This window comes from Haemorhous mexicanus, chromosome 4 (assembly GCF_027477595.1).
Source record: "Haemorhous mexicanus isolate bHaeMex1 chromosome 4, bHaeMex1.pri, whole genome shotgun sequence".
In the NCBI taxonomy this organism is placed as follows: Eukaryota; Metazoa; Chordata; class Aves; order Passeriformes; family Fringillidae; genus Haemorhous; species Haemorhous mexicanus.
In genome coordinates this window covers 72,099,898-72,214,145 of record NC_082344.1, presented here as the reverse complement: position 1 = coordinate 72,214,145, position 114,248 = coordinate 72,099,898, and the positions used below count along the sequence as shown (strand labels likewise).

General features: G+C 47.7%; 2 protein-coding genes and 1 long non-coding RNA gene across 3 annotated transcripts; 1 reads left to right on the top strand and 2 right to left on the bottom strand.

Annotated features, from left to right (window-relative positions):
* Nucleotides 1-27,066: 27,066 nt before the first annotated feature.
* Nucleotides 27,067-34,952, bottom strand: LOC132327009 (uncharacterized). Its single transcript, XM_059845679.1, has 8 exons — nt 34,915-34,952; nt 33,671-33,872; nt 31,515-31,686; nt 30,606-30,704; nt 30,110-30,247; nt 28,915-29,044; nt 27,726-27,887; nt 27,067-27,281 (listed from the first exon to the last, which is right to left on the bottom strand). Exons 1-7 carry the CDS (start codon nt 34,950-34,952, stop codon nt 27,746-27,748), a joined length of 921 nt encoding a protein of 306 aa, XP_059701662.1. The 3' UTR covers nt 27,067-27,281; nt 27,726-27,745.
* Nucleotides 34,953-47,348: 12,396 nt separating this feature from the next.
* Nucleotides 47,349-52,464, bottom strand: LOC132326771 (uncharacterized). The gene is made up of 3 exons (XR_009486329.1): nt 52,392-52,464; nt 49,522-49,602; nt 47,349-48,770 (listed from the first exon to the last, which is right to left on the bottom strand). It is a non-coding gene; the product is annotated as an uncharacterized LOC132326771 (long non-coding RNA).
* Nucleotides 52,083-55,474, top strand: FOXI3 (forkhead box I3). The gene is made up of 2 exons (XM_059845421.1): nt 52,083-52,785; nt 53,967-55,474. The coding sequence occupies exons 1-2, from the start codon at nt 52,083-52,085 to the stop codon at nt 54,554-54,556; spliced, it is 1,293 nt and encodes a 430-aa protein (XP_059701404.1). The 3' UTR covers nt 54,557-55,474.
* Nucleotides 55,475-114,248: the final 58,774 nt, after the last annotated feature.

Genomic DNA, 114,248 nt, shown 5'->3' with positions numbered 1-114,248 from the left:
GGTGCTGGATTTTGGGAGCTGGGCAGAGAGTTCTTTAGGCTGAGCTGGCCTGGGCAGGACCGGTCCCGGTCCCGGTCTGGGCTCAGGGAGCCACCGGCGCCTCTCGGGCTCCTCGGAGGGCTCAGGGGCAGAAAATGAGAACCGGTGTAAAAACCCGGTTCTTTGAGTGCTGGGGTGAATGTCACACACAAAGGAGTGCGGGTGTAACCCTCGGCCATGGCTCCTGTCCGAAAACAACCCCCAAATCTCGCTCGAAGGCATCGGCTCTTCACACTGAACTGCTGCCATCGGCATGTCCAGCTCCTTTTCCATTTGTTTTCCAAAGACTGCTGCAAAGGTTTTGAAATCTGGCTTCACCACCACCAAAAATGACACTGGAGAATTTTTTCAATGGATTTTTTCAATGTATTTCCTTTTTTCTAAAGGAAATCTCTTGATCAGTGTTGGTGGAAAGTAAAGAAACTCAGATTTATTGTCCTCTCCTTGGAATAGTTCAGCTTCTGGCTGGCAATTGTCCTGATCTCAGGTTTCAGGCTTTTCTCTGACATCAACACCCAAACTATGATGGAAGACCATGTTTGGGTCATTTTGTGTCATATTTATTGCTTCAGAATTAGCAGATTGCCCTTTAAACATAATCAAATCTTTAATTTAAAATAATTTAAATTATGGGTTTTCAGGAAAGGAAAGGAAAGGAAAGGAAAGGAAGGAAGGAAGGAAGGAAGGAAGGAAGGAAGGAAGGAAGGAAGGAAGGAAGGAAGGAAGGAAGGAAGGAAGGAAGGAAGGAAGGATTATATGACAGCCAAACACACCCTCATCCTCATCCCTGTATTTTTCTTAAATAAGAACAGAATATTTTCTATAAAGCAGGAGAAATAAGTAATGTGTGAACCAGAGTTTTCTGTGAAGTTAGATTGATTCCATTACTTTAATCAAAATAAGTTTCCATGTGTTTCTGAAAAAAAAAAGCTTTGACAACTTTGATGTAAAAATTTTAAATTATTGTGTTTAAAGTTTTCTTCTAATTTACATTTAATTTAAAAGTTTTACTAAAACTTGAAATTTGAGCAAAATATTTTATTTCTGATCAAAAAAAACCCAATTTTCAAACCTGAAGTAAAGGTTCACCAGCCTCTTTGAAAGCTGAGCTCTTGAAGCCACTTTTTGATCTCCTTCCTCACTCCATTAATGCCACTGAACCAAACAGGAGCACCTGACCAGGGAAGATAAGCAAAGGGGTAGAAGTTTTAAGTAAAAGCTTGTACCAAGGTCTTTTATTTCTCCATTTGCTGACAAACAAACATCAACAAATAGAATTAAAGTATCTATATTATATACACATTTTATATAAATTCTATTTTGTATCATATTAATACATGAAAAGCATAATAAATATATTAAATTGCAGGAACAAGGAAAAACTTGTGATTTTTAATAACATCTAGTTTATGGTGGGTTTTGGGTTTTTTTTTTGACAGAACCTTCCTAAAACCTACTTTTTCATAGACCCATAGGATCACAGAATGGACCTTTCAAGGTCATGTAGTTCCAATCTCCCTGTGGTGGACAGGGACCCCAAATCCTTTTTGTCAGGGCTGCTCCCAGTTTGTACATCCCCCAGCCTGGACTGGCAATGGGGTTGCATCCACCCAGGTTCAGCACCAGCACCTGGTCTTGCCAAAACCCCTTTCTCCTCCCATATTTCCCTTGAATTCAGAGTAAAAACCAGCCCAAAACTCCCAAAGGAAGCTGCCTCTTTCCCTAATTATCGTTAATTACCCATTCCTGGGGGCTGGGAGGGGTCTGTGCCACTGTCTGTGGTCCCAGAGTGTGGCACAGCTGGGTCCTGGCTTTCCTTTGGCTGGGCCCTGCTTTGTCCTCCTGGATTCCAGGCAGGCTGTCAGGCTCCAGTAATTGAGTTTTTATAGAGTAGAGAATAATAGCAAAGAACTGCCGCTCTTCCAAAGCACCAATCTCAAAAGAAATGACAAAGGAGAGAGAAAACAGCAAGAAGAAGTGGTCTGGATAGAGTGCTGCAAATGCTGTGTCAGCCACTCATATCAATGTGATCAATTCACCTGTCAGCGTGTCCCAGACCATCAGAAAAAAACATGACAAAATTTAACATTTACTGGAAATTCAAGGATATTGTCAAGCAAGGTTTTCTGGGATGCTGTCTCATGGGTTGTTGTGGTTCAGGTTTTACATTATATTTTCATTATATTTACACTATATTTTCAATGTTACCCGGAAAGGGAGGAATGAGGGGAAATGGAGTTTATTCAGCTTTCTGACCTTTACAACAAGGAGGGTAATAGGAAATGCACATTTTGGATCCTTTCGCACGTCAAAAGCAGCTTAAAACATTTGAGGAGTAGTAGAGTTGTTTATGCAGACACTGGGGTAGAGCTCCTTAAACTGGCAAATAAGGTGGTGCAGGGTCTGGAATACTCAGGTGTGAGAAACAGGTTTGTAGAGAGTTCTTAGGACTTGATAAAAGGCCTATATAGTATTGTCTTAGGTTGGAAATGGGGGTGTGTATTCCATTGCCATCTGTCAGAGGTGGGGCAGTTATCTGCTGTTCATTGGGCAGTTTTTTCTTTATCTCTTCCACAGCCAATCCTCCCTCCAGGAGATCTCTCCAGTTCATGGGACATTAATTATTAATTATCTTCTGTTCATGGGCAGTGAGTGTCCCTGCATGGCTGATCAAATTCCACCATCCCATGGGGAGATGCTCCACCCAGGGGAGGAGCCAAGCATTCCTACCTGGATACAATCTGAGGTTTGGGACAGCACAGCAGCCTTTGCCCACTGCATTCCCAGAGGAGCAGCTTTCTCCTGCCCCGCATTCCCAGAGGGAGAGCAGGCCCATCTGCAGCAGCCCTGGAGCTCCAGAGGAAAACTCCCCCCTTGTGCAGGATCCCTGCTCCAGCAGAACCACAGCTGGCACTGCAGGAGGGCTGAGCCACCCCGGAATGGGACTGTGCCACCACCCTGAGCCACCATGGGATGGGACTTTGCCACCACCCTGACACACAGGGGCCAGGGCCTGCTCTGACTCTGGCAGTGGTTTGTTTTCTGTTGTTTTTTTTTTTTTTTTTGTACTATTGCCTTTGTATTTTTTAATTTTCCTAGTAAAGAACTGTTATTCCTATTCCCATACCTTTGCCTGAGAGCCCCTTAATTCTTAAAATTATAATAATTCAGAGGTGAAGGGGGTTTGTATTTTCCATTTCACGGGATGCTCCTGCCTTCCTTAGCAGACACCTGTCTTTTCAAACCAAGACATGCAGACACTGAGGTACAGCTCCTAAACTGGCAAATGAGGTGGTGCAGGGAACACTCAGGAATGGTTTGGGGCTTCATTCACTCTGTGGCCACTTGGACAGCATTGTTAAATCCCTTGGGAAGGAGCTCAGGCCAATGTGTTGTGTTGCCAAGTAGAAGGACACAAGGAAACCTGGTGGGATTCAGACCTCATAGTTCAGCAGTGGAGATGCTGCTGTGGCAGGTGATAACCCCACCGTGCACAGAGATTTACAAAATGCACAGAGAATGATGGATAAAATAGACCTGTAAATCACATGGCATTGGGCAAATAGCCCTGTAAGGGTGGCAGCTTTGGTGTCCTCTTCAGGGGAAGCCTGTCCTGATGGCTTCAAACTGTCCTGACAGCACTGCCCCTTCTCTAGCCCCTCCTTAAGGCAGCAGCATGAGAAGAAGGAGGAAGAAAGGAGCATTTGCTTGATTTAGCCAGATGTGGAACTGTACAAACAGCTGTCTGGACTGTTAAACAGCTCTTTCCCAGTGCTGCTGACTGACAGCGTTTCTGAGCAGAAGCCTCTGGAGGTGCCTGCTGACCACTTGTGTGGCTGCCCCAGGGCCCAGAGGCAGCTGCCTGGGGCTGTGCTCTGTGCCAGGCTGCTCTGGCTCTCTGCACTCAGGGTGTTCCCTGTGCCAGGCTGCTCTGGCACTCTCACTTCATCCCTCTGGAAGTGCTTGGTCACCAGCCAGGTAGGGAAGCTCCTTGGACACACCATCCCTGCTGTTCTCCCTGGTTGTGCTTTGTCAATATCTTATGTGCTGCAGTGTCTGAGGCACTCCTTGTGCTTGATGAATTCTACCTGACAAAGTCTCTCTCCCTCCTCCTTCATCAGGCCCCGTATATTTTCATATATTTATATTTTCATTTTCAGGTGGGATTTTTAATCTTCTACTTTGACATAATCACTCCTAAAATGATTGCTCCTGCTGTCTGTGGCAGGCTCAGCTGTTCTGTGCTGCTTCCACTTGCCCCTCAGACCCCAAAAGTGGATTATTTTCTTTCCAATGGATATGTAGGGGGTATACACTCCTATTTTTTTCTGTCTTAACAGTATGCAATTTATATTCTGGAAATAAATAATCCGGTATTCCCACTCCCTTCCAGCAACGTTTATGCTGATACACTTCTAACCCTGCAAATACCTTCATGTCTCTGGGTGTGCCTCAGCTGAACAGCAACCTGTGTGACACTGCTGAAAAATCAGGATCCTCCCCACTATCAAGGGAATTAGAGATACCCAAAACATTCTTGGTGAAATCCATGGGAATTACTGGAGCCTGAGATAGTTTATTAGGCATTTATTATCATCACACCCATTAGTTCAAGGCAGTAAGATGGATATGCAGTTATAGAATTAAAAAAAAAATAAAAGAAAAACAACTCTCAAAATATAAACTGGCTCATGAGAGCTGGTGTTTGTACACATCAGGAATTTTGTATGGATATGCTCAATGGTTCTGGTTTTAAGGGCAATTTGGGGTCATTGGACCAATCCCACTGGGATTGAGGAAGGAGAGCAATCACACTTTAAACTTTCAGAACCCAAACCCTAAAACGCTGTGGGCATCTCCCAGCCCAGTGTGGATTCAGCCCAGTCTCTCCTGGTGCTCAGGATGCAGATGTGACTCTGGCACAGGGCAGGGCAGAGGGCTGCTCTGAAGGGCACTGCTGAGAACAGCCTGTGACTCCTTTGAAGCTGCTTGATTATAGCTTCAAGGCAACCCCCAGCCAGGGAATAACATGCAAGGGCTCCAATGATTCAGAAGGATGAACAAATGCTTAATGAAGCTATACTATATTACACTAATACTATACTAAACTATATTATACTGATACTAAACTATACTACTAAAGAACCCCGTGACCCTTGCCAGACAGTCATGACACAGCTTTGACATAATTGGTCAATTAGCCCAAACAACCATCACCAGAGTCCAATTGACAAATCACTCTTGGTAAGCAATCTCCATAACACATTCCACATGTGCCAAAGAGCAGGAGCAGAAAATAGGGATAAGAATTGTTTTCTCTTCTCTCTCTCAGCTTTTTCACTGCCTTCCCCAGGAAAAATCCTGGGAGAGAGAATTGTGTCTCTCTCTGTTCAAAGAGTATGTGAATACCACATATGTGACCTTATCACTCTCTTCAGCTTGCTGAAGGGTGGCTGTGGTGAGTTGAGGGTCGGTCTCTTTCTCTGGGCAACAACAGACAGAACAAGAGGACACAGTCTCAAGCTACGTCAAGGGAGATACAGGCTAGAATTAAGGAGGAAGTTTTTCACAGAAAGAGTGGTCAAATATTGGAATCATCTGCCCAGGGAGGTGGTGGAGTCACCATCCCTCAATGTGTTTAAATAAAGACTGGATGTGGCGCTCGGTGCTGTGTTCTAGTTGAGGTGTTGGAGCATGGGTTGGACTCGATCTTAAAGGTCTCTTTCAACCTAGAAATTCTGTGATTCTCTGATTCAGTGATGATGAAAATTAGTTCCAAAATCTTTTTTCTGTTGCTCCCCATGAGTTTCCCATTGGTGCAAACCAGCCACGTGTGTTTTCCAGAGGGACCTCTGGTCACTGCCCCCAGAACTCTGCTGATAGCCTCTAAACTGCAGCGCTGTAGGTACTGAACTGAGTTAATCAGAACATGAAGTTTTGTGTCCAAATTCTGCTCTGTCATGGATTTTCCCTGGAGCTAGAGAAGAGTTTGAGGCTCATAAGCTCTAAAAGCACATCCAGACAAAGAAATGGCCCAGCTCTGCCTCCTGACTTGCAGCAGCGAGTGCTCCTGAATGTCTGAGCTGTCCTTTGCAGCTTCACTTCAGCCACACTCTGGTGTCACTCCACACAGGAGTGAGCAATTCCAGCTGAACCTTCACCACTGCTTGGGAGACTTTGGGCATTTCATCCCAGAGAGGGATAATGGATCTGATAGTGCCAGAGCACTGTCCCCTCACACCAGCTGATAATCCAGCAGAGACAATTCTTGTCATTCAAGCAGTGGTATCCAAGGCTGGCAGGGAGCTGCTCCTGAGTTTACCTGAAAGCAATAATGATTTTTACAGCTGTTAGACATCAGGAGACTCTCTGGGAGCTCTGGATAGCTTGCACTGCAATGTGCACACATCTGCTAGGTATTCCCATGGAATTGCTTGCTCACGTCTCTGAAGTGGCTTGTTTATCTCCCTGTAGCTGTTGGGCAGATGACTTTTATATGTGTGGGAGATCTCCACAGAAATTTGATGGCACTTCTAAGCAAAATGTTTTTCCCTGCACAGGGCATGTCCCAGGTATCAGAGGGACAGGGTTTCACCATGGTCACGCTCCTTGCCATGGCATTGTCACCTGAGGATTGTCATGTTGTGCAAACAGAAACCCTTTGTCCAGAAGGAACCTTGGTATTTTTATCCTTAAACTGAAAGCCAGTGAGTAACATTCCCCAAAGTGCTTTCTAATTATGGGCTCCTCCATTCCTAAGCATCTAGACTGGGTTGGGCTTGCACAGGGTTGAGCTCAGTGTGTGCTTTGAGTTCTCAAAGACCACCAGAAAATTCAAGCCCAAGAGGTATGAAAATGCTCAAACTGAGTCATCAGAAATGAGTGGACATTTTTTAAGCCTTCACTGCCTGCCAAAAACTGCACAATGACTCAACATCATGGTCTGAGGCAAAGCCTCTGGTTCTGTGCGTTACCTATTAGACCATGTCAGATGTGAGGGAGGGAGAAAATTATAATTCTAGTCAGAAATCCCACTGAGGAGACACCAGAGATCTGCTGCACAGACCACCAAGGAGAGTTGCAAAGGCTTTTGTTGATCTTGGAAGAAAAGACACCAATGATGCACAAAACAGTGTCCTGAGAGAGAGGAGAGCACAAACACCCACAGACAAAACCACTGGAGGAGAAAACTCAGGATATCCTACATGCTATATCAGGACACAGAATCTATTTGAATAGCTGCCATATTTTAATTGCTCCCAACAATCCTGGTTCTTGGCTCTGTTGTGTATTTCTAGCAACAGTGCTGAAATTATTGTATAACTCTGAGGGAAAAAAAAGAGAAACTTATCATCGGAACCACTTGTCAGGCTGAAATAAGTTGCCAAAGAAAATTTTCTTTTTCCTTTTTATTGTTCTCCTGACAAGCTGGACAGGGGCTCTTTTCTGTCATGCTGAAAAATCTAATTATATACATACATAAAAAAATAGCACTAACCATTTGTCTCGCATGACTCACCACTGTCTGCAAATGTCATAAATGCTGGCAAGCAAACTACAATCACAGAACACATTAGTGTCTCACAAGGCTCCCTGGCTTGATTACAGGCTGGCAAGGATTAGGCTGAGTAATTGGGAGAAGATGGGAGGAAGATTTCACTGGACATCTGGGATTATTGTGTGCAAGAAGCATGGCAGGAGACAAACCACTAAAGGACAATCCAGTGCCTTCAATGGCAATCCCTGCTGCAGGATACCATTTATACAGCCCAGGAGAGATGAAGAAACAGAGACTGTGATTTAAATAAATGGCTGTGAAACCCTTTATTCATTTATCACTTGGGCATCCTCTTTTAAAGAAAAAGAGGAGATCCCTGTCTGAAATAAATCTTCATGGCCAGCTCTGGTGCAGGAGCAAGGCTGGAAAGCCCTGCCCTGCACCAGGAGGTGGGAGAAAGGTGTCTGCTACACCACAGTGGGACCTTAGACACCCTCACCAGGGTGCACAGTAAATGCATTTCTCTTCCTCACCAACCCCACTGGAAGACCAGGGTCCTTCTGGGTCTTCCTGGGTCCTTCTGGGTCCTTCTGGGTTCTCCTGGGTCCTTCTGGGTTCTACAGCACCTCTTCCTCTCTGCCCTGGGGCTACACCAGGTCCTGAGACCTCACCTGCTGTGCTGTGTCCTGCTCTGGGACCTCCAGCAGGACCTGGAGCTGTTGGAGCCAGTCCAGAGGAGGCCAGGAGGATGCTCAGGGGGCTGGAGCCCCTCTGATGTGGAGACAAGCTGGGAGATCTGGGGGTGTTCACCTGGAGAGGAGAAGGCTCTGGTGTCGCAATAGGACACAAAATGAACGACATGCACAAGCTGAGATGTTTAAGGTAAAAAGAGAGCAGTTTAGTTCTGAACTCTATTATTTATAGACTTTTAAAAGTGATTATGGATTGGAGGATGAAATTGCTATTTCTCTAGTTACTCTGGTTAAACTAACAGTCTTTTAATTCTTTCTTCTTCTAGAAAGGAATGCAAACCAATCATTATTTACATGAAAAGTGTGTGAGAAACTCCATTACAAAAATGTAAACACCAGAAGGCTTAGAAGAACTTAGAAGAACAAGGTGACACTCTGGGAAGACCTTAGAACCTCCTTCAGTGCCTAAAGGGCTACAAAAGAGCTGGAGAGGGAATTTTGACAAGACATGGAGTGACAAAAGAAGGGGAAATGGCTTCACACTGAGAGAAGGCAGGGTTAGATTGGATGTTGGGAGGAAATTCTTTACTGTGAGGTTGCTGAGGCCCTGGCACAGTTTTACTGCAGATATTTTGCCTGTCCCAACCCTGGAAGTGCCCAAGGCCAGGCTGGATGATGCTCTGAGCACTCTGGTTTAGTGGAAGGTGTCCCTGCCCATGGCAGGGGTGTTTAAACTGGCTGATCCTCAAGGTCCCTTGCAACCCAAACCATTTCATGGTTCTGTGATTCTGTGCATGCCAGGGCAGACCAGAGCCACAGAGGAGCGCCCTGGCCTGAGCAGAAGATGAGATCACAGGAGTAAGTCTCAGTCTCAGAACATCAGACATGATGGATCTGCTGCAGATAGGCTTTAATAAGTAGACAGCTGTTCTAGACTGCAGGGCAATGTGTATTCCATTTCCATCTGTCAGAGGTGGGGCAGTTATCTGCTGTTCATTGGACAGTTTTTTCTTTATCCCTTCCACAACCCATCCTCCCTCCAGGAGATCTCTTCTGTTCATGGGCCATTAATTAATAATTATCTTCTGTTCATGGGCCATTAATTATTAATTATCTTCTGTTCAGCCACTGAATGTCCCTGCATGGCTGATAAAAGTCCATCATCCCAAGGAGAGATGCTCCGCCCAGGGGAGGAGCCAAGCATTCCTACCTGGATACAATCTGAGGTTTTGGGGACAGCAGCACAGCCATTCCACTGGTTCCCAGAGGGGCAGCTGCCTCTTCCAATGGATTATCAGAGGAAAACTCCCCCCTTGTGCAGGATCCCTGCTCCAGCAGAACCACAGCTGGCACTGTAGGAGGGCTGAGCCCCCCTGGGATGGGACTGTGCCACCACCCTGAGCCCCCCTGGGATGGGACTGTGCCACCACCCTGACCCACAAAGGTGCCAGGGCCTTTTCTAACTCTGGCAGTTCGTTTAGAATTACTGCATTTTTTATTTTATTTTTATTTTCTTCCCTAATAAAGAACTGTTATTCCTACTCCCATATCTTTGCCTGGGAGCCCCTTAATTTAAATCTATAACAATTCAGAGAGAGGGCATTTACATTTTCCATTTTAGGGGGATCTCCTGCCTTCCTTAGCACACACCTGTCTTTTCAAACCAAGACAACAACTTTTTTAAAAAACAAAGCTACTTTTAAAACCTTGGAGAACTCTGAAGAAACTCATCCTTTCATGGCTGGATGGACAGTGAATTTCTGAAACACAGGGTTTCTCAAATGCTCTTCCTCAACTTCCATGGCACTGATGGACCAGGACTTGTCCTGACAAGAGCCAGTCTCATTTCAATTTCACAGACCCGTTTGAAAATGCATCCACTCGCTGTTTAATTTTTGAAGTTTAATCCCTTGATTCAACCCTTGTTTAATCCCTGGAGCACTGCTCTCAGTCCCATTGACATGCACAGCATTTCCTGGTTGGCCAGGGACAGCTCCTGAGCTGTGAAATATGTCTGAAATGTGTGAAATGTGTGAAATGAACTGTGTGCATTCCCCAGCTCCTTCGATGTGCCTGGAGCACAGATTTTATCTTGCTGGATGACATCAGGGCAGTGATGCCTGATTTTTAGAGAAGTTTCACAGTAAAAAATGACAAATCAGGAGGAAATACTCATGTGGACAGGGAGATTTTGGACAGGAAAAGAACTATGCTCAGTTTAAATGTGAGCCCATCCTATGCTGCCTTGGGAAATTGTGCTCTTCTCTACAAAAAGCTCTGCTATGCTTTTTTCATTTGACAATTGGATCTGTGGTTTATTTTTAGCTTTAATTAGGTATTCTTTCAAATGTTATCACTGCCCACCCAGAGCAAGTGGAGTGGCATAAATACATACATGATGTAGAGTACCTCATGCTGAAGAGCACAGCAGCAGCAAATTAATAATCTTTTCTTTTTCCCAGGAATTTCATCTTGAATCCAGGAAAGGACTTGTTTACTGATTTGGTTCATTAGTTGAAGAATGAAATGTTGTCTGGCAAGGTTAATATTTCACATTTTATTATGGCTTTTCACTTGAAGATCTAAAAATTATTTACAAGACTCAAAGCTTGAACTACAAACTTTTTTTTTTTTTTTTTCAGCAAATTGTGGGTGCCTTTCCCTGGCAGTACTCAAGGCCACTTTGGATGGGGCTTTGTGCAACCTGGTCTAGTGGAAGAAGTTTTGGGATTTTTTTTTATACATGATTTCCCTTCCCCTCTACCCCCTTAACTTTACCTATCAAAAATTTTATATCTAAAATCATAATTTGAGTTACAAAATACTTTAGAGCCGTTTAAAAAAACATCCCTTGCCACTATACTTATACTAAGTTAAGCAACATGCATTTGCATGTAAAACCCATCTCATTGCCTGTCTTTGTAAGCTTAACTAAAGCTGCAAATACCTCACAGCTCCACGGGTGGAAAGCTGATCAGAGCAGCCAAAGGCTGGCTGTTCCAGCGGGAATGGTGGGATAATTGCCCGCGGATGTGCTGGGAGCACACACCTGATCTGAATGCCTGTGGAGGAGTTTGTACAAACGAGGACGTGTCTGGAGCAGCAGCAGGAGAAGCGTGCAGCTCCTCTGAGGTGGGAAATCACTCTCTGGAAATGCTGCTTTGCTCCCAAGATAAGGAAGCCCCAGGGAGATTAAAGAAACATATGCTGGAAATCAGGGGGTATTCTCCAAGGATTTTTCTTTTGGCAGGATGTGTGAGTATTACTTGGTCATTAAATCTGGGTGCATATATATATATAGATAGATAGATAGATAGATAGATAGATATAGATATGTATTCTATAGATATATTCTACAGATATATATTATATAATATTTATTATATTTTCTATATATCTGTATATTTTATATATATTAAAATATATATTATATAGATATCCATAATATATTCTATATATTTTATATATAGAGATAGATTATATATCTATATCAAATATCTATATATATTATAACAGGTCATGTTTGGAAGATATAGATATTTATATATATATATATATATATATATATATATATATATATATAATATTTATTGGTATATTTATGGGTATATATTATATATATAAATAATATGTTTTAATATATATAATATATATTATCTGGGTATATATATTAAATAATACATATTAATATGTGTAAATTATATATATATTGAGAGAGAGAATATATATATTCTCTCTGGCAAGAGAAGGGATGGAATATTAATGCAAGGCTGGGGAAGGCAGATGAAAAATTGGAATGGTTTGGGGGGCAGCAGGAATCACTGCACATGTTGGTGGGTTGCTAAGGGCACGTGTTCATGCTGGCACCTTTGCTGGGGGTGCCCAGCTGTGCCCAGCTGTGCCCTTTGCCACCCCACAAGTGCATCTGCTGGGTCTCAGAAAGAGCAGGAGAGAGGGAAACTTATCTGTGGGTTGTGATATAGGAGAGGCTGAATAGAGGAAAATACATCCTGTCTGCTAAGATGATGAACTTCTTTGAGCTGGAGCACACAGCTCTTCAGGGGCAGGACAGAAATCCATCAAAAGCTCACCTTTTCCAGGAACAGATATAAAGAAAGTGGGGAAAGAAATGAAAATCCTCATCACGGATGAGGACAACAGAATCTGGGCTGGGGGGTGAGAGTGTGTGCACATTGCCCTGCCAGATAGCCATGCCCACCCAGCAGATCTCTGCATCATCTCTCTGCTTTCTCAAGATTGCTTTTTTTGCCTCTTTTCCCCTGTTCTCCCAGCTCAGTAATTCTTTCCCAGGAATTCATATAAAATGGTGCACCAGGTGCTGTCCCTGGTGTGAGAGACAACTGCTCGCTTTGAAGATTTAAAAAGGTTTATTAAACCTTAACAAAAATACAACAAAGGACTACATAAGGAAAAAGCTGGGAACTGCCCCTCATGCATTCAACCCAGCTGGTCCATCTTCAAGCTGGATGCTCAGTCTTTTATACCCCTGGGGGCTGCATCAGCCAGCCCTGGCCCTCCCAAAGTCTGTCAGTCAGCTCTTCTGTGCCATTTATCACTGGAAACTGCTTTCTTGTCACTGGATTGGGGGTCAGGTGTTGCCATGCCTCACCCCCTGAGCACCCCCTGAGCTTTTCCATCCCCACCTGCCCCAGGCAAGGGACACCTGTGCAGCTTCTTTGTACCTGTCCTGGGCAGCCCAGGCTGTCTGATGGTCACAATACAGGGGGGAAAGGGAACTGTGGGGAGAACAGAGGACATCTAAGCTACAATAACATAACTATACATCACTAAAGCTTTTATTAATATTCACACAAAAGTTATGCCCTAATTGTGAGAGCAAATCATCTCATTATCCATCTATGCCATGCCCACCCAGCAGATCTCTGCATCATCTCTCTGCTTTCTCCTATTTGATTTTTTGGCCTCTTTTCCCCTATTCTCCCAGCTCAGTAATTCTTTCCCAGGAATTCACATAAAATGGTGCACCAGGTGCTGTCCCTAGCCAACAGCTCAGTTACAAAATCCAGAAATGTTGACAACTGTGTCAGGCTGATTCCTCAGGACCACCAAAACCCTCCTCTCCCAATAACAATCTGTCTGCTTTCCACTGCCTGCTCTGTAATACCAAAACTCCTTTTTGGTTGTTCTGTTTTTCATGTCTGGCTTTGTACAGGCCAGGCTATGTTTGTTTATTTGACACTGACTTGTGCTAGATAAATATGATCTATGCCAGATAAATATAGGTTGGATGCAAGGAATTGGTATCCAGGCTATTTATTGAATAGCCTGGATACCAATTGACTGAATCAGTTTTAACCAAGGCAAAGAAGTAAAATATTTAGAAAAGGAACCAGGTAATAAACATGAACAGGTTAGAAGTTTCTTTCATGTATTTTCTTCTCTTTGCAAAACTGTATTTTTCTGGCCATTGTGATGAAGTTGCCACTCACCCCCTTTAGATCTGACACCCTCCATAGCCACAAAGCTGACTTTTCCCAAACCAGGGGCAGCCACAAAAGCAGATGGAGGTCAGAGTGACCTCCAGGCTCTCCTGGGGAGGCACTGGGTCATGTCTGGGTCTGACTGTGAGCAGCACCTGCAGCAAAGCTTTGCTCTCTGCTCTGGGTCACTCAGGCTGTGCAACTCTTCCCTTCCAAAACCAGGAGAGGCAGCCCAAAGGAACCACAGCTGGCAGAGGCTCCCCAGGAGCCTTTGGGCAATCAGCTGGAAGTGGCTGCATTTTACAGAAATTCACAGACAAAAATTAGTGCTTATCTATTAAAACTGTGGCTGAAGCAGAGTCCTTTGGCTCTGGAGGTTGAATCCCACATTATTCCAGGAATAAAATGAAGAAAACCACCTGATCTGAAACCACCACCACAGACAGCAAAGACTTCCCAAGCAGCACAACAGGGTGCAGCCAGTTTCTGATGCTCTCAGTGCTGGGCACAGCCCAGGGAGGCTCTGAGCACTGAATTTAAAGCATTTCACATTCTCTGCTCCAGTAACTGGGAGCAGAGCATAAATACCTTCCTGCAGATGAGGTGGTGGGTGAAGGCAGGGACACCTCCCACTATCCCAGGCTGCTCCAAGCCCCATCCAACCTGTCCTTGGACACTTCCAGGGTTGGGGCAGCCACAACTCTGGGGGAAAAAACAAAAAAAAACAACAAAAAAAGCATCATTCTAGCAACAGGTCCCTTGATGGATCAGATTTTATGTAAATTCATCAGATTTTATGTAAATTCATCAGATTTTATGTCAATTATTGCAGAAGATTAAGATGCATATGAAGATGGTTTTTCTCTGGTAATTTGGTTTTTTACTCTTTTTTTTAAAATATATAGTTCATGTTGCACAGAGCATTGATGAAGAGAACTGTATCCTGTCCCTTTTTTAATTAACACTCAGGGTGTGCCAAAAATTGCTCTAATTAGAGCAATTTTAGTGCTTTCCAGTGAGGTCACTGCTCGGGAAGTGCTACTCCATCAAATAGAACAAAAAATATCACACAGAACCCCACGCACCCCCCAAAAAACCCCAAACAAAATATAAAAACAGTTGTTGGGGGACAGAAAACAGAAGAGTTTCTGGCAAGAGAAAAGACTCCCATGCCAATCAGATTCCTCACCACTGCTCAGTTCAGACTTCTGCCTGTTACATGGTGTTCTGTTAAAAGCCTTTATTTTTTGGTAAAAGGAAATCCTGTTTTTCTGGCTTGTGCTTGTCAGGATGGCCCCAAGGGAGCTTTAAATATTCATTTACTTTACCAGAGTTCAGAAATACTTAGCTCAAACCAATTAAGTTTTTAATTAAAATGCATTAGAAGGAGAATCTTGCATATTAAATTTCTCCTTTTATTTTCTTTTTTTAAGAGACACAGCAATCAGCAGAGTTTGGCAGCCCCTGTATTACAAGAAATAGAAGCCCAATAACATTTTTCACCTTTGCTTGTGAATTGCATGAGTCACAGAATTGAAACTCACAGAGCAGACCCTTACAACTCCATTTCCTTTTCCCAACGTGCTGATTTATGTATTGACCATATTCCCCAGCTCCCTGGGACAGAAATGCTGTCATTTTGAAAATAAGCAGGGTTTCATCTGTGGGCACCGTGCTTCTGTGGGTTGCCAGGCCAATATCTGCAATTCTGTTAATGCAGGAGCTGCTGCAGTAATTGATCTGAGCCAGCACCCACCACCACTTGAATGATAAATCCACGTTTTAAACAAACTGCTCTAAAAAACTGCAGAGAGCCTGGCCAAAAAAAAAGCCTGGAGAGAGCCAATAAGGAAAGATAAAATAAAATAAACTGTTACAGAGCCTCCCCTGTGCAGTGTCTTGGGAGGGGACTTAGGTATGGGGTGTCTAGAAGAGGTGAACAATGGTGTTGCTTTTGAAACAAAATGAATCTTCAGTCTTCTTATTGTTTTGTGCTTACCCAAAACACACAAAATCCCATACTGGGACAGCAGGATACAGAAAAAATTGCCATTAGTGGGATGAGTCTGAAATCCAGTTTTCGTGGTTGTTACTAGAGATAGGAAAACTTATTTGCAGTCTTCATAAACTTGATTTAGTGTAGGGATTTTGATAGAAAATGAGAAATGCCATTAAAACACAAAAATACTTTTAGTTCTGTGGGAAAACAAATTGTGTACAGTGAAAAACAGCCATCTCCAAAGTAAGGATGGGAATATTTTATAAAGATACATTAATCTCAGGTGAACTTCAGGTGAAATTGCTTTTCTGTAAGGCCAAAACTATAAGAACAAAAATAAAGGGCTCATATCTTCTCAAAGGAGAAAAATGTCTGTATTTGAACATTTTCCAGACTCCTCAGATGGAGACACCTGGCAGCACCTCCTCACTGGCTCATGGTGTAAGATCAAAAAATGAAAATAGCTCACTGCAGAGGCAGAAGTGTGTCCTCAGAGGTGGGGAATGAGCAGCAGAGCTCCCCCAAAACACAACCCCAAGAGGCCCAGGAGAGCTTTCCATCAAAACAGAAAATGTATTGACTGGCTTTGAGTCCAGGATTAAAGCAGCAGCAATTCTCCATGTAGGAGAATTACATTAGAGAATTGCATTTAGAACAAAGAATGGCTTTAATGTAAGTGCTTTCTAGGAAAGGGAAGTGCAAGACAGCACTGGACAATTTACCAAGAGGTTGATGTCATTCCCCTGCTCTTTGGGGTACAGAAACTGACAGAGCTTAAAGTTCCTTTGAAAGTCAGGCTACTGAGAAGTTGCAAAGTGATTACCTGAGACTGTGAAATAGATTAATTAACAAAGAAAAAAAAAATGCAGTGCTTAATAAAAAGTTCCATATTCAAGGTGTCTGCCAGGTGTGTTTTGCTTCCAGTGCTTTTTTTCTCCCCACAGCAGAGAACAAAATTTTCCACTATAATCAGGAATACTGCTAGCATTTAATGCCTGAATGGGGGACCAAAGACAAATTACAATGGAATCAATCTTTTCAAAGTTTTGTGAAGGGTTTCTCCTCTCACCTTGCACTCAAAAATCTATTAGCATTAGTGAAATCTATTAGCATTAGTGAAATCTATTAGCATTAGTGGAAGTATCAGTTGTTCCTTTTTCAGTTTTGTTGGCCCAGCCCACTGTCCTACAGCCAGAGCTTTGGCCCCTTAATACTTCAAAAATTCTCCATTTGTAGGTTCCAGTGGCAGTGTCACCCTTGGCTGTCCCTTCTCCCATGATTCACCCTCATCCCTGGCAGGGATAAATGAGGAATAAAAAAACTGTGGCAAGAGGCAGTCTATATTTTTCATTTCACACTCTGACACATAAAACTGTTTCAACTCAGTGCTTGGGTTTTAAATTTACCCTTCCAACTCTGTGTTTAGGCAAGAAAAGCCTGTTTGCTTTTTAAATATTTAGTTTTCTGTTGTTCACCATCCTTTGTCCCTTTAAATTGGGGCCCATTGGTACTTTTTCCAAGTTGGCAAGAAACTGGGAAATAGAAAACCTGAAGAAATTTCTATTTCTAAATTGAGAAACAAACATTTTCAATTTTTTTATCTGATAGCAGCTAGAAACTTGGTTTTGGTGAACAAATGGACAGAGTTAACTTTTCCACAGCTATCCAAGTGTCATCCCCTCCCAGCCAGGGCCCTCACCACCAGATCCCAGCTCCAGGAGTCAGCCCTGGCTGAGCTGGAAAAGGAGAAGGTCGTGAACAGAACAAGGAATAGGAGGGAAAATGCAGATTTCATGAGCTGCTGTTGGAACCCTGGCTAAGCAGTATTGTGTAATTAAATTAGAAGCCCACACTGAGGACCATGAGTAGTTAGTTATTGAGTTAAAAGTAAAAACAATTTAAATGTTATTTCTTAATTAGACAATTTATCCTTAAAAAGCCTTGTAGAGAGAGAGAGATAAAGCTCCATTTTTAGTTTGTTAAAGTACTATGAAACTCACAGTTTATAAAAATATAATATAAATAAAAATGAATGAATGTCTGAGTCTGAACAAAAAATACCATCTCACACGTTTAATCCTGACCCTAACAAAAAAAACCAAAATAAACCCAAAACCAAACACAAAAAGAAACCAAAAAAAAAAAAACCCAAACAAAAACAGCCAAAAAGAAAACCACACTAAAACCAAAAAACTCCACAAGTTGCCTGTGAGAGCCAAAATGAGGGGTGCAGTACTCCAGGCAGCTCTCCAAAATGCAGTTTATTCCATCCAAGGTGTCACAGCAGTCCAGGGTGGTGGGTGACAGAGCTGTGCCCACAGCTCTCAGCTCCAGCTGCAGGCAGGCCTGCAGACCCTGAGTTTAAGTTATAAATTCATTCTAGACTTTTCTTTGCTGAGCATCTCCATACAGCAGAACCAATCTATACCTTAACACTTACCTATAGCCCATCATAACTCCTGTAATTACCATATTCATGGCACTGTTATCCAGTCACTAACAGTCAGTACATTGCAGTTTGACCTAGAATTTGTTTTTCAGTTTTCTTGCAGTGGAAAATTCTGAGACCTTTTTTCTACTTGCAACATTTGCTGCCTTGTTTGCCTGTGCTATCTTCCTGCTTGGTAAAAACATCTCCTTGTTTGGGGTGGGTTTATCCTTTGCTCTAAGCCATAAAACCCCTTCTAACTAACACACCCTTTGCTTTCTTGGTTATCCAGTCAGACTGGCTCAGCAATTCTTTTCTTCTATATCAAAACTTGCTTCCATCTCTATTCCTTCATCAGACTCTACATTCAAAAATCTTTCTGCTAAGCACACATAGCTGTGAGACTTTCCTGTCAAACTTTCATCTTTCCCAGCAGTTGCCAGTGGAGATTTGTGCTCACTGGTGAAAGCTCTGAGCTCTGCTCCCCAGAGAAGTGCTGCTCCTTGTCACAGCGTGCTGTGCTGTGCTGTGTGGCCAAGCCTGGCAAAGCAACTCCTGCTGAGCTGGAGGTGAAGGGCAGGCAGGCACTGCTGGGATGCTCCTGGCATTAATGGATCTCATCAGTGCCCATTTGGGAATGCAGCAGTTCAGTAGCTCCATGCCATGCTGTGTCACACATGTGCTCATCCTTTCTCAGATCCATGCTGCCTCGATGCAGGCTGGAGGAGATGGATGTTTGCTGTTGTTAAACCATGAACAACACTAAATAAATCTCTGAATAAATGGCTGGAGAGTAGCAAAAGGTGGGCAGAGGTTGGCTCACAGTAAGAGCTCCTGCACAGAGGAAGGTGTGCAGCCAGAAGGTGCCAGCTATTAAAACTTGAATTCCCAAAGCAGAGCTCTGCCAGGAGCTTGCTTGGGTGTACAGCAAGGAGATAAAAAACTTGAATTGATGAGTGATTTGTGACAGAAGAATGGCTGATGGTGACAGGCTGCAGGAGGTCTGGCATGATGCACAAGGGATTGATTAGGAGTTGGGATGTTGCATTTCTGGCACGTGGGGTGCACGAGCTGCTCTTCCTGCAAACACAGAGCTGTGCCTGAAATCAGGCTGGGACCCACACAGACACACACACACACACAGAGGCACATCCTCACTGTGCAAAACAAAAAAATGCTCAAACCCAAACCCCGGCCACAAGGCTGGGCAGCCAGATCTGGCTCTCATCCACACCAATTGTCACTAATCCTCTACAGCAGCTTTGTCTTGCTGAGTCGTGGGCTAAGCACAAATTCAGTTACATGGACCACCCTCTTCCAGTGCTTCAGCTGATTTCCCTGGCCCTCTGATTTAGCATCATAGAAGTGCCTTCAGGATTCCTTTCAAACCCATTCTCCATAGTCTGGTTTAATGTGGAAACAATACAATAAATAAAGATAATAAAAACCCAACACAAAACAAAACAACACCCCAAAAATCAGCTTTCAGTGCTATTCCCCAGACAAGATTATTTATTATATGTATTGGTCAAAGTTTTGAGGGATCAACAAATGAAGGAGGGGGTTGCTGCCTTCTCTGAGGAGAAAACACCCCAACAAGCAGTGTTTGAATAGGAAAACATCTATTCCAGGATGTGCAGCAAGCGTGGAAAATGTGAATCCAGGAGCAGCTTTATGAGGGGTGACTCAGACATTGGTCATCCCCAGAAGAGTGGTCAAAACAGTGAGGAAAGAGTGGCAGGAAAGCACCTGCATTGCAGAGCTGAGTGACTCATGGAGAGTCTCATCTCCAGCCTCGCAGATTTCTGTCCTGTCGTGCCAGTCCCATGCCCAGGAGCATCCCAAACCCATCCATCTGTCTTTCTCTACCAGCTGCCAGCCTGGGAGTTTGGGGTTCACACTCAGGAGCTTTTCCCTTCCTTCCCAGAGGTGAAATTTTGGGGAAGAGTGGTTGCCCTTCAATGCAGTTTTCATTCAGGTTGAAAAAATTATTTGGCCACAAAACTATTTGAAAATTCAGGTGGGTTTCACCCAACACCCCCTGCTAGCATGGTTAGGATTATGTTGATAATCCCAACTGTGCTAGCAGGATGGTTAATCAGGATTATGTGTAAAGGGACAGCTGATTCTGCCCTGAAAAAGGTGGATAACCAAAATAGTTCAAGAATGAATGGAAAAAGAGGGTTACAATTTTCCAAAAACCCAAGTATTGTCTTTTCTCCGGTTCCTCTGCTTTTCAATATTCCTCTTCAAAAGCTAGAAATGTGCCAGTGAAAGGAAAAGGCCTGATTCAGTTCAAAGACCATTCCCACACTTCTTTTAACCTTGAGCAACTTGCTCCTGAAACCACAGAACTTCCCAACCTTGCACTCACCTGACACCCCACACCTCACTCCCGACCAGGATGGGCTGGTTCCCACACCCTGCACTCCTTCCCTTCTGCTGGGCAGCTCCAATCCCACAGAGCCACAGCTCCAATGCATTCCTGTCTCACCAGAGTGACCTCCAGAGAGCACTGGAGTCAGATATTAGAGTTCTCCAAGAACTGCAGAAATGTTGCTTGGATGTTTTTCCTGCAACAGAAAGAACTGGGATCAGAAAGAATTGTATGAAAAACCAGAGAATCAGAGCTGGCATTTCTCCATCTGGCTTGCACAGCTCCATTTGGAATTTAAAAGCCCATTTATTTTGTATTAGGCAAACAGGGAACTGGTAGAAAGCAGCACTGGGTACCTACCACCTCTTACACCTGCACTGGTTGGGTTCCAAGGCAGCAGTGGACAGGAACAGGCACCTAATTCCCCAAGCTGCTGCTCAGCTCTTCTGCTTTGCACCACTTCCTGATTTCTTTGCTAGTCTTCAAGCAATTTTTCCCACCTCTCAAGATTCACACTCCTCCAAAAGCCTCAGTGGGGTGTGCAAAAGTTTGGGGCTCTGTTTGGAGCCAGTGCCCCAATTTTGGGGGGTTCTGTTATTGTGCCATCTTTACTGCCCTGTCACACCTGGCACTCAGCAGCAGCCTGGGCAGCAGCACCATGTGAACAAGCCTAACTCAGCACCAGCACCTTGCAAAGCCAGGCTAAGGCAGAATTCAAACCTGCAGGCTGGTATTTGTAGCAGCAGGGTTGGGTTTGTTGATTTTGTGAAGCTGTGACCCCTGCCAGAAACAGTGCAGGGGAGGCAATGGGGAAATGCAGCTGTGGGACTGCAAAGAGTCACATCAGGGGCCTCCTCTCTCTGATTTTTATTAAATTTACTTCTAATTTTTTTCCTTATTTATTTTTTTGCAAAGTCTGAGCCTCTTGAAATAAGTGGAAAATTTTCCAGGGAACGCAACAGCCTTTGGATGCAGTTTTCAGGGTGTGTGAACCCAGCACCACCACAGTGAGAGATGCAATGGGATTTTGGGAGCTCCTCTGTCCCCTGCAGGGCACTACAGCTGATCTGGCTCTCCAGGTAAGGCAGGTTTTTGTCACAGCTGAATTGAAGAAGGTGCAGGTGATTGCAAAGGTGTCACATTGATCACAGCCTGTATCAGCTTTTGAGGTGGTGTGATTGAAAGAAAACACTGAAGTACTTGTTTTCACTTTTGGTCATTATTTATGTCTTTCATGCACACATTCCTTGGATCAATCCAGTGAAATCTCACTGTGGGAGCAGTGATGGAGAGCAGGAGCAGCTGGCAGAGGAAGGAGGAGCTCCCAGCCTGGATGACCCTCACATGTTGGTTAGAGCAGGAGCTTCCTGATTGGACTGTTTGCCCTGCTGACCTGCTTAATTAATTGACTCATTATCAGCAACTCCCCCAGGAGCCATCAAACATCACCCATGAGAATATTTTCCCTTGATATCCATCCCACAGAGAAATAAAATCTACTTATTTTTCATATTTCTCTGGCATATCATTTTCCTGCTGAGTAACAGACACAGCTGGATGTTTCCATGGAAGGATAAGAGCTGAATTTGCAAATATTACAGCATGTTTTCACTAAACAATTGGTTTTTTTAAAAAGGGAAATATTTTCTATAGGCTTAGTTCCATGTAAGAGTGGCTCCTCCTAAGGGGGATAGGCCTGGCTGGATATCACCCCTGCTCACAGGGAGAGCAGCAATGCTCAGGTCTACAAAGGCCACATCATCCCAGAACTCCTGAGATGTGTCCAAGAGTGAGTTCCAAGGTAGAGGAAAGGCTCAGGCCACCCAAAACCCAAATATTTTCAAGGTCCAGTGACCAAGGAGATGAAGAGGAAAGTAAAATATGTGGGCCAGCGTGAGCCTGGGTTGAAACATTTTGTTTTGAACTCATGGAAGGAGAACTGAAAAATATGAGCAAAATCAAAACATATTACAGAATATGTTGCTTGTAGTTTAAAAACAAAAATAATGTAGTATCAGTGGAAAATTCTTACAGTTTTACCAGCATAGTTTATGTTTGATGGAGGCAAATTCTTCAAGCAGCTTTCAAGCTGACCATGGAATCACAGAATAAACTGAGGTGGGAGGGACCCAGAAGAATCATCCAGTCCAGCCCCTGTCCCTGCACAGCACCATCCCCCAGAGTCACCCCCTGTGCCCCAGAGCATTGTCCCAACACCCCTGAGCTCTGCCAGGCTGGTGCTGTGACCGCTGCCCTGGGGAGCCTGGTCAGTGCCCAGCCACCCTCTGGGGGAAGAACCTTCTCCTGATATCCAACACAAACCTCCCCTGACACAGCTTCAGGCCATTCCCTCAGGCCCTGACTGCAGCAGTGTGGATCCTTCCAGAAGGAGGAGGGCTGAGCCAAAGCACTTGGAGGCCACCTCTGAGCTGAGCACAGGTGCATGCAGAGGACTTGTCATCATCACGTAGTCATTTTTAGCTGCAGTCATTTATAGCTGTAAACTCACTTTATCTTGCAGCAGCATCAGACAGATCTGTACACCATAAATGGAGTCATCCCAGCAAGACATCCCCCTTCACTTGCTGTTGATGATTCATGTGGCTTTTACCAAAGCAAAGAAGCCCTCTTCATCTAAGCTAGCTCAAATAAAGCCAGTGATGAGCTTTTAATGGTTTATGAACTTCTATGAAAGTTGTGTCCCAAATTCAAGCCCAGCAGACTGTTCCCAAGCACTAACAGCACCTGAGCTGCCAAGAAACAGCACAGAAACAGTGTGGAAACAGGCATGAGGCCAGCTGAGTCTGGTTGGAAAGCAAAAGACCTGACTTTAGAGAAAATGGGAGGAGTGGCTGGCACTTGCTTTGTTCTGGACTGCCAAGCCATCACAGTAAACCTTTCACACTTCTGTTTCTCTCCATCTCTTTTGAACCCCATCATTTGCCCAAGAAAGTGCCATTAAAACTCTGCCACTCAAAATGAGTTGTTTGACCACCCTCTCTTGACAAAATTCAATTTAGCAAAACGTGTTGATTGGCAAATTCTTTGCTTATAATTTCTGCTCAGGTGAGTGGCTGAGCCAAGGGCAGGGCTGACCCGGCTGCAGCAGGAGTGGATTTGCATCATTAACTCCTTCTCTGTTACCATGAAGCATTTGCTGAAGGATTTTTTGCACAATTGTGAGTTGGGTGGCAGCCATGGGAAGAGTTTTGTCCAAAACAGGAGGAAAAGGTGATTGTTCAGTGATGGGGCTGAGGATCAGCCCTTGAGTGTCCTTGCAGCCTTCAAAGATGTGGTGGCATTCCTGGCAGTGCTGTTTGCAGAGCAGTGAAGGTGTCCCAGCATTTACTGCAGGTGCTTCTCTTTTATAAATGTCACATCATGCCACTGAAACCCCAACCACCAATATTTTGTTCTGCTGGGCTAAATTAATCCTCTAATTACTTTTGTAAAAACACCTCTGGAAATTTGCACCTGTTACAACACAAATCACCAGTTCTTCCCAAGCAGGCTCCTCCAAGGGAGCTGCTGTGGGATTCCTGCCTGTTCCCATGCAAGGAGCAGGCAGCATCAAACACACCTGAGGGTTCAGTCATTCCTTGGTGAAGTGGATGCTCTGTAGTGGTGGCCAGAATGACCACAGACATATTTTAGCCTGTCTTTCAGCACTGTGAAATTCATTTAGCCTTTCAATAAGGATGTTTTGCACTTCTGATGTACAATGAGATAATTTGCAAAGAGTTCTAGAAAGATACAAAGTAGAGAAAGTCATCAATGGATTATCCCATGATATTTTTGAATTAATTTTTCCATAAAGGACTCATGAAGTAAATTTAGAGCTCAGTCAGTGCTTCCATGCTGGGAAATAGAAAAGACAGAATTAAAGATGGAAAATGCTACTTTGAAATTCGTGATGAAGATGAGGGATGAACCCAGAGCATCCTTTTCCCTGAACAGACATCTGCATTATGAATCCCAAGCAAGACAATTCTTCAGCTGCTCAGCAGGACCAGGCAGAGTGTGGGGCCCTGATGCCAGTTGGGATTCTAATGGCTGAACAGCTAAGGGACTTGAGTTCCACTTCCAAAATGAGAATTTCCCCTTCTACCCAGGAGATGGCACTAAGGCATTCAGGTAGAAAGCATCACTTCAGCCTTACTAAAAACCTGCTTTTTCTGAAGCTGGAAATTGGGGAGAAAAGCTGCAAATTTTACATTCACTGAGTGGTGCTTCTTGTGATGGGACCAACTGAGTGTCCTGAGAGGGAAAACGTTTCTGACTGACCTTCTCATGGCTCCAGGGAGTTCTCCCCAGACCAGAGCAGCCTCCATCCAGGGATGTTCCTCTGTTTTGGACACAGGGAAGCACCAAATACTCTCAAGAAATATGCCTCAACCATAGCAGTAATGTGGCAACAGGATCCTGGAAAACATCTCCTAATCTCCACCAGCCACTTCCTGACCCATGCCCAGCTTGTTTCTCTGTGTTGTTTCAGGGGTTTTCTCTTGGATTTTGTTACTTCTGTGAAACCTGATTGCATCCCTTTTGGAACCCTGCTGAGCTCATGGCTGGTGTCATCTTGGAGAAATGAAGAGACATGGCTGGAGAAAAAGGACTGGAAATGGATGGTGTTCAGGTAAAGCCAGTATTATCTAGAGTTTCTCACCTGTTTTTGAGCCCAGTGCTCTTCAGGGTTAACCCTGTGTCACTCACATGAACAGGATCCTGCTCTGAAAAGCCTTGGATGGAATTTGAAAATAAAAATTGAAAACCTGATTCTGTGTCTGCTCCCTTCTGCCATCTGGATATATTTGCACACAGCCTGAATGTCCCCTGCATGCAGCAGTGACTCCTGGGGAGGTGTGAGAGCCTTTTGGTGTGTTTGAACTGCCTTGGGACCATCACAGTTCCCATTCCCAGGGAGCTGGGGTGGGGGAAAAGCACTTCCAGCAATCACTGCCATGACACACAGACCTGTATTTGGAAGAGGCAGTGAGGGCTGGAGAAACAAGGGTTTGAAAGAAAATTTTGGGAAGAGGAATGGCAGGAGATGAGGATGCAACAGGCTGGATCCTTTGTGGGGCCTGAACTTTCAAAAGCTGCATCTCTAAGCCTGGTCTCCAAATCTGGGAAGCACCTGAGCCAGGATGCTGCCAGAAAAACCAGGAAGGACATTTATCACCAACAACAGCAGCTTCCTTCCTTCTCCCTGGCACCCCTTTAGCAAACCCAGCATCCATCTGCCTGATTGAATATCCTCATCAGTGCTCCTGACAGCACAAACCCAAGGCTCTCATCCAGCCATTTTTTTCCACTGTGGTTGTGATTAAAATTTAGCAATATGCTTTTTCCTAGTGATATTACCTTGAGTATGTGCTCTGAGAACTTTATCTAGACACAGCCCCCATCAGTGCAGCAAAACAGCAGAGAAGAGTGGAAATCAGTTTGAGGAGCTCAGTTCCAGCATGGGGAGACAGGAAAAGGATGCTTTTTTAATAAGAGAAAGTTATCAGTAAGGCCACAGGGTAAATTTTAAGTGGTGTAAAAGCACACATTTCCCTTAAGAACATCTCAATTCTCTTGGTCTCATTTTCCTCAAAGAAGTCAAACTCTGTCTCCTCTCTGATCTAAGCAAGTATTTCCCCCTGTTTTTTAAGTTAAAGGTAGTTTCATTGTTTCTGTCTTCCAAAATTGCCACCAGTCCACTACACTCAGCTGCAGTGGGAATCCCAAATGCTGCATGAGCTGTGGTCAGCACTGCCCCTCACCAGAGCAGCTTTGAGAAACACTGGCCCATTCTACTTCTCTGTATCTTCTGCTTGGAGCTTGGCCCTGCCAGACCTCATTCTGCTAAATCCTATAGGTTTAGGTGATGAACTCCTTGGGGCAGGGACCACTGTGCTGCTGTGTCTACACAAGTCCTGTCACCAACAGGTTGATTTCACTGTAAAATAAGCTATTTGTTCTCATTATTTTTGGCATTTTGGCTGTTTATCTTGTTTATCCCTCAATACTGCAAGGATGCCCTTTAAAAATAATAACTTTTAGGTGTCAGGGAGAGGTTTCTCTACACCACCTACTCTGGGATAATTTTGGCATCAGTTTGGAAGACCCATTCAGGTCGCTAAAGGCACAGCCGGGCTGTCAGCTCTTTCCAGCTCTGGGTTCAGCAGCTCTCCATTGCCATCTTCAGGCTGGGAGCAGCCTTGAGCCTTCCAGAAACAAAAATCCCGACCGGACACGGCAAACTCAATTCCTGTTTGCCCAGCATTAGGTGAAATTGATGGTAAAAAACTGGAATAATTTGTTAATGTAAAGGAGGGGAAGGAGCTCTGCAAGGCTGGTACTCAGCTGCCCTGAATAACACGGGATATTTCCCTCCCTGTAAGTGGACAAGGTTTTAGAGAGTAAATTAACACCAACAGTGCTGTTTAACACACTTCTTGCTGAGAGTCAAAGTTTTATCATCCAGTTTTCTTTAAAGTATATAAATTGAAACTGCCAGGGTGATTTTAGCTCTGTAGCCTCCATTGTCCCCTCAAAAAAAACATTTCCTGACAATGATAAAAGCTGAGGTTCATGGGAGATTTTAATCATAACTTGCACTTAAAGAAGTCTTTGCCAAACATTTCACATCTGACAGACACGGTGGTGGGGTTGGTAGTGACGAGGTTTCCAAGGCTTTCAGGGTCTCTGATGAGCAGTTTCACACAGGCAGCTTGGAGGGCCAAAGAGCTGTAATCAACATAGGTACACATCCTAAAAGAACAACACAGGTAACGCATCCTAAAAGAAATCAGAAAAATGTGCAATCATGTAAGGGTCCTGGTCCAACAGGGCCAGCCCAGAAGAGGCTCCTCAGAGCCAGCACTGTCACCCAGTGAACATCTCCATGCCACTCCCCCACCTCTCCAGTCTCCAGACAGTGTCTGACCACCCTCAGGGTGAAAAACATTCTCCTGATTAGATCTGGTTGGAAAATCACTTTCTAGGAGCCCAGGAAATCATAGAATGGTTTTGGTTGGAAGGGTCCTTTGAAGGTCATCTCTCACCCAACCCTCCTGCACTGAGCTGGGACACAAATGCTGCTGCTCAGAACATTCCAGCAGCCCAACCCTCAGCTCTCATGGTAGCTTGTACCAGATCCCAGGACTGTTTATACTTTTCCCCGCTGCCTCAGCCCCTGAAATCCCAGCCCTGAGGGCCAAAATGGATGATGCTGGTGCTCACCACAGCCACCTTGGCAGCACTCAGTTGCCAGCCAGTTTCCATCGCGGCGTCCATCGCGCATCCTTCCCGAAGGGCAGCCACTGGGCAGAGATGGGAGAGGACCAGTCCAGCCTCTTCAGGAAGATGCTGTAGCTGTCTCCATACTCAGTCACCCAGCGGCTCCTGCAGAGGACATGGAGAAGGGCATGAGCAGAGCACCTCCACCCCGTGCTTCGTGCACTGGGACAAGGGACCTGCCTCCCCTCCTGCCTCCCCCCACCAACAGGTCTGGGGATAGTTGGTTTCACTGTAAAATAAGTTGTTTGTTCTCATTGTTTTTGACATTTTAGCTGTTTATCTTGCTTATCCCTCAATACTGCAAGGACATCCTTTAAGAGGAATAACTTTCAGGTGTCAGGGAGAGGTTTCTCTACACCACCTACTCTGGGATAATTTTGGCATCAGTTTAGAAGACCCATTCAGGTCTTCGGCCACCCAGCCAGGAATCCATGTGGAGCAAACAAAAGCCCATTCAGGTGGGATGGGGGAGAGGGGGAACTGCCTGTGTCCATCAGGAACAGGGCAGATGCTGCAACACACATGGCTGTCACCAGGATCCATCTCCCACCTGGACCAACCATTACACAGGCACAGTCTCCAGCCCACATACAACTCCAGAATCACAGATTAAAATCTGCAGCGCAGAGCTGAAATATATGTGTGTTTGGGGAAGGTGGGGGGCATGAGGCAGCGGGGAGGAATTGCCTTTCCAGTGAGAAATGAGAGCTGAGGAGCAGTTTATGCCTGTTTGGTTCATAGTGTGCAGATGAGTCACGTTGCAAACAGCTCCTGCCCCGTTTGATTTGAGAGAGCCCTTTCCCAGGGAAAGCCTGGGCATGGAAATGATGAGACATGCCTCCTGCCCGGGCCCCATGGGGATCTTTCCACAGGGATAAGGCTGTCACAGGAGTTGTCTCCCCACTCTTATGAACCCCACGGCAAAACTTTTCAAGAAAAGGCTGATCAGGCTTTGGGAGTGGATTTGTCCCCAAGGGAATTTCCTTGGGCTCATTGCATAACGTGGACAAGGAGAAATTTGCTTGAGAAACACCTTCCAATGCCAAGCAGCTCCAAAACCTCCCTGACCTACTCCTAGCCTGTCCCCCAGCCCCAGCAGCCACCCTCTCCTCCCATCCCACCTCTCCCTTACTCATTGAAGCGGAAATCCTCAGGGAAAATGGGAGAAGGCCTTATCTCCTCTGTGTACAGGCCAGCATGGATTCCTCTCCGGGGCTCAAAATCCTGCTTGTAGATACTTTTCCAATCAAGGTCAGAGCAGTCTAGTGAAAGAGAGTTCAAATAATTTAAAGACTTTTTTATTTGGATCTCTGTCTCCTGTGTTGCACAGTCTGAGTGTTCCCCCTTCCCCTGAGCTCCACTGGCTGTTTGTGCTTCCAGCTCTCCTGTTGGAATTACCACAATGAAGGGATTAACCAAGGGAAAATGGAGGAATTTCTTCCCTGGTGTAGATAAGGTCATCTAGATGAGATTATCCAGCCCTTATTTTCTATAGCTGTGTGAGGGAAGCCACACAAGGCAGACCTGGAAATGACATCTTGTGATCTTCCTGTCTGGATATTGACTTGGCACCTGGTATAAATTTTCCCATACTATTTTCTTTTTCATCCTGCTACTGATCAGGGACTAAACAAGAGATTCATGGCTCACTTAACCCTTAACTGAGGACCATCACATCTGCAGTAATATCTTCCCCAAAAATCCCTATGGGAGCTGGTTTGAAGAGGCACCATCTCTCTCCCACCAGAGTCTCCAGACATGTCTCATCTGTGTGTGAGCAGCTCAGTGTGTGTCCTTCTGATTGAGCAGATCTAAGTGGGGATAAACATGCAGGGAGGACACACAAAGAGGAGCCACTCATTGTAGAGAGATTTTCTGGGTATTTTAAAAATGACACATTCCTATAGTGAGTAATCAGTAGAGTATTTTTGTAGTTTTCACTGAGGCTGAGGTCACAGGTGTCTCACACGTGCATGGCCATGTCAGACTGTTAATGCAACCCAGCAGCAGCTCCTGTCTTATGACAGTATTTCCAGGGAGACCACACTGAGCTGTGGTCCATGGGATGGGCTGTCTGGAAATTGGCATGAAAGAAACACCATTTACAATGCTCCAACATCTTCTAGAAGATAACTGTTTTTCTCTGCCCTGCTTTCTCCCCACCAATGGGCAGATGGTCACAGAGGATCTGTGAACCCTTCCTGTGTCACTCATTTTCCCTTCACCCTCCTCAGCCTCTTCTGGAATTATATTAAAAAGCATAAAACCAGGCTGAAGGCCACCAGTTATTCACATGGGGCAGTTTCCACAGCCCTCCATCCACTGACCTTGCAATAAAATACACGAGCTCCGGTTCTTGGTTTTGTATTTATCAGCATTGGACAGCACCTCCTTGTACAAATCCTGGGCAAACTGCTGGTAGGTGATCGTGTTTGAGGGTGGTGGCTCCCTCGGCTCCAACACCCCTGAGAGACGGGAGGAGAAGAAGGTGAATTAGTCAGGAATCACCATCAATTACTCACCCAAATCCTACCCTTTGGATAGGGTAAGTTGGAGTCTCAGCTGGCAAAAATCAGAGGAGACCCAGTCCCTTCAGCAGAGCTCTGCTGAGGTGCATCAATTTTAGTGGTTCGTGACTCCAGTAGGGGAAGGATTTATGTTGGAGCAGAGCAAGGGGAAGGAGCCCATTGCCTCCACATTGCTAAAAGGAGACCCTCTGCAGCAGGTCTGTGTGAGAGAGGGAGAAAAACTGCACTGCTGGGATACACAGGGGAGAGCAGGAAGGGAAGAGCCCACAGGAGTTTTGTCATTAGCATAACACACCTTCAGATGGGCTTGGCAAGGAGATCTCTGCAGCCCTCGGGGGTAAGTGGAGTCCATATGGAGACACATCTGTCTGAGCTGCTTGACCAGACTCTCCTTCTGTTGAGTGGAGAGAAAAAACCCACCAGGGCTCACTTCACCTCATTGTCAGGGTGAATTTAAGCTACAGGAGATGGCTGTGTCTTTGCTCCCCTCTGATCATGAAAGGATCCAGACATCCAGGCATCCCACACTGGGAGAGATCAGCTCAGGGAACAGAGAGGACATCCCTGGCCATGTCTCCTGTTTCCTTCTGGAGCACTGCTGAGCAATGACACCCTCTTGCCTCTCAAGCAGGAACTCAGAGAAAAATCTTTGCTTTGGGATGGCTGAGCAGGTCAGAATGATGCTTGGTGACCATTCCTTTTGTTTTCCTGACTTCCATGACTATTTTAATCCATGCAAGCAAGCTGTTCAACGGTGTGCCTGGGGGCTGGCTTCCAGCACATTTGCTGTCAGACAGGTACCCTTAGCAGAAGGGTTTTTGAACCACCCAAACCCCTCACACCCAACCAGAGCCCTTTTCCCTCCCTGCACTTCTGTAATGTGGTTGACTGCCTCTCCCTCTATCCCAGCAGAGCTGTGAAGATACATCCCTGGCTAGAAGTTGCTCTTCATGCACCAAGATGTTTCTAAAACCCCAGCTCCTTACACCCATGCTTTGGGCTGGCCTGGGAGCTGCATATTCCTGGTGAGAGGGAGCTGTGCCCATGTGTGAACCCTCTCCAGCTCAGCCCAGCACCATCAGGATGCTGCCATCCATCCCTGTGTGTCCAGCCAGCAGAGAGCAGGGGCTGGGGGGCTGGCAGAGGCCCAGCTCAGGCAGCTGGACACAGCCTGTTCACCAGCAGGGCCAGCATCAGGGCTCACCCTCAGTTTCATCTGCTGGAGCAGGAGGTGGAAGGGGCGAGAGGCAGCTCAGGTCGTGCACGGGCTCGGCAAGAATCTCCAGTTTCCCTGCCCATCTTGGGGACAGGTCAGAGGGCTGGCACTCTGGCAGGTAGCACTTGGGCAGGTCTCCCAGAGGAGGGTATGAAGGCGCCTGCAGAAAGAAGTCCTGTGTGAATGGAGAGGGAAGAACTGGGGAGGGCAGCTGCCAAAGCCTGGGCTCGGGTGGGGTCAGCATCCCTGGGGATTCAGGGGCCACAGAGCAGCTCTGGGGCTCTCACTGGAGTACAGGAACCAGCACAGCTTCCTCTGTCTGCCCATCTTACAGCCTGGGACTCTGCTGGGCCCTGGCTGGGCAGTGGGAGGGAGGGAGGGAACCCTATCAAAAGCAGGAATGGCTCCAGGGTTCGTGTCAGGGAAAGGCTAAAGAGGATCCTGGAGTGGCTGCTGCCTCCAGCCTCTCCAGCTGCACACTGCAGCTCCAGATGCTTCTTAGGGGCTCAGAAAGGGATTCACCTCCTGTGAGCAACTCCAGGCTGCTGGGCCAGCAAGGACCATCCTCACAGGGTTTGTGTATTGTTGTTTTGGGTCTCTGTGGGTTTCTGTTTGTCCCTTAAACTCCAAGGTTGCCAGGGCAATCCCCTAATGTTTTTCCTTTGCCAGGCTGACAGGTGGAGGCTGCAGAGCTACAGGAACTACCTGTGTCTGGGGGCTTCCCCCACTGAGGATGGCCAGAGCTTCTCCTGAGGTATCTCCAGAGGGACAAGAGCCTCCAGGAGACCCTGGTGGGGATGGCTCACCAGGCAATGCTTTCTTCCTTAAGCCAAGGAGTTCCCCTTCCCCTTGGGAGTAGGTTAGTGCCCAAAATTTCACAGATAAAAGCATCACAGTTGTTTTACCCTCTTAAAAAGGAATAAATCTTATCAGGGCCAAGAGGGAAACTTGGGCCTCCCGACTACCTCATCATCACACTACCCAGTGGGACAGCTCTCTTTGGCAGGTCTTGGGGATTAATAAGGAACCAAAGGGAGCTGCAACCCAAGAGAATCAGACACAGCTTCCTTCCTTCTTATCTCCCAAGCTACACCAGCACCTCCACAGGAAGTGTGCAGCCTTCCAAAAACAAAATTTAAATGAAATAAATAAAGGAAAATGAAAAAATAAAAAAAAGAAACGGAGATGCACAGCTTGGGAACTGCATTCCAGCAGGCAGGGGTTAAACCCTGCCGTGCGAGAGGGAGAGGGAGAGGGAGAGGGAGAGGGAGAGGGAGAGGGAGAGGGAGAGGGCTCCCCAGGCTGCTGCCCGGGCAGGGATGGCAGCGGTGCCCCTCTGCCCCAGTGGGCACACTCACACAATGATTTCTCTGTTGTTGTCCCCACCTTTTCCTGCCCAGCCTCCACTTTTTTTCCCCTCTCTGGTGAGCGTACGAGCCCCAAGCAGTCCAGCAGCCGAACATGCCCCCCACCACCTCTCCGCAGTGGCCCAGAGCAAACCGCAGCTGTCCCCACCGGGCTGCCACAAGCAATTAAACCAGGGCAGGCGGAGCGAGGCAAATCAGATTAAATAGCTCAGGGGGTCGCTCGCACTGCCAGGAGATTAGGGAAAAAAAAAAAAGAAAGAAAAAAAAAAAGAAGAAGAAAAAGCCAGCTTCTCCACAGAAGTCCTCTCAAGCCCGTGTCAGGGCAAGGAGCCATCTCCATCCCAAAGGCAATTCCCCTCCTCAAGGCTCTCAGGGATGGGTTCCCAGCAGCCCCACAGGGAACAGGCGCGGCCCAAGGCTCCGGCACCGGCTCAGCCAGCGCTCGTTAGTGCCCTGACTTAATGAGTGTAATTAGCATCACTCCCCACCAACAGCTTTACCGGAGGGTGCCAGGGGGATTTCCCGCAGGAGGGACGGGGGCACAAGCCGAGAGCATCTGGGCGTGATGGGAGCTGCTGGTGGGTGACAGCCTGGGGATCACAGCCCTGGGGATCACAGCCCTGGGGTCACAGCGGTGGGGTCACAGCGGTGGGGTCACAGCCCTGGGGACTGCAGCCACCCCTGCCACCCTTTGGCACCATGCCCGTCCCCAGCTGGGCTGGGAGGGGAGCTGGCAGCCTGGGCTGGGCATCCAGGGCAGGGGAAGGAGCACGGTACCGGTACGTGTGCCTGGATGGGCGAGTGATAATCGTCGTGCCAGCAGAAGTCCTTGCGATAGATGCTCTTGTACTTGTCCAGGGCGGGAGGCAGCTGGGAGGGAGAGGAGCAAACACAAGGCAGCACTAAGCCTCGGGGGGAACCTTCAAACCCAAAATGGTCCTCACAGCTTAGGAGAGGATGAGCTGCTCTTCTGGGCCACCTGGGGCCAGCCCAACAGGGTGATTCCTTGCTCTGTTGAGCCCCAAGCAGGGTGGCTGGGAAGGTCCTACACACTTTTGGCAATGGTTTGTGGGGCTCTTCTTGTCCCAGGGTTTCCCTTTCAACAAACACCTTCCTCCTGCCTTCCCCAAACCTCCTCTGAGTGCCCAAATGGCCCCAGGCAGAGCACTAACACACAGCTGCTGAAATTCTTTGATCAGCTGCTGAGGTCCAGCAGCACTCAGGTTAAATCAGCACATGCTTCCATCTTCCATCTCAGGAACATTTGCTGTGTGCTTGTCACATATTTAAAGAGCTGGCTAATGTCAATATTCAGTCTGCAAAGCCATTGGGGAATCTGTGGAGGAAAACTCTGCCAGGGGATATAAAGTCAGTGACACCTGCACTACCACCAGAAATCCTTGCAGTGCAGATTTAGGGAGACAGGGGGAGGATTTTAGGGAGAGAGCACTGTCTGTGTGTTTTGTCCCTCAGCATGCACTGCTGGAGCCAGGAAAGCTACTGAGATGAGCCTTCAGGCTGGCTCCAGAGCTGTTTCTGTGCTGAAGCATTAAACACGATAACTCATCCATGATAACTCCTCAATGATAACTCATCAATGACAACTCATCGATGCAAGGCAAGGGCTGGGGGAGCTGAGCTCTGACTGCAGTGTCACTGTGATCTCCACTGTTACACAAACACATCCACCACACAGGGGTGGCTTGGCCAGCCCTGGCAGGAGCTGCCACGTCCCTGTGACCAGTGTCCCTGTGGGGACACTGCAGCAGCACACAGCACCTTAGGGAGGGCTTTGTGTGCCTTGCCACCAGCCACCCACCTTGGGCAAGGATATATTTTATATTCTCAGTCCTTCTTTTCTAACATTTCACTCTTTTCCCCCTCTGGGTTTCCCAGATCAGTGTGTGCCTTTGGCCAGGATGCAGAATTCCATTGTCACCGATTCCTGTTATCTTCCCAGATGAGCAGACCCAGCCAAACCCACTACTGAAACACCAGGGAGGATGAGAGTCCTGTGGTACTTCACCTTCCATGCCTTTGCATCTTTTATCATCTCCATGGTGAACCGGGAACCTGGTCCAGAGAAATCACTCAGTTAAAAACCAGCAGACCAGGTCTTCTCCTCCATCCCACCTCAAGGCATAAGGGAACTGGAGACCTGGAGCTGGCTACTGGCAGGAGGAAGGGGATTCAGATGGGGCTGAAATACTCAAATTGGCAGAGTCTGACTGATTTCAGCCAACCTCAGCAAAGCAAAATATACCCAACCAGGATGTAAGGAGATGGACACCTCAGGGGATGCAGTCTGTTGGAACTCAGAAGGGAGGAGATGGAGGCATCCCAGCACCAGCAACCCCAAAATCACCCAGAGGGGGAACAGGTGTGACCCCTACTGCAGCAGGAACATCAGCGATGGGATCCAGCAATGCCTGTGTAGTGACTTTGTTTCCAGGGTCAAGGGAAAACTCCATTGTGACACACTGAACTTCAGAACCCTGGAGGCCTCGGTGGAGGAAGAGGAGCCTGAGGGGGTTGGTGTTGTTTCTTGGAGGAAAAGGCACCCAACAATCATGCTGGGGAGCTGTTATCACTTTTCCAGCTGCAGCCAGCCAGGCTGGGGACACGTGGCCAGGAGAGGGACAAAGCCTGCCCTTTGTGAGCTCTTGAAGCCTCCCCCCCAAATCCCGCTGAAGAGGTGAGCAAAAGGTGGGGAAACTGAGGAGAAAAGGACATTACTTTGTGAGTGTGCTGAGCAGAAGGAAAGCATCCTTACCTCCCTGCATGGAAGGATGGGGAACACTCAGAATTAGGGCAGGCAGGGATCTCCACTTGGGCTCAGAGGGTGGCTGAGGACACCTCAACTGAACTGAACACACTTCAGATGCTGCCATTCTCTTCCTCTGCTGAGGCAGCAGGGGATGTTCAAAGGGAGTCCTGTGCCCCATGAATAGAGAGGAACACCCCACCAGATACACAGAGCAGTATTTAGTCCTTAAAAAACACCAAGCCTTGACCTGGTTTGGATGCATTTCACCAAAAGATTAATCTTGCCTAATTTTGGCTGTACACAATGAGGACAACTCCCTCTGAGCTGACCCTTCCTGGCTCATTTAGGACAGTTCATGTGACCAATGCAGGTACCTAGCTGGGGCTGAAATAATCCAGAAATCCAAGTTTCATGCGCTGAATCTCACCCGAGTCCAATTTCTGTCACTGCACGTGAGCCTGGTGCAGCCATTGGCTCAGAAATGAGATTCTCTGCCACTGCAGTGATGCAAGTAGTGGTGAAGGCTGGTGATGAGGCAGGAAGATGAGCTCTCAGCTCCAGGAGGAGAGCCAGTCACAGACCTGTGCTCACAGGCACCGTTGGAATGAGCTGAATTCCACGAGTTACTTCTCTCTGCACACTTTTACAGTGAGCCCAAGGATGCTCTGGCAAGGGCTGTGTGCTGCTGACAGCTCTGCACTGCTGTCAGGAAAGAGGAGAAGCCCTTTGTCCTCACTGCATTTTATGCAAATTTATATTAGAATAGATAACGTAACAAGGAAAGAAACTATTTCCAGAAATGTGAAACTCTCATGTTCTCCTGTGCTTATATTAAAGGGATTACACTCCATTTCCTTCTTAATACAGCTAATGCTCTATGGGAAGCCCTCAGGCCAGGGATTAAAGCACTTATTCAATTAATTAGGAACAAACTTCTGCCTTAAAGTCAAACACACAAATATCAGTAAGCCCTTGAGAGTGTCTTCTTTCCAGGGCAGAGAAAATGGATTCTATTTCTGATGTAAATTGAAACCAAGCCTGTAATCTAGAATTAGCTGGAATAATAAAAAATTAAGAAGAATCACTTTTAAAATATTAATACAGCAGAGTAAAAAAAGGACAGTCCCATCATCTTGAACTCAGCATTGGAACCCCCATAATGGGGAGCAAAATCAGGCCCTACAAGCATAAAGTAAACGAGATGCAGCTTTAGGATGTAACACTGGTAACCAGCTCCAAGCCCAGGCACAACAGTGTTTGGGAATATTTGAAGTTAGGGGTGAAATCCTGGCCCTGGTAAACACAAAAAAGGAAAATGCTTATTCAGTAGGATCCGAATTTAACCTAAGGTGTCTGATTCATTACTGAGATAGGAGACAATTTCCAAAACCTGGCTCCAAATCCTAATCTTCCTTGATGATGGCTTGATCCTTCCATCTTCTCCCAGGCACAGCTCACATGAAATTAAAAGGCATTTTGCCAGAATGGTTTATGCAGGAGCAGCCCCCTACTGCTGTTCAGTTTCCCATTGCTTCCTCCCAAATATCAAAAGATGGGGCTGATAGCTGCCAGCATAACCCCAATTAGAAGTGGAGAGGAACCAAACTTGCAGCTCCTCTGCCTCCAGGAGAACTTATTTGCCTCCTCTTTGCTAATGCAGATATGGAGAAAGCTGTGCCCTGCATGGCTGCTCTCTGTGTAGCTGTCTGCACATCCCTGAGACAGAAGGTAGTGCTGAAGACCCAACAAACACCTGCAGGAGGAAATTACTCTTAAATAATTGGTTTATTTTCACAATACTCCAGGGAGACAATGGCTCAGATTCCCAGAGTCAGGAGCTTAAACCATTCACCTGAATAGCAGTGCCCTTCTTTCTCAAGGCAATGGCAACTCCAAACATCCAGGAAGGTATTCAGAGGGTGCTGGTGCTGTTGGCCTCTCCACATTTACACATCAGGACCAGAAAGTCAAAGGCAGACATTCATGTGTTAGAGTAGCACCTTGGGAGAATTTGCCAGTGGGCCCAAATGTGTGGTAGCTGAGCTCAGATCCCTTAAAATCACATAGGAAGAGTTTAAACTGGAGTCAAGGACCTCAACTATAATGTAAAAGAATGAGATTTGTGCACCTGGCATGTGCAGATCCCTCCTGGCATCCTGCTGGTCATTCCCCCTGTACTCAGAGGTACCTCTGGAAAGTCAATCTTGTAGTCTCAGTAAGACTGCAGTTGCGTACAGGACGTGATGCAGAGATAAATTTCACCTCAGTTTGGCCCTAATTTACCATTTTTGCTGTCTTTTCCACCTGTGAAGCTCAAGAGTTCTCTCTAGGTTTGTACTGCCCTTGTGCCAGGCGCTGCTCTGGGCACTGGCAGGATCTGGGGGAACCAACTCAGCTATTAACACCTCCATGCACAAAAACATGGCCAAGGAGGACAGACCTCCCTGTCAGCCCAGCCCCTGACAAGTGCTCCTTGGGCCAGGAATAAGATTCATTGCCCCCATGAGGATGTTGAAAGAGGGAAGTGATGGGTAAGCAGGACCCCCAGCGTGTGGAAGAGGCAGGGTTTAATCTGGGAATCTCCACTGAGGTTATCACCACCGGGAGACAAGGTGCAAAGAGGAGACTCTTCTTCCAGGGAGGAGTGTTGACAGCCCATTCTGTCAGCAGGAGGTCAGCCACCCATTTGGGTGTAAAAACATGAACTTTTGTGGCAGTGCAGCAGTCCAGCATGGCCACATTTCACATCTTTAAAGTTAAATTGATTAGTTATTTAGGAGTTATTTATTTCATCCTTCTCTCCTGCTTTCTTGATAAATTGGTGGGGCATTTATGACTTCTTGTGAGCAGAAACAAGCAGCATTCTTCAGCCTAAATCTGAGGCCCCTGTTCCTCTCCTCCAGCCACCTAAAGCACTTAGAGGACTGAGCCTTCAAAGCCAAACTCCCTGTTCCACAGACACTCCTCTGTGCAGAAGACAAGGGCAGCTGGTGAACTCAGTGGTGGTGCTCCAAATCTTTGGGCAATTCTGCTGTAACCTGCAGAATCAATTGTTTGTCCCTGATAATCCCTCAAAAACCATCCATCAGCAGAGGATGGCTGAAATCTCATCACTGCCTATGAGATGTGTCCTGTGATATAAATCATGGCATATTGATGCACCTGTGTAAGGCAAATACATATGGGCATTGTCAGAGAGCCTAAATCTGCTCCCTAATGCCGTTGTTTAAACAGCCCTTTAACCACATCACTTTTCTCCTCGTTAGGTTAAGTTGCTGGAGGTGAAAAAGTCCTTCCAAAATGGTTTTCACTCACTCACTCAGGCCAAAGTAAACATGCCTCTGGGACCATTATGTGTATCAGGTATCCAGGCTTTGTTAAGAGCTTGCCTGTTAGGTAAATTCTGCTTCTCTTTCTCCTTGGAAAAAGCAGGTTAAAATTAGAGACAGGCTCATAGGAGTAAAGCAGAGCAGCTTTGCAGAGAAATGGGAAAAACAGAAAAAATTCAGAGCAGAGCACACAAGTGACCCAAGTCTGGGAGTCTCTTGATCTAATGCAATTCTGGTTACAACACGACATTGACTTGACTTGTGCCTGTCACTTGTGATCACATTCATCTCCTGAGATGAACATTTTATTTTCTCTGTGCTGGACATTTTCACCAGCAGTCAGCAGAGCCTCCCTATGGAGCTAAGAGCCCAGGGTAACAAGCCTTTGCTAACAAGACATAAAGAGGAAATGTGCACCTTGAGCACACCATGAAAATCTTCCAGCTGCATGCCCACAGGCCTGGAGGAGCTCCTGGGCTTTCCCTGAGTGTCACCTCGCATTACAACCACATCTGCCTCTTAAAGGCAAGGCTGGCAGGACAATGACCACTCTGAATCTGCTCATCCAGACCCCATCCACACCCACCTGCAGTGAAAAGGAGCCTTTCCATGGACTGCTCCAAGGCTTGGGCTGGCTGTGCCACTGGGAGATTCCCACTGCAGCCATTAGAGCTGTCCAGCTGATCCAAACTTGTCGGGGAGAATAAAGGAACCACCTGCTTCCAGTGACAGGAAAAGAAAAGTGAGATCAAACAGAAGCAGGAGGAGAGAATTTAAGCAATGCAAGAGGTGGCTGCATGTCATTTCAGAAGTCACCTTTTGTCTTTGATCTGTGCTTAGGAAGCGGGCAGCTCCAGGATCAGATGGCCAGTGGAGAAGTGTGCCACCAAAGCCACCCCACCCTGAGGTCTCAAGTGTTTGCTTTCCCCAGGGATCCTCCTTCTACTTCCTTGTAAATCATCTGCCCTAAGATTTCCTTTAGAAAGACCAAATAATACACATTAGGGAGCAGGGCTTGTGTCCTCCCCTAACACCAGGATCATTCCCTTTGATGAATTTGAGCCTTCTCTTTTAAAACTGTATTGCACATGCACAGGTAGGTTCCCTAGAGATCAGGGCCTTTGTATAAAAGCTGCTGTGCAAATAAAAAAAGCCCTGTCCCTGAAAATCTTACAGTCTAAACACATGAGACACATGAAGACTTTGACTGGAAGGATTTTAAAGACGAAGCACTTTGAGACAAAGAAAGCTACACATCACACAGAAAATCTGTGGCAAAACTGTGGATAAATGCCACTTTGCTGAATCCTCACTTCTGCTCTTAACAGCTCCTTGGAGCACTGCCTGGCTTTTGCTAACAAAGCATTTGTTTTAGCAGCACACTTTGGGGAAATAAAACCCTGTGCCATTTTCATGTGGCAAGAACATGCAGCATCTTTCTGAAGGCCAAGATTCATATCAGGTGTGAGCGCAGATATTCACCAACCCTGGGCATGCAACAAAAGAAACCCTCTGCATTTAGCTTGTTGATGCCTTCAGTGAGTATTGACAAGTGGAAAAATCACGGGGAAGAGAGAGCCTGGTCTCAGGTTACCCCATAAATTGGCTAAGGCTGCAGAGGGGATTACAGTCCCAGAGCCACCCTAAGCACGGAGATGTCATTAGGGCAAAATCAAAGGTAACCATGGGGCTTGGCAGGGAACTGTCAACAGCCACGGGAAAGAGCCAGCCTGGGAAGGAGCTCCACGTCAGGATGAAATTCAGTCACCTTTATTTTCATTTCAGGTGAGGGGTCAAGCAGAAAAGCTATCCCCAGCGGCCTTTATTTACAGTTTTCAAGGGAGTGGCTGATGGAGCATTTAGAAGAAGAAGGATGAACCTACTCTCCCTCACTCAGGGAGACCAGCCTGATGACAGACAGGGGATGCTGTAATGGCACAGGAGCTGGGAAGGAGCCTTTTATGAATGAAATGGCCGTGGTGCTAATGAAAAACTCCCAGTGTCTCAAATGGAGCCAGGACTTCATCTGTAATATTTGCAGGGAGCCCAAGGAAATTACTGTCCCACCAGGACACTCTCTGTAGGCAGGAGCTCACTCCCAGGACTGGTAACAACACAGAGCCCCATAAGCAGATTTCAAGGCATTTTTTTCAACATTTTTCTTTTACATTTTTATCTCCATGCTCCTTAGGCAACCAACCTGAATTTCTAGAAAACCACTATATTATATTTTTTTTTTTTCCCATCTAGACAGGTTTAAAATTTGCTATAAAATCCTTGCAAGGTTTTTGTATTTCTCTGGATCTCTTGCTGTTGAATGGATAGAGAAGCTATAAATGCCTTTGTGTTGTCAAGTCAGAGTAGCTACATCCATGCTGGAAAAAATGCCAGGGACTGTTCTGTGTTCTGAGCTCACATCCACACAGCCCAGCCAGCACTCCCAGTAACAGACTGGTCTCATGGAAACTGCCACTGGAGAAGTTTATAGCCTCTGAGCCATGCCTGGGGATGGGAGAGTGCTGTAAATCCCAAAACCTGCCTGGTCCCTGCTAATAACTGGTGCTGCTCAGGTCACTGCCTGGGCCCAAGGCACAGTGCTGCTCAATGCAGCAGTGGAAATGCAGCCACTGAGTCTGTTCTGGGCATCCAGGGCTCTCCTGTGCTGCTACCAGGTAAATGGAAGATCACTTGCAAGGGAGTTTTAAGTCCTCACAGCTTCCAGCTGACCAGCACGGGCAGGAGGGGGTGGTGGCATCACACAAAAACCCCACAAGGCACAGCTCCAACTCCTCCATGGACTGTGGGTGCAGCCAGGCCTCCTGCCATTCTCAGAAATCCCCACCCAGACAATGAAACAGACAACAAAGGGCAAAATCCCTCCTTTTCCATCAGGCACTGGAAACCTTCCTTCACCCTCCCTCCTCTTTAAAGACCTAAACCCAACCAGCAGCCAGTTTTGCAAGGGTTAACCAGCATGAAATGAATGTGGAGAGACAGTCCAGGACTGTAATCACTTATTATTTTCAGGTAATATGCTTTATCTCTGGCTAATCTCCTCATCTGGAGAAACACTCAGTGCAGACAAGAGTCACTGAGGTTATCTCTGGTGCTGGGGCTCCACGGGCTGCTGGCTGCCATGGACCCAGGAGAGGCCAAGGAGAGGACTTCAATTATGGCCTGAACTATGCTCTGCTAGCTGAAAGGCCATTGTTTAATCTACTAGAAATCATCTATTTTAGCAGATAAAGGGATTACTTGGGTTTTCTTTCCCCCAAGAACAGCATGTTATTCCAACTACTAATGGAACATTCGGTATTTAATTAAAGAAAAAGCACGGGGAGAAGCAACACAGGCATCAACATCACTTCTGGGGAAATTCAAATTGATTGTCACCCTTTGATGCTGCTCAATCACCTCTATCTCACTCACCCTTCCTACAACCCAGATTAAATCATCTGGTTCTCTCCATCCTGAGCAATTTTTTTTTTTTTCCCTAAGGGATCCCATCCAAAACTTTGGGACTGTATGATGTGAATTCACCTCTCTGCAGGAACCTCCTGGCTTGTAAAGAGCCAGGTTACACTCTCCTTGTCAAGGGGAGAGTGTGGAAATTGGTTTTGCCTCTTCCACACACTTGGTGTTGGTTGCTGTCTGTCAGGGCTCTGTCTGCCTGGCCCATTAGAGTGACCTGGGGACACAGGTCCCACGTCTGGAAACTCAAAGTGGCTTCACTGCTCATGGGTGAGCTGGAACTGCTGCATGCAAAAATCTGCTCTTTGTCCCTTTCCCCTCCCAGTTCCCTTGGCTTTTCCATCTCCATTTCAGAGATGTTTGCCCTTTATTTTTTGTCCCACAGACTAATGACCATAAAGGGCAGTTACAAGTCATTCCCAAGAGCTCCTCTGGGCTCAGCAAGTACAGGTTCCTTTTTTTGTGTGCCCTCCACCCCTTCCATCCACAGACTGTGGATCCAGAGGGTCTCTGGGCGAATATTAAGAGGCAGATGCAAATGCAGGGTAAAAGGGTGCACACTTCCGTTGAGAAAATTGTAAACTAACAACAAAAAAATCCAAATTAAAAGCAATAAACTAATTTCTGTTAACATCTGAATCTTAACCCTCTTCCCTTTACCAGAATAAAGAACAGAGTATGTTCAAGGAGATTATCCATCCATGCAGCAGCCAGAGCTTCCTCACAGAGATGACTTTTTGCACATCCTCCTGCTGACTGCCCCAGTCCTGGCACACTCCCAAAATCGGTGACACCTCATTGCAAACCCCAGCTTTTTGTTGTTTTTATTTTTGCCTGACCATTCATTTCTTGGCACACAAAGCAAGGACCAACTGAGCAGCCTGATTTTTTCCTTTTATAATTTTTCTGTGTCTTTTCATGGCTGTTTCAGTTGATCTGCTCCCACATGTGCCAGCCACATCCTCCTTCAGATCTCTGTGAGGATCTGCTGTGTGGCAGAATATCCCAGACAAACAGGGCTGCCCATCTTGTCCACCCAGCTGCTGCCTGTCCATGCAGTTCTCATCCTTTCTCCCCTTCCTCCTGGCCTTTGCCTGGCTCATGCCAATGTTTGATCTGCATCATCCATCACAGGACACAGCAACCTGACTCTGCAGGCCTGAGGAACCGGCACCACCACTGGAGATGTGATCTTCTTCAGGTTTTTGATCTTCTGCCTTTGCCCAAAGTCCTTGGTGACTGTAACTCCATCCTTCGCTTTCTACAGGCAGCTCCAGAAGTTGCTGTGAATTATCAAGTCACCCTGTCTGCTGCCAGCCATGGTGTTGAACCAGTTGTTCAGCTTGTTCTTGACCAGCACTGCTGACCTCACCTCTTCACCATGTTCTTCAGCAGCTCCTTTCACATATCACATAGCCCTAGGACACTCCACACACCTATTGCAACACTCCGGGTCAAATGACTTTTTGAAATTGTGCAACTGAAGAGATGAAGTGCTCCTTGATATCTCTGAACTTGCCAGGGACCAGCCTCTTGTGCTGGTTTTGCTGTACTGTCCCTCTTGCTCTGTGGAAAAGATTTTACCTTCTGACTCCTCCAGCAAGGAGCCCAGTGATGAATTTGCCTTGGTGTCAGGAAACACACAATGTTTGGAAGGTCCCTTGTGCAAACTCACCCACTAGGAACCCTTTTCCTCCTTTAAGGGATCTTTTCTTTCCTGATAACATTCTGGTTGGGCCAGGGCCCCATGCCACAGCCACACCAATACATTCTCAGCCCCTCAGAATTCTTCAGTCTCCTGGCCTATAATAGAATGAGAGAATGGTTTGGGTTGGAAGAAACCCTAGAGATCATCCAATTTCAACACCCCTAGCATGGGCAAGGACATTTTCTGCTAGACCTGATTGTTCTCAGTCCTGTCCAGCCTGGACTTGAACACTTCCAGGGATGAGGCAGGTTCTCCAGCCAACCTGTGCCAAAGGATTTCTTCCTAATATCCAATCCAAACCTGCCTTCTGTCAGTCTAAACCATTCCCCCTTGTCCTGTCATGACATGCCCTTGTAAAAAGTCCCTCTCCAGCTTTCCTGTAGGCTCCCTTCAGGTACTGAAAGGCTGCAATAAAGTCACTTCAGAGCCTTCTTTTCTCCAGGCCAAACAATTCCAATTCTCTCAGTCTTCTTTGCACCCTTGCTAGCAAGATGGTCTTGTCAGCCTGCTTCTGAGGCATTATAAGCTCCCAAACAGTGAGAATCTCTAAATCTCTTCATGGGTCATCTTTAAAAACTCTGGTAATATTTCCCCCATCTCTTCAGCCTTCCCTCAAAGCAGGGAGATCTCTTCAACATTAATGCAGAAGACCCCAGGGGAAACCCAGGTCTTGCTCTTCCTCTTCTTGTAAATTTTGGTTTTCCTAAAAGCCAATCAGAGCTGTTTAGTTTTCACACTTGCACTTCTTTTTGCTGGCATGAGCCCCATAAGAGCCTGCAGACCCTTGCCATGTCCAGGTTAGTGTTGCCCCTGCTGGTTTTTGACATGTGCCAGTCACTCACAAATGTCACATGGGCACATGAGTGGTTCCCTCCCAAGGTCAGGCTTAGGCACACCCTGACTGGTACCAAAATCACCTGAAATCCTTCAAAGAAATCAAGGAAGTTCTTCCTCAGCATCAGTCATAGGAGCCCAGGAGCTGTGAGCATCAGGGAACCTGGGCCACAGCCCTGAACAGAAAGGCTGATTTCTGTAAGGGGACAAATCTTGAGTTTACCAGGTTTGGTTTTCTATAAGTGTGAGTCCTGCTGGTGCCTCTCTTGTGTTTTGCATCACTGCCTTAAAACAAGGTTTTTCCATGTGGTGTCACTCCCTTGTCTGTCCACCTGATTTTCAAAGGCACACAGGATTGTGCTGGAATGTTCAACTGGCTCATTAGCAGTGAGATTTTACCCAAACTGATCTCAGACTCCTGTTTCTGCTGGCCAAAGCTTCCATCAGCAGCATCCTTCTGCTGGACCACCTCCCCTCATCAGACACTGACCAAGTTGGAGACACCAGATAGCCAAGAAGAGTGAAGAGGCTTCGAAATGTTTCTTTACAGTGTCACTGTGCTCAGCTATCCCTGTGTGACCAGCTGAACTGAGCCCCTGCTCTCTGCCCTGCTTCAGTTCTGGCCTCTGATTCCTGCTCTGACTTTGTCCTTCATCCTCAAGCTCCAGGTTTTGCTGAGATATTTACAGACTACAAACAAGTCACCCCTAATATGTCCTTAAAGAGAATTAACAAAGAAAATAAAGAGAATTCCTTGAGAAGCTTCAAGCTGCACATTGTCTGGTAGTATCTGCTCACAAATATGGTCCCAGTTTTAGCTTAAATCCTGTGGTTATTTCTATTGTATTTAACTGGATAATAAACAACTTCTTCCCTGTTGTTTTACCCAGCTACTCATGATTTTATAGGTGCCACCACAATTTCATACAGCATCAAAATGGAGTTATTACAAATTCTTATTCTTGGGCCTCATTCACCCCAAAACCACAACAAGGAACAGCTGATTGTTCTCAAGAACCACAATAAACTTTTAAAAAATTATTAATTTTTGATACAGACTCCATAATCTTTTCAATATAATCTTTTTTCCCTAAATGTGTCCTTTTGTTTTTCCATATTGAAAGACACCCTGCCCATTTGCCTCCCATTCCAAGGCAGAGATAACTGTGTCAGTGAGCTGTTCTCTTCCTTATTTAACACTCCATACCCTCAATTTTAGACTCCTTCACAATTGGTAGGCAATGATCCTTTATTTTCCCCCTAAATCGATGACAGAAACAGAATAATGAACAAATTTCCACCAAATTTCCCTGAGCACAGACTCAGGGATTCATTTTTCACAGTGAAATTCTGAGATCTTGGTTTAACCAGTTGGATCCACCTAATCTGCACTATAGTTATTTTATTTCAGCTTGCAAAACCCACCTCCAAAACAGAACTTATCAAACACTTTCAGAAATCACTTACATCAAGAGTTGCTCCCTCTTGCTGGAGAGCAACAGCAAATTAATTTGACAAGGTCTATTTTCTATCTGCACACATCTGTTGGCATCAGTTTCATTGCCTTCCTTTAAGAAGGAAATTAATCATTAATTAACAGATGCACCCATACATTTCCTGCCTTTAATAGTGAAGGGCTGAAAGTCTGAGCATCACTAAATCATTAGCCCAAAGTTTTAAAATAATGAGCCAAAATCAGCTTTCTTAGTGCTCTAAAACCCTCCCAGTCCCAAAATGAAAAGCCAGCCCACACAATAAGTTCCTGGTTCAGAGTTCTGGAACCCTTGGCTGTGAATTACCAGGACTGGCTGATCATAAAATATTTCACTTATGTGGCTGCTATTTAACATAATCCCTAGTTATTAATGGAGCCCAAAATCTTCTTTTGCCAGTACCCGAAACTAACACACTATCTGCTTTTTTCTGCCCCAGACAAACATGGAAAAGAAATTCTAATTTAATACTCGTCCATTTCCTTGTGGTGGTGGTGATGGCAGCCACTGCCTTTATCTACCAATAGTTTTGATTATTTTTACCTTAGCTGACCATAAATTTATGTTTTTCTGTTTCTCTTACTCATTCCAGAGTGGGGGTGGCTCATTCAAATGAATTAGGACCAAAAGATTTTGCCCTTTACCTTACCCTACAGGAGTGATCCTTATAGAATAACCAGCCCAGAGCACCAAGCTCCATTTCAAATATCCCATTACACACAAAAAGCCCAGAGATGCTTTATTTCAGCCCAGGTCAATTTCTTGCTCTAGGCAGGAGGGAAGGAGCCCCTTGGTTAACATTCCTCCCAGAAAAGACACAACCCAACAGTACCAAGTCAGGCACACCTCACTGCCTGAAAAGTGGACTTTTTTACTGTTGGAAAAATAAAACAAGGAAGGATTAAATTCGTATGATCAGAGTGGGGATTTTAAAATACTTTTTATGAATCTTAAGCCTGAGGAGAGGCTGGAGGAATGCAGGGTGCTGAGAACTTCTGCAAACGTGTTTCCAAACCCCTGGAGCGTGTGCTTAATCCAGCCACAAACAGGTGACTTCCTTCTGTCTCCCACCAGGTTCCTTTCCCCCCCAAAACACAAAAATCAGGCTTCTTTCCCAGTTTTGGTGAAATCACTTCTGATACACAGAGCTACTGAAGCCTGGCCACATCCCTCAGTCCCTCAAAACTCTGAAATTCCCACTTGCAACTGTCTCACTCCGGAGGTGTCTGTTTAATCCCACTCCTTGTGGGAGCACAGCTCTGGGTACTTTACAGGGGTTGCAAACAATGAAGCTTTTATCAAACTTCAGCTAATCAGTCTCTAACAAGCTCTCACTCAGGAAGGGGCTAGGCAGGCCCAGGCTAAAGCTAACCTGAGGGGAAAGAAAAGGATTGGGAAGAGGGTGTTCTTCTCAAACTGGATTAGTGCTCCAGTCAGCCACAGAAACACTTGTGAGAGCACAGCAGCCACAAAAACCAGGGAGAAGTGGACACAGAGCAGACACTGCTCCTTTCAACCAGGATTTGCTCCCAGCAGCCTAAAGTGCTGCACCAATCTAGCTTGTGATGAACTATGATTTACCCCTTGTTTTGTGGCTCCATGACACTCAGCAACACAGCACTGACTGAGAAAATATTAATATAAATAATCCAAAACTTAAACCCTCGGTTTGCAGCCTGCAGAGTTTAACAGAGACTGTGTTAAACACAACCAAACCAAGCCTGTTGTGGGTAGCCTGAACACGGTGGGATGAGGACACCTCCCCAGGAAACATGGTAGAGTCTGAAAAATCAAGAAAAGGTTTGAAAACCTCTGATCTCATCATAAGGAGAGCTGGCAAAATTAGAGTGTCAGAACTTCAGTCCAGTAGATGACCAGATACAGAGAGGGAGGAATATACATCATTGTCCTTAGGTAAGGGACTAAAATTACTTTAACCTGTATACACATACACAGAACACCCCTCCCAAATTCACAGCAGCAAAACATCTATTGCACACCACCAGATATTCTCTGTTAGCCATTTGCAGGACAAATCAAGGGTTGAGTGAAAAAAAGAGATGTTACATTAGCATATTATTGGGAGGAATAGGGAGAAAAATGCTTGGCTCTAAGGAAGAGAGGGATACTAGATCTTAAATTTAATTTGAGCTGCTCTTAGTCAATTCCTTATTGTTCTTGAGCATGGAGACGCTGGAGTACTTCAAGAGAAAAGATATTTTTTTCCATCTTGCCTCTGAGGATGAAGAACTCATTCCCAATTTCACTGATCACTCTGGAGAAAGACAGAAAAGAATTTTTACTGAGCAGATTTTATGTGGACCACGGAGTCACCACCTTGCTCCTCACCAGCCCTGGGGAAAGAGCGAGACTCAGATTGCAAATGCAGCCAAAACAAAACAAACCTGCGGAGATCTGGAGCCATTTGAAGGGGTCCTGGCTTCTCTATCCTCCTGGCAAAGGCAAGAGAAGCCAATATGGGCTATTGTGTTCTGTTCCCCCAACACACACCCTGTCCTAGAGCTCAGCATCCCTGGGAAATGAAGAGAGGTCCAGCTCGGTGCAGCTATCTTTTCCCACTGCTCAGCTCTGAAGCATTTTCAGGCTTCTGTGTTCAGCTGCACACACACCTGAGATCCACCAGGAAAGTGGAGCCTGTACCTACATGTTCAGAGGAGCAGAGCCCCAGAGGCACAGGCAGTGTCTTCCTGCAGGGAGAAAAGTGTGTGTGCATGACAAGGACAGGCACAGCACCTGAGCCAACGGTGGGGACAGCACCAGGCAAGGATGGGGAGGATCCTGCTCTCCTGCAGCACTTGGGAAGCCTGGAAACACTTTCCAAGGCAGCTGGCTGGAGAGGTTTGCACTTAACCCCAGCTGGCTGGGGATACAGCTCAGCCCAGCTCGAGGTGCCACAGGCTCCTCTAGCCAGCACACCTCACTGCCCACTCACAGAGCCAACAAAGCTGCTGAAACCCAGCCCCAAATCTGCTCCCAGAGATGGGACAGTAGCCTCAGACTCCTACCTTGAAACTGATTTCAGTTTGGTGTTTCATCATCTCTTGCCAGCTCCCCGGTGTGGTTCTGCAAAGGTCTCCCAGAGCTCTCTAGAAAAAAAGCAGCATTTAGAGAGCAGAGAGTGCTGGATCTCTTCATGCTCTCCTCATGCCTTGGCAGAAGGGAGCAGCAACAGGTCTGTACTGAGAGCTGATGATGTTTCGAGGCAACCCTGCATGCTACTTGCAGGATAAATGCATTAAGAAAATTAAATGTTTTTACAGCCGTCACAGCATCAAAGCTTTATTCTCTCCACTCTTTAAATTAAGTGTTGGTTTGTATATCCATGCCATCCCAGCTATGTAATAACCTCTCTAAAGCTATTTTTGTTTCACATTCCTTACTATTTGGTAAAGCAAGCTGGAGTTTTCTGAGGACACGCGTTTTTATTAGAGCTAATTCAGCATTATTTTCTAACCTGTTTCCTTTGTTGGAGGCAGAGAAATCAGCTAAGGGAAGCTCCAAGGCAGCACCCCATGCCTGGGAGGGAAACTGCCTTCCCCACCTCGCCATAGCCGGGCTGCTCCTCTAGATGGCTCTGCCTTTGCCCAAAAACATCAAATCCCTGGAGCAAAAACCTCAATTTCGAGCGATACGGAGATACCACTGACTGCTCCTCTCCCTGCTGCAACGATCGCGGGAGTTTTGGCCAAACGGAAAAACACAGATTTGCTGTAATTTTAGAAAATAATATTTTCGGCTTGGCTCTTCAGACTCAGAGGGAAATTGCTTTTTAAAAGTCTACCCGTTTCTTGTCCTTAAAATGTCCTTTCCAGCTGTGGTTTCTCTGTAAACTGCTTCCTTTGGATGCCTGTTGTCCTGTTGGACTTCAAACCGGCATTTTCCAGCGCGACCCTGCTCTAAAAAAGATGAGGAGCTCTTATAAATCTTAAAGAGAAGGAAGCTGAGAAGGGAAAAGGCGCCTTGTGAAACGTAATGTAAACTTTTCTCCTGCCATTCTGGGTATCCAAATACACACGGGAAGCTCTTTTCCCAAGGGATGCAAAATAAAATCAGCAAAAGCAACAATGACAGCAACAAAATAACAACAGGAAAAAAAAAAAACACACACACGCACACACACAAAAACCCAAGAAAACAACAACAACAACAACAAAAAAAAAAAACCAACAAAGCCCCCGAACATTTCTCTTTATGATTAAAGGAGAAAAACCCAAATCCTAATTCTTTAAATCAGACACTTTTCAGTTCTTTTCTGTCTCAAAAACCGTTTGTTCATTTGTTTTAAAACGAAATACAAAGTTGAAAATCCTTCGGCTATTATATCCCTGCTCAAATCACGCAGGGGATGAAAATTTGGGATTGAAGTCAGCTCGGGAAAGCTTCAGTGGTTTACACGTGCTTTTATAACTATTTTATGGAAGACATAAAATGCAAAGACTTTTCCCAAACCCTCCTCTCCGCCCCAAATCCTGTTGTCAGACCAAGACACCCGGCGCTTGCAGAGAGTGCGTCGTGTATACACCTGGAAAGGGCATTTTTTGGCTTTTTTACCAGCAGAAAACTGAATAACAACTCCATTTAAGAACGGGAAATCAAATGTACATCTCATGTGCCTGGTATTTAGACAAAGTCTCTAAATCATCTCGCACTACTGACGGTATTTTTGTTGTTACACGTGTGCTTTGCCCCGGACCAGAAGATTTGTCGGAGCTGGCCCCTGTGTAGATCCTGGCTGTCGGGATCGTTACGAACACCGAGAGCTTTTTCTCTGTAAAAGGATGCGCTTTCCGTTCAGGCTGCCCCGGATCACTAAGACGAAAATAACTTTTATTCACTAAACGCCAGCCCGTTCAGCCCGCGGTACGAGCGAAGACACCGGCGGGGTTTGTTTGTTTAATTTCGAGCAATTCCTTATCCAAAATTAATGAACGGCGATCTCAGCCACGGCTGTTGGGAGACGGGCGGCAAAACTACACTTCAAGAACAGAGTTTAAGCGAATTCCTCCCTTGGCGCTCCCGTCGGGGGAACCGCAGCGATGCGGCGCCGAAGGGATCGGGGGCGATCGCATCCGTGGGAAAGCGGGATGGCATCCCAGAGCGCCGGGACAGCTCCGGGGAGGGCGCGACCGGTGCGGGGGCGACCGGGCAGCACCGAGAGAGACCCCCAGGTCGGCAAGGGGGGGGAACGGGCACAGCACGGGGGGGGGGGGGGGTGGGTCCGGCTCGGAGATGCTGCCCCCGCGCTGCCGGGAGCCAAATCCCTGGCGCCTCCCGCAGCTCCCCCGCCGGTCCCTCCCCCATCGCCGCTCTCGGGGCCCGGCCTTGCCCCCCTCCGCCTCCCCGGCCGCCGCCGAGCCGCGCTACTGGCTGCTCCCTGCGCGCCGCCGCCGCCCGCCCAGCCCCGGCCCCGGCCGCGGGCGGGGAGTCCGGGCGCACGGCAGCGCCTATAAGGGCGCCGCGCCGCAGCCCCCCGGGAGTTTTTGGTCTAGGGCCACCGGGGCCGCGGGGCGGGGGGTGTCGCCGGGAGAGCACGGGAGCGGGGGGGAGCGCCGCATGGCCAGGGATTATGAGCGCCGGTGAGTTGCAGCAGGCGCAGCCCAGAGCCTCGGCGCCGGCGGCCGCCCCCGCGCCCCCGCAGCCCCGCAGCGCGCAGGAAGCCCCCGACATGGCCGTGTACTGCAGCGAGAACTTCAGCGTCTACCCCCAGCCCAGCCTTCACCCGCCCGGCGCCGCCGCCGCCGCCGCCGCGGCCGCCGCCGCCGCTGCCGCCGCCGCCGCCTCCTCGGGGCAGCGGGCGGGCGGGTACGCGCTGGGGGACTACGGGGCTCCCGCCAACGCCGGCTACCTGTGGGGCATGAACAGCCCCGCGCCCTACCTGCAGGGCCCGCCCGGCGCCGCCGCCGCCGCCGCCGCCGCGCCCTTCCTGCCGCCCGCCTCATACGGCTGCTCGCGGGGCGGGCAGCTCGTGGGCTCGCCCCCGGCGCCCGGCTCGCCGTCGGCGGGCGGCGCGGAGCTGAGCTGGCTCAGCCTGGCCAGCCAGGAGGAGCTGCTGAAGCTGGTGCGGCCGCCCTACTCGTACTCGGCGCTGATCGCCATGGCCATCCAGAGCGCACCCGAGAGGAAGCTCACCCTCAGCCACATCTACCAGTACGTGGCCGAGAACTTCCCCTTCTACAAGCGCAGCAAGGCCGGGTGGCAGAACAGCATCCGCCACAACCTCAGCCTCAACGACTGCTTCCGCAAGGTGCCCCGCGACGAGGACGACCCCGGTGAGGTGCCGCGCCGGGCGGGAGGGATGGCTGGGCAGCGGGGAACGGCGGCTGCGGACACCGGCACCGCCGTCAGAGTGGGACGGCAGCGAACCCGTGGCCGGCGGGTCCCCTGTCCCCTTCTAGTTGGGCGCTGTCCCGACACCGCGCTCCGCGTCCCCCCTGGGCCAGCGCAGTGATGAGCCCGCGTTTCTCCATCCTTTCTAATTGGATGTTGTGACGGGACCGCGCTGCGCGTCCCCTCGGGGGCCAGCGCAGTGATGGGACCGCGCTTCCCCGTCCCCTGACCCGGGCTCTGTGATGTGTCCATTCCCTTTCGCCCAGCCCGGCCCGGCGCTGCCCCGCGGGAGGTGTAGGCGGGGGCCGGCCGGCCCCAGCCCTCGCCCCCTCCCCGAGCAGCCCGGGAGCGCCGGTTGTGCAAGGCCCGGTTCCTTCGGCCCGTGATTCACGAGTCCCCTCCCTGCCCGCCGCTGCCCGGGCCGGCCCCGGGGCGCAGCCGGTGCCCGGGAGTGGGCGGAGGCGCGCCCGGACAGCGCTGGTCCGGCCCGGCGGTGCCGGGACGTGCCGGGCTGGAGCCGCTCGGGACCTTGTGGGGTCACTGCGCCCGTCCCGGCCATGGGCAGGAGGCGAGTGGGGACAGCTGATGCCACCACAGTACCCCGCACCAACGCTTGTGCGAGGGGCAGCTTGTTTGCAGCCCCTGCGAACAAGCAAGCTCAGTGCTGTTGGTCTGCCGTCCCCTCGGAGTGCCTGAGTGTGCCAGCCTGCCTCTCCATCAGCTTTTCCATGAGCCGTGGCCCGGGCACTGCCTTGTCACCACTGTTGAGACGGCTGTAAGTGGCCCAGCTTCTGTGAGGCAGCCAGAGCAAGGGGAGCCCCTCTTCACGTTCTCTTTAGCCAGGTTGGAGGTACAGGTGCAGATCTGTTTGTGCTTTAGGATGGGGAGGTTCTCTTCTATGTGGTCTTAAGGTTCACTTGGGCATTGGAGGGATGGAGGTGAAAATGTCCTGGAGACAGGTTTTGGGTCCATGTACTGGACAACAGAGGGAGGAGGAGCAGGTGCAGGAGGGATGGGGGCTCTGTGCCAGGTGGACAAGACACGGATGCTTCTTATCTGTCAGCAGCAGGGCTCGCTGTCACAGAAGTTGACTTTTTCTCTTGTGTCTCCTGTTTTCCACCAGGGAAGGGAAACTACTGGACCTTAGACCCCAACTGTGAGAAGATGTTTGACAACGGGAACTTCCGTCGCAAACGCAAGCGGCGCTCCGAGCCCAACGCGCCCGCGGCTGCCTCTGCGGCCTCTTCTCTGGGGGGCCTGAAGGCTGAGGAAGAGCGACCCATCCCAGCCACAGGCAAACCATGTGGAAACAGCCCACCCCCAGAGCTGGACCCCTCACCCTCTGCCAGGGACCATCCCAAAAGCTCCTCTCCCTCCAGTATCATTTCATCCACGCCCAGCTGTCTCAGCACCTTCTTCAGCGGCATGAGCTCCCTGAGCGGCGGAGGCAGCCGGCTGACGGGGGGTCTCAGCAGTGACCTGCATCACAGGAACTTCTCTGCTGGACAGCTGAGCAGTGGCACTTTCACCCCTTCCAGCAACTCTTCTCAGGAGGTGCCTTCCCCAGACCAGCTGCAGCGGGTCGCGGGACCTTCCCCTGCCTACTACAGCTCCTTCCACCCCAGCAGCGGCAGCCAGGGAGCCCAGTACAACCACTACTACAACTTCACAGTCAATAGCCTCATCTACACACGGGATGGGACAGAGGTGTAGGTGCTGGGGCAGCCAGCCAGCGCTGCAAAGGGAAAGGGAGTTGGACCATGAGCTTTTGCAAACAGCATTTCAACGTGGACACTTCCCAGGAGTTCTTCCAGGAAGACTGATCTTCTCACCTTTCGAAATAAGAACACCCCTCAAGCACCAGCAGAAGGCAGATGCAATGTTTTTTTCCCCATCTAGGAAAACGTTAGGTGGTGTAGATGGTTTGCCATCTAAATTCTGCAGGCGTGAACTGAATTATTGTTTTCAGAGGTTTCTAATCCTGAATGTAGAACAAGAAGTTTAAAAACCATAGCCATAAAGTGGTATTGGCAAGAGTCAAGCGTAGCCATCCAGTGAGTCTTAGAAGAGAACAGGGAAAAAAAAATGAAGAGATTTCTTATGAAGTGCCTTGTACAACGTATTAAAAAACCTCTTCTGCCAGCAATTGCCTCTGTAAGCCCTTGCTTGTGCCCTGATCCTGCAGTATGCAATGCACGGGGGGAACACCCTGTATAAACACCCACCCAAAACCTCCTCAAATTCGCAGAGGGTCTTCCTGTGTCTGGCATATTGTACAGCAGGGCTGTGTCTTGTAAAACAATCTTCTTTCCCTGAGCTTAGTACCAAAGATAACTCTAGCCACGCAGCTTTAGCACAAGAATAAACACTGGGGTATTTTTATACATATTTGTACGTAATGTAACTCTTCTGTACATAGGTTTCTATGTGGTTTTATATTTGTAAATTATGCTCTGGAGCTGTACTTATTTATAATGTGTTTTAAACTTTGTTAAAGTTTATTTTACTTTGTTTCCCCCCTTTTCGTTGTTTTATTTGGTTTTTTTGTTGGTTTTGTTTTTGTTTTTAGTGTATTACTGAAACTTTTCAGGCTGAACAGCTGTTGGGAATAAAATATTAACAATTGTTAGATATTGACCTGGTTGTTCATCGGTATGTTTGAAGTATTTTAAAACTCTGTGGGAGACAGGTTTTTCTTTCACATCATTTAGGATAAAAGGTGTAAAAATTAATGAACAATTTCATCTGTGCAGTAGGGTGGGAAAAAACCTGCTTTGCTCCCAAAGGAGACACATCTGAGCTGGTGTGCAGTTTCTTGCAGTCTCACTGTGCAGTGTGGGCACTATGTCGGTTTTGTTTGTTTGTTTTTCTCAACGCTCTGAAATCCCAACTGTCCTTTTTCAGACTGGTTTGGTAAAAAAAAAAATTAAAAACTTTCAACAGTAAAAGAGGCAGGACTGGTTCAGCGTGGTGCCAGCTAGCAGGAGGCTCAGTCCATTCTGCAAATCAATTTCTCTAATGGGATTGCACCTGCTTACACTGTCGGCCAGTGAAGAGCTGGGACCAGTCATCCAGAGGGCCAGGAAGCACTCTTGGGAACCCTTCCTGATTTCCTGCTGCTGGGAAAGGAGAATCCATCATCCAGTAACCATTGCACTACACCCCCTCATTCCTGCCGTGTTCAGGAGCTGTTGTGGGGGGCTGTGTGCAGATAGAGCATAAATGTAGGTGTTCTCATGAGGAATGTAGCATCCACAATGAAAGAGGATAAATGTAGGTGTTCTCATGAGGAATGTAGCATCCACAATGAAAGAGCATAAATGTAGGTGCCTTCATGAGGAATGTGCAATTGCAGCTGTTTAACACCCAGGCATGTGCCGTGATTTAGGGCCATCCCTGCGGGCTATTCACAGCACAGAGCAGTTGGCAGCGCCTGAGCACAGGCTACCTGCAGAACGTACAGGGCAGTGATGCAAGACAAACCGCTGGTCTGATCCAAAATATAATGAAGCCATGACGAAACATCAGATGACTTCCATGTGCTTGGGATCGGGACCAAGTACTTGCCCCGGCACTGGCCAATCCCTTTTGCAATCGCTGGGACCAGTGGGCGGGTGGCAACTCCTTCTCCCCCCTCCCCCTCGCCCCTTCCCAGCACAGATACCATCTTCCTGGCTTTAGGGGTAATTCCTCCTGATTTTAATTCCATCTCGGGTGATGCAGTGGCAGCGATAATGGGAGGGAAAGGGCAGAGTAACACTAGGAAAAGGACAAGGTGGTCAGTCTTGCCCTGCTTCAATCCCACCAGATGTGGAATAGCTTTCTTTGGAGTTTGATCTAAGAGCAGTGGAGGGATTCCCAACACCTCTGAAAGATAAAGATCCAGTCCCTAAGTAAGCAGGAACTGCAGACTTGTGTATCTAAGTGACCATTGCACCCCTTCTCCCCTCTGCCAGCCTGCTCTCAGACCTTGGCAAGCATTGAGCCAATGCAGGACACTCATGTGTGTCCAGCTCATGTTCTTCCACTCAGATTTTTTTAAATTCACCCTCTTCCATCAGCTATGTCTCTGCAGGCATTACCTATAAGTGTTTGAGGATGGAGAACCAATGGCAAATTCACGTTCCCACTTCCATCATGTGTTTCTGCACAGTACCCATAAACTTTTGCTCTGGAGGATCCCAAATATGACAAATTTGTATTGCAGGGTGGCCTGCACCTGGCAGTGTGTGCCATGGCTCAACAGGGTTTGTGTCACTTCATTTGGCAGGGGCACAGCCAGAACCTGCCAGGTTCTGTGCCAGAGCAGAGTCAGATAAGGGCTCACCCACCACAGTGCTCCAGGCCTGCTCCTGAGGGATGGTGATGGGCTCAAGGGAGGTTTTGGCAGGTCTGACTGTCCCCAGTGCACCTGTCCAGAGCCTGCTTCTCCCAGGGAAAGCACATCCTTAGGTGGAGCCAGGGAATGTGGCCTCTCCTCCGGAGGAGCTGCCCCGGGATGCTCAAGGGACACTTGAGAGCAGATTTCAGCAATAGGCACCCAGTCTGCAGAGGAGACAGTGAAGGAGCTAATGGCAGCCTTTTAGATTTCCTTTTGCCATTGAAAGAGGCTTCTTTTAGCAAATCTTGGGAGAGGGAGGGCAAGAGGATTGAGTTTAATGAAAGGCAGTTAAAAGCAGCAGGGCTTTTGTCATGGGTTTAGGGATTTGCTGAGACTCCCCGACTGAGGGAGGGGGAAGACAAAGGCAATTAGGCTGCTGTCCCACCCTGAGAGTCCCCAGTCCCCTATAAATGCCAAGGCCATGCCTGGATTGGGCAGTTCTCCATGACAATGAGCCTCTCCCCAGCTGGAGGAGATGACCCAGGTGATGGCCCAGAAGCCCGGGGCATAGCCGGCTGCCAGGGAAATCAGCCCAGGATTGTCCTTCCCTAGGAGAAAGGCTCCAACTGCCGGCCTCCATCCTCTGTGCTCCGGCAGATGTGTGGGGATCACTCCATAACCAGCCCCTCACAGAACGTCTGGCTCTAGGGGAGCAGTGATGTCAAGCACAATTAGCTGGTAGCCCACGGATTCCAGCTGCTGGTCACTAAAGTTAAACATCACAATATAGCTGTGCTGGGAACCCCGACCACAGGAGAGAGAATGGTGCATCTGACTTCACTGATACCAGAAGAATTAATGACTTTATTTTACTATATTATTCTATACATCTAAAACTGAATCTGTCAAGCACTCAGCCTTGCACACAACTGCACACCTTGCACTGAATCTCATGACTATCACCCAGCAGTCCCGACACAAACACACAGCTTGGCCCTGATAGGCCAAGAAAACAAAACTCCATCACTTTGGGTAACCCATCTCCATCTTGCTTTCTACTTTTGCATAAAAACAGACACAGCAAATGATAATAATTGCATTTTCTTTCTCTGATGTTCAGAGAGTGTGAAACCAAGAAATATTCTTGGGAAGAATTGTGCCTTGCTTTTCTCTCTGAAGAGAAATGTGGGGCTACATCACAAGAAGTCTCATCTTTGCTTGTTTTCTCCACTCTTTTTAAGGCCTCCCCAACCGTGTGAAACCGTGGGTGTGCTGATGACTGCAAATTCAGCTGCCTGGTACCTCTGCCACCCTCCCAGCACACACAGCTTTTGTGGGGGTCCCAGCTGTGGGTTTCTCTGGGTCTGGATTGAAGGCACTTGAGACAGTAGTTTGTGTTCAGACTCAGGTGTTTGTTATTTCTTATCAGTGAAACAGTCTCACTACTGTGAGTCCTGCAGCCTTTCATTAGAAGGCACAAAATGGCCAACAATCTCTTGCTACAAGGACTTTTAGACTAAACTATCCAATTAAGAACTGACACCTGGATTGTTTTCCTTTTTAACCCAATAACTGATCCCACAGAGCCCACAATGGGGACTTTTCTGCCTAATTACAAAATGCCACCCAAACCCATGGAGAAGAAGGAAGAAGCATGAAGAAGAAACCCAGGATGACACCCTGTGCCCTCCATCTTGCTTCCATCCACAACATACTAAAAATGCCCAAACCTAAATTTCTCCCCAAGTGCTACACCTACACTTCTCTCTAGAATCTATTCCCCACTTTTGTGGATTCTGGTCTATCCTGAAGTTCAGGAAACTTTCTCCATGAATGAGGGTGAAAGTCAGTGCTCTCCTACGGGACAGGGCACCCCAGAGCAGACAGAGAAATATTCCCTGTGGTGCCCTGGGTTTGCACAAACCCCTAAAAAAGGCATTCCCCGCTGGAAAAGAAGCGCAGTCCAGAGGCTGGATCAGTAACACAGCCACTTGCTGGCTCCTGGGGGTGACATTTCTCCAGCACGGGGTCGTTCCCCTCCGCTCAGCGCTGCCCTTCCCGCGCTGCCCGCCAAGGCTGGGCCAGGCACCCACCCAGGGCAGGTCTGCACTTGAGCTGCCGCAGGGCCAGGGCTCTGCCAGCACAGCTGGATCGGGCCCGTCCCCTAGAGGAGACCCAGCTCCCCCAACAAAGGGCTCAGCCGTGCCAGGGGAGCTGAACCCCCCGCCCCAGCAGCAGCCCCGCTTGCGGGGCGCTGGGAGGGGATCCCGGAGGCAGAACGGAGCCATCCGCGCTGGGTTTCATCGCCCGCCAACTCCTGCACGAGCGGGGCTTCAATTACCGCCACTGGCCGGGGGCTGTGGTTTGTGCTCCTCTGAAGGTGGAGCCTTTGATTTGCCCCTGTCGCCCACCAAGTCCGGGGAATTTGGCCGCGGTGTGTTGTTGCCTGTACAGGACGTTTTATTGCCTCTTTTTTTTTTTTTTTTTTTTAATGGTGATTTTCCCCAAAAATTTTAAGGAATAGTTCAAATGATACAGCAGCGTTGTAAACAGGTATCCCTGTTCTTGCCCTCTCTGTGTTTCTTGAGATAAAAAAAAACTTCATCAGACTTCTTGAGATAAGGCCCTGCAAACCCTGCAGAACTCACCTGACTCTGAGTGTGATGTACCTAATTCTGCCCAGCTCAAAAATGGAAGCTGGTGCTGCCAGTGTTGTTCTGATAGCACACAAAATAAGAGGGACAAAAACTCATTTTGTAGCTTGACCAAAAAGAGTCAAGATGAGAATCAGGCCTGATAATCCGTGGATGGCTGACACCTCAGCTAGAAATAGCTGTGCCAGATGGGGACTGCAATAATTGGGAAATTGATATTTCTCCTTAGTTTTTGGAGAGTGAAAAGACTGGTTTTATTGCCCTGTTAGAAAATCCCTTCAAAACTAATTATTCTTTTTTTTTTTTTCCCAATTGCTGAAAGAAGGAAAACATGGATTTACCTTTTCTTTTTTTGTCTTGTTTGGCAGAAATCTCCATCAAGCTGAATTTTCACCCCTGTCCCCCCCCTCAACATTTCCCATTAAAAAGAAGGTTGATTGAACATTTTTGACCAAATTACTGAGTGCAATATTCACCTGGGTAAGGTGACGAGAATTTGCCCCCCAAGGAATAACTGAAGTGTGATGTAAAACATCAAAGGTGTTTTTTTTTTTTTTTTAACTTTATACCTGAGCTATCTCTGAATCATATCAAATAATCTTCTCGTTTCATAACACCAGACAATGCAGGCTAAAAGTGTATGTGATCTGCTTTGTGTACTGCTGAATGGATGATTAAACTGTCTAACCTGAGGGATAGTCATCCAGGGCCTGCCCCAAACACAGTGCAGTCAGGGGAAAGACTCCCACTGACTTCAGAGGGCTTTGAGCAGACCCATAATCAGCCAGGCTCTCAAACACTTCAGGTGCTATGAGACTGCCTGGGGACACCTAAAAGCAGCTAAAGGTTGCACATTTGTGAAATGAAAGTTGCAGGCCTGATGCAGGCACTGGCTGCCCTAGGAGAGCAGAAGTTGTCTCTCTGTCTGCCCCAGCTCCTCGGATCATTTCCCCTTCCCTGCAGCCCATTGTGTCTGGGATTTATTGACAAAGCAAAGCTCTCACCATGCATCTGATCCACGTTTGCCATAACAGTGACAAATCAGGTCAGGACTGATGGTTAACCTGCCTTCAGACCCTTGGGGGGGGCTGATTAATTTATATCTAATTTATATCTGATGTATATCTGATTTATATCTGATTTATATCTGATTTATATCTAATTAAAGTAACTAGCAGAGCTGAGCTGGGCCATTTCCCTCCCAGGCCAGTTCAGAGGGTGGCAGAACCCACACCTCACCCCACCACTCCACAAAGAGTGATCCTGGAAGACACAGGGGTAGTGCCTCAACTCCAAAACAGTGGAGGGAGTCAAAGAGAACACGGAGCAGATCTAAGCTTGGGCTTCCTTTAGCAGAGTGAATGATGCTCAAATGGGGATAAATTACATTCCCCTCGGGTAGAAATGACATTTTCACTCATGTAGGTGTTCTTCTAGTCAAGATTATGGGCATCTAATGAAGCTGTCAGGCAGCAGGTTCAGAGCAGGCCAGAGGAGGAGGTACCTTACAGGTGATGGAGATACCCTGGAGATTCAGGAGATTGGGTATCACCCTAAAAAAAAAGAAAAAAAAAGCTGGCTAAATGAGAGCAGACAAGTTGCTCTCTGCAGCTGCCTGAAGAGCTACCTTAGGCCAAGCTTTGAGACTCCCCCAGGGCAGTAATTCATGGATATCTGCAGATATGGGACATCTGTCATGTGGGGTCATGTATCTGGTTACCAATAGTAGCATGACCACCAGAGAAGGAGGTTTCAAAGCAAGACACAGCCCTAATCCATAGGTGGGCATCCTTTGTCATGGCCAAAGAAAGCTCCTGCTGGGGAATTTCTTTGAGGTGGAATAGGAAGTTTTGATGAGTTTTTTGCTCTGCTTATTTTATCCCTGTCCATGCACTGCTGTAATCTGTGCAGGCACCTTCCAGCAATGCAGCATGATCAGTGTATTCTCTCTTGCCTGCTGCTAGGACTGCTCATGAAGTGTAAATCTTTTGGGTTCAGTGGCCTGCTGAGCCACTTAGATGCTCACAAATCAATGGGATGGAGAGGGATCCCTCCAAGGGTGCTGAGAGAGCTGGCAGAAGGGCTCACCAAGCTCCTCTCCATCATTTATCATCAGTCTTGGGCAACTGGGGAGGTCCCAGCTGGAAGTGCCAATGTGACACCAACCCACAAGAAGGGCTGGAAGGAGGATCCAGGGAAGTACAGGCCTGTCAGCCTGACCTCAGTGCCAGCCAGGGTTATTGAATAGATCATCTTGAATGTGATCACACAGCACATACAGGACAGGCAAGGGATCAGACTCAGCCAGCAGAGGTTTTGGAAAGACAGGTCCTGCCTGACCAACCTGATCTCCTTTTATGACCAGGTGACCTGCCCAGTGGATGGGGGGAAGGCTGTGGATGCGTCTGCCTGGACTTGAGCAAAGCCTTTGAAACAGTCTCCACAGAACATTCCTGGAAAATCTGGCAGCCCAGAGAGGTGCTGGAGTCACAGTCCCTGGAGGTGCTTTAGGAAAGACTGGATGTGGCACCCAGTGCCATGGTCTGGTTGACAGGGTGGTGTTCAGCCATAGGATGGACTCGATGATCTCAGGGTCTTTTCCAACCTCATTGTTTCTGTGATTGTGGTTTCAGGGAAATACTGTTTCTTATTCAGGCAGTCTGCTCTCCTGTTCTCCTAGAAGCAGCTGTTTGTGAGGGGCAGCCTGGCTGGGGATGGCAGGAGGTCAGAGCTGTGGTGCACTGACATTTGCAGCTCCACTGTCCCCAGCACCTGGGGCAGCAGTTTTGGAACTGAGCTCAAATCATTGTTTGGTCAGGAGCATCAAAACCATCAGAAGTCTCAGTGGCAGAAGGTTGGACAAGCTTTGCTGGGCAAAGGAGAGCATCACTCCTGAGACAGTTGTGGTGAGATGCCCTGGCCTTGCCCTGCTGAAGCTTCATCAGGGCCCTCATTTGGACCAGAGATCATCCTCAAGCCCAGGGAAACATTTACATCCTGGTTAAGACAATGTGAGCTTTGTGGCTTTCACAAGCAAAGTGAAAGTAAAGCACAATCTCTTCAGACAGATCTCTCAGCTGATGAGAAATGCAGGGGGGACTTTCCCTGCTGGCACATGTGAGTGATGGGGAGCAGCTGGGCTCTGTAGCTGAGGCAGTGTGTGACTACATGTGGGCAGAGATTGTCAAAAGATGGTAAGAGATGTCATACTTCAGTAGAGAAAAAAAATTAGTGTCTTCCTCCTCTCCAACATTTGTCCCTTTTCCTTGGCAGCATGGTGGGGCAGCAGACCTGACAAGAAACCAAGGAGACCCTTCAAGGAACCAGGGAATTATAAGGAATTCCTTGACCCTTCAAGATTTAGGGAATGTGTTTATCATAATGGAACAAGGGATGGTATTTATTTTCACTGTCCCAGGCAGGGAATAAATGAGCAGTGGGAAAACCACAGCAGTGAGCATGTCATGAATGTCGAGGCCATTTAGCATAACTGAATGCTGTTCCATTCCAGACAGCAGCTGCTTGTCACAGTGTGAAACCTCATTCCCTCCCCTGAAAAGGTGACAATCCAAAGAGACAATTATGACTGAGGAAGTATCACAGGCCCTGTTTTACTGCAAGGGGTCAAGGGACATCATGGGACAGTGATTTGTCAGAGGTCACACAGTGCTGTGGCAGAGGTAGGTGACAAATCCACACTTTGCAATGCCTCCACCACTGAACTGTCCCTGCTGAGTCAGCCTGAAACCCTCTGGCTCCAAACTCACCCTTCCTTCGTGCTGTTACAGGAAAGCACAACAAATCCAGCATTTCTTGCCTAAATCTTATCTCTAGTGGGTTCACACAGAGCCATGGGTGCTGCTGGGGAAACATTGGCCCTGCCCAGGAAATCCTGCAGCATTTAATCTTCCTCCCTCCAAACCCCACCTGTGACCTGCACATCCAGGGACTGGTTCTCTCCCAAGGGATTCTCATAGGGTGTAAGACCTGATCTGAACCACAGGACAGCTGGAAATGTGCTAAACCTGCCATAAATAATACCAGCAGCTGAGAGCTGCAGTGACCAGAAACTTGTGATCCCTTTCCACACACTACAAACCTGCCCAGGTTTTGCAGTGAGAACAATTAGTTTGCACCCCACAATATTGGGAGAAAGGGTTAAAATGCCTTATGAGCTGAATCCTGCCCTGGAGATCTGATAATCTAATTACAGCAGTTCAAGTCCCTTCTCTACCCCCAGTGCAAACCTCTTTGCATCCTGGAGTGATACCAATCTGATTCCACCCAGTTGGAGCTCTCTGCAAGCAGCAGCCTTGCTTGCACTTGTGCAGCTCCATCAAGACATTGCAATGCTCTAGGAACATCCATTCTTCCTGTACCTGAGCATGGAGGGATATTTTTCCTCATTTTTGGTGGACAGATGAGCTCCTGGACTGGTGAAAAGCTTTGGGTGCAGGAAGGCTGCATTCCTCCTTGCCACTAGCAATCTGTTTCCACTATAAGTCAAAGGATGCCCAGAGTTTTTGTGAGGAGGGTGCTGGAAGCAGGAGGAAGGATGACTTCTGAATGTGGGGGTCTCAGTTGTGGGTTTCTCTGGGTCTGGATTGAAGGCACTTGAGACAGCAGTTCATGTTCAGACTCAGATGTTTATTATTTCTTATCAGTGAAACAGTTTCTCTACTGTGAGTCCTGCAGCCTTTCATTAGAAGGCACAAAATGGCCAACAATCTCTTGTTCCAAGGGCTTCTAGACTCAACTATCCAATTAAGAACTGACACCTGGATTATTTTCCCTTTTAGCCCAGTAACTGATCCCACAGAGCCCACAATGCAGACTTTTCTGCCCAATTACAAAATGCCACCCAAACCCAAGAAGAAGAAGAAGAAGAAGGAAGAAGAAGCATGAAGAAGAAACCCAGGATGCTACCCTGTGCCCTCCATCTTGCTGCCATCCACAACATACTAAAAATCCCCAAACTTAAATTTCTCCCCAAGTGCTACACCTACACTACTCTCTAGAATCTACTTCACACTTTTGTGGATTCTGGTCTATTTTGAAGTTCAGGAAACTTTCTCCATGAATGAGGGTGAAAGTCAGTGCTCCCCTGGGGGTCAGGGCACCCCAGAGCAGACAGAGAAATATTCCCTGTGGTGTCCTGGGTTTCCACATCTGAACTGATCTCTTTTCCTCGCCAAGTCACTCTGACTGGATCCTCAGCTGCTAGGAGCTGTTGGCTCCATAAATCTAGCAAATATTTCAGTTTGCAGCAGAGGAACTGCCCCAGCTCCCTTCATGTGAGGCATCCAGGTGGGACTCAGTCCCTGAGCTCCCCTGAGTGTGCACAGCCCATTTCCCTGCTGCTGACAGGACCTGGGCACCCTGCTCACCTGCAGACACCCACCTGCAGACATGTGTGATGCAGTGTCTCACCTGCAAGCTGCATCCTGCCCTCCCTGCCCACCTACATGCCTGGCTCTCAGATCCCCACCAACACTCCCCAGCTCTTTCTAACAGTGGGATTGGTTTCACCAGCTTCAGGTGTTTCCAGCACAGAATGTCAGATGTCTACATCTGAGCTAATCACCCTTTGAAGTGATAGAGAAATTGGAGTGGTGCACCTGCTTGGTTTTCTGTTTTGTTTTGTTTTGTTTTTTTTTTTTAATTTTTTTTTTTAGGTTTTCTTCAGGAATTGATTCATTTGTCCCTAGATCCCTACTGCCAATGGAGAGATTTGCTTTAGGTGGCTCAGTTCCCTCTCCACAGTAAAATAAATGTGATTAAAGTAATTTAAGGGCATGAAGGGTAGGGAAACACTTGTACTTCACCAGGCCTGGCCTTCAGACTCCAGACCATGCTGCTGCAAGGTGGGAGATGGGGAGGGAAGGAGGGGTTAAACAGGATCAGACAAACTCTTCAGGAACCATTCATTCATTTCACTGCCCATGGAAGAGGTCTTTTCTTTCCTTTGCTCCAACACCCACAGGAGCCACTGTGTTTCTCCAATTGTTGAAGGAATGAGGCCAAGTCCCTGTTCTGATGCAAATCCCTTTGGCTGCATCCTGCCATTCACAGCATGGACAACTTCATTTTCTCTGAAAGCAGCCCGGGGTGGCTGAGTGACTCTGAGAAATGGAATTCAATGGCCCTGACTGTGAAATGCTGCTCAGGCAGTGCAGAGGAACAGCCCCTGGACCCTCCTAACCACGGAGTTCCTCCAGTTGTCTCTCTCTGGAAGGATGCAGGCAAATTTGCCCAGTGCAGGTTTTCCACTGGCTTTGCTGCTTGGAGTTTGTCACACCAGCCCAAGGAAGTGAAGGGAAATTCTCCCTTCTCCCTTGCCAGGGGAGCTCTGTGTTTTTCTCCACCCTCCTCAATCAAGGGGAAGAAGACCCTCCCAAACCATCCTTTCACATTGTTTTCAAAACCTGCCTGGGCTAGAAAAATCAGGACTGGTCACATCAAATCACATTTGGACTTAAAATCCTTCTGGGTTTACAAAGATTTTCCAAATCTTAACTGCATTTCTAGTCCTGACACCTGTATTGAAATGTACTGTATGTGGTAATTTCAAATGCTTTTCTTTTTCCATAATATTTTTCAAGTCTTCTTGCACTCAGGCAGTAAATTCAATTAGGTCCATGGGTGTTAGTAGGAAGCCAAATTTAATTTTCAGCTCCAGACATTATTTTCCTTGTTTTTCTTTTTTATTTCCTTTCTTTTTATATTTTAATATTTTTCCTATTTTTTTTTTTTTTTGCTTTTTTTGGTAGTTTTTAATTTTTTTTTCATCTTTTTTCTTCTTCATATTCCTTCCCTTCCCTCTCTAATCCTTTACAGAAGTTACACCAGTATCTGGACTCTGCTCTGTTTTCTTTCCTTTATTTTTATATTTTAATTTTTTCCTTTCTATTTTTTTTCTTTTTTGTAGCTTGGGGGGGGTTTTTTATTTTCCTTTACAGAAGTTACACCAGTATCTGGACTCTGCTCTTTTTTCTTTCCTTTATTTTTATATTTTAATTTTTTCCTTTCTATTTTTTTTTCTTTTTTTGTAGGGTTTTTTTTTTTCATCTTCTTTCTTCTTCATGTTCCTTTCCTTCTCTTCCCTCTCTAATCCTTTACAGAAGTTACACCAGTACCTGGACTCTGCTACTTTTTCTTTCCTTTATTTTTATATTTTAATTTTTTCCTTTCTATTTTTTTTTCTTTTTTTGTAGGGTTTTTTTTTCATCTTCTTTCTTCTTCATGTTCCTTTCCTTCCCTTCCATCTCTAATCCTTTACAGAAGTTACACCAGTATCTGGACTCTGCTCCTTTTTCTTTCCTATATTTTTATATTTTAAATTTTTTTTGCGCTTTTAATTTTTTTGCTTTTTTGGTAGGTTTTTTTTCTCTTTTTTTTCATCTTCTTTCTTCTTCATGTTTCTTCCCTTCCCTCTCTAATCCTATACAGAAGTTACACTGGTACCTGGACTCTGCTCCTTTTTCTCTCCTTTATTTTTATATTTTAATTTTTTCCTTTCTATAATATTCTATATTTTTTTTTCTTTCTATAATATATCTATTTCTATACATATATTTTGCTTTTTTTTGTAGTTTTTTTGAGTCTTTTTTCATCTTCTTTCTTCTTCATATTCCTTTTCTTCCCTCTCTAACCTTTACAAAATCTACACCAGTACCTGGACTCTGCTCCTCTGCACGTTTCCTTTTCTTGTGTAGGCTGAAACTGCTGGAGGTAGAGGTGTGGCAGCGATGTTTGATCTTATTTCACATGAAAACTCTGCCATGCAGGGTTGATCCCCCCACGCACACCTTCACCCTGAAGAGCACCCTCCTGTGTCAGAGCTCTGCGGGAGCCAGCAGGCAGGGTAAGGTGATACCTGCTGGGAGGAGGGCTGGCAGCACCAGCCATCCCCTCGGGGCATGGAATCTGCAGCCTCCTCCAAAATAAAGGTGAACGTGATGGTGCTGCCTGTAGACAGTTCATACCTCAAAGCGTATTCTGGTTCCAGCTGAGGGTGAAACCTCACCAGAGCCAGGATTCTGCCTGTGAAAAAACACAGAGGATACTCCCTCTGAGGAGCATCTTGGAAGTGCCTGTGTTGTCTCCATCCCTGTGAGGGCAGAATCAGGCTCTGAAGAGCACCTCAATCTGCAGCCTTTTGTCTTCCCAAATGCAAATGGATGGGAGTCACGCAGTGACTGATTATATAAATCAGGGACTGAAAAGATGACTCAGGTGTGAGGAGCATGCACTCCCTGAGCTGGCAGCCAGGCTGCAGGATTGCCACTGATGCACTCACTGGGATCTAAGCAAATCCTTCCTCTGTGTCACTGCAGTGTTACAAACACTGGAGAGTTTCCTCACAAAATGTTTTGAATGTCACTAGATGGAAACAGCACTTCAGACCTCTTTTCTGCTGCCCACCTCTGTGCCTGGTCATTTTTTAGCTCAGTTCTCATCTCCAGGAGCTCACAGGGACACCTAGCCCAGCCAGGCAGGCTGCCCTGCTGCAGATATCTCCAGGGAAAGCACAATCCTCTCTCAGTCAGGTCTCCACAGGAGTTCTGGGCACTTGCCCCGTGATGGAGGAGCCATGAGCTCAGAGGAAAGGCTGGGAGCAGCAAACCTTGGAATGCTCTTTGCATAGAATATCCATACTGGGGACAGATCATGGAATCACAGAATGGTTTGGGTTGAAGGGACCTTAAAGGTCATCCAGTTCCAGCCCCTGCCATGGACAGGGACACCTTCTTAGACCAGGTTGGTCAGAGCCCCATCCAGCATGGTCTGGAACACTTCCAGGGATGGGGCAGCCCCAGCTTCTCTGGGCAGCCCGTTCCCAGTTCACGTTCCCAGTACACCACATTCCCAGTACACCCATTCCCAGTGTGTCTCACCACAGCCAAAGTAAAGAATTCCAGGTTTTAAGTGGAAAAGAACTGAAAGCCCTGCCTGTGCAGGGTGACTTTATGGGCAGTATCCATAGCAGGGAAAGCAGGGAAGGTCATGTCTGTTCCCAAGGCATGAAGAGGTCACCCAGCCCCATTTGACCACAGGTGTGGGCGGTGGAGCAACCAGTCCTAGGTGTGGTCCCCATAGTGCCTTCAAGCTTTCCCTTGAATAGGTTCCCAGTGGAGGTCTCCTCTGTGGTGTTTCACGGGCTGTTCATTGGCCAGTGGAGGAACCAAATTTTGGCTCCTGTGGCCACAGGTACCACCACCACCACTGGTGAGCACCCAGAGATCTGTGCTTCTTCAGCCCTTCCTTCACCAGCAGGTTGGATGGGGGTACCTGAGCATGGAAAAGACATGGACAGCTGTGAGAAAAAAATCATCAAACACCATTAAAAAAGATCAGGGAGTGAGACACACAGAGAGGGATTCAGTGAATAGCATGGCAGACAGGCTAGAAACATGACCAATACCTAGAGGTGTGAAGAGTCAAAGACAGGGATGGAATACAGAGGATTGTGTTAGCAGCTGTGGAACTAAATACAAACAGCTGAAGTAGAATGGTTGCTCCCCAGCTCTTCCACTCTGCTATTTGGGATAATTTTAAAAACAATATTTGCTAGAGATACAAAATGGCCCACTGGGAGAACACTGAAGGTTTCTGAGGATGGTTGGTTTCTGAACCTGCTCCTACATCTCCTAATCATTCAGCATTTGACACCACCTCAGTGACAAACAGCTTGCTGTGTGTCTCCAGCTTTCTGAGGGTCTGTGGCTGTTTCACTCTCCTCTGCTGCACCCACACTGAGCACAGGAGTCCTTTCCCCAGCAAATTGGGATGTCTGGTAAAGCCTGGTAATGTGCTTCATGATTATTGATCCATTTGTCTCAGCAAGTGCTTTTCTGGTTTCATCAGGGCTCTTCAAACTATGGAAAGGACAATATTTCCCCTCTACATTAAAGGGTAAATTCCTGTAGAAGCAAGGACTTGCATTAAAATTACTGCTGGGGCCCATGCAGGGTGGTGTGCTCATCACCTGGAGTGGCTCCAGCCCCGCAATGTCCTTCCTGAGCTGAGGGGCCCAGAGCTGGACACAGCACTCTGAGTTTGGCCTCAGCAGTGCCCAGCACTGGGGGACATTCACTGCTCTGCTCCTGCTGCCACACTACTGCTGATACAGGCCAGGTGCCATTGGCCTTCTCGGGACAGATTGGCCACTGTCACCAGCACCCCCAGGGCCTTTCTGCTGGGCCACTCTCCAGCCACTCAGCCTGGAGCTCTGGAGTCTGCAGGAGCTTATTGTGGCCTTGTCGAAGCTCAGACCTTTGGCCTTGGTCCGTCCGTCCGTCCATCCATCCATCCATCCATCCTCCATCCATCCATCCATCCATCCATCCATCCATCCATCCATCCATCGACATCCATCCATCGACATCCATCCATCAATCCATCCATCCATCCATCCATCCATCCATCCATCCATCCCCCATCCATCCATCCATCCATCCATCCACATCCATCCATCGACATCCATCCATCCATCCATCCATCCTCCATCCATCCTCCATCCATCCATCCATCCATCCATCCATCCATCCCTCCATCCATCCCCCATCCATCCATCCATCCATCCATCCATCCATCCATCCATCCCTCCATCCATCCCCCATCCATCCATCCATCCATCCATCCCTCCATCCATCCCCCATCCATCCATCCATCCATCCATCCCTCCATCCATCCATCCATCCATCCATCCACATCCATCCATCAACATCCATCCATCCATCCATCCATCCATCCATCCATCCATCCATCCATCATCCATCCTCCATCCATCCATCCATCCATCCATCCATCCATCCATCCATCCATCGACATCCATCCATCAACATCCATCCATCCATCCATCCATCCATCCATCCATCCGTCCATCCATCCACATCCATCCATCGACATCCATCCTCCATCCATCCATCCATCCATCCATCCATCCATCCATCCATCCATCCATCCACATCCATCCATCGACATCCATCCATCCATCCATCCATCCATCCATCCATCCATCCATCCATCCATCCATCCATCCATCATCCATCCTCCATCCATCCATCCATCCATCCATCCATCCATCCATCCATCCATCCACATCCATCCATCCATCCATCCATCCATCCATCCATCCATCCATCCATCCATCCAGTCCAGATCCCCTGCAGATCCTTCCTGCCCTCCTGCAGACCCACACTCCCACCCAGCTTGGTGTCATCTCCAAACTGACTGAGGGTACCTTCCTCAATAAAGAGATTAAACAGATCTGGTCTCAGAGGTGTTCCCCTGGAGAACACCAGTTGTGACAGTCCCCCAGCTGGATGTGGCTCCATTCCCCACTGCTCCCTGGGCCTGGCCATCCAGCCAGTTTTTCACCCAGCAAACAGTCCACCCATCCAAGCCATGAGCAGATGGTTTCTCCAGGAAAACACTGTGAGAAAAGGTGTCAAAGGCTTTCCTAAAGTCCAGGTAGACAACATTCACAGCCTTTCCCTCATCCACTTAGCGTGTCACCTTGTCAGAGAAGGACATCAGGTTATTCAAGCAGGACCTGCCTTTCACAAGACTGCTGGAAGAGTCACTGCTACCCTTAGACTCTATCTCAACTGAACTAAAATTCATCTTGGACACTTCTTTTTGGTGGGTTACCTCGACAGTGACTCCATCCTATTCACATTAGGCGTAGTCCCAGCTGTGGAATATCCCAGTTAGCTGTGGCTCCGAGGTCATGGCAAGGTGGCAGTGCAGTGTCATCAGCATCCCAAGTGCCCTGTGGCTGGATAACATCTGGCCACTGTCAGTTCCCACAAGGACATGTGACATAACCTGGGCACAACCTGAACCTGCACCATGGTGGCTGGGTACCCACATCTTCCCCTGCTCCCATCTCCTGCCACCACAAACACAGATAATCCCCAGCTCATGCTCAATCAGTCCTCCTGAAACCACTTCATGGGCTTGAATTTAAGCTCTGCTTTATGACCGAGGGAGCACAATCCTCGCAAAGCCCCAGTAATCATAATAGGTGGAGGCAGAATTGATACATGTGGGCTTTTTCTATCACTCAATTAAATGGTTAGTTTATGCAACATGCCGTCCTTTTGAATCAAAGCTGGGTCACTGTTAGGCTGAGGTAACATTAATTATTTTTCCGCCTGTCGGATCCCATGAAAAGGATGTGAAAATGGCCTGTTTATGAAAGAGTGCGGGCAAAGGCTGTGAGCTGATTATGTCAAACATATTCAAAGCTTCCTCTGCAAAAGGGATTGTGATCAACAAAGCATAGCCCACACCTGCACCCACTTCACAATGAAAGTTGTTAGGACCACGAAGCTTTTGGGGGAAAAGAGAGGTTGCATTAACCCTTTTGGGGAATGGGACCCTCCACTGTAGGGTTCACACACAGGCACAAAGTTGCTTTTCTTAATCCCTCAAGGAGATCCCAAGAACTTTACTCTGGGAGCAAAACCAGTCTTTCTTACCTAAGTTTTTTCTATGCATTGGTTTTCTAAGCTGGATGGAACCATCAGATTGATGAATTTCCTCCTGCTCTTTGCTGGGCTCCAAGGGAAATTGCAGGGAAGAGCTGTTTGTGCTGAAAGAACAGGAAAGCAGTGCAAGATCAGCCCCCAGTCCCAAAAGTTCTGTTCGGGGCAATCCTGGCACCCTCAGGGCAAGTGCCTATCACAGGGATCACACTGCTGGAGTCAGGCCATCTCCTTAATAAAAAAAGCATCTGCCTGGAAGGCAGGAACAGAGAGAGAGGCGTGCTCTCAGGGAAAGCTGAACTGCATCCCAACTGCAGGGTAGTTACCAGACCCCATTTTTTTAACTTACCCCCTTTTCTTGCAGCCCTGTTGGTTATATTACTGCTGGATAAGATGGTCTGAATTCTGCACTAAGCCTGGCTGGAGCAAGAGGTTGGACCAGAGTTGTCCTGTGGTCCCCACCAACCCGGTGATGCTGTGGTAGGCAGAGCTGTGTCCTCATGAGATCCACAAAACTCAGGGCAACCTTGCACAGGCTGCTCTGTGGGGGAAGATGGGACAGAGCAGTGTGCCAGCAGCTGTCTCTACATGCTGAGTGTCTGCTCTCCCTTTCCTCATTTGGGTGGCAATGCTCCAGAAAATAGATTTACAGCAGGGTGACCTCCCTGACAGCCCGTGGTGCGCCCTGGCCAGGTCACAGTGCAAGCTCAAAAGGCAAAGTGGGTGCACTCTCCTGGCCTTTTCCTGCAGCTCCCCAGGATTTGTGCAGGAAAGAGCTCAACATTCAGAGTCCTGATATCTGGCCAGGAATGCCTTTTTTTTGGAGCTCCCAGAAAGTCACAGTCCCACCTGTGTTGGAATTTTCAGCTCATCCTGTTGGCTGGTACAGATGAGCCCTCCATGAGCAGATGAGCTCCATGACAAACCCCTCTGAAGCCATCTGAAGTCAACCATGGCACACAAGATCCACTCCAGGATAAAGATGGTGCTAAAAATTCAAGTTTCTGTTCATGCCTCCTGCAGTTCAGCAGATTTTCCTGGCTCTGTCCTCTAAATCCTTTCTGGCTCCTGTGCCAACTCAGTATTATCTTATGGCAAGACCTGGGACAATCCTTTAATTCAGCAAAACTTCTACTGATTAATGTAAGAATTCTGCCTTAATAAGGATGCCATAGACTAATTGCATTTGTTCTAATTAACGCTCCTGAGGGGGGATCTAGAAATGTCCTGCTAAGCATCACGTAATATAAAACCAGATTGAGGAAAATCTCCACCTGACTCTTATCAAGTTTGAAGTTTTCCCTGATTCATTGCATGATGGTAAAGAGAATATTCCTCTTAGATATTAAGACACTTCTAGAATGATTTTCCCATGTATGCTCATGTAAAATAATGTTGAAACAACTCTATCTTCTATTTATAGAGCAAAAGTAATTAAACAATAAACCTCTAAAACTGTCGTGTTTTAACATCTTCAGGCTGGGTTTTGGAGTTTTTAAAGATGAAATGCTATAAAAAGCATTGGCTAAATGCTCTTTGGTTGGGCTCTAGTCTTATGTCTGGGCCATGGTAAGTGGAAATAGGTAAAAAAGCAATTTATGTTGCAAAGAGGTGTCAGTGGCTTAGGTAAGTAGGTGAGGAGGTAATTTTTCATTATCAAGTGTTCTCAAAGATACTTTAACCTTGTTTGGAAACAAACAATCAAACAAAACCTCCAAATACATAATCAAGCAATCCTCATAATTAGCATGGAGCAAGGAAAAGTGAGTTTGGTAAACAAAAACTTAGCTAAGAAACTATTCTTGATTAATATGAACAGCGGTCGTTGGAATAATTGTTTTATTTTAAAATCCTTCTTTTTGTCTTTTGACAGACAATTTAAATCCCTTCTCTCAGGAGTTTAAAATAGCTACCAATATTTAAATGGAGCAGAGGGTGAGAGCACTTTAGTTTAATAAATACTACAAGCTCTTTTGAGAACATAATGAAAGACATTATAAATGATGGAGAATGGTCACTATTTAATTGTAATTATATAGAAATACACCAGATCTCTCAATAGTATTTGTGAAGGTCATTACACAAATCAGACTATGGCTTTCTGCACAATAGTTGATTCAATCATGAACACACCTCTTTAGAAACAAGAACTTCCCACTTGTAGGATATTCTCTTGTTTCACTTATTTATTCCTAAAACTTTAATGAAAAGCTAAAACACCATCATTTTCCTGGAAATTATGCCCTGAAAAAAATGTTCATAAATTGAAAATGTCAGACATATTTTCAACCCTTTTTTTCCAAAATCTTAGTGTTCTAATGCACTAAATGGTACTTTAAGCCAAAATGTTTGATTTTGATTTTGAATTTTTTCCCCTTAGGAAAAAAAAATTAAAATGCTTTTTAAATTAATAACAACTCATGAAAATTTTGTGGTGAGAAAAGATAAGCAAGATAAGACTAAACCAACTTTTAAAGGGACTAAAATATTTGTGGAAAAATACAAACATGAACCCTGTCTGAAGGAAAGTTTCAGTTTCCAGGATGTGGCATTTACAAGCAATCCCCTCCTCTGGCTGAGAGCAGCTGCTCATGCCAGTGGCCCTTGGCAGCCTCTGCAGCTTCTGTGCCTGCAGGTGGGACCTTGCCAGCTCCAGGCACTGTGAAATTGGGCTGGTGCTGTGTGGGCTGGTGTGGACACCAGGGCAAGATGGCCAGTGAGGCTTCGTGAGCAGCCCCTGCTACACCTGGAGAGTCATTTTTCCTGAAAATTATTTCTGCTCCTGGAGCAGCCACCAAGGTGCAGCGTGCTCAGGGGCCAAGTAGGTGACACTCACCTGATCCCAGGCAGGTGTCTGCCCAGCCCCTTGCTCCATCTGAGCCAGCCCCAGGCTCCTCTTCTCATCAGGGGAGAGAAACTGGATTTCCCAGAGCCTCTTTAATTCAATGTCTGCATCTGACTGATGAAATGAGCCCTGCCTGGCAGCTCAGGAGCAGACATCTTCCATACAGACATCTGCAATTAGGCAAGGTGAGTCCTGACTATCTGTCCACAACTGCTTTGGCTATTTCTCTTCCTTTCCCTTGGAAAACCACTGGAACACCTGACAACCAGTCCAGGAGCAGGAGAGCTCCTCAGGCACTGCCCACCACAGTGTTACCCACTGTGACATCTGGGACATCAGCACCATGAGCTGCCTCTCCTCAGCCTTCTTCTCCTTCAGCAGGGAACCAAAGGACTCAAACCCTGTAATGGCACAGGTATAGGAACTACACTATGTGTATAACCTCAGCTGAATTCTATAGGGGCCCCTCATACATCTTTTCATGGTTTTGACACACATGCCCTGAATTATTCATCCCCATGTTTGCATCACACACCCTCATGGAGCAGCAGGGACTCCTGACAGCCTGGCCCAGAAGGTCCAGTATCACTCCACAGGTGATGTCCACAAACCCTGTCCTCAGTCTGGGAATGGGAATCTGCCATTCTGACACACGTGCAAAGCAGAAATGAAGTGTTATTGCCATCTTAGATTGCTCAGCAGCCAAGATAACACCAGCATGTCAGAGGGAAGAGAGGGAAGGAGAGGATGGACCATTATCTGTGACCTCTCTCCTCCTCACTGGTGGTGGTTTTTCATGACATGTGGTTTGTTTTGTTTGTTTTTTTTTTCCATGGGAGCTGAGTTCCAAACAGGTCATGAATGGAATCAAAAGCTCCTTGCTTACCTTTGGATTTTAACCTGGAGGTGTAGCTTCTCTACCTCTATTTATTTCTCCTTTTCCCACATCTTCCTCCAGCATCTCCAGTGGCAGATGCAGTTTCTTCTCAAAGGAAATGCCAGCAGGACATTTAATGACTTTCTCTCTCCTCCAAGGGCTTGACTCATAATTACACATGGAAAGATCCACAAGAGATTATAAGAGGAGTAGCAGGCAGCCAAAACCAAATTGATTTATGTACAGTGTGTGACATATGGCAACGTGAGACAAGATCTCTGGCTCATGGGCACTCTGGCAAGACACGAGGTGCACCCTATGGCAACACCTTGTGTTTGCAGAGCTCCCATTTCTGCTGCTCTGTCCTGGTTCTTTTTCACTTCAGGTCCTCAGTGAGAGGACCCCAATCTCCCTTGGCCAGTTTTGTCTCAGGCATTGCTTGGACATGTGCACAGGGGAGAACCACAGAGGGATAAAGCATCTCATGGAACAATTTTATCCCATTTTCCCAGACTGTAAATGCAGGTAGTGATATCCTGTTTATCTGCCTCAGAAGGGAGTGTGAGGGCAAGTTAGTGTTCAAAGCACCATGTGGTTGTTGGTTATTTTTTCTATTGTCATGAAAAGGCAGAACATAAGAGCAGGCAGTCTGGCTCAGATCACACTCTGCTGGCCCAGTCACACCTTCAACAGGACCAAGAGCAGGAGTTTGGGAAAGGATTATCAGGATAAATCAAGACTCTTGTCTTTACCTTTATGTAGCTTTCACTTGTTTGCCACTAAGCTGAAATAATAGCAAAGGACTGACTATTGCCTTAATGGCCTTTCCTCTCTTTATCCCTCTTTCCCTGGAAATGAGCCACCAGGTGAGACAGGGAGGTCAGGAGGTGTCTGCTGCCAATGGGAAAAGCAGCTCTCAGTCAAAGGCAAACCTGCTTCCTACAACCAGGAAGGGAGTGGAAATTTCCATGTGGCTGGTGCTTGTGGGTCCCACCAGTCTTGCCTGCAAACCCTCTACCTTTGATTCCAAGGTCTCCTCACAATGGACTTTTTAATGCATCGTTCTGCCTTTGATGACTACTGCCAGATTATTTTTCTTATCTGACTGAGGAAAGATCTGACAGGATCAGTTAGCTAGCTCCAGGGTAGGTTCTTTGAAAAGCAATGATTTAACAGGGCTTTCTTTTACCTCCACTTGGGGTTCTCCAAACTTTCTGGTTTCTCCAGCTCTCTGGTACACAGCAGTGAGTGCCCTCAGCAATGCCTGGACAGACTCAGTTGGGGTGCTGGCACAGTCTGACCCATGGCTCTAATTCCTCCCTCAGTGGGGCAATGAGGATGTGGAGAGCATCTCCAAACACAGCCCCAGGACAAGGGGAAGCCTCTTGGGGCAGCAGGGAGGTCCAAGGTGCTTGGAGTTTGCAAGGGGGCAAGAATTAATCTGCACTCAAAGTGGCTGCCAGAAAGGTCTGGCTGTGCATTCCTGCCCCCTTTTGGCCTCTGCACAGCCCTCGGTGAGGGTGGAGAGAGAAACAATCCCTGCTCAGCTGGAGCTGGATGCCAACAAACTCCCAGTGCTCAGCTGGCCCCGTTGGTCCCTGTCAGATTTAGCCCTTTTCTGACCCATTTGGGGCAACTGAGAGGCATTTAAAAACCTTTTATTCCATTTTCAGTCTCTTATGAAGAGTGAGACAATAGAGATGTTACAACCCATGCCATCACAATCAGAATTACAAAACACTGCAAGCATTTTGTATATTTTGTACCACTCTTGTGAGGGTCTCCAGGTTGTAGGGGAGGAGGGGCTGGAGGGGAGATCAGCAGCCACCCCAGACAGCTGGGACCCTCTCAGGAGAAGCAGAGGGACACAAGGTCTTAGCAAACCAGGCAGCTGGGTCTCCTGCTTGGGAAGGGCAGGCACATGGAGCTCCATGGTGAAGGTGTGGCTGGAGGAGCCGTGGTGGGACAGTGGCACTGTCAAGCCCAGAGGGGCTCACGGAGGGGTCACATGCTTGAGCAGCCCTGAGCAATTCACAGTCAGAGCTATCAAAGCAATGACCCAGCTCCTTTAACATGTTGTGTGAAATCATGCTCAGAAACTATAGCACAAAATTTTAATGCTCTGCTGTACCCTTACAGACAGGCCAACAATGATGTTTTACATCTACACCAGAGAATCCCATTGGGAAATTCTTGAGCGAGTTCAGGGAGCTCTGGGGGCTAATGGCATTATGTGAAATGGCCATACAGGCACACAGTAGCTCAGAGAAGTATAATCCTGGTCTCCTTCCAAAGCTGGAATTTTTTTAATGGGGGAAGATAACAATTTCACACACTGTGGACACAGGGGAGTTTAGATTTGCCAGATTTGCTGCCTGTGCCTAAGCTAATGGTCTCACTGTAACCCTGTTGAGTAAAGGGCAGGCAGAGACATCCCATCACCATCCAGACCAGTGGAAGGAGAAGGACAAGACTATTGTTCATCTGCAAGAAGGTGGAGAGACACTCCAGGGTTAGGAGTGCCTGGAAAGCCCTTTATGGAAAAAAGGGAGCCCAGGCAGGAGAGAGGAAAAGAAGCTGTGGGGAGAGGCAGGGGGCTGTGGGAACAGCACAGGGCTTGCAGCAATGGGGCTGCCTGTCTGTTGGGATGTTTGCCATTTGTCCAGATTGGAGCTGGTGATACAGCAAAGCTCTTTCTCTCTCCAGTTTTTGTTATTCAGACAGATAGAGCGTTTCTTTGGTTGCCATACAGAATGAATTTCAGATCTGATGCCAGAGGATATTCGATATGAGATCTAAACAGAGCTGTGTGTAAGTTCATAATGCTGTCTGTGCTGGAACATGTTGCAAGACTTTGAATCTTGCTCTGTGTTAGTGCCATCAGATACACCTTAATGCAATCAAGTGTAACACGCCCAGCTAAAGAAAAGATGTGACATCCTTGCTGTAAAGCTAACAGAAAAAACACCAAAAGGGAACAAAATCCCATTTGGCAAAGCCTCAATCAGCTAGGGGAAATTCAGCACTGTGAGTGTGTAAGTGCTCACAGTGCCCAGCTCACAGGGTATGGAGGGAATTCTCAGAGCAGAGAGGGAAAGGAGGCATTGGCAGCAAGGTACTTTAGATAACGTTGCTCCTGATCTTGCCTGAGATTCACCCTCTGCTCCCAGGCTGGGAACAGCTCTCCTGGATTCACCTGTCTGGATAGAGTCTGCTGCCTCCAGCTCTGCACTGCCTCCCTTCCTGCCCAGGGAATTGCACTATAATCCCCATTTTTAAAAATGTTTCCTTCATTCAATGTATTTGAGACAGCTTGCAGATGGTGAACTCGTAATTAGGCAGCATGGGCCATGTGCAGTCCTCACACCCAGTGCCAGTGTAGCTGGGCTGGATTCCACATTTATGGCAATCACCACATTCTCTGCCACTTCAGACAGTGAACCCTGAGGTGCTCCAAAATGTGTGTACCCATCTCAGTTTCTCCTCATGCAGGTGTCTGTCCCACCCTATGTGTTTGGCTATTGCTGGAAGGAAAATCCTCTGTAGATTAAATATGGAAATCTACTCATGCAGAAATTAGGGGGTTCAGAACTCCCTAGATCCAGATCACTCCAGTTTTCTTCCCCTCCTTTTCCAAGCATGCTATGATTTGGCTGTCCATCCCAGAATGGGATGTAGCTCATGCCCAGCAAAAGCCTTGTGCTGTGTAGAAGGAGCAGGATGCCTTTAGCAGATTCTTCATCAGCAAGATGGGAATCATGTATTAAAAGGTAATTGCTTTTGCATGGTTTCCTGTAATTTTAATTTTAAAGTGTGCAAAAAATAGACTAGATACCTTTGGTATATTTTTTGTTCATACTCATCATCTTCTAAGTGATAATTCAGTATGCAGAACATGAAAAACTAGAGAAGAGACTCTGAAAGCTGCCCAGAGAATGTGAGCCCACAGCCAACATTGTGCAGAGTGTGGTGATCTTCACACAGGTCCAGCAGCCTCTGTCATCCACTTCCAGGGGGGAGCCCATGGTCAGTTTCCACAGCTGGCCCTATAAAATGAACCCAGGTGGTTGTGATGGTGTCAGATTTGAACAGCTAAGTGAACCACAGAATCATTTAGTCCATCATGGTGGAGAATGGGATTTCTGATACCTGTTTTCACTTTTAGATGTGCAGGACATTTGTCTTGCCATCAGTATGGACTTCTCCATTTAGACTGAGCATCCTTCCTGTCACTTTATCCCTTGGCATTCTTATGGGAGTGATCCTGCAAAATGACAGCTGTCACTGAAGCTGGCACTGAGAGGGATGGGGGACAGGAAAGGTGGGGTGTGATGAAGGATATGAGTGTCACTCTGAGTGACCAGACTGTTTGACACCTTTGACTGCAAAAGCAGCTCTCCAAGCCCCACAGCTGCCTTCCCAACCTGCAGACATTCCTTTTTATCAGGCAAATGAGAGTTTGACCCTGTTTTTCTGATGGTTCACCATTATGGGAACTTTCACAGCCAGAGCAATTTTGTGGTCAGAACACTGGGCTAATAAGCAGAAAATTAAGTTAAGTTGTGGCTTTGGAATAGATACCTACATGCCCATGAGCCAGCTCCCCATCTAGAAAATGAATATATTAATCTTTTCTTACTCTATTGATTGTCTTCTGTGCTTACCCAGAAGATCTCTGTCAGGATGGTGCGTGGTTGTAGAGTAATTGAGAGGAGGAATTTGGTCAGCCCCTGTGGCTGTGCTCCTTCCCCCCCTTTGCACCAGCCCTCACAGCCCAGCAGGTAAGTTCCTCTACAAGATGATGACAAAAAATGAATATTCCCTAAGACGAGGTCTGAAGGCTCATCAGCATTTTGGTTTTGGGAGGTGACTGCTCACAGCTGCTGCTTCTGACAGAGCTTCTGAGCAGCCCAGAAATATATTTCTGTTTCATTTGTTGATTATTAAAATATTGCTAAAAATGAAAATACATGTTCATGGGCACAAGGAGGGGACAAGGGGTCAGCCTTGGTGATGACCTAGAGTGTGAAAGCCCCTGCATATAAAAGAGGAACTTTTTTTCTGTACAAGACAGGAGCTCATGGATATCAATGCACACAAAGGTCAATGGCTCACCTTGAGAAACAAAAACTTCCCTCAAAACTTCTCTGAGACAGTAAATGGACTCTGCCTATCACTTTATTAAACACTCTAGATACTATTTCATGCAACTTGACAAATGTTGAGTTACTCTGCCCATCCTGTTCCTCACAATATTGGTAATGATTCAGTACAAAATGTACATGCATAGTACAGTGACAATGAGCAGGGAGGGCAAAGGAGAATCTAAAAGCAGGTAACAATTAACTGTGGATGAAGAGCCATTATGATCACTGTTCAATGACCTGCAGACACCACACTTTATTCAATAACTGATTATTCCCCTCTTCAGCTGATCCCACTTCAGGTCCCCTGCTGTTTTTTGCAGCTTTTACAAATATCAGAGAAGCAAATCTCAACTCTAAGAGGTGGAATCTGAAGACTCTCATCTGTGTGTCTTTCCTGTCTGCTGATAGAAACTCTGATTATGAGTCTGAGTTCAAGCACAGAGGAATGAACAGTTGCTAGTAAAAAAAAACATCTATATCAGTCATAACCTACAAGGAAAGACAGAACAAACTGGGATTGCTTAGCATAAGGACAGAGTGGAAATGGGCTATTGGCCTTTGAATATACAAAAAGCTGCAGTGGAAAAGAAGGGAATGGTCTGTTCTCCATGTCCATGGAGCAGCACAAACAGTAATGGTGTCTGGATTCATTGTTCCTCATGGTTATTAGGAAACATTTCCAGCAGCAAGGGCAGGATGCAGTGAGGGGGTTTTGCTGAGCAGATTGGGATGCCTGCAGTACTGGACACCTTCAGAAAGTCTACCCAGTTTACAGAACAGACTTGACCTGTGGAAATAGAGATTTTTAAGTCCCTTGCAGACTAGTTATGATGCCAAAAATTGATGCATTTGTTAGATGAATGGATTTCTAATATCTCTGCACCTTTTTCCCCTTTAATTTTGAAATTGAAGAAGGCAGAATTCAAGCCCCTGGACTGACAACTGTAATCATACAAGCAAATAAAAAGAGCAGTAATAGGATTACCTGGGCATCACAGCTTGCCAGAGCAGGATATAAAAGACAAAATTCATAAATCATGATATAAACTCAAAAGTTACTGAATCTGAAGAGGAGCCAAAGTCTTCCATTTAGTCCTTGCTTATCAAACTGGTGAGCAAGAATGCAGTTCAGCAAGCATTCAGCATGTGTGTGCACTTGGTATGTACTCAAATATGAATATATGTGTGTTTGTACACTCTAATGTTCAGACTTATGTTAATGGTTTAATAGTGAATGCAGAGTGCAATCCCTGCTTTCCAAAAAACGTTTGTTCTCATTCAAAAGCAGAAGTTTATTTAGCCATCCTTACGATGATGGAGGTTCCATTCAGAGCAGATATGCAAACACATCTTAGTAGCAAAACTCATCCCTGAATTTTTAACTATACACATTTTCAGTTGTGACCATGTTAAGATTAGAGACAAAATTTTATTTCTTCTGATTTTTGAGATACTGGCAAACCTAATCAATCATTTACTTGTCTACATTCTCTACATTTCTGATTACACAAAGTTAAAACTGCATGACCTGTTCAGTTATGTTGTAGCATTTATGGTGAACTTCATATTTTTAAAACCTTGCATAGACAGGAAGCATGGAGATCAATGATCACTAGCTGCAAAAATATCACAGGTGTTTTGAAGCCATGAGCATTAAAATGTCACAGGCTGCTGAGTGACAGTTTATGAACATTTACAGCCACAACACACACTTGATGATAATTTTTTACTTGAAAAATGGTCTCTTGGTACTGCTGTCTGTGAGGTACTTATTTTTCATGTGAAGTCCAGATATTACTGGAAGCTGACCCTGCTGTATGGCTATTTACCATCACTAAAGCTACTTGAGGACATGTGGGCCAAACAATAATGTGGCTTTCTGTGGTCCCTAATAAAGGACATTTCCTGAGCAATAGGCAGAATTTGCTCCATGTCAAAAATTGTTATATATTAGATGACAGTGGCAGCAGTAACTGCTTGTGATCATATCCCCTGAGTAGGTAACACTACACTGAGCTTTGTACTGTTAACTTGTAAACATTCCTGGGGAGGGGGATTCCTCTTGGGAGTCAGCTTTGTAATGGAGAACATTGCTAACCTTGGCTTGGTTGGGAATTTATATTATTTCCAATTCCTTTTTCTTGCAGTTCCCATGCCAAAGTACAAGTGCTTTCTGCTAAAATAATTCAATCCATGAATTGCATTTGCTTGTACCTACACCAGAAATTCCTCAGCATCCTTCAGATGCCAGCTGACAGCATTCCTTGCTTCCTCTCATGGACTTGGTCAGCACCTAATAAGCTGGACACACCTTTTTCTCATCTTTCCCCCTCAAACAGCCTTTGCAAGGACTTTTCATGCACAGCCTGTCCTCAGCACTGCATGTCTGAGGTCCCAAATTCCCTGAAGCCTCCCAGTCCCTGGGAGCTGCTCCGTGCGAGTTAAATTGATTTTGGCACACATCAAAATTGGCTTTGCTATTTAAGACCTTAAAAACCAACTCCAGACTTCTAAACTTGAAAACTGTGCCTTGACTGCTCCTCTCTCCAATGTCCCCAGGTGTGGGGCAGGCACAACTCAGTGGAGTTACACAGGTGCCATTTGCAGAGCAAAGAGGAAGTACCAGGACAAGATAATGCCCTTGGCTGTGACTTTTGCAGGATGATGGCACTCCGTGTGCCTGGGCTGTCCTGTTATCCTGGGAAGCAGAGCCTGGATGCCAGGTGTTGGCCCAGGTTCAGATGCACACAGGCCTGTGAAGCCCTGGTCACTACCAGGGCTACCTGGTCACTAACTGGACTACCAGGACTACCAGGTCACTACCTGGTCACTACCAGCACTGCCACCACAGCCCTGGGAGGGCTGCCAGAGGTCTGTGCTCTCCAGGGAAACTCAGATCTCAGAGGCAATGGAGCTCCCCAGAAACCTGAAATGAAGGACAAGTGTAAGGACTGTCTGAGTCCTGCGATTGCTGTTCTTGTGCTAATGTGCTTCGCGCTGTTCTCTTTATAAATTACTGAATTATCCTTAGGAACAAAAGGTATTAGGGTCCTGCAAGCTTCTCTCAGTTTGTGGTAGGACTAATTCATTAATGTGGCTCCAACAGGAATGTGTGCAATGTTCTTTCTAATTGGACATGACTGGTCAAGAATGACTTGGCCTCCATCCAGATCACACTGTCACTTATGCTGTATAATAAGCTACTACTACTGGCCCATGAATCAATTTTTAAACAATCTCCAGTAATGAACTTGGACGGCCCATTGTTGTTGACAAAGAAATGCACAGTCCTGCTATTGTCAAGGGGCTCAATTATGGGTTCTTGCTGATAAAATAGAGGAGGGGGGAAAAGGGGGGGCGGTGCACGGACAGTAGTGACAGACTGAAAGAAGTGTTTCATCTCTGGGGTCCTTACAGAGGATGACAAGCCAAAAGGTCAGTTTCATAGAGGTTTAACTTGAAATGTCTGAGGACAAAAAAGGCATCTAGAATCATTAGGAAATGTGAAGTTTGACTTGCACCATTGGAAATCCTTAATATATTATTTTAACTGTAGAACTGACAAACTCTTTGCCCACTGGGTGGGAAAGAGAGGTTAAGGAAAGTAAGAGCTTTATATTTCTCCAGTGGGGGGGAATAAAAAGGTTAATTTTAGTAACTCTGGGAAGAGTCTGTGAGGAAACTGTCAATGTTTCAGCCCATTTGCCATTGTCCTGAGCCAGCGGAGTCAACGCGGTTAGCGGGAGCGGCTGCTGCCGGCACTGGCTGCTGGGCGCCGGGCTCCCAGAGCTTTCCCCTCAGATAACCTCAGCAGTCACTGAAATGTCAGGGCTCTGCCCAGTTCCCCCTGCCTGATCCAGCCTCACCAGCACGGCAGAGCTGCCTCAGCACTGCAGGATTACTCGCAGGTTACTATTACTTTGCTCAGGATCACTCGTGCGTTACCGGGATTCCCAGAGCCCGGCGGCACAAAGAGAAGGAATATCTCCACAGTGGTTCTTAGCAGCTGGGTTTGGCAGGGAAGAAGATGTGCTTGAAATACTCTTCCTATCTGAACAACACCTTACAAAGCAAGTTCCTTCTCATGCCTGTGTGTGGCCATAGTTGGTAACCCTTTTTTTTTTTTGAAGCTTTAAAAGCACCATGCAAAGTCAGGGAGCTGACACCAGGTTTCTTCCAGCAGCAGTGGATACTGCTGTGATCCCACGGAAGAGTGCCCAACCAAATTAAAAAAAAAACCAAGCAGGGTGAAGATTTCCAAGTGAATATGTCCACTGGGCCCATGATTAAAAATTTTCTCTCTTTCCTCCACAAAGATGGAGGAGAAGGGTGCCGGGGAGCCTGCACTAGGCAATTCCACTATGTATTTCCCAGGAAGGTGAGTCACTTCAGGATACGACACCTTGTCTCCATTCCCCAGCCACAAAGCAGGACAACCTGAGTGCTTTTGACAAGCCAGCCTTGAGCAAGACCAGTGGGTGGGGTGGGATGGGGCGATGAGGGGTCCAGCAGGGAAGTGGGGAATTAAACACATGTGGAAACATCACTGGAGCAGGAGTGAATCTGGACATGCAAGGCTGATGCCTGCTCAGAGGTGGAGTCTGAGCCACACCTGCTGCTGGGAAGGCTGCTGGGTCTTGTCCAACAGATGGGCTCCTCTCACAGGATAGTCCTTCCAAAGCCCTTCAGCAGAAAGGGGAGGGAAGGTGCTGAGGACACCATGCTCAGCACACCCCAACACCAGCTGGAGTCAGGGAGAGATGCTCCAGGAGCACATGTGGCAGCACACAGGGACCTGGTGGAGCACGTTGTGCAGAGACTTCATGAAGCAGCAGAGGACAATCCCACATGGAAGCATGTAGCTTGGCATGGTTGGCTTTTTGTTATTGCTCAGACCCCCAGCACAAAGGAAAAATTCATCTGGGACAAATGTGGGGAGGCTGTCAGCAGAGGAAGGTGCTGGGTGGTGGGCAGTGTGGCCTTTGAAAGGACAAGCTGCCACTGTTGGAATATGTCCTTAGGACAAGATCCTGTGTGGTGGCACTCCTTCTCTGAACTGCTGAAATAGCCAGCTTGCAGGTGACTCCCAAATTTCTCAAGGAGAGAAAGGAAAGCTTCCCCTCCCCATTCTCCCAACTGGCAACTCTAGAATGTGCCCTCCTGTGAATGTACCCAGACCTGTCCTGCTAATGGTTTCTGATTCACCAGGCAGGAATGCATCTCTACATCCAAAAACTGGGCTCTGATTTTTCCATTGCTTGCTGGGACAGAGAAACAAGCAAAAGAAAGGGACTTGAGCCCAAGAAGAGAGAAAAGGGCTGTGGGGTGAAGAGTCACAGGCACTAGGGGGGATGAGGACTGGCTTTCCACCCAGCACATTGACCTAAATCTCATTTCAGTCAGCAGAGAGCTGAAGACAGCCCTTGTGCCTACTGGCAGAATTTTGAGACCCCATCATGCCCTGAGCAGGTCAGACTGCAGCAAGCCTGGTCCATGGGACAGAGCCAGCTGTCCCAGCAGAGGTAATTCCCACATCAGCCAAGGTCTCTGTAGGGGCTGAGTGGAGGAGAAAGGTCTTGGGAGCTGGAGCTATTCGGGCACTGGCTGCAAACCCTCTCCTTACAGAGCCAGAGCCTGCAGGGGCCGCATTCGGTGCCTGTCTCAAGTCTGGGCGACCCCGTCTGTTCCCATTAGGAGGCCCAGGCAGTAAATTGGGCCCTGAATATATAATTAAGCAAAGGGCACCATCCTGAAGCCAAGGTTCACACTGATTTGTTGTGGCTGGGGTGGGAACAGCCCTTTGCAAATCAGTCGCAGGATGTTGCTCCTAGTCAGCTGGAAACTTGGTAGCTCAGCTCCATAAAAGCTGGATCTAACGCTTCAGCTCCCCAGCTGGTTTCAGCATCCTGACCAGCACGCAATCCTGTGGCTTGCTTTTCTGCACGACAGTCTGGAAACCTTCCTTGAGAGCCTCTTGTTTCCTGGCTGCCAGGATTTGCCATGCAGATTCTTGCCAAAGGGATGATATAAACAAAGCATAATGTCAAGTTTCCCACACAAGTAAGATGATCTATTAGCACTGCACTTTGTACTAATTATTGCACAGTGGGTGGGGGCTTGTGAAAGGAGATTTATGCATTCAGCTAGCCTCACTTTTATTATTTGTAAGTACTTTTTGGCAAGGAATGAGCGAGATATGTATTTTATTGTTACGCTGTTGCAAACATCCTAATCTTCCGCACTCATTAAAACCTCATAACAAATAGTAAGAATGATATATTGCAGCCACAACGAGCATCTCATTCATCCCCAGGTGGGGGGAGGGGGCAGAGACACAGGAAGGGGAGGACAGGGCAAATGGGAATTTGGTTTTTTGGGCCATGGTCATATTTGCATCACTTGGAGAGCCCAGGTACCTGAAGGGAGGAAATAAGGGGATGGGTGAGGAAAGGCTGCTGGGATACCAGATGGATGGGGGGCTCTGAGGTAGCAGTGTGGAAGAATGATGCTGCTGCCTCAAAGTGTGAGTCAACACTCCCAGAAAGCAAAAGCCCATTTGTGCCTTTCCTGGCATGAAGCAGTTAAGTTGTAGATCTGCTCTGGGAAGTCACATCACTACCCACGAGCAGCCAGACTTGCAAGACTTGTGCCCGTGTGCCAGGTCCTGGCATAAGGAAGAGTCTGAGACATCTTGGGAAGTCATTTCAGAGTATTTCTGCATTGCCTGGACCAGCAAAAAGGGCCCCAGAATTTGCACAGTGCCCCAGGTTGTCCTTGGGAAATTCAGTACTGCATGCTGTACCCATGGGGTTGGTGTTGGGTGAAAGCCAAACTTTGTCTATTGTTTTAGAGAAAAAAAGTTCAGTGGAAATTGTTGTCCCAGGTTGAAGGACTCTAATAGCACTTCCAGGGCCTCAGAATGGTTTGTAGGGCATTTTTCTACTGCAAAATCCCCGGCAAAGATCAGAAAAGATGACCCAGAGTTGTACATGCACACTTGGCACCTTAGAAAAGATTGCAGGAAGAGATGAACGGAAAGGTGGCAGGAAATCCAGTGAGACACAGTCCCACAGTCCTGAGCTGTGTGTGATTGCACACCACAGCTGCCAGAGCAGCCCTGGCTCATCCTTACCTGGGTGAGATGAGAGCTGTTCAGAGCTGGTGGGGTTCCTCAGCATTTCCTACCCAATCTCAGCCCTGCTTCCTCCACTGTTGAGTCATCTGTAGGGGTTGGCTTGAGAGAAGGACTTCCAGCCACTTCATCCAGACAGAATATTAAATTTTAAGAAGTGTTGTCCAGGCTGGTCATGAGCCCAAGGCTGCTGCCAGCCCAGGAGCTTTGCCCTGGTCAGAGCCTGTTCAGGGATCCTTTCTCTCTTCACCTGCTTTTTCCAAAATATCGTGGTCTGTGTCTTTTTAGCCTCCCAAAAGTTACATCACTGAACTGACTTCTGGTCACAAGGGAGGAGGCTGGGACCCAGAGGCCCCCTCTGAGTGTCAGCCCCAGCCTGGGGTAGGGTCAGTGTGGAGGAAAGTCAAGCAGAAAGTCTCAAACACTGTTTCCTGCACAGGTTTGGAGTGGCCACTTGCTGAGCTCAACCCTTCTCCAGAAAGGAACTGAAAATAATATTCACTTTTTATCCCTCCAATCTCAAAACTCTCTGCATCATCTTTCTTCTACAGTTTCAGGTAAATAAAGTTTTGGAACTGGTCAAAAACTACAGCACAGAAGTTTTGAAATATTTGGGAATGACCCCTGCATTGTCTTCTTCCCCAGGTTTGTATGAGTTTCCCAGCTCTCGCTGGCTTATCCTCAGGAAAGAAAAAAAAAGACAGGTAAGATGGAAAGGGGGATAAATGGTTGAATTTAAGACATCATAGATACTGGCTGGACCTTCAGCTTATTGAAAATGTTGAAGTATAGAACACTTCTCAGAGATACTTTTCAGGGTTTGTGTTCAATTTTTTTGTAAGATGTCCTTTCTAATCCTAAAGGTTTCATCCCCCCTTCCTCTGGCTGAGCTCTGTTACTGCAGTGGCACCACGCTCCCAGGTGACCAGGAGGGTGTGTCCCCGTGTGGGAACAGAATAATCACACACCCCTGGCCTTTGCCCTCCCGTGGATATGGGAGGTGGAAGGGTGTCCTGCTCTGCTCCCCCTCTGGGAGCACAGACAGATTGTTCATTACACCAGAGTCATGACATGGCTAATGAAAATGCAGGGGATCAGGTCCACATCCGTGTTGGATGCTCAGCTGGAAGAGCAACACTGCGTGGAGAGGCTGGTTTCCAACTTGGCCTCAGCATGTCCAGTAAAAAATATTCTGGAGACAGTTTCTGGAGAAAGCCTGGCTCCTCTCTGGGGTAGGAAGCAGAAGTAAGGGGGAGAAACCTGGTGCCTGAGACCGGAAAAATGAGGATTAAGGAAGTTGTCAGCATTAAGTAACTCATCCCTCAGGCTTAACTTGCCAAAACAGAGATCAAGAAATACACCCAGCAAGGAAGGGCTTGTTACTGTCTCAGGAGCCACTGGTGTGAACCCAAATTGCTCCATTAAGGATCAATTGCTCCCAAATGCAGGCACACACTATTGAATGAGGGATTGCTGAGGCTGCTGCTGCTGCTGGTAGCAGGGGACCATCCACAAGTCTGCACCACCACCCCACCATGGTGTGAAACCCCAGCTGAGCAACCTCACTTCACTTCTCCCCATCACCAGCAGCCCCTCCAGCAGATATACCCTGCCTCATGCCTGCCCAGCCACACTTGCCCATCCTTCTTTGACTTTTTCATCTTTTTAGTCTTTATTCTGATCATAAATTTGAGCCAGAACTGGGAAGCTCCCTCCTTCAGCTGGTGTCTGCTGTAATCTGGTTTTATTTCTGTTCTCACTTTCCTCTCCATCCATCTCCATTGCAATGCAGACTGTTATCCCATCCCTTCTCTGTCTCCCCCAGCATCCTGTGCTCAATCTCCCTCTGCAGAGGCTCACCCTGAACAAACCTCTTTTGTCAGGCCACCCCACACAACACGAAAATTAGCATAATTTGGGCAAGTTGAGGCCACCACAGCAGCTACAAGCCGTGATTACGGTGCATGTGGTTAGCACAGCCTGCAACATCAAACAGCATGTTTACAACAGATGTAATCCCTCATGATACAACAGGTGTATAACAGTCAATACCAGCATTGTAGCCATCAAATACCTCCGTGGCACGTTCACATTGATCCCATATTAATCCAGCCCCCTCGGGGCTTTGGGCTGTGATTTATATGACTCACTGGGAGGTTTCAGCACCTCTTTGGCACAGCACCAAACTGCAGGCAGGGATCAGTGTACAATTTACCTTTGCAGTGAGAGGTTTTTTGGATGCAGGCTCTTAGCAAGCCGGGTTTGACAATGGCACTTTGAAAAGGAGGGCTTGTCGGAGCACGCAGGGGCACGTTTCCCTCAAAGGGTGATTCATGCTCTGCAGCTCCAGCCACTGTCCTGGTTTTACATGCTCCAGTGATGATGAATTAAAGCAGTAACAGGAGCACAGCCCACATCAGCTCTCACAGGCTCCTGCCTGTGCTGTGAATTTCCTCTGCATCCCTTTATACATCAGCCCAATCCATTTACCTTAGCGAGGAGGAAGACAGGAGAGCATGGGATGAAAGCATACCAAGGGAAGGGAGCTCCTGAACGGGAATCAAAGGAAAATCCCAAGGCAGCACATCCAAAACCAATGGAAATACTTTTCCACCCAGTCCCTGGTTAAATTATTACAATTGAGACTAAAAAATGGTTGAAATTGAAGAGAATGAGGACTGTTCAGAGGGATAAAAAGAACATCTGCAGCCACCTAAGACTCAGAATGCTCATCTGGGGCAGGAGTAGGAGCTGGCTCATGGCTCCTGCCTAACAGGAGTCAATCCGCCTTTGACTGCTAAAGCTCCTCATTTAGAAACTCATCATACACCTAATTTTAGTTTTGCACCTCTACAGGCAATTTTCAGGCAAAGCACCAGCAATCAAATATGCACAGATATTAAATTAGGAGCTGTCTTTTAATAACAAGGGCAAAACGCACAGCTGAAGGAGTGTGGAAAGGAAGCTGGTGTTGTGTGTGCTGCAATCCAACAAACGAGCTTCGCTTGCAGTGGTGGCAAGCTGGTAACTTTCATGAGTATTAAATGCAATTAAAGAAACAAACACTCTCCATCATTCCCCAGAGTGAGAGATATTATCAGTTGTGGCTTTGTATTTTTACATAATCACTGTTTAAAGGAACATTTTTCCATGTGTGGAAATTCCCTGTTTTCTCCTCCAAACGCTAACAAAATCCTTGCCTCTGGCTGGCTCCACTCTCTTCATGGCTCTCTGTTATGGCACTCCTGCTTGCCCCAAGGCCCCAGGGAGAAGAGCTGGGCCCAAAACAAACGCCAGAGGTGAACGTGCTGGAGATCCAGTCCTACACCCAAACAGCACACGTTCCCTCCGCTCGGGGTGCTTTTGAAAATTCCCCTCTTCCCAGTGTTGGAAAGGTTTTTGCGATCTCACAGACCTCCCCTCTCAGGCTTCCCGCCCCAGCGACGTGATCAAGCAGCACGTCCCACCATCCCCACGTGCCCATCGCCCAAAAACCTCCTGGGTGAGCAGCACCAAGGGCACAGCCAACCCAGGGAGCTCCACCTGCACCACTGGGGACCCCTTGGGATCTGGATAATGACAACCTGGGTCACAGATGGAGCTTTGGCTCCATGAGCTCAGCTGCTCTGCAGTAGTTGCATTCTCTTCACTCTTCAACTCCATTGCCAAATTATTTGCTCCCTTGCTGGGAAGCGTGGCCAGGTACAGCAGGCATAAGGGAGGCTCATGCCAAGGGAACACTGCTCAGCATGTCCATGTCTTGCCCAAAATGTTTGCATGCCCAAGCTCTCTCACACACCCAGCTAGGAGCATCCACACATGGTTGTCCATGTGTCCATCTGTACCCCATTTCTCTCCAGCCACAGTCACTGTTCCCCACAGGCAAGGCAGATGTGCTCCTTCCTCCCACGTCTCCAGCCCCTGGCCCCAGCACCCTTTGCACCAGGCAGTGATTTCTGGCTGGCTCACAGGGCCTTTGCTGGATTTGTTTGTTTGTTTGCCGTGCGTGCTGTTTGTGTGCTGTTTGCCTGCTGAGCCTTTCTCTCCCTGCATTCAGTCTGTGGGCTGGCCTGCTCCACTCTTGGATGGCATCTCACTCACTCACAAGCCTGCAGAAGCTGCCTGGCTCTCCTGGCAAATCCCCAGGACCATTCCTAGGTGCTGAGGTGAGGGTCTTGGGGCATCCTGAGCTACCCCACCTCCTCACTGAAGCTCCAGAAGAGTTCCTCTAAAAGCTGTAAGTTTGATGATCAAACCTTGAAGCAACAAAGGTCTGCTTTTCCAGGGGCAGCAGGAAAAAGTCTAGCAGCATCAGTTCACTGAGTGGGTTATGGTTATGTACTTTTGGATGTTGTCTAAAGAGTTGTGGAATGGTTTGGGTTGTAAGGGACCAAACATATCACAGAATTCCAAGCCCCCTGCCACAGTCAGGGATGCCACCTACTAGATCAGATTGCTCAGGGATCCATCCAGCCTGGCCTTGAACAACTCCAGGGATGGGGCATCCACAGTTTGTCTGAGCAGGAGACCTAAAACCACTTGGAAATCATCCAGGAAAGACTATCTACGTTGAGTCCATCTCAGGAGACACTTGGGACCAGACCTTGGAACCTGTATCCATTGGGTGATCCAAAAGGCTCATCTCAGGACATGGGACACCAGCCATGTGCCCAGGGTCACTCAATAATACAGGGCAAGAGTGAGGAACAGTCCCACCATCTCTCTGTGCTGTGCCATGCTGTGCTATACATGAAATTCCTTGGGGAGGGGCTGAGCTCTGTGGTTGTACTGACCAGACCCACGCTGTGCTTTCACACTCCCCTGCAGGCACATTCCCAATTTTGTGTGAGACTGACAAGAAGACACCAAGGCTTTGAAGTTTCTCTAAGACCAAGGCAGTTATTGCTGTTATTTTCCATCTGGCAAGACTTTGAGGATCTACGGCTCTTTCCAAATATGTTTTCTGGGAATGTTATCATGTTAGAAACCATTTAGATATAAAGCGTCACTGCTCATGGGAAAATCTTGTTAACACGGAGCCACCAGCGGAAGCTCTTCTTAAAAATTCCTTTCTGCTTGATAAAGGCTTTCCTTATCTAAACAGTGGTTTGGTGTCCTCCCCCTGTAGGCTGGTGTTGTGTCACAGAGTCGGGGAAGCCTCTTCCTCGAAGGCAGAAGAGGGAAGTCTAGATGAGCTGCCTTTCATGCCATTGTTGTGGTGGCTGGAGCCCGTAGGGCTGGTGTTCATTACCACTGCCAGGGGAACTGCCTGGGCTGCTCTCTGTAAGCCAAGGTGCTGCTCTGGTGCTGGACCCCATGGCCATGCACCATGGCCTGGAGGCAGCATCAGCCCCTCTGTGGGCAACCAAATTCTTCCCCCTCCCTCCTTCCTATTTCACTCCTCTTCTTCCTCCACCAGAATGAAACCAATTTGGATATTGATCATCTCTGATGCTCACACTTGTCCAGCCACACAGGGCTGCACATAACAGCTGCTATTTGATTTTATTTCTAATCTCTTGTCATTTTTTTACCAAATCCCTTTAAGCCTCTTTTAAATAGCTCAGGGACCACTAAGGGCTATTCCCCAGCTTTGTTTCTCCTAGTGCTCTGCCTTTTCCAAGCACCTTTAAATCCTTGCCATTTTTACCCTTTCTGTTCCTGTCAAGCATTGCCTACAGCAAAAGGTTGTCTCTTCTCAACTCTTATGGACACCTTTGCAGAGCAAGGATCTCACTGGTTACCTACATGAACCTGATGCTGCATTACCTTTAGCTGCAGGAGCTCTAGCAAGGATTTTCCTGAGCAGCTCCCAGCTTTGCATGTAGGATGGAAATTTCAGGGCTTGCAGGCTGTGAGATGAACTGGTTCCCTCCTGGGAAGGGAAATGCCACTGAGGCCAGGAAGAATCGCCAGAACCTGGTGTCCAAGGTTGCCTAAACCAAGGTCAGGTTATTCAGGGTTCTAAGGGGCCATACAGGGATATCTGGATCCCAAGCTCAAGCCTGGAACTGGAGGCCTGGTAGCCTAAACCAGGGTTATTCAGGGTTCTAAGGGGCCATACAGGATACCTGGATCCCAAGCTCAAGCCTGGAGCTGGAGGCCTGGTAGCTCCCAAGGGAAGTAACTTTATAGGGTAGGAGAGGGAGAGTCCAATGGCTTTTAGGCTCGTGGCTTGCAGGAGACAGGCTGAAAGCCCAGAGGTAGGCTTGCCTCTCCACCCTCAGCCTACATGCCTAGGCCTCTGCTCCTGGTCCTTGAAAGCTTGCTGAAGGCCAGCCCTTCCTCACAGAGGGAGCAGCCCGGGATAAGCAATCCAGCAAGTTCCTGCAGTGCCCCACTTGCAGTGTCCTGCGGCTGCGGCCGCTGTGATCTGAGCTGAGGGCTGGAGGCACCCAATTAGCCTGAACTCCCTGTGCACACCTACAGTGTCCAGCCTGGCAGGGAACTGCAGGAACTGAGTCCAAGACCCTCACCCAACCTGCCCCACATGAACCAGGAGCCTCAGAGCCTGGACAAGGCAACTCCAGCTTGCCCATGGCTTGGGAATACCTGCTGTATTTTCTAAGTTTTTCTCAGTCCTTCTCTTCCTCTTCCAAGGTGAATCCTTGCAAAACCTGAAGGATTCACTGCAGAGTGTTGCTTGCATTTTTGATTCTGCAGTTCAGTGCCCTCAAAGAGCCCTGCAGCCACTTAGCTCATGATGACGACTGATACCAAACACTGCTTCCTCTTACTGCAAGTAAAAATAAACAACATCCTACTGTACCCACCTCTATCCAAGAAAGCACTGTAACTGGTATTTATAGATAAACAGAGATACATTGCCTGCTGGGGTCTGCTGCAGTGAATTTAGACCTGAAGATATTGAAAATCCAATTGTGTTTATAAATCAGCTGTGACATGCCAGTGTCATGTCATCAGCAGAAGGCAAAGGGCATGTTTACTACAAGCAAAGGCACACGCTACAGTCATATGCATAAGCAAGTTTCTGTGCAGACAGGTTATTTTTTGCATAGTGGTTTTTTGATTTTTACATGACTTAAGGATAATGCTCTAGGAGACTTCTTTTTTTCCTTAGTGCATTTTTTTTTTATGGTAACATTGTTTTTTCCCCTTTTGTGATTGACTGGAGGTTTTGTTAGGTTTTGGTTTTTTTAATGTTCTAAAGAATGTTTGTGCTTTTTTTGGCACCTTATTACAGACCTCAAAAAACCTGACTAAAACCCTGGCTGCTTCTAAAGCTCCTGCCAAAGGAATTCATGCTTCTCTAAATTTGCTGTTCACATTTCTCATTCCAACTGATACTTTTTAATAATAAATATGGTTACTAAGAATAACTCTTTACCACCTCTGTCAGCTCCAGTCTTTTATTTGGACTCAGATCTCACCCTTGGGTTACCTGTTTGTCTTGAACAAAAATCAGCATTATGTGTGGACTCTGTGGGGACTCTCCTAACAAGTTTTCTGGCATCCTTAGGATGTGCAGCAATCAGCCAGCCTGAAAGTTGGCATGTCACAGCCTCCTATCCGTCTGAGATCTCGTATGTGCCATGATTTACATGGCTAAATCCAGGCTTTTCCAATCCCCAATCCCTCTCCATGTATCATTTTATTTTCCCTGATGCCTCTTGTCTCCGGCTCCACAGCCAGGCTTCCACATCCATCCTCTTCTATCACTCTAGCCAAGATTTTTTAGCTGCTTTTTTTTCCCCTTTTTTCCTTTTTTTTATCCTCTAGACCAGGTCCTCTTATTAGATATGCCCTTTTCACTGACCCTGAATTATTGCTACCCATGGTCTTAGAAGAACAGTGCTGTTTGTTAGTCTAAGAGCACATGTGACTACCCTCTTCCTGGCCAACACCAGAGGTTGCACCAGAGATTTTTCAGGCCAAAACCCCGGCATTTCAGCAAAAGCTACAGGCTCTGAATGCGATCCCTGAGGTCGGGAGAGGACAAAGGAATCATCGTCTATCCGAGGACCTGCCGGAAGACACTAATCAGAAAGACGTGCACGAATTTATTCCAGAGCATGCAAGAGTTTCCCCGGGCAGAATGTAACCTCTGTCAGTGGCACACATCCCATTCCCGCTGCAGCGGGGCTGCCAGCAGGAGCCGGGATGTGAATGCCCGGGATTTTCAGCGCAGCCCGTGGGGAGGGAGCGGAGCCTGGCCGAGCCTGCCTGGCGGCGGGAGCGGGACGCTAATGGGGAAGGGCATCCCGGTCCATAGGGGTCTGGGCTGCAGGAAGGTTCCCAGCTCGGCGGCTCTTTAGGGTTTGCAGCAATTTGCAGATTAGTGTTGGCACTTCCAAGGCTGGGCTGGCAGCGAGACCTTTAACCAAGACAGACAGATTCCCTGCTGTGGCACTGTTCAGCGGGCTTAAATGGAATAACGACGTCTCTCCAGCTTGGGTGATATTGGGTCAATCTTTTTCTGTTTCACTGTGTTTCCAACCCCCTCCCCATCCCCGTCGCCGTCGCCGTCCTCCCCCCGCCGCAGGTCGGGGCTGTCGAGAGGGCTGCGCGCTGCCGCTCCTCCGCCTTTGTGCTTTGGGAGTTTGGGGAGAGAGGGGGGATCATTTTTATAACTCTTTGTACCAACGCAAGCAGAGCTAATGGTAAAAGGCAATCAAATCTTCTGCTCCAAGGCATAAGCTGGTTGCCTGCAGGGTCAGGGAAGAATTTTGCCCTCCCTTCTCTCCTGGGTTTGGAGGCTGCTCGGCATCGGCACAGATTGTGCTTCACCCTAAAAAAAGTCTCTTTTTCTTGTAATTCTTCCTTAATTTTGCTGAGAAAAATGGCAGAGGGAATGACAGGCGCTTATGGAGTCCCCAAGGAAGCCTCCCATTAGCAAGCAGAGTTGGAGGAACTGCTCATGACCTTGCTGGACCTTGGGGCAAAGCATCAGGTTGCCTTTCCTCTAGGGGTTTTTGACTGCCTCCCTCTGATGTGCTCTCCCTCCATGGCACAGTGGGAATTTTCTGCCTTTAAGTCCTTTCTTTTCAACTCCAAATCCCTAATGGGTGCTGGCTGTACTCAGACTAAACATTTCTGTGTGCCTGCCGGGTGGAAGCCTTGGGGTAGGAGATACCCCCAGCACCACCACCACCACCAGCCTGGCATGCCAGCCTGACCCCCTTCCCTGGGGAGCTGCTCGCCTTAGCTTGGGTCAAGGCAATCCAGCAAGACACAGGGCAAAACTGCAAGCAGGCACAAGCAGAGAAACAACCGTTGGGGAGGCAGGAGGAGTTCAGAGGTAAGCCGGCTGTCCTCAGGTAACAAACTCTGGGCCACCCACATCAGAGCACCAGCCTCAGCTCAGCTCCCTCCCAGCTGAAATGACCAGGGGCAAATCTCAAAGGCAGAGCCAACGCACAAGACAGAGACATGCACACATTCACACACATTCACACACTCACACACTTACACACTCACACACACTCACACACACACACTCACACACCTCTATTGGGGAAGAGCTGCCACCAAAGGCACCGTGGCCTCTTCTCCCAAATCCCCAGGATGCTGGGCTGGGGGCATAAAGGTGATAAAGGTGCAGGGTGGCTTCATTTTGTCCCCCTCCCGGCTCTCAGCACCCCCCTTTACCCCCCCAGACTCATGGAGGGGTGAGCCCACTGCAGCCACCTCCCACAAGACAGAAAACACGCACTCACAAAAAAAAAAAAAAAAAGGGCTGGAAAATTTCTTGCCTTTTTTTTCCCCTTCTGTTGCATTCTGAAACCAATAATTAAATGTAAAAAATAACCCAACAACAATTAACGCAAATTAAGTGTGAGGTGTAACTACCGGCAGAAGTTTGATTTGGAAAGAGCAAAGCAAGCAGTTCTGGTTGGGAGCTCTGATAGTTTGTCTGGTACAGATGGCCAGAGAGGCAGAGTGAGGGATGGAAGGAGGGAAAGGGGGTGAGAAGACATGGCTAATGTGGGGTATGAGCCCCAGATTGCATGAGACCCTCTGGAGTAGCATGTGGCTTACAGCAGAACTTTCATCCTCTCAGATTGCACAGCCACCATTGGGTAGCTGTGGCTGAATAGCGCTGACTCCACTCCATTGTCTTCAGCATGCTCAAAATCCTGCCCAAAATAAGGCAATCTTGTCCCAAAATCAGAGAGCTCTCAGACCAAGAGGGGCAGGGAGAAATGCTCAGGAGTGTGTTTGCACCATCCATCCCTGCTAAACATCTTTTTGAGATATCATTTTCTCCTGGGTGAAAATCCCACTCTCCCTTCCCAATCCTGCCCATCTGCCCTCCCACCCTCCTCGGGAGAGTTTGGTGCCTTTTAGGTCCCAGCCACTAACAAGGGTCCTACCAACACACAGCTGTGTCTCCCCATGCTACAGCTCCAGCTCATCCCTTTGGCATGGGGGCACTCCTGTGTCACTGCAGGGACACCTGTGTCTCCACCAAGGGACACAGAGGGGCTTGTGCTGCCAGCCCCGAGAATTCATCATTTGTTCTAGGTCTGGACACTCCACTGCTTCCCAGGGGATAAACCCCCAGAGTCTGTCCTTGAGGACAGCCTTTTAAAAGAATCCCTAAATTGTTCTTATTTCTCATTTAACTGGGTCTCTTTGTCCACTCCAAAGACTGGTGTGGGGAGATGGAGGACTGAAAAGTGCCCTTTTCCCTCCTGGCTGACCACCCTGAGTGTTTTTCACTGGACAGTCCCAGAACAGCAGCATCCAGCATCCCATTTTCTTGGGATTTGAGATCTTCGGGGTGACCCTAAAGAAGTGCCCGGGTATTTTGGCAGCGAGCTGGCTCAGAGCTGCCAGCTGCTTCCCCCCACGGCCCCCCAGCCCTCCGCAGCCCCCTCCCCGTGTCCCCCACCCACGGCCCTTGGCCGGGGGAGCCGCGGCGCCCGCAGCCTGCCCAGGGCTGGCAGGGCTGCGCCTGGGGAGAGAAAGAGAGAGAGAGAGACATCAAAGTCTGCCCTGGAATGTGTGTGGCTCTGCCGCGCTGCGAGAGAGATACGGAGCCAGGGATCATGAAAGAGATACTGCGATGGTTATCGGCCCATCAAATCAAGGGGAAGCTGAGCGTCAGGCTTGCCAACAATACCTGTTATTGTTCCTCCCCTGTGCGGCGCTTTATTAAGCGCTATAATCATTTTAATATTCATGCATCTCCGCAGCCATTCCACCCCCCCCCCCCACCCTTCTCCTCCTCTGTGCTTTTCAACATATTCCACATTGGAAAGTGCCTTTCTTGCATTTCCTGGGAGCTGGCTTTCCCTCCGGGCAGCAGGTGTTTCAGTCCGCAGCGCCCAGGAACGGCCCTCTCCGCACCGGGAAAAGGGGATTTTCTCGTGGTCTTTTGCTGCGCTCTCCCTGCACCTCCTTCCATCCACCACCGCCCCCTTTTCCTTCAAGTGAAAGCTAATTAAGCACCACCCTGCTCAAATGATGGCATTGTTTCGCTCCCAGTGGGAGAAAGAATCCTGAAGTCCTTGTCCAGGCACTGCTCCCACTCCGGTGGGGTGTGTGCTCCCAGGAAATCCCCTCCATCTCCGGGTGGCTCGGGAGTGGCCCGAGGTGTCCCTGCAGGGATGCTGTAAGGCAGATGAGTTACCCTGGCTGTGCACAGGCTGGTTTGTACCAGCCTTGGGATGAGCAATCCAGGCACAACAGCAAGGTCCCTCTGCCCATCCTTCACAGGCTCTCCAGGCTTCATTCCTCAGCACAAAAAATAAAACTGATTGTGGCGTGTGTCTGAGTGTGAGTACCCCCAGAAATCATAAAATCACAGAATGGTTTGAGTTGGAAGGGACCTTAAAGATCACCTAGTTCCAATCCCCAGCCATGAGCAGGGACACCTTCCACTAGACCAGGTCACTCAAATCCCCATCCAACCTGACTTTGGACACTTCCAGGCATAGGACAACCAAAACTTCCCTGGGCAACCTGTGCCAGGGCCTCACTATACTACAATGAAGAATTTTTCCAAATATTCAATCTGGGTCTGCTCTCTGTCTTTGAAGCCGTTTCTCCTTGCCCTGTCCCTACATGCCCTGGTAAAACACCCCTCCCCAGCTCTCCTGTAGACCCTTTCAGACACTGGAAGGTGCTAGAAGGTCTCCCTGAAATTCTTCAGGCTGAGCAATCACAGGTCTCTAATCCTGTCTCCATAGCAGAGGTTCTCCAGCCCTCGGAGCATCTTTGTGGAGTTGCTGCAACCGGTCCACACCCCTCTGATGCTGTGGACACCAGAGCTAACCTGGTCTCGCTGCTCCTCTGCACCAGGATAGACCAACCTAGCCAAACCATCCCCCCAAACCAGCCCAAAATCTGTGCTCATCACCTCCATCCTCTTGCCCCATCCCTGGACCAGTGGCAGCTTGGCATCTTTCCTGTGGATGGTGACCATCGTGCTCCTCACAACAGGTTCAAGTGGCAGGATGTTTATTGGGGGATTACAGTTCCCAGAAATACCCACAACATGGAGATTTATTTGGTGGTGTCCCATCCATTCTGGGCAGTGTTTTCCCAGAGGTGGAGGTGCCTGTCACTGGATCCCTGGGAACAGCAGCATGATCTACTGCTCTAAGTCCTTGAGACAACAGCAAATCTGGGAGCTGTTTCTTGGGCAAATACTGCAAAAACTCCTTCAAATGGTTGTTTAAGGGATTAGCTGCAGATAAGGGAGGAGAAGTGTTGCAGATGGCAGGCAAAGGCTGCTGCTGGGGATTGTAGGGGTAACTTGGGAAGAGGCTCCAAGCCTGATGCTGTTCTCTTTCACCCATCTCCTGGAGACTCATAGTGCTGTTTTCCTCCTCCCTGGTCCAGTTGTGATCTAACACAAAAAATGGGGCCACATACTGATGCACTTTCCCCAGAGACCCCACCCCACCAGGACTGGTGAGGGACACTTCAGCAAAAACCAAAGTCCAGCAGCAGCACCTCCACCTGGCTTCCAGTTCCACATAAAGCCCACTGCTTATCCCAAAGTTTACTTTCATTATGAGGTGCCTAAATTAATTTTTAAACTCTTTCCTCAGTTTAGTTAACTGTTTTCACTTGTAAATGAGATGGGGAAAAGGTACCTCTGAAACCATTAGAGTGAAATTAAAATTTAAAAAAAGGTATGGTGGGATAATTGCCTAAATTCCCCCAAGTAACTTGGGATCCCTTCCAAACCCAGCTTTTTGGTTACCATATTTGAGTAGAACCTTCCCCTGTTTGGAGTATTCAGAGCACCTGTGGTGAAGGGTGCTGGGTACGATCAGAGCCCCGTGGGGTGATGGAGGTGTGCAGGGGAACCCAGGAACTGCCAGGGGACACATGAGGAGACAGCACAGCCTGCCTGGCCCAGGGAAGGGTGGCCATGTGCCACACTCCAGGGACAAGCTCAGGGTGACCCATGCCAAAACAACTTCCAGGAGGGTCAGTTTTTGGTCTGGGGAACAGGTCCCCCTGCCCAGCAGAGCCCCCTTTCCACGGGCTGCTCTGAGCCCAGTGCCCAGCCCACCCTGGCACAGAGCAGGGGTGCAGGGTGTGACCCCAGCTCCCTCAGCTGCAGCTGAGGTATGCACAGCTGGGGCTGCCTGGCAGGGCTCTGAGCTGCTGTGGAGTTCCCCCGAGTTCAAAGCTCTGCTGCTGACTTTGTACCCCTCTGGAAAACACTTCCCCTCGCCTCCTTCCGGGTGAGATTTCATAGCTGCAGGAGAGAGCCCTTTTCATCATTTAGCCTCAGCTTTTCTTTTTTCTCTCTTCCCCCCACCTCATTTTCTTTTTTTGGTAACAATATCCTATACAGAAAGGAAACAAACAAATTAATTGCTGGGTCTCCAGGCTGAGGCAGCCTCACCCACACACAGCAGCCCTTGATCCCCAAGTGCTGCATCCCCTGCACCATCCCACGGGCACGGCAGAGCCCATGGGGGCAGAGGGGGTTTTGCAGCTGTGTGGAGCCCCACGAGCCCCACAGCAGAGCTCAAGGTCAGGAGGGGACAGCTTTGCTGGGGCAGAGGGGTTCAACCCAGGGCTTGGCATCAAGGGTCGGGGATCTGCAAGGCTGGTATGCAAACACGCCTCTGCTTTGTTCCCCTTCTCCCACAGGGATTCTCTTGGGAGCACGGAAGTTCTTGGGTCTTTTTCCTTAGAAGGCAGCATAAGAGATGCTGGAGTACCTGAGCATAACTGTGATAGTCACACCCTGTGTCTGGCTGCAAAGGAGCACAAACCTTAAGAGACACCAGTGGCTGCTGGGTGTCCTGTGTCCCCCTGCCCACCCCGCTCATCAGCAAAAGCCACTTGTGAGGCACAAGCCACCTACAGGCAAGTCTCTTAAAATTGCCACCAAAGCCAGGCACGGCCACCAGGGAGAGGAGAGACTCCCAGGAGCCCCCACACCCCAGCAGAGGTCATGCATGGGGCTTCAGGAAAGCATTCAGGGATGTCCCATAAGCCACCATAAAGGGCTTGAGTCAGGGCATAACGGAGATTTACAGGCAAAGCTGAGTCCTTGGAGCAGGCAAGGTGACAGGAGAGGGTGGTTTTCTAAACATAAAATCATAGAATCATTTAGGCTGGAAAAGACCTTTAGGATCATCGGGTCCAGCTGTTAACCCAGCACTGCCAAGGTCACCACTAAAATGTGTCCCCAAGTGCCACATCCACACATCTTTTACATCCCTCTAGGGATGGTGACTCTACCACTGCCCTGGGCAACCAGTTCCAATCCTTGACAAACCTTTGAAGAAATTTTTCCTAATATACAAGCTAAACCACCCCTGGCACAGCTTGAGGCTGTTTCCTCTTGTCCTCTGATGCAAAATACCAGATTATTCCCAGTGGTGCTCCTGTGCCTCCATGCCCAGCACACCACAGGGTTAGCTGTGCTGGGAAGCTGCAGATGTCCCAGACACAGCACAAGTCCCAGGGGTGACCGTGGAAGCATGAGGTGGAGAAGGAAATTCATGTAAGCACACTAATGGACCTGGAATTTGGGAACATACCCATTTTTCTTCTTTGTCAGATGTTTGCTGAGCACCTCACAGGATACAAATCATCTGGGCACCAACTCTCCTTGGAGCACAGTTGTGTGGCCACAAGCATTTCAAGACACAAGAGGAAATTTTGTTTATTTCTGGATGACCTAAATCCCATTCCTAATTTTGAAGTGATATAAATCTAATATTTAACCAACCCAATAAAGTAGCCTAAGTTTATTCTGGGGCACATGGTCATGCTCATAGCTTATAGTAAATAGGTAAGGCAGGCAACTTAGTGGATAACAATCACGTTCAGGGGTTAGGGAGTTGTTAGGAGCTGTTGTGCCAAGATAAGCTTTCTGACATCCATCATTTCTTCTGTCAAACCCAAGAGGTTGTGAGCGTGGTGAGAAGCTGCCGTGGTTTTGCTTTATTAAAAGGCTTTCTTGAGTTTACCAAAGGGATTTTTAGCAAATATTGATTTTGAAGTGGTGATAATTCCCTGCAAGCAGGTAGTGTGCCCTATAGCATTTAAATAACTGTTGACAGCAATTTTGGGAGAGAATTCCAAAAGTTATTTAATTATTTTTGTCTATGTCACTGATCTCTTTATCAATTTATCTGTCTATTTTCATCTATTTTAAACAAAACCAGCACTCAGTCCAGGCAGGTTGCTACTCCTGCTGCTGCAGTTCAGCTGAGTTTGATGGGAGCCACAACTTCCTGAGAGTCACTTCAGGGCTCATGATCAGCAGCCTAATGGGGATTTACCAAATTACCGCTCGTTAGCAGAGCTGCATCAGGTTACCATAAACAGGGTAATTCAGCCCAAAGCTCCTTCACTGACAGCATTACCCCTCACTGGGGCTCTGTATCACTCTGGCCCTCCTCATTCTCTCCAGGATGGAGGCAAAGGAGCAAACTTTCTTCTCTGAAGAGCTCGGATCACGTGGGAAAACCGCACAGAGCGTGGAGGGATCTTGACATACAAATGTGCGGCGCCTCTTCAAAGCTCCAGCACAGAAGCTGTTTACACTGTAAATAAACAGACACAAGTAGCGGGTGCAATCCTTTTCCTCATGCTCCACTTTTCTGGGAAAGAGAGGCAGCTCCAGAGGTACCATGCCCAAGTGCAACAGCAAAAAAATCCCCCTCTTTTTGTTTTTTGGGTGGCGGTGGAAGGGGTCCTTTGAAATAAACTGGGAAAAAATGGGACAAGGAGGCTTGAAACAGTGAAATAGCAGGACTTCATTTTAATCAGCAGATTTTCAGAGAAGGCAGGCAAAGGTGATTATGGAAACCCAGGGCACCAGGAATATTTCTCTGTCTGCTCTGGGGTGCCCTGACCCCCAGGGGAGCACTGACTGTCACCCTCATCCATGGAGAAAGTTTCCCAGACTTCAAGATAGACCGGAATCCACAAAAGTGTGGAATAGATTCTAGAGAGTAGTGTAGGTGTGTCACTTGGTGAGAAATTTAGGGTTTGGGATTTTTAGTATGTTGTGGATGGCAGCAAGATGGAGGGCACAGGGTGTCATCCTGGGTTTCTTCTTCATGCTTCTTCTTCCTTCTTCTCCATGGGTTTGGGTGGCATTTTGTAATTGGGCAGAAAAGTCCCCACTGTGGCTCTGTGGGATCAGTTATTGGGTTAAAAGGGAAAATAATCTAGGTGTCAGCTCTTAATTGGATAGTTTAGTCTTAAAAGCCCTTGTACCAAGAGATTGTTGGCCATTTTGTGCCTTCTAATGAAAGGCTGCAGGACTCACAGTAGTGAGACTGTTTTACTGATAAGAAATAATAAACACTTGAGTCCGAACACGAATTACTGTCTCAAGTGCCTAAAATCCAAACACAAAAAAAACGACGACTAGAACAACCACAGGTGGTGATGGACTCACAGTGCCATCCCATGCCCAGGCACATCTGGCTTCTCTGCTGGCATGGTCAGTGCTGAGGAGTATTGGGAAACAGGGGCAATTCAGGTCCATCCCTCCCAAAGAAATGCATTCCAGCAGGAATAAAAGCAAACTTCAGATGAGCAGCAAGTGAATCATTTACTTCTGCCTGATTATTAAAAGAAAATCCAGACTGGGATGACAGGTTTAGTGAGTATAAGAGCTCCTGCTGCAGGTACCAGGCTACAGCTTCTTCTTATGGCTACGGGTTTTACAGAGACTGTCAGGGGGTCCTGCATGTAGGACCCCAAAAGCAGCCCTTAGTGAACTGCAGTGGGGAAGAAGTAAAGTTTTTCCCTAGACTGGGTGGGCAGAGGAAGAACGAAGGGAAGAAAAAGGCCTTGTCTAAGTGATGGAGAATGTGGAGCAGGGCAGAGCAGCATCTGTCCCTGGGGAGAGAGCAAAGGGGTGCCAAGCTGGTGTGCTGAGCACCTGCAGCTGAGCAAGCAAGGATGGGAGCACTGACAGCTGCTGTCTGAGGTGTGTAGAAGGTCCCATGTGGGTGTCCCTTTCAGCTGTGGGGCAGCTCTGTGACATTTCTCAGGGCTTTCAGACCTACCAGAGCTTTGGCCTTGGCCAGGCAGCACCCTCGCATCAGGCACTGGAGGAGGGAAGCAAAGCGTGCCTGGCCACAAAAGCAGGATGAGACCTTCCTGTAAGGGATGTCCCTCCCTTGGTCAGGGATGTCCAGCAGCCATCAGAGCCCTGTGCTCTGAGAAAGGTGTGGAGCAGCTCTGTGGGATCCAGAAGGACCTGGTGGGTTGGTTGGCACAGGCTGGACCAGCAGCCTTGCATCACCTCCTGGCTTTCAGCCACAAAGTGCACTTCCTCCTCCTGTCCATCCCTGTGGGATTAAACTTTCCTCTGCCAGGTGCTCTGTGGTTGGGGCTGGCTCAGAGAGGCTGGATGATGGTGGTGAGAGAGCTTTAAAATAACCCAGGGTGTGGACACCTCTCCGGCAGTCATGTTCTGGAAGGGTCTGGCTTGCCCAAACCTGTGCTGTGTCCTCAGCCCTTGGTGGTGAGGGCCTCTGTGGGGATGAAATCAGCTGCAAGTTCCCTCCTGGTAGCCAAGCCTGGAAGGCTCCTCAAGGACCAAGGCTGTCCTGCAGTGCAGGGCAGAGCCATCCTTTGCATGTGTCCAAATGGCAAGGCTTTGGCAAGGCTGCACCAGGGCTGGCTCTCAAGCCTTGGAGAGCTGAAGTTGGAGTAGACAAACTCCAGAGGTCTCTTTCCACCTGAATGATCCCATGATCATTCCCATGAGTTTCCCTGTGATTGCAGGACCAGCTAGATGCACATCACATGTTGCTCTGTAATGAAGACACATCCAAAGCTCCTCCTCCAGACAGGGCTTGGGTCACACTGTCTCTGGATGTAATGACCCAGCCAGTCCAACAGGATCCTGGAGTAAAGCAGACATTGCTTGAGAGAAGTGTGAGAAGGTTGAAGCCCAGATCCAAGGATGAGATTCCATCAGGAATTAGGCACCGTTGTGTCTCCAGGCATAAGAGCCTGGTGTCACTATAACCTGAGTTTGCCCAGCCAAGCCAGGAGTCACCACAGAGATGTCCCTGCAGCCTGTCCATGAACATCTGTCCTCCAAACCAGGCTCCAGCCATGGCCATCCCCACCTCTGGGGGTTTATTTCCTAAAGTTCTCGCTCTCATCCCAAACTATTTCTGAGGCTGGTTCACAGCACCTAGCTGGGACACAAAAACTGTCCAGAGGATGAGTGGGTTGAGACTGCTCCTGCTGTGGGAAGAGGAGGGACAGGGCAGGATGATGGCAGCACAGCTGGGAGAGTGGAGGTGGATGATCCTGCTGCTTCTGGATGGATGAAAGGCACGGGGACAGGCAGAGAGAGCTGCCAGTGGAGGGGACACCCCAACCCACACTCCCCAGCCATCAGCACACAGACTCTGCAGCTGCAGGCTGGGGGCTTTTCACCAGCTGAGCATCCCCAAGTGCTCCCATTGCTGAGGCCTCTGCGTGCCACAGTGCCAACCTCCCCGCTGACAAGGGAGCACTAGTGAGGAGATCCCATATGTTTTTGTTTTTGCTGAGGTAATTGCCAGCAAACACTCTAGCTTGATAAGCAAAACATTGGCAAGATGCAATTTCTAAAGCATCTTTAGCTAAATTTGTAGCGGTTGTCTCCAATTTGCAGTCCTGTTTGTGTCTGTGAAGAAGACACACACTTTCTCAGCTCCTTTCTCATGTTCCCACTTGCCTTGCACAGCCATGGAGGTAGAAGGAGGATTCCCCTCACTTTATGCAGCCTGGCTTTGACTGAATAGCTTCCAGTTACCTTGAAACTTAATCTTCTTTTGAACTCTTTTTAAGTCAGTTGCATTCTTGGAAGGAGATGAGCCTGCGAACTTGTATCATCTGATGAGAGAGATAACAGCCCTGCAGAACCCACGCCCAGTGGCAGGCACAAGCCAGAAAATATCTGCACCTGCTCACATGGAAAAAGCACGCGGGTATTAGAGGAGGCAATTTGCCTTTCATGAGTTTGGGGATGTTTATTCCATTGAGAAAGCTTCTCTGAGATGTCCTGGCTGCCTGTTTTGGGACAACTGGCTGTCAGTCCTGTGGGAGCTCTGGGACACACTGCAAGACAAAATGGGGCTGAATGTCTCTAGATGAAGTTAATAATTCACTTTTTGGGGTGGTCTGGTGCTGTGCTTCACGGCTGGTAAAGAGGGCTTATGGAAAGAAGCTGAAAACCTTGCCATCCTTAGATCCAAAACTCCCAAGTTTTGCTCTTCCTCTTGCCCTAAGATAGGGATTCAGCAACAAAATGTTCTAAAAATTTAGGTCTGTCTTCCTTGCCAGTATTCCTTCCAATTTTGTTTCCAACTATTGCTTATTTCCAGCTCTCCACCAGAGACCATAAAACGGCCCCAAAGATCACATCATTCCTGAAGATCACACAGTGGTTACCCCCATTCTAGGGGGATATATAGAGCTCTTCCCATCATCCCTATACCCCAGGCACTGGGTTGAGGTGTGACTTTTGGGTAGTCTGTCAGGTTTTCTGCACTGATGTACATCCCTGTAGGATCCAAGTGTCTCTGACAAGTCTCTAAGCTCCCAGCTGCAGATTCAAGGGTTTGGATGTTCACCTTTTCTCCTTCCCATGGAGTAGCCTCACTCTGCTGTTGGCTTTGCGTTAGCAAAGATCTTGCCACTAAGAGGTGAACCCAAACTAGCACAGAGAGACAGGGAGTACTTGAGAGAGACAATCAGACCTGCTTTCTCTCACGCCTCCCTCCACCCAAACTGGCCATGAGACCAAATGGTGTCTGCCATGGAGCAGAGGGTCATTAAAGGAGAGGAGGGCTGGAGAGAGCAACAAAAGCCGCTGCATGCAACATCAGGGCTGGATGCTGAGCATGAAGCAACCAACCTACCCAAGGGCGAAGATCTGGGCCCTCAGGACTCCTGTGGGAAGCTGGGGTGACGCCACCTTTTTCATGTACCTTTTGTGCTCCTCCATGGCTTCTTGGATCCCCAGCTTCAAACACATCTGCTTATCTCCCTGCATTACTCAGTGCTTCTCTACGTGTGCTCTAATGCATCTTCAAAGCGCTGCGCTCACCGCAGTGAACAGACCGGTTGATTCAATTAAAGAAACTTCTAATCAACAATGGTAGTGACTGAGAGGGGTGGGGAGATGATTTGGGGCAGCTGGGGAAAAAAATTGCCCTAAAATTGCTCATTGTCAGAGCCATCCGAGGTGATACCTGTAACAACTCAGAAGCCTTCTGTAAAGGTCTCACCCTCAGAGAGGAGCCTCTGCAAGAGCAGACGTGTACTAATGGGTTTTCCTTTTTTAGTAGTGTTATTCCCACTGGGATATTAAAGAGCTCCCCCAGAGCATCTGGGCAAACAGCTAATTCCCCTGAAACCCAGGGCGGTTCATCAGCCCCAATACATTGGCTCTGAGTTGCTCTCAACACTCCAAATGCCAGATGTGGGTTTCAAATTGTAACAGTGAGGGCGAGCAAGAGGAAACAACCAGCCTTTTCCCTCTCAGGATTTCTTTGTTAATTAAAAAAAGGGGGGAAAAGTGGTAAAAATCTAAATTCTGGTTCCAGAGGGTTTGGGCAGAGTCTCAGCTGGAGCAAAACTGAGCTCTTGAGAAAAGTCGGCTCTTGGTCTGGAGAACCCCACGGCTATTGGAGGAGTTTTTTCCTTTGTACATTACATTTTTTGAGTAATGGCATTGCTGTTGACATCAGAGCCCCCCAATGACTTCTCTCCTCCGGAGAGGAACCTCTTTGCCAAGCACCCCACCTGGAATCCTACCAGAATGTGCCGGTCACATGGTGGGTTTTGGGGCTATGGGAAAGGAGGCGAGTGGGAGGGGGGCCGCCAGCTGCCAGCAGAGTTCCTAGGGCCCACAGCCCGCTCCTGCCCACATCTGAGGAGCTGCTGGGAAGGCGAGCGGGAAGGAGGGAGCTGCATGGCAGATGCATTGCTCCGGTGGGCCGTCTCCAGCCGGCAGCCCGCGGGAAGGCGCGCCCGCACCGACGCTCGCGGCGGTTCCCTTTGATAGGTGCCGTGGAGGAGCGAGATCGGGGCAGAGAGAGAGAGAGAGATCCAGTCCGGGAAGTCGTGTCTATCTTTGTTCTCCTCCTACCTGATTGCGGGATGACTCATCCCCTTCAAACCAGCGAGGCTATTTCTGACACGAGGTGCTACTTGGCGTGAGTAAAGATGGAAAAGCCTGCCCCATAACTTGGATGATAAAAAGGATAATAATTATGCTTTATATAGCAGACTTACAAATAATGGCTTGCTTCTTTGGCTCTTCAAGACCACACACGCTTTTTTTTTATTTTTTTAAGGGGGAGAGGTGTGGGGGGTTAATTTGGGACTTTTTTAGCTGGAACGGGAGATCTGTGTGGTCCCGTAGGCTCCTGTATAATAATTCTTTTAGCTTAATATCTTTTGATCTCCTCTAAGTTATTCATCAGCCCTGAATAACACACTGCTTGACAGTCAGAACTTTTTATTGGTGAAACGGTGCTTCGTTTCACCTTCAAACAAAAGCAGGCTCGATGCTGTGCCTCCCCAGGAACCCATGGGCAGGTGTCAGGTACCTTAGGAGAAATGGGATACTAAGTGGAGACAGGAAGGAACTGGAAGAAAAAGGAGCGAGGTTGACAAAGAAAGTTACAAAGGAACAAAAGGAAAAAGCTGCCCAAAAAAGATGAGAGGCACTTGAAAGACAAAAACCAGTAAAAAAATAGGGGCCTTTTTACCCATTTAAATAAAAAATAAAAGAGAAAATAAGGGCTGAAGTGAGATACAGGTAAAGGGAAGTTAGTTCAAGTCATCCTGAGGAATCCAGTGAATATTTGTTTCAAGCCCCACAAGCATGGAGAAAAGAAAGTCTGGAGGATAAAGCAGTCAAGGCTGAGGAAGTGGGTTGAGATGCTCAAGTCCAGGGAACCCCATTGTCTCATTCTGCAAAAGCTGTCAGGTCCGTTTTTGTGTGCATCTCTGTCAGGAAGGCACAAGTGAAGACCACCTCCAACTGAAGAACAGCCCAGGCTCCCTATATTTGTCAAGGGAGGGAAGTGGTCTGCCCAGCTAAACCCTCTGACCTGGGATCAACAGCATGGCAAGTGCCAGAACATCTCCCAAACACCAGGAGGGACAGTGTAAAGGTTTGGAGACTTGAAAACTGCTGTAAGATTTTGGAGTGGCACACAGAGCACGTCAAGTGCCTCTGGAGATGGTTGGTGCTGCTGGGAGCAAGGAAGAAGTGCCCTATGCCTGAAACATCAGCTGAAGGGAAGGGAGATCACTGGTGGGACTCCCTAAGGATCAGTGCTGGAAATCATCTCACATCTTCCCCACTGACTTCAGCAAAAAAGGAACCCCATGCTGATAAATCAGCTGATGTCATAGAATGGGGGAGGGAAAAAAGGCATAACTTGTCTGGAAAAATGCATGAACAACAATAACACTAGAAATAGGGTGGCAACGAAGAGCACAGAAGGCAAGGTGGCACACTTAGGGTGGCATTCATGTGACCTTGCATTGGCCATCTGAAAATAGTCCAAACCACTCTGTAACTGGAAAGAAAAGCAGGTCCAAAAAATAAGTTTTCCAGTAGGAAGCAGCAATAGTAACTGTTACCCCGCACACAGTGTATGAGAACATCATGCAAACCAGTGTAGAAGGAAAAAACTGGTGTTTGCTCTCATATGCAGCTTTCCCCATGGAGAGGCACAGATAATGCCAGGGCAGATGGCAGGGTGCAATCACAGTGACATGGAGCTCCAGAGACATTGCCAGTGTCTCAGCAACATCCACTTGGGAAGAGATGGTCACACAATGGAGCTGGCCAGCACTGGGGCGTGGAAGGGAGGGCCACCACAGCAGTACAACCAGGAGTTGGCCACCCCAGGTAGTGGCAGGAGATGGCTGACCAGCTTGGGGTTGGATGCTGGCACGTCCCCAGATCATGGTAAGGGATTTGATTTTCATCATCGAGTCTAGCCGGGACAGAGTGGTGATAATCCATCCTCAGGCCTCCTGCCATTGCTGCTGTAATGTCTGAGGAGCATTTATTCCTTGGCAATTCTGGAACAGGGAAGGACTCTTCCAAGGACTTTGCTCCTCATGTAGTACTGTAGTTTCTACTTCATCTGAACCAGCCAGGACTTCAACCAAAGCCAGGATTAATAGCCAAAGCATGATATTTCCCTTCTTTTCCACCCAGGTGCCCATGTTTATCCTGTAGGGTACAAAAAGATCAAAAGAAAGTGAAATGAAGCCCAAATCAAGGCATCTGTAACAAGATCACCTTGGTTCTGACCTGGAGGACCTGCTCCTGCCAGGCTGGAGATACCCTCTTGTAAGAGCAGAGGTGTTGGAGAGATCTCTGTGGTTTGGTGTCCACCACATGTATCTGTCCATGCTGTGACCTGTCTCCAGTGAGAGTCTTGGGCTCACAGCAGCAAACAGCAAGCGATTTCTGATCTCTGGAAGCAAAGCAAGAGAAGCAGAGGTCAGAAATACCATCCCAGCGAACTGTGGCAGCTCTTGGCCAGATACCCAAATCTGAGTTTTTCTCTCCAGGTTTTAACTCCATCCTTGCAGCACTGCAGGCAGGTCAAAGCCTGCTTTGAAGCGAAACCCAGGCTGTAACCCAGATGCCCAGGGCAGGCACAGGGCCAGGTTCACACTGTACATTAGCCCTGGCTCTCAGGGCTTGTGTGTGGACAGTCTGGGCCAAGGCTTTGGTGGAAGACTCACAGCTGCGTGGGAAGCTCCTCAGGAAAGGGGCCAGCAGTCCAAGGCTGCCGTGGAGCCAGGTGGAAAATGATTGTGAGTGAGCTGGCCAGGACAAAAGTGGTCCAGCACCAGTGGGCAGGAACCAGAACTGAGATCCTGCATGGAAACCCACTCCAGCCAAGCCCTCACGTGGCTCCCCCTGGATGTGGATCTCTGGCAACACCAACCCACACTGGCACTGGGACAAACCTACCAGTGGGAAAGACACTCAGAGCATCCAGTTCCACCAAGAGCAGGGCCATGCTCTGCCTGTTGTCCCAGTAGGGGCTTTGAAAACCTGTCACAGTGTTACCCATGAGGGTATGAAAGCACTGGAAGGGGGAAGGCAGAAAGGCAGAACTGCTAATGGGCAGTCTGAGTCCAGCAATTCTGCAAGGTTGTTGGTATCAATACCTTGGTTTGGGCTGGAAAATTAAAGATTAAGAGCAAAGCATGGGATTTAGGCATGGATTAAAGAAAGAAATAGTAGATAGCAGGCAAGAATGTAGCCAGGAACAGGATGCTTCACTATGAGAAATTACAAAGGCAGTTGAAGGCAGGAAAGAGCTGAGGGTCTCGATCTCAGTGGAGAAGGAGAGATGCAATGCAAATGTGGGCTGAGCTGCCATGCTGGCAAATATGTTTGTGCTCTTCAAATGCAATAAGATACAGCCAGGATCCTGTGCTGGTTTTCTGTGGGGAGCCTGGGGGTGGTTTTGCGGTGTGGGGCCTTGAACTGGGGCTTTCTGCACCTGCAAGGATGGAAGATAAACTGAGCAATGGGCTCAGTGTCAAGGACAGTCCTGGCCCAGCATCCCTGAGACTCTGCTCTGGAGGGAATTTTCCCCCAACAAGGGGAATTGAAGCTATGGCTAAAATCTGTCCCTCTTGTCATCAACAGGGACTAGAGGAAAGTAATTTTAACCTCAGCTGAGAAGCAGATTCTTTGGCTAAAAATCTGTTGCCTTAAAGACAGTTGTTGAGATGCACTTGAGTACCCACCCTCTCCAGCCCCCAGCTGCTGCTCCAGTCTCCCATGGATACATAAACCAGCCCTTGAGGATGTCTCAGACACCCCAGCACCTCTGAAATGTCCTCAGGGGCCATGTGTGTTTGACAAAATGTGGTCGTTAGAGGTGCTGGAGAGAGCTCATACAGCCCAGATAACTGTTATAGACACACCCCAAGTTTAGGGATTTATGCCTGACTTCTGAGTCCAAACAGAGCTCCAGCTGGGGAATCTTTTCCTGCTCATTGCTGAGCTGCTAGCTGCTTGGCCATAACGGTGGCTGCTGGCAATTGGCTCTTGCACAAACATAACACAAGGCTCTTAAGCAAAGCAAAATTCATACATGCCACACTGATAAATCCTCATGAGACACAAACGGAGGCGATGGGTCAGACAGGTCACATTTCCATACGGCACAAATCAGCTTTACTACATCCAAATGAAGGCAGTCACATCAATTTACTCCTGCTGGAGAACTGGACCCAAGAAACTTGATGGGAAAGCTATTTCATCTGTCATGCCTCCACTTGGGAGAGCAGGTCGTGAGGCAGCTTACCGAGTGCAGTGCTCAGATGCAATATGATAAGGCACTTTCATGCCTGGAAGAAACACCAGTCTAGAGAGATTTTAATAATGACTGCCTTGCAGAAGGGTCTTACTGTTGGGCAGCAAATGTCCTCGTTCAGTCAGTGAAGAAGAGCTGCATTTAATCCTGG

Excerpts from the sequence above, each read along its gene's own strand:
- LOC132327009 (XM_059845679.1), bottom strand. The coding sequence starts at position 34,952 with ATGGAGATGATAAAAGATGCAAAGGCATGGAAGGTGAA. Across the intron at positions 31,687-33,670 it reads CCATCCAGGCACACGTACCG|GCGCCTTCATACCCTCCTCT; the intron begins GTACCGTGCTCC and ends TTCTTTCTGCAG. Across the intron at positions 27,888-28,914 it reads GAGGATTTCCGCTTCAATGA|GAGCCGCTGGGTGACTGAGT; the intron begins GTAAGGGAGAGG and ends TGTCCTCTGCAG.
- FOXI3 (XM_059845421.1), top strand. The coding sequence starts at position 52,083 with ATGAGCGCCGGTGAGTTGCAGCAGGCGCAGCCCAGAGCCTCGGCGCCG. Across the intron at positions 52,786-53,966 it reads CCGCGACGAGGACGACCCCG|GGAAGGGAAACTACTGGACC; the intron begins GTGAGGTGCCGC and ends GTTTTCCACCAG.